The sequence below is a fragment of the Aquila chrysaetos genome, chromosome 20, assembly GCF_900496995.4.
Source record: "Aquila chrysaetos chrysaetos chromosome 20, bAquChr1.4, whole genome shotgun sequence".
In the NCBI taxonomy this organism is placed as follows: Eukaryota; Metazoa; Chordata; class Aves; order Accipitriformes; family Accipitridae; genus Aquila; species Aquila chrysaetos.
Window position 1 is genome coordinate 14619705 of NC_044023.1, and position 144179 is coordinate 14763883.

Sequence of the window (144179 nt, forward strand, 5' to 3'; positions counted from 1 at the left end):
TCCAATTTTTGAGCGTTGAAGCAATCACTCTTACTGCTCTTCAGTCCTATGTTAAATTACGTCAGCAAAGTAGACAGTAGCTGGCACTCTCAGAGCCTGCCATTTACCCTGTTGTGGTCCAGATTTACAAACTGCCCATGCACACACCGTAAGGTGCACCACACTGTACAGCTTTGACATCATCCCATTACTGTAATATGCAACAGCAGAGAATTTCTTGAAGAGAAGGAAAATACTGCTTTCTCTGATGACTAAAGGGAGAGAGTGAGCTTATGAAATGGGGCCTTTGAACAACACGCTGTATGTCTTAGAATACAAAGAATAAGATAGCTCAGACCCAATTAAAAATACACAGTAAGCAAGTAATGAATTTTTCTTTTATTTGAGTAAAACCACAATTTACAGATAAACACCACAAACCTCCTTGATTCAACTTCATTTGTTTCCATATAGAACCTTTGAATATTGGAAATAAATTAGACTAACAAATAAAATGTATTAGTCACAAGGAACTTTTTTTGTTATGTGATTTTCCACTGCATTACAACTTAATACAAAACTATTTACAAAATATATTTATTTGTTTGCAAAACTATTGGTTAATTCAGGTTTTAAGTTACATGATAAATTATACAGCTCAGTCACTCTTTACAAACAGTTAAAAGATAAACCTACTCTGAATACAAAATGATATCCTCTCATGATCTGACTATGCCAATTCGTAGTACTTCCCAGAATCTGGATCAAAGTAACAGTTCAGACATGGATCATACAAAAGAGTCAAAACTTCCTCATCTTCTTCAGCATTGAGGTCTTCACCTGTGCCAAGTGGGAAAAGTAAGAATAAATCACTCTTATTCACTTAGACAATAACATGGAAATACCTGTCAGATGTGACAGAATTTTTCTTTAAAGTGTGTAATCTTCTGACTTCTGAATTGTTACCTTCAAGATAACAGCAATTCATGTTTTTACTATATTTCCGAAGACTTGTATTTATTTGAGGTGAAATGATGTCAGTCAGTGTTTGCTTAACGACTGGACTTTACAAAGTCCAGTGGAGCAGTTCACCACAAGTACCTTTACTGACAGTGCATCAAAGTATTCCTAAGTGGTATTTTTCTCAATGACCTGAAACAGTAATGTTTTAGCATGAACAAAGACAGTCAGTGCATACTTAAGGCCTGTAAGAATGAAAGAGTTTGAATGTCTGGTACCCAGTATGTCACCTAAATGTCTAGTATAGGTAAATCCATACAAAAGAGCTTTCAATATCAGAGAGGAAATAAGATTGTTTCAGACAATAAAAATTTTAAATCTAGGTTGTCTAAAGTTATGTAAAATGCAAGAATGCTTTCAGGTAACAGAAACAAATCCTTAGCCTAAAATACCCCGATAAAGCCATACAGACTTTTATTACAGACACTTTATGTATTGTAGCTCCTTTTCTAAACCTGTCTGTCTTTCATACAAGCTAAATCTAAGTTACATGATCTATAGCTTTTTGATAGGAAATGCACAGTTGAACACAACCTGTATCTTGAATTTCATCACAAATGTTCATCTTGTTCTCAGACTGCTAATACAAAAGCTCAATGCTTTGTATGCCCTAACACGTCATAATAAGTAATGGCCTGTTATGCTAACAGCAGCAGCTTCACAATGCTCAGAATCTATTTACAGCCAGGATCACACAACGATATATAGGTTACATTATCTAGAGACCAGAAAGTAGGTTGGTGCATTTAATGCATACAGAAGAAGCATGCACTTTATCATTTTAGAAGAGATTTCGTTTTTGTTTCCTTAGTAGCATTAACAAATGCCATCAGAAAGAAACTTTTGCTGTAACCAAAGGTAAAAAGGTAAAGCTAAATTGTTGCCCTCCCTGCTGTGGGTACTTCATAAGGCCTGGTAAGCTAAATGAGGTTAACTGAGATATTTTGTTTGGATAGCCCTCAGGAAAAATTATGCAGTGCAGAAAGAAGGCGTAGAACTGAATGTCTTTTTCTACACTTCAGATCATAGTACACAGGCAAATGGTATTCATGCCCCATTCCCTCATATAGCCTTACATTTTCACCTGAAACCATGTTGTTATTTCCACTGAATTCTTCATTAGTTTGCTTTTCCCTGCCTATGCTTCTGTTCAAAATGATTCTCTTTTCTTCTCCAAGCTTAAATCTCCTTACCTCTTCACCTTAGAATTGGCCTCTCCATATACTCCCTGGTTTGATTTAGGAATAAGAAATTCTTCAGCCTCATCAGGTGTATACCTCTTTCCCTGTATGCCTTGAATTCATACCAAATCAGAATTAGACTGCAACCAGGACTAGCTGGATTTATAGCTTTATAGCAATAATTCCTTGCATGTATTTCCATTTGAATGAGAACTTAGTTTTCTAGATGTATTTTGTTTTTAAAGTTAGGCTTCTTTCTTTTAGCATCTCACAATATCTGCAAATGCATTTTAAGGTACTTCTAGATATTGGAACAACTTCCAATGGAAGCATGGAGTATTAAGTTTTGAACAGATTAAAAAAAATGTATGAAAACCTCACTTCTGTTCTACTTTCTAAAAAGAAGTACTAATTGAATTAAGTGACATTCTTTTACAAGACTCAACTAATGTGTAATGGCTGTGTTAAAAGGCATGTTTCTACTTTCAAATGGTATATTGTGTACAACCTGACCATATGTAGGAATGAAGTATCCACAGCCAAATTAACTGATAAACAAGTCACTTTCAAAGAAAATTTCCATAGCTGTTTATGCTGCCACCATCCACGCTTTTGAGGTTGAAGCTGCTCAGGATTGCATGAAAAAACCTCTTGACAGTTTAATTTGAATATCATGGTGAAAGCAAAATCAAAGCTTTTGTTCTTAAATCACTAAAAAATTAAACAGTATTTGAGGCTAGAAAATAACTTGATTTTAAACAAAAACTGAAGTCTGTGCTGTAGATTATAGAGGGATGAGTATTTTTTAGTTCTGAGCTGAAAGAAGACTGAAGATAGTTAGTACCTCTGAATAACTGTCATATTAAATGAAATGCTGCCCCACTGAAATCAGGGGAGCTATTGTTTTTATGGAGAAAGGCTTTTGCTCAAGATGTCTAAACCTGGATAACAAAGAATGGAGGAGGCATATAGTAGCTTTATATGAACTCTGAAATAAACGTACAAATAACTGTTATTTTTTACATAGTCACCACAGTCTGGAGAACTAAAATGGTTTCCCTTTTCACTGTATTCTAAGTTTTAATATTAGAAAATGGCTTGTAGCAAATCTCACTTTAAGATACATAGATCATATTCTGACCCTGATACAAGTCAACTGCACTGGATCAGCTGTCAGCAGAAGGGATGTTGAAAAGAACACTGCTAATATTTTCTTCGATATGATCCTTGAACATTGAACTGCAGTGCTCAAATCTATGCTGTAATTATGTACTGCAGGGTTACCATATGACTATTGTCAACAGCTGTAGTCCAAGAAAGAAGACTATTCAGTACTGTGGTTCCTAGACCACTATCTTAAGACAAGTAACAAGATACAATAAAGTTCCAGAGAATTTATGGCTCTGCCTTTGTCACTTACTGTGGAAACTTCCTTGTATGACTTGTTATGTCAAGATAAATGAAACTGTCTGTAAATCAGAAATATCAATGCCCAGTAAGGGAAAAATCTATGGAAATTTATCATATTTATGAGTCTACATTTTCCTCTTGATTGCCTTGTGAAACCTGTTGAATAGACTACTTATTACATCTCCCTATTTAACTATGTACTATGGATGGTGCAAAGGTTAAGAAAGGAACTGTAGAATAAAATGCTTTCTTAGAAATGAATCACCTTTTTTCCCCAAAGTTATGCCCCAACTTAAAAGATTTTTTCTAAATATAAGAATTAAAAAATCTTTATAAATATACTAATGCTATACTATCTATTTTTCTTTAAGGATACTTCTAGATAAAATTAATATCTTGACTAGATTATGATTCACTGCAGATTTTCAGTACTGATAATATGCTTTTGCTATCCTGTGATACTCGGAATACTGGAAAACTGCACATACACAAAAAATAATCTTGTGACACTTAAGACACTTCCCAAGATGAGAAATAACTCATTTTCTAATGTGATATTTAAAAAAAAAAAAAAAAAAAGTGAGTAGGGCAGCAGAATTTTCTGGAATTAATTTGAGCATTCAGTTTGTTGATCAGATCTGGTACTTAATTGTCAGTAGTAAAACACTTCTTTTGTCACACAAATAACTAACCGCAAGTGAAGTGATTAAGAAAAAGTTTTTTTCGAAGTGCTAGAGATATATCACAGGACATGACCTATTTTGCATCTTTTTAAAAAATGATACTCCAAACCATCTAGTTACCATGGTCCATCAAGATTTTTTTAAACAAAGTTATCTAGGAAAACACACAGATTCTGATGTTTGATGGGTACAATCTAATCTGATAGGCATTACACGTATTACACGGCACTGCATTTTCACACACCACCGTATTATGTCCAAAGGTCTGTGTTTCACTTAAGGGTATCTTTTATATGAGCAAAACCATGTCAGTTTTCTGTTAATAGAGTGCAAGGACATTATTTTCCACGGACTGTACACAATCAGAAAGGGAGGCTTGGAGTTGCTTGAAGACACTGTATACTGCAGAGGTACCCCCTTACTTTGCCCATCAGGCCTTCCATTATGGCAGGTTTTTTTGATTATTTGGAGATAGAAAACTTTCTGTGTGAAGTTATCAAAATTACCAATATCATACATACACATGAGCCAGAATTTAATTTGATTGAATAAAGGCACAAAAATAAAAGGCCAAAATAAAAAGCTATGGTTTATAGAGATTTTCTGTTCTCCAAATGTGCAATCACGGACACATGATGTAAAAAATTTCAGCTTAAAGGAAAATGAGATTAGGAACAACTCGTGACACAGTTTGGAAATTCTAGTATGAATTACAGAAGAAATCCAACAAATTCCCAACTATAATTCTTTTTTAAAGCTTTTTAAAGATAGTAATACAATTTTTGAAATTTGCAGAAATTCTAGCTTTACTGCAGCAAGTCTTGGATTTCATAATACTAACATAAAAAAATTCTCAGAGGCCTATCACAAATTTATATCCAACATGCCTTTAACTCAAGGACTACTGTCCTATTCTCTTTGGCTTACTTAGGACCCTTAACAAAACATATTATTTGATTCTTCAAAGCAAGGTCCCTTCCTGACAGCAAAATTCTATTTTGCTGTCATAAACAATTACAAATATACATCTATGAAAACATTCCCAATTTGAGGGGCATAATCTATTTTAGACAGTAAATCACTGAGACATCTTCATCCCTTGGGCAGCCAAAATACACAGGTCAGATTTATGAGAGTTCACATTGAATTCCCCAGACCTGAAGAAAAATGTAGATATCTACCCTGTTTCCTAAACCAACTGATAAGAAAAAAGGGCATTTGAAGAAAACAAGGTATTTGTTTTTTCTGTTCTTGTTGACTTTCCAGTTTCAGCTAAGTTCTCTGCCGTTCTCCAAGCAAACACCATTAATAAACAAAAACTTATAACACTTTAGGTGGTGACAACAGTCTTTATTCAGGAAATCACACTGAGATTTCATTTAAGGCTAAATCTGGAATTTTTCTTCATAAGAGAAGTATCACTTACATAAGTGTAATTGTGCTTCTGAATAAGAATGTTTAGTCTTTGCATTCTTTCTTTCATAGGTTTGCCACCCCCACTAGCATAAATTCCTTATTTTAAACAAATAAGATGCAGTTTTTATGAGTTAACCGGCATCAAGCCAGAACATTAGGAAACTGCAACTGCATAAGTTATTCTTTTATCAGAGGCAAATAATACTGCATGGAAAACTCTGCTAGCTTGAGCTGAGAATAATAAATAAGAGAACTTGCAACCAAAATGTAGCAGTATAGAAAACTAGGAAAAGGCAGCACCAAGAGTACAGAAACAGCATTTAAAAATGTCTTTCTACCCAGGTACTTTTCATTGTCTTCATAAATTCCTACCTGGAATACTCTGATTTGTTGAAGATTTAGTGTGCTCTTCCAGTTGTTGGCTTCCAGGAATGATGGGAGGACTGAACAGGTTCAACCAGTCCCTGAAAAACACAAACCAAAATATAATTCCTAAAAGCACAGTTTGTGTTCCTGTTTGTTCACGTTCTTTTGATTATTAAAAAAAATTTCACAGGAAATTGCAGGTTGTTGAGCATGATGAAACAAAATCAGGCTGGATTTTACTATTATAAACACAAACTTCAGAGTCAATACAATTCTTAAACATTAAGGCTTCCTTCCTTCCTCAGCCTTTTCACCTGTTCTGTTCACACTAAAATCTGCGTTTTAAGTCAGGTTCGCTTTGCAGATTTCAGCTGGTATTGCGCCCTCAGCAAAAGGTCTACATGAGGTGTGATCCATAACCCACAGAGCTATACTTTGAAAGCCTGTAGAACTCATGAGAGTCTTTTTCTGAGGAATAAAGACTTGGGATGAACAACCTGTGTTTTATGGGAGACTGTGGGGGTCAATTTGATTAAAAATCCTTACCCTCTCTAAGGAAAAAGCCTTAAAGACAATCACAAGAGATGTGTTTGGTTACCACTGACTTGGCACTGCTTGGAGCACCCTGTTAATAGGGTGACATAGCAAGTAGTATATCATTCACAGTGTGGATGGTTGGCAAGTTAGAGCTGAGCTTAGACATGAAATGGATGCCGCTAACAGTGTGATACCAACTCAGTGGTCATGAACTGTGGGACAGCTGATTTGTATTAAATAATTTAATCTTTCCAGTTTAATTTAACTTTAAAATTTTTCAATAAAGGGATGGAATTAGTGATCAGAGCTAAGAATAATATTACTAACAGTTTTCTAGTGTTTTTAAGAAGGAAACATTGGATTGTCAGGATGTTATTGTTGATAGTACTGCTGATACTGGAAAAAAGCTTTGTTATGTAAGTACATTATAAATAATTGTTTATAACAATTTTTATTGTTATAAAATGTTATATGTTGTAAATAAGAATTTGTTACTGAGCATAACATGATTTTAGCTACTGGCAAGACTATACAGAGGACTCATCACAGCTGTCACACATCTATTTTGCTTCTGTAAAGAAAAAATTTTGATGGGATCTTTATTATAGAGGAGGGAGTATGGATTTTCTTCACCTACTCAATTTAATAGGCAATTTATGTCTCTCCTGAACACTACCTTGTAATAGCTTTTAAAAATGATTTTCACGTTATCATACATTCATGCAAAGTTCAAAGTTCATTTCACATACACCACTTTATGATACACTGTCTTTGATTGTTACAGCTCAAAAAAAGGAAAACAGAACAGTTGTTTTTATTGTTACTGCTTTTTATTGCAAACTGAACTGCAGATTTTTTCACTGAAGAAGTCACTCACATTATACTATCAATCAGAGAAGGATAGCCCTGGAAGGACACATCTAAGCCACAAAATTAAGACATTCTTTGTGCAGATGACCATGTTTTGTAATTCTTTTCATATATGAAATTAATCTCTGTACACTGTGCATAGCCGATGTTTCCATAAGTTCCCATCTCTCCTCTTCAACAGTAAAGAGCTGTAACACATTAAAGCTTCCATATAACCATTAACTAGACTGAATAATTGCAAGTTAACACTTAAACACAGAATTCGAGGAGCCTCAGTAAATCATCTCTTTTTGATAGAACCAGATCCATCCTTTCTGACCAACTTATTTTACTGCAAGGCAAGGGGAATGGAAAGGAAAAGGGGTCTTTAAATTCCCTTATGTTTGCTTCATGCTGATGGGAACAGTGCAGCTCTACAGAGTAAATTAAAATTGGTTTGGGGTTGATTCAACTTATGTCTGGCCATGGCTGTTCCAACAGCTGGCACTAAAACATTATGCATGCAGACTTGTGCTAGAGGCCAGGGAGATTAGCCAGAGCTGTAGAGGTAACTTCAACATCCATGGCTTCGCCTAGAAGGGATGAATTTTTCCAAAGCTTGACAGTTTTCTTCACATTGCCAGACTGTAATTGTCTCAACTCAATTGTCCAACACCAACTAAACAGGTAACGTACTTCTACTTTCTGAAAAGCCTTGATGATCTCATGTAAGATTTGCTTCTGACAGAGAAATCTGGCAAGGCTCAGTCATGTGTTTTAACTGCTAAAATATGCCAATTGTTGGGGTTTTTTTTGGTTAGTTTTTCTGCTACTTCTGGACTTGTTATTGATTCCACACCATCTCCTGTTGGCACGTATGCATAATCTGGGGTGAATCAGGGGACAACCACCTATCTGTTTTCAGTCAAAATGGAAAAAACTAATTTTCTGCCTCAGGAAACAGAACTGCTGGTGTAGAAATCCAGCAAGTAGTATAGCAGATTTAAAGGAAGAGATATTGAATTTTCCATCATTTCAATATGTAAAAAACATACTTCAAATTTTTTTTATACCATCATGTTATTTTCACATATATGGCTAACTTCACAACCAATCCTTTTCCTCTTCTGCTGTTCAGCTAATGCCAGTGACAACTGGTGCAACTAATCCACACAGCAATATGCTTGCCTAGACATATCTCATTATTAGCCCTCTCTGTCGTTGCTCACCATACTGCATTCCCTGAATATAGCCAAAGACTCTTTGTTTACACCAAACCTTCAAAAGTTTTTAGGAATAACAGTTAAATGCATGCTATGATATCCAGTGGCATGGTAGAAAGTATTTTCCATTTCTGCCACTTGCACATATGGTGTGTGCTGCCTCAGAATCAGCCAACATAATTTTAACACTAGAATCTGACCATGCTCATAGGATGTAGTCAGAGAGCACAAAGCATTATCACTTACCTGATTCTCTACAATTGCACTGAAACACAATGTCAGCAAAGGCAGTCGCTTGGAGAAACTGTGGCAATTTTAGAGAAGGTAAGGAAGAACTAGTAGTGCTAATCTACGTCTCCGCTTCCCAAGCTACCCTTTCTTCCAAATTCACTACAGCTTTTTTAAAAGACAGTGATGTCTGAGATCCAGAGGAGAACTAGAATATTTCTGCTAGGAAGATTGCTGAAGCAAAAGTGGCGCAAGGACAGAGAAAAGACAGTGCTTGCTTCTAAAGAGAATTATCTCAGTCAGACCAAAAAATGTAGTTAGAAAAGTAAAGAAGCTTTAGAATATATCTGCAGTTTTACAGGTCTGGCACAAACCAGAAGAGTTTAAAGATACATGTTTTTCATACAAAATATGTATCAGAGAATTTCTAAAGAAAATAGTTCGTACCTGGAAAGCAGAGAGGATGTTAGTAAGAAGGAAGGAAAGATAATAAGGCAATTACCTCCAATGGAAAAGAGACAATTCATTTAGAGAACACTGAAGGAGAGAGGTAATCATGTGTCATTAAACCAGTATTTCTGTTAAATTAATAGTTCTTATTACTTAGAAAATTTATGAATTTTAGTTTGAAGTCTCATCTCTGGAAGATCTTCCTGAAAGATGAAGTCTGAGAAATCAGAGATGGGATGATTTGCGAGTAGCTGGATGATTTTTGTCTTTGATTTTGTCCTTCATTTACTTGAGTCAATTCTTGTGTAAAGGAGTTGTTCAGTTTCATCTTCATATTTATTTTGATGCCTCTGGTTCAGTAGATGAATTATTTTCTCTAGGAGGTGCAAGTGTAAGATCTTGGGATTTTGATGGTTCCAAAGGGAGGCAAAGGAGTTTTTATTTACGAGAGGCAACAAAGATGTGCAGGCAAATTTAATATTTCCTATTAAGACAGTCTAGATTCAGTTCATGTTTTTTTCTTTCAATATCCAAGAAAAACTAATAGTTTTGCTATTCAAACCCCTCTCACCAAGGCAAGTAATCAAAACACTACAGTATTAGGGACTCATTGTTGACTTAATATTACTTTTAAGGTTGAAACATTTCACACAATATATATTAAAAACTGGTTTATTACTTCCACAAGTTAGTTAGCAATGTCTAAATCAACTTCTCCTAAAATATTGAAAATAAATTTTAAAAAATCTCATGTGTGCTGAAATCTTCTTGGCCAAATTGCAGTAGAGAGTAAGCACTGGCAGTTGATTGATAAACTTCTGAAAAGTGGGTTTACAGTGGTAATTCTGGTAGAAGCTGTAGTCTAGCAGTCAAGATGGACTTTTCCACAATGAAGTCTGCAGTTGTTTTTAGGAAGCAGCTAAAGCATGTGTGTGTGAGAGAGTGTATGAGTTCATTTAACGACAACAACAACAAAAACAAAAATCCTGAAAAATTTGTGGACCTTGCTTAAAAGTAGAGCCCAGCACGGAGACAAGCAGCAATATGCTGAGAAATGCAGACTGGCCTGTGTTCCCCTTCATTGTGTTTTTATTCTGACTGAATAAAGAATATTTTTGGGGGGAACTTCTTTAAGAAGCTAGTTCATCTCCTTAAAACAGAAAAGCTAATCACACATTCTGACTAATTAAAGACACTCTATTTATGCTATCAATGCCTCCAGCTGTAATCAATACAATCAACATGCAATAAACTCTCTAGAGCTTTCCTGATAACAACGTGCAATGCCAAGTATTGTCTTTTGACATTGTGAGTTGCATTGTATGAAGGCTTAGAATAGCTTCCACACCCATTCGAAGTGTCATGCACCTTTAATACTTGCACTGAAATTCTTCATTATTCTGAAAGCTATTCTCCATACCAAAATAGAATAAAAAAAATGTTATATAATCTTGTTATATTATGGTCTTTTCTTAAAAAAATACTTTCAGAAAATAATTGTCATGTATTGAAATATCACATGGTAGCTGAACTGTGATGGAAAGCAAAACAATCTTTTGGACTTATGAACATTGTTTTCAGCTTTATGACAGTATGTTTAATTTTGCAGAAAATGGCATGTATCAGTAAAATCTGTTGAGAAAATTAGTGATGCTTTATTAAGTAGCACTTATCAATGACAATGTATCAAAATTATTACTGTCAACAGAAATCCGAAGAATCAGAGGGGTTTGATTTAAATCTTAATGAACACCTTTGATACTTTGATTTTTTTACAGATATTTTTGCTTTTTAGTCTATCCTATTGCCTGGACTGAGAAAATGGCAAATCACTTAGTATAAAGATTTTTAACATTGCTGTGAATTGAGATAGCATACTTTATCGCATTTCTTTTGGATCAGATTTAATTTATGTTACTTAAATCAACGGGATCATTTAATCCACATTATTAACAAAATTAAAATGCTTCAAAGTTTTAGTATGGTTTCATCCAACAATCTATACAGGAATTAAAAGGAATGTTCAAATTATTCGGTCAGCCTGGCAGTATACTCAAAAAATGCAAGGCAAGGGCTACATTATGTTAAATCAGGGAATGAAAAAACAACATCAGTTTTGTATCATTAAGAACACATCAAACTGACAGACTATTAAGCATCTGTAGAGTACAATCAATAAAGAACACAAAAGATTATATTTAATTGCATAAACTACTTAGTAAATCTTTGTGAATATGAGAGGAGAACTGGCTTGTGCCCGAGTGATAATAAGAGAAGCACATTTGCTGAATTATTTTTTACAATGGATAATCTGACTAACTCTGTGGAGGGCCAGAGAATGCCAATGTACCGATCAAGAGCATAAAAATATTTTAAGGAAAAAGGACCAATTCTTGAACATCTTGTGCAACTATCAACTAAAATCTCAGCACATACTTCTGTTGTATTAGTAATGTTTAATACCACATGAAGCAAATTCTGTTGCAAATGCTCAACCTATGCACACCTATTTGGGTTCTGCTTTGTAATATATTAAAGATGTATGCATAATGGAAGGTGGTTTTTTCTTAATAGAAGTATTTCCATAGAAATAAACCCTTCAATAGTAGTTTCAGTAGTGAAGCAAGGACTTATGTAGGCTATTAATAATAAGATTTGTCTGTGTTATGTACAAAATGCAATCATAATATTTGAAAAAAATGTTGAAATAAAATTTCAGGTCCTGCCACTACATATGTCCGTAATAATTGTGAAGTCATCTGAGCCTTAAGTTGTCCATTATTGCATCTAAAATGCTTTAAAAAACTTCAGATTTTGAACATTCTTAAAGTTTTTACACAAATATGCCATAAACCAAGAAACATTAAATGTTAATTTATACATCAATAACTGTTCAGTGCTACTCAGCCTCAGGTGGGAAAAACAGTATCTTTAAAATGGAAAACTAAGTGAGTATAGAGAATAATAAGAAGATATACTACCAAAAGTATACTTATACATACAAATCACGGATTTTTGAATGCAAATTTTAACAAAAATCTTGAAAAATAACATAAATATACATGTCCATATGACTTTGCATGAATTGAAAGCTCTATTTTAAAAAGTATTTAAGGGCAATCTGGCAATACATTGATGATTAAAAAAATGCAAGCCATGAGCTACGTGGTATTATTCTCCTGGATTGTTACTGTAGTTTCAAAATATCATTAAATCAGCACAAACCAACACTTATCATTTCCTGCACATTTTTCACAGTGAGCTGCATTCTGACTATGAGTAATCTGTTAATATGTTCTTTGCCTCACAATCCGTCAAAGTGACAGATTCATTCCATCCCTAATACATAATATCTTCATTTACTGTATGCCTTACTGGAACTTTCTTTTTCCTTTTCCAGAATGCCTTCTTCCTTCCTCCAAACCACTTCAGCAAGTCCAGCCTCCCAGATACCACATTTCTAATGGGGGCAGAGAGACCTCCTTAAAAACAAAATTATTTAATTTTCAATGAATTAGTAACTAAAAAAAAGATCATAAAAAGTACAAGTGCAACTGTGTGTGGAAGACTTGAATCTGCTCTTAAAGTCTTAAATCTGTAAATGAACTGGCTTATGGGTGCTAGATTGGACTCAAGGATAACAAAGGAGATCTGAAGTCTACTTATTAAACTAGGTATTTAGGTAGCATAAGGTGCTATTACAAGTGCGTACAGTATAATTGTGCTGAATGGTATTAGCTGAAAATTTGACCTGTTAATGCTATCCTGTTTTTCTTTCATTATCAAAGGTCAAATGATAAATTTGTGCAGGTTATTAAAAACATATAGTTTCATACATCAGTCTAAAAATATGAATGACCTGAATTTGGAGGTTTAACAGCTTAGTGATTAATATATTATGCTATTTGGTCAATGTTTTATAGTTAAATACATGAAACTTCTATCATAGCTTCTGTTAAATGACAGTAACATTGGAATTTACTTAAAGACTAAACCTCTAGTTCATCACCATGCTAGGTTGCTGGCTAGATTATATTCTTGATATTTACTAGTGATATAAATGACACTAGTAGAGAAAACCAGTGTTTTGTCACCTAATTTAAGTAAAATACTAGCCCTTTCTTTGCTATTTTTAATTCATTTATCAGAAGATCAGCTGTATAAATTGGAAGTAATGAATTTGCAAAGGTGTGTTAAAATTCCTTCATGTTATTATAATCTTAAGCAAGTAAATTCTAATAACTACATCAGATACTCATTGATCAGTGAATCAAATGGATTTCCACATTTTGTGAAGTGTCCATTAGGTAGGGGTGCTTCCTTTTTTATGTATTTTTAACAATTAAATAAACCATTAATTTAAAAAAATTACATTTGAATATTCCACCAGTTCAGGAAACACCTGAATCTAGTACATAATGAGTCTTGCTGCAGTTAAAGTAATTCCTTTTCCCCACAGTCAGCCACCAACAGCATCTCACTGTTCTGTGCATTTTGGATGTAGACTGCATCCCATTAATTTTTAATGGATGACATGGAGCCAGTGGGCTTTTAAAAATCAATGGAGAGACATGACTCAACAGAGCACTAACTTTAGTATTATCGAACTTGTTAAAAGTGATGCTGTTGAATATTCCTAGTCTGTAAAACTACCTTTCTTTTTCAGAAAAGTAAAAAATAAAAAAAAAAAAAAGTATGCAAGAAAACTATGACCTTTTAGTATATTCATGCAATGAATGCTACAGCATGAAGTCAGAAACTTGATCATTACCACAAAGTGAGAAGTATGCAACCTCAGTTTAATTCTTCAAAAACATCAAGATTTGTCAATAAAAAATGTAAAATAACATAAAGGAATCAAAATCAACACTCCTGCACAAATGATACTGGAATAGCAGGGAAGGGAGAGGTGGACATTTGTGCCCTTGGAAACCCAGACAGTTTTTCTCTGTAAGAAAATGTTGTATGCATATGGGATGTCAGTCAAGGAGCCTGATTTGCTTGTATTTAAATAAGCTTCCAGTTCAGAAGGAGAATGGAGGAATAAATATATATTTTCATAGATGGGGGGCTGGTTAGTAATAGGAATTTTTTTTCTCCAGAAAAGGGAGAAATACAACTGGTACAAACCTATTTGGAAGCTTGCCTGCCCTGTGAACTACCCTAAAATCCCAAGGCTCTAGGAGTTGTCAGAAGTTGGACTCAGGCCTTAGATGCTGGCTTGTGGCTGGACTGAAGTGTCTTGTCATCCACAAACACTGGAGATCCCCTGGAAGAAGACACACAGGCGAAGGGCCATAGCAACAGTTCAACTGGGTACTGAAGGAGACATTGCAACACGCTGTGAACAAGGAATCCCAGACTTGTTACAAGATAACGCCTATCTCTTCCTTTCAATCTCAGAGATCTTAGAGGTATGTAAAATCTTTTACGGCCTAACCTCCATCTCTACATATAAGTATGGTCAGAAAACTCTGTATGCATGGCCCAGGAATATTCAGAAAAAGGGTGGAACCAATAAAAAAAAAAATCTTCTCAGTAAGTCCTGAAGCTACAAAAAAAAAAAAAAAAAAAAAAAAAAAAAAAGAAAGAGATAAACTACCTTGTATTAACATAGATGCAACAGCATGTTTGAAAGCATTTGCCATGTTTTATATTCAAACCCTTAGTGTATACGTTGCCACGTTTTCATGTTCTCAGATTCCCATACAAGGGAAAGCCATTTTTGGATTATCTTAACAAGCTTTTACGCGTTAGCCACTTGGTTCTCAACAACCCTTTTGCAGCTAGAGCTTTTTACCATCATGATTAAAAAGTTTAACCTTTTCAATTAGATGTTTCCTGTGCCATTTGCTTCTTTTGTCATGTTCTTTTTCATGCATATTATAGCCTGACAAATGCAGCAGAATTTCGCTAATTCAGATTAACGACTGGGAGACCTATTGCAAATTACTCTATTTTGTGGATGAGTAAAGTAAGTGCACAAGTACAATGAAAAACAAAAGTACATTTTGTGATACATTGTTCTTGTTCACTTATTTTGACAACTGTTGTGTAATTTTATAATACTTCATAATGTAATATTGTCTGTTTTGCATAAGTAATGGAGTTGTATGGCTTTGATCTTGTAATGAATTATAAAAATAAATATGCTTCTTTGTTTGCAAAACTCAATCTTTAAGTGTGCTTAAGTTATTCTGCTATTTAAACCTTTGCTTGGAAATATGGGAGACAAAGACCTTTTGTGTCTGAATTTCACAGCATGCATGTTGGAGAAGTTCTGCTGTACAGCAAATAAATGTTACAGCTACAATCCTTTTACTGCACCATTTTGTAGGTGAGTTTAATCTTACTGAATCTCTCGATACAACAACACGTGCATCAGCTATTGGAATGTTTAGTTTTCATCTGGGACGAATGAGAGTACTTAAATGGTAGTCTCAAAGCTGAACATACTTTTAATACTTGAGAGTTTGCAGTGGATGTGTTTTTGTGCTGGAATCACTGATATATTATGCAAATTTCAGGTGCCATGATAATGGCAATATTTATGGCAACAACAGGTTCTAAAAAAAGACTCCTCTAGCAGAAACTTTTAAAGAAAGTGAAAGAAATAATTTAAGAAAGAAATAATTCCTAAAATCAAGAGTGGTCAGAGTTATGCATAGACAAAGGTGTTCATTATATTTAACTAATAAACCAGAATTCTACCAATAATCAAGTTTGAAAATAAGTTAAAAATGTATTTAGTTAAAGGAACGTGTTTATCCATTTCATGATTCATTATCTGAACTACTGTGCATGCATATCATTACAAAATAAGAAAATGACATTGATAAAGTAGTAATTAAGGATACGGCTTCTTTTTTTTTTTTCTTAAGGTAAAACCTACAACTTCTTCTGAAAAGTTTATAGTTATTGTCCTCCTCAAACACATTAATCTCTCCACATCAATGAAACATTTCTTTTGTGATGATAAATCTCAAATCTATAACATTTAACATAATTGGAGAGATAGCTTTACCAAAAAAGGGAAGAAAACGTTATTAGCTTTTTTTGGATCAGTTTTGGGGGGGGGGGGTTGGAGGGGGGGGGGGGGTGGTTTGTTTTTTGGGTTTTTGGTTTGGTTTTTTTTTTTGATTGTAGAGGAAAGAAGAATGATGACATCCTGATCAGGCTAATGTAACACATGTAGGTTACAATGACAAGACAGCTTGCTTTAGTCAGCCTGTACAAGCCCATGTGAAGTGAGGTCAGTGACTATTAATCATTTGTCAAAGACTGTGGGCCCTTATCAGCCAATTGCAGATACAAGGAACTTTATATTACATCCACAAGTGGCAAAGCTACAAAGGACTTAAACCACAGTACAGTGGTGACACCTTTTATAGATAAAAGATAAATCTAGACAAAATGCTGGTCTGAATTGCATTATACTTCCATTTAGCAATTTTAGTAAACACTTTGCAATATCATTGGTTTTCCTCAAAATTTTAGGGACCTTGTATGCTCCTTAATTTTAAGAGGTTTCTTTTTTATTCACAACAAACCCACTGACAGAATCTAATTTAAACACAATAAATCCCACTGAAGAATCAACTGACTTGCATGTACAGAGCAGATGAATCTAGCTTATTTTACAAGTTAGCTACTGGACTGGCTTGAGGATGGTCCTGAATCCTACCACTTCAGAGCAACTGTAACACTCCCTTTTCATAGCAAAACCTATGGAGATAACCTCTACGGATGCAGGTCAAAGGGTCATGGAGAAGAACAAGACACTGGAAAGGGTAGATGAGAGCCTGACAAAATGATATCTCATCGCTTCTTCAGATTCTTGGTGGAATTTGGGGGCTGACAGTCTACATCATCAGCTACAGATGGACTCTCAGGATCAGCAAGGAGGTTTAAGACTCCCCTCCTGTCCCTACATTGGGTCATGATCACCCATCAGGTGGGGCAAACTCCAACACATAGGGATGAATGCGTAGGCTATACTATATACTGATGCATGCACACACTTTCACATACCAGCCTGGCAAGCATGAGCTTCCAGCAGCGGAGACAGAGGTGGAGCTAACAAGGGAGTAGAGTTCTATTTATTCCTGCTAATTCTGTGCAGGTAGCCCTGACCAAGCCCACAGCAGACACACAGACAATACTTGAAAAGATAATTTTCATTGACTGATGTACTAATTAACTCCTGCAGGTTCCAACCAGCCTTGGAAAAGCTGTCAGCCCCACATATATAGAATTGTTTGGGAAGGTTGTTGAATTTAGAGCTGTTAACACATGAAACCTGCCAGCCACTAATAGGGACAACAAATTACACTTCAGTTTAACAATTATTTTCATTTGTGAATGAAGAACAGCTTGATCACTCATTTTTTAGTTTGAGACCACTGATCAATAGACTTTCTCGTAAAATGATGCCTGTGTTTTATGTGCAGATCTTATGTTCTTGGCTATAGTCCAAATCAGGCAGACATTGTCCATCACCCAATCTCTGTGCCCACAATTCACTATGAGAATACATTTTTTTTTAACATGTAGAGTTAAATGTCTGGGTAAAACCTAACTGAAAATTTGGCTGTGCACATTTTATATAAAATTACTTAAGTAAAATATACTTCTTGTGAAAGGATACCCAGTGAAACGCTTAAGTATTTGTGTCCTACTTTAGTGCGGTTTCTGGGGAACAGCTGTTGGAACTTCAGAGGAACAAATTTTATTTGGTAGCTTGGGAAGAGTTGAGTAGGATGTCAAGAGAGGATCTAGTGAGGCAATGCTTATAACGATAGGTCTCAACTTACAAAAAAACCCCTCTCTCAAAGACAGAAAAATCAGCTTTTATCAGAAATAAATCTTCTCAAGAGCATCTGTAGAAGTTCAGAAAATCTATTTATAAAATTAGGCTCAAGTGATCTTTTTCAGAGAGCAGCTCTACATTTTGCAGTTCAGTGTAGCTTAAATTCCTCTAGAATATTTACTTACTTTCAGCATTTCCTTTAATGAAACTTCCAAACCTTCTATGACACACAAATATTTTGGAGGACAAATGCTTACTAAGTAGATGCCAGGTACATAGCAATTTCCAGTCCCTGCACTGGAAGAAGATAGTTACAGCTTCCTATTTGGAGAGAAGAGAGCAATTCTGAAGTTCAGCTAGGGCCATACAGTACATCAGTCAGGGGGAAGTGCATAGCTAAGGCTTGAAACACTGAACATCATCTTGCTCATCTGGCTCTGTAACCTCTGCAGTCAGCCTGTCTCCTTTCATTAACTGGTTCTATACCTTGCAAAGCAGCATGATGTGGAGGTGATTTGTATTGCAGTAGCAATATTCTTGGCAGACTTATGACCTTTACCCAGTGGAACCAATGGAAAATAAGTCTCGCTGGGTCTTTTTATTGACTGCATTTCCATTATCTTCACAGGTACTTTCTTTCCTGGCTTGTTCTTTTATCTTATTATGGACAGAAGCTACATTTACTGGACAATAGCTTCCACATTGCTCTCTTTTCATTTCCCAGAAAATATCACTACTATCACTTTTCTCAAGTTACTTGAGACCTGTCAAATTCTTTATCGCTCTTTACAACAAACTGTTTGTTGTTTCAGTAAGTGCATCACGTAACTGTCTCCATGCCATGGCATTTATACCCGCTCATCTACATAGGATATATCAATTTTTCAAATATTCTGTGTGTTCCCCTACATAGCTACAGTAGGCTTACAAAGACTTAAGACATTTTCCAATTGCTCACACATGACTTGTTAAAATTGGCTTTAAAAACTGTTTAGGAACTAAGTTACAGAACTACCATTAATTATATCTCCCTCTCATTTAGGGACACACCCTCTGTGAAAAACATGAGAGAGTTTCCATTATAAATGAAAGGTAATGTGAATAACGGTATTCAAGTCACATCACCTCCAGTTTTTATATCATGATGCAAACTGACCTCATAATTTTGTCATCTTCTGTATTTACAGCCTAATAATGCTTTTCTGGCAGTTCACAAGGGCTACTGAATTTATGAGCACTTGCAAGTCAGGTATTTTACAAATACTTTGCCTGCATTTCTCGAAAATGATTTCTAGAGAAATGTAAGTCTACTGTGTGTACTGGATTAAAATAGCATAAGAACTAAGTCATAATTTATACTATTTTATTTTCAATTTTATTATATGGAAATACCACTTTTCATTGTTGATCATATTAACTTGATATGATTAAATGCTTTATTTTTACAGATAATGGTGTTTATTCTGTTTTTCAGTATATAAAATGTACCGAGTACCAAATTGCTTTAGCACATGCATAAAAATAACTTAATAAAACCTGACTCAACCAATGTATGGGCAAAAAGAAGACAAACAATGTAGCTTGCACTAAAATATAGGCAGTTCTAATGCCATCAGAATTATGAAAGCAATTCCGGAATAAAGAGTCCAAAGTGTCAGTCACAAGGTACCTGATATCTTACTCTGTGGACTATTGTCAAGTGTCTCCGTCCACTTCATCCATTGTAACAATCCATAAGGATAGAGATAGTTCCTTTGATAAGCAGCACCTAAGGCAGCAAGGTTTTCTAGACCAACATAAGGGAACAGGAATCCAGGATTACACTTTTAACTCCAGTAATATATTGTGTGCACTAGGAAACATATGGCTCCATGCTGCAATAACTGATGCATCTGGGTGAACTTGCACAGCAAGTTTCATAGTGTTTACTTCATAAAATCTAACAAGAAGATTTAAAATCCATAAAAATGTGGATGGCAAGTGAGACAAGTGACTGAAAACATCTGTGTGATTTTCAGGAGAAATGCATATTATCCTGCACAACTGACTGGCAGTGTGCTATCATAAAACATTTCAGACTGTTGATAAAAGATAAGGAAGTTGTATCTGAAATGTCCTCTCCCCCTATCCTTCCCAACACACGTGCATTGTCCAGTTAAAACTTGGACAAGCAAAATCCACACTGACACCAAGTGAAAGTGAAATAGGACTGCTTTTTCAAATAAGTACACCTATTGTTCAGGCTGTTAAAAAATTGACAGTGATGTTAGGGTTTCACAGGTACAAGGCAGTTCTGAAACTGGACAATTAATTTTGATTGTCTCAGTTTGATTATTTCTCTCTAGCCACCCTCTCCCCTTGTTTTCATCTCACCTTATATTAAAGTCACAGGGATTTTGTTGCTGATTCCAAACAAAACAGATCAAGCAAAAACCGTGACAACCAAAATATGTTGTAGACAGGATCCCTCTGAACTATCCCACAGTGTTGTAACACCCTCTCCTGACTAGGCTATCTATTGAAAAAAACTGTCTAAATAAGTAACGTTAAAATCTTTTGTAATAAATAGATTCCCTGACACTTACAGTCACATACAGAACTCTAGTTCTAAGCTTTCAAGGCAGAGAGGGAGAGAGGGAGAAAGAAATAGGTGAGAGGGTATGTATGTCATATGAGAAAGATTTGCTGAATCACGCATCAAAGCAGATGTAGGAGCAAGGCCTATGTTAGTTACTTTAAATACACAGTGGTACATCCAAAACATGCAGAATTCAGTTCAGTGTTCCAGGGCAACACAGACATAGTGCAGACAATGACTAAAACGAGTAATAGTAAAGCCCTCTGAGAGGAGGTTGCAATTGAAAACAGATTTAAGATTAAATCAAAGAATGTCACATTTAATATTCAGAACACTCTAACTGAATCCTTACTGCCTGGGCTATAAATGGAATCTTACCGTGGGTTGGAATGAGAAAGTGGGCTCATTTCTTTCTGATAGTGATGCTCCTGACTGACGGGCTATGGAAAACAAAAAATAATAGTGAGAAAATAAATTTGCAAATATTCTTTCAGAATGTTCAGAAGTATGTAAGAGATCTTTTATGAGCATACACATTTGCAGCTTCTGATATTAGAACTTTACAGCCTTTTTTCTTATCTGTGAAATTTAAATGGATATTCAGATCCTAACTGTGCAAAAGTACAACTTAACAGATGATTCTGGTCTGGGTGGAAATACGTATGAATTAAAGAGTCAGCCACATGGTCATCTCTCTACTGCCTATGAGAGTGTTAGGACAGAGTCAGGAAACTTCAGAGAGGGAAGGGTGGCAAAGTCTTGTCTGATAGAAAAGTCTGGACTGTACATGTATAGGAAGCATGGTGCAGGAACTCTTAGTAGGACCTGTGCAGAACCAACCACTCTTAAGACTAGACAACACTGAGCCAGAGCTAATAGGGCTGGCAGGCATGGTTCCTCTCTCCTCAGAAGAACCATTAACAGTAATCTTAGCAGTCCTAAACAAAGTTTGCTGAAGCACATATGATTCTCTATGGCACTGCCAATTTGAAACCTGGATTAAGCCATTCATGAATAGCTAATGGTGGACTGTATGAATATTCATACAAAAGATGATCATTTTCCACAGCCTTCAAATCTTACCTACCCATTGTAAGAATGTGCCCTAAAGGTTTCAAATTACATTTGGTTTATGGCATTAAAATCAGTTATTTGCAAGAAAGATCAATATTCATAAACTGGTATAAAAATTCAAGAATTCTAAAATTCAGAAATACATTTTCTCTCAGTATATATGTAGTGCTTCCAGAAGAGACCCCCCTGCCATTACCACACACCACAAAAGCAGTTCTAAACAAATCACAGAAGCAAATGCAAAAGAAGTGAAAATACAAGCATTCATTAACAATACTTGTACAATTTAGTACATGAAATGCTAAAAATAAATACTAAGCATTATGAAAGCGATTGCTTTTTTTACAGAAATCAATACAAAAATGAGTATGTTCTCATGGTTTCAGGAAGTAGGGAGGGATGTTGTAAAATATATGTTCAGGATGAATGACATCCTAATTACTGCCAAATATGAGTCACTGCCTGGTGGTGGATAGTACAATTCCCAAATGATGGCTAGTGGAACACTGAGGATGAGACAGAAAGTGAATTAGTCAGTCTATGAACCAGAATATCTGTCTAAATAATTTTTAGTCTCATTTCATAGTAAAGAATAGTCTGCCTCAGTTTTGCAATTTGACTTGATGTGAACAGATCCCTCCAGGGGTTGTCAAACTGAGCTCTCGGAATAATTCTGGGTTTAAATATCACTCCTCTTGTCTGTCAGACTTCAGTTCTGCCAGACCATTTTTGTGTTAAGTGGCTTTCTTTTCTGAAACATCACAAACGAGGCCAGAAAACCTTCCACAAATTAGGTATGTATCTGGAAGTACTCTTTCAAATATTTTGCAGATCAAGGCTTATGTGACTGAATTTATATTTAGGAAGTTGCTTGGGGAACAAGTAATCTTTCTTCTCTGTGAGTACTCCTTACTCGAAAGACAGGTCTTAGTGGTGAGCATGTTTTGGAGTCTGCTAATAGAGCATTATACTGCTACAAGCTTCTAGGCTATATCAATGAGCAATCCAGGAGAATCTTCCTTCTCCTTTGCATTTCTGACTGAGAATCAGAGACCATATGCAATAAGATATCCTGAAAGCTCTTATATATGATCTGTCTCCAGAATGTCTGTGTTATATAGGAAGTGGTGTCTGAAGTGTGGTAACAGCTATCCAAGAAGCTGAATGGGCCAATTCCCTGACAGGGCAGGAAGGTCTTACTGGATCCCTAGAATAAAGCAAGGCATTTAAGCAGAAATATTTTGTAACCTTTGCAAATTTTCTTGGATAATGTGCGTATGTGTGGGTATAAACTTCACATTATACTCTGCAATATATACAACTGTGTCTTTCATATTGTTGCAAAGCTAATATGGAATTTCATAGACCTTAAGATTTAAGAAATCATTCAGGTAAGACACGGTCAAATGAAGTCTTTCAAAATACTTAGTTCTGCATTCACATATTATTCATTTGGAACTGTGCCCCACACACATTTTACAAGGGTTTACAATTCTCCTTCGAAGTAAATCCATTTTAAAATACAAGTTTTTCATATTTATAACTGATAGCTATGCTGGGTAATGTATAATATTCAAAGCTATTTTATTCCTTTTTGGCTGTCATAGTTTACAGCAGCTGCTAAACAACTTACATTTCAACGATTTCTACTGACAGCATATATTCAGTTCTTGGTAAACTATCATAGGATATAAAAATACAGTTTTAGTATATCTGTTCTATAGTGGTTTAAGGACATCTGTTCTAACTGCAACTTAGCAATATGATTGATCTATGTGCCTTTACATTCAGAAGGGTTTCTTAGATTCATTACAGTCAGTAACATGAAAATTTTCAATGAATCTGGAAATCAGACTAACAATGGCAAGTAATGAAAAAAATAAACTCACTGAAAATGTGTTTTATATATAAAATATTACATTGATACATAAGTTCACTATCTAACATAATTATATCCTGCCCTGCCTTGCAAAACATCATAGGTATGTCAAAATGAAAGATACACAAAAAGCTGCCTTCTGGTGGTGCTGTTGCCATAGTTTCCACTAAGGGACAAAAATGTATAAAATGAACAAAAATTTGGAATAAAAATAGTCCTTACTTATCTTTGAAGAACATAAGAGAAAGCAATAGATACTAGCGATTTAAATAATCAGAAAGATACAACGTGGAAACACATGTAAGCATGAAAGTTTAATCATGACAAGAATTTCAAGCTGTTCTTAATTTCTCAAACTACAATATGAGGATTATTTCTATTTCTTTTCTATATAGTGCACTGCTAAAATAATTTGCCTATGCAACTGGAAGATGGCTACAAATACATATAAACTTTTCTGCAGTTTGTACATCTGATTTTGGAAAGATTGATCATTTGCAAATTGTCCTGACTCAACTCAAATGATGGTGGTACTAAAGATCAGTGATATAAAACCAAATTTGCTGTTATTCTACACATATTTTTTACATAATATATGTAAGGAATAGATATACATATAAGGAACACTTCTTGATAAAAACTGGATGCTGAAGAAACAGTGACGTTACTCAGGCTGGGGGATGAAGGCATTGAGAGCAGCCCTGCAGAGAAGGACTTGGGGTACTGGTGGATGAAAAGCTGGACGTGAGCTGGTAATGTGCACTCACAGCCCAGAAAGCCAACCATATCCTGGGCCACATCAAAAGAAGCGTGGCCAGCAGGTCGAGGGAGGTGATTCTGCCCCTCTGCTCCGCTCTGGCCCCACCTGGAGTACTGCATCCAGCTCTGGAGTCCTCAGCACAGGGAAGACATGGACCTGTTGGATTGGGTCCAGAGGAGAGCCACAAAAATGATCAGAGGGATGGAGCACCTCTCATATGAAGAAAGGCTGAGAGAGTTGGGGTTGTTCAGCCTGGAGAAAAGAAGGCTGCAGGGAGACCTCACTGCAGCCTTTCAGTACTTTAAGGGGGCCTATAAGAAAGATGGGGACAAACTTTTTAGCAGGGTCTGTTGCGATAGGACAAGGGGTAATGGTTTTAAACTAAAAGAGGGTAGATTCAGACTAGATATAAGGAAGAAATTTTTTTACAATGAGGGTGGTGAAACACTGGAACAGGTTGCCCAGAGAGGTGGTAGATGCCCCATCCCTGGACACATTCAAGGTCAGGTTGGACAGGGCTCTGAGCAACCTGATCTACTTGAAGATGTCCCTGCTCACTGCAAGGAGGGTGGACTAGATGACCTTTAAAGGTCCCTTCCAACCCAAATTGTTCTATGATTCTATGATTTTAGGTCTTACAGCAAGACCATGCATGGCAGAAGACTGAAACCCAGGAGGAGCAACCTTTGAATGTGTTCTAATCACTCCAGCTAGGCTTTATTTTGATCTCTCACTTAGGTAGACTACCTATGCATGCAGTAACACATTTACTGCACATGTGAATGCTATGTGCGGGGATTCACTGAAAACATCTATATGAAATTATCTGACAGACTTATAGATTTGAATGTAAGAGGGAAGAATGAGATCAACTCAGGATCGTATGTATATCAGAGGCTATTAAACCACAGATCACCAATAAAAACCACTGAACATCATCATATATAGAACTGAATGAATCATGAAGTAGGTCCCTCTGAATATACTCTATTCACAGATAATTCACTGCTGACTGCTTTTGATATTTGTCAGTTGACCAGTTCTAAATTCATTCAAGGTGTGCTTTATCAACATTGTATGCTGCTCATTTTTAAACAATTATGTACAATGGTCTTAGCATGTCCCATCTCAGCAGTTTCCTTATCAATTTTAACTTTAGCAATAAAATTAGATTTTTTGAACAGGACATATTTTCTGTAAAACAATCTTGACTATAATTAACCATATTACAACCCTTTAAATCTCTTAACTGAATCCCACACCAGATTTTTCATTATTTTGACAATGAGATTGGACTAACTGGCCTACATTAACTTTTTCATTTCAGCCACCCATTTGAATACTGGCATCACTACTCTCAAAGTCTTCTGAAATGCATATCAAAATATACTAAAATTTAACACCAGCATACCAAAAATGCCCCCAACTACTCTTTTAAAAGCTTCTGTGCTAAAACAACTTGGGGTCATTAAATAATCACCTTCCCTAATAAACGTTGCTTATAACCTTCTTAGATACGAAAGGTCTAGAAAATGAATTATCACTCTCACATGAATACTCTGCATTTTTCCGAATATTGGAACACAATTATCTCAAGCAGTGTTAAACACAGAAGTCCACGCTCCAGAAACTTATACCACATCTATGAATAGCTGGTGCCGTGGCAGCTATCTCAGAAAGGAAAATTTGATGTGAATCAATAGATACTGTGGACTAACTGATATTGTACTGGTACAGAGAGTCCCTTTGCGTAAAGGCAGAGGTATATGGGTAGGGAAGACCATGGAAGCTGAAGTCTTTGTTGTAGCAAGGGACTAAGCGATTAGTCCTTATCTGAGAAAGATTAGGTTTGCTTTCTAAATTAATGAGATTGCTATTCTCTTTGTTTGAGCTCCGTTTATCCAGTCTTGCAGATTTACACCACGTTTGAGTCTATTTAGTGAGTACTGAGAAAATGCATTGGAGATATGATGAAATCAACTAAATGTGTAATGATGTATCTCAAATAGTTAAAACTAACTAATGTTTCTTTGATATCCTGCAAAATATTACTCTGTAAACCAAGTTCTTATTCATACAATTACCCACTTACTGATACATCTCTTCTCATTTGAAACCTTCATTTACCAGCGTACCACAAAGTTCCAATGCTGTGTTGATCATTCACCATGGAAGATTGGTACTACAGGTCTCTACTTGGGCCCTATAGATGCCTGAAGGTAATCTTCACCTAAAATTTTAGAGGATTTACTCTACAATAGTTTATATTGGGGCAACACAGCAGTGTTTACTCTTCTAACGTTGGATCTGCCTCTGAGAGTTGTGTTGTGTGCTTTACTTAAGCCACATTCATTGTTTATTATTGTTTCACCTATAATAAAATAAGAACTATGTTGCTGAGATATAAATGGAGTATGAGGTTATCTAGTTTTACAGCAGCTCCTGCAAGTACCTTTATATAGTTGCTGAAATGTTATTCTGTGATTTCACACATTCAATACTCTTCCGTGGACTGTAACAAATACTCCTCTGCTTCTTATAACAGTAGTCTGTCACACAGCACAGCTGTGCGTGATTTTGTACCACTTTGTACCAGGACAAGTAATGATACAAGGTGTAAAAAAAAGAAGGATCACATACTAAGTGCTCAGAACTACTGCAGCTTTTTGCCGCTGTTCTCCTGCTTCAGTCCTTTAAACAGTTAGCTTTTCAGTAATGAGACTTTATCATTGTAAGAAGCAATTATTTTCCATTACTCACACTGTAATGCAGTTGCTGACTGGTATATCTGGGTTTCATTCATTTTGGAACTATTTTTAAGTTCTATATCACACACCTGCACATTGTCAGCCACTATTGTGACAAGCTGTACAGCCTACATGATTCTTCAGGATTCTAGGAAAGAATATATATAATAGATTTGCTCTTTGTCCATGGTGGTACTACAGAACCTGCTGGAAGTGCATGTGTTTTGGTTGCATGTTTTACTTGATAAGTTCTAAAAAAGTTTGGTAATGATACCTTGAATTTCAAATCTACTCAAAGAAATGTTAATATTCAAGACCCCTGAGTCTCAGAATTGATAGAAACTATACAGAGAAAATACTGTGGGTTTAGACTTACTGGTGGGAAACCAGAGTTCCAGGTTGCTGTATCATCACTGCTTGTACTCATGCTAACGTTGCAGTTGTCTATCTGTGATGCGCTCAGCCCATGTGAAATCCCAGTATCCTGTAATTCTTCATTTTGTTGTCTCTTCATGCTAGCCAGCATCTGTAGTTCAGATGAACTCAGTCTATCTGACTGATAGTTTTTCCAGTCATACTCCTATGAAATAAAATGGGAAAGTCAACAATATAGACAGGATCATGGAACAGAATATATGAATGAAACCTTGGAGAAGCTCTTGTGGAATCTTCAAGAAGCTACAATACTAAAAGAGAAACAATGTTTACTAGAAAAGATTAGTTAACAGATTTCTGTTCAGCTATGAAGATCAAGCATATTTACACATAATTACAGGAAGGAAGAACACCACAAACGCTGTTATGGACTGCAGTTTGGATCCAGGGTGTTTGGTGAAGTTGCTGTTCCACTGCAATTAAAAACAGGAGATAAAAGCAGGCTTTCAGAAGCTCAAAAATCCAGCAGCTAAAATTAAGCATTAAATACAAATCTTGAAATAAACCCACTCACACAGTTATCATAGTATCATAAACACCATCAACATAACATTTAGTTATTTGTCAAGCACAGCATAAAATTTCTCTGGAAAGCTACATGTCAGCACTAAATTTTAAAAGTTATTTTGGTAACTTGCTAGTGTATATGTTTTAAAATAAACATCACTGTATTTTCATTTTTCTTTATACTCATTGGTTGAATTGTTAATGTAACTCTAATTGTTATATCAAACTTGATCCACAGGCCAAAAGCTAAAAACACGTATTAACTATTTTGCAGTTCATACTTATGCCTCACACAAAACCTCATGATAAGGTTGTTTAAGTTCACCCAACCTGCTGTGGCATCACCTTTGTTTAAAGTACTCCTTTAAGAAAAACTTCCCCTTTTTTAAAGGGTCCACATAGATTGCTGTTTCACAAAGGAACAGCTCTAATACTTGAGGCCTCTAGTTTTGGTTCTGAATGGAATTACAAAGCATTTCTGCTTGAAAAGTGAATCCAAGTAGTGACCAGGACTTCAGAGGATTTAGATCACTGGAATATGGCCCATGGGTTGCAAGACACTACGTAAACAGTATCCCAAAGAGGGACAGTGCTTTGATTCTAGTGAAGAGAATGGGGCTTTTAGACCAGGAGTTTATCATACTCCTGGCAGAAGGGGCAATCTCACAGTCTGAGGAGGTGGGGTAGGCACAGGGTGCTGTGTGGAGATACAGGGTAACTGAAGACCTCAAGAACACATGCAAGTCAGCAGTACTAGTGATACGAACATCGCTAGCTTTTCCTGCTATGAAATCCAGTGTGTAATGTTTCAGTGTGTCTTCTGGGGGTATGAAAGTTACCTTACCACCAGAAGACACACTGAAATATTACATGCTGGAATTATTACTACAACCTCCTCTGCTTTCTTCCTATGTATACAAGACGCATATCTAAGTCTTCTCTGTGAATTATAATTATAAACTGGTCACACCTGAGACATAGGAAAACTTGAACTGCAGCTTTATCTTAGTAAGAGAAATAGTACAGTAACGTTCAATACCTTCAGGTTATGATACCACACAAACACGACATTTGCTTTTAAAAACACTCATGAATATATGCAAGCGATTAATAAAATATTATATAGGTTCAGTTATTCAGCTCCACAAAGGTATGATGTAAACAGCCCACAAAAGACATTATACATTGGACATTGAGTTCCTTACTATTAGGAAATCATGCAAAAAGATATGTATATATCTTAGATTTTCATGTATATTGCTTAGTATTTCACATGCAAAGGGCTCACTTTCATGAGAAAGATTATATGACAACACTGCTGAAAAAGGAAGTTATTTTGTGACACACAGTACTTTTTCCTGGTTTAGGGAGTTCCATATACCTTAATAAAACTGTATTTTCTAGGAGTCAGAAAAGCGTTATTATCTGTCTGATCCCCTTTCCTGCCAGCTTTTTTTTGTCCTTGGGATCAGAGCAAAGCCAGATAATGAAGGATACTACATTGCTTATTTCCCCTCCAGAAGTTTAACTGGGGATACGCTCATAGATTCATTCACAGTGCTGAACTCCAAGTATAGGATGTGCAATACAATGCACACTGGAAGGAAATTCTGGATCAATGACAGATGGAGAAACCCTTCCTTTTTAATAATACATGTAATGGCATCATGCAATGAACAGAACCTTGATTTCACCTCAAGCTCTAGAATATTTTATTGGCTAAAATAGTTTTAGAATAAAGATATGCAGCATATTTTTATTTACTCCCAGGTGCCATAAAAGAAATCAACAGTTATTATCTCATTATTATGTAAAATAATACTTCCCATTTTAATTCTAGTTAAGAAATTAAGTATCATTCAATGAGGTTGCTGCCTAACATTAAGTTTTTGGGAGTAGCAACTCTATCATATATTTTTGACATTTCATTCTGACTACCATGATATTAGATTTCACTTAAAGCCATCTATTGCAAATAACTGGTCAAAAAGAAAATTAGCACTGAAATAACAAAGTACACCACCTTTGATGGGAAGTGTGCCTGCAAGCTGACAATCAGCAGGTAAATATATCACATAAACCAGGATTTATGACTGAAGGGCGCTCACATGGAAACAGCTGCATATGCAAGTATGCAAATCTTTGTGAAAAAGACAATTAATTCTAAAGCCTATTGCAAACATTTTTTATGTTTTACTATGTATCTCAAATTCTTAAGTCAAATGTCTTTGCAAAGATTTTTCCTATGGAATCACCTCAAGCACTCAGAGGCTACTTTTTGGCACAGATAAATGTAGTCTGCCATTTTGTACAAGGTATAAGAAGATGACAGAAGCTGTTAGCACAGCTGCCAACCCTCTTTTAGCTCTGGCTTTTGAGCCCCAAGCTTCATCCTGAATAGTGTGATTATTACTACCATTTTTAATCCTAAAATAATATGTGAAGTTTTCTCTAGACCCTTACTGAACGTATGTTATTAGCTCAGTTACTATTAGTTATTTGTCCATTTCATACGAAGCTTGGTATGTTATGTCTGGAAAGTCTGCTTTGCTCTGATGTATTAGTATTCTACCAGATCTACAGCTGCTATAACTTTTATTGATCTTACTGAAGATGCTGATTTCCTGTTAATTTTCTATATTGAAGCTTTCTGCATTTATTTGATTACTGTAAGAGAAGCTTCAGCTTATCTTTCTTACCTCACGTAAGAAGCAATTGGCATGCAGTCATTAAAATGACAGCATGAACTAGTGCTATGCACAATAAAAGCACTAAGCATTGAAAGAACATTTTTCTCATTCTCTTTTTAATAAAGGCAAAACATTGCCCAAACCTGCTTGTCTTTTCCTTTACATCTATGAAGAAAGATGCATAGATTTTTTTGAATTTTTACAAAACAATTCAAAACATTTGTTCCCCCCCCCCAGCTTATTTCAAATGTCATTCTGTTTTCTTTTCTTGTAATGGTCTCACTCTCAAAATACTATACTCAGAAAGGAGAATAGATGTCATGACAATTTTCAGTGTTAATAAAGAGGTAATAAAGGAGAATTAGTTTGGACTATTTATTCTGTAGCTTCAGATGACTACTACAAAAAAGCCTCTTTATAAATTTTACATTGTCTTAGCCAATTTTCAAAGAGAGAATTTGAAAACTGAATTTGAAATTAAGCTCACTTTGTAATTTAGGAGAAACTTTTGATGTAAGAAGTAATTTTGAAATACTCGTAAATTTGTCTAAATATTTCATTTAGTAATTAAAAGCTTATCTTGTCTTTTTGCATATCCTCCTCTTATAAGAAAGTATTTTTATTAAGCGCTTAAAACTTTTGCTAGAATGACAAAACCTGTTGCTTAAAGGATCTTTTTCATATATAATGACATTTACATTCTTCTAGGTTCCAATGATTTATTCAGAATTGTTTGAATGTAGTTATACGTGCAAAAAACTTTAATTACCAGCTATCTACATGCTTGCAATATTACCCAGAGGGCTGTGCTTCTTTCTTAATTAAAAATATTTGAACTTAATAATAGAGAACTCTATTAAAACATGAATAAAACATTGCAAGCAACCAGGTCCTTAAAGCGTATTAAGTAGTTAAGCAAACTGATTGCAGGAAGAGTTGGTTAAGCATTTTTTTTCTTTACCAGTCCTCCATATGAGCAGATTAGAAGACGGTACTTCTCTGTAAACTCTCACTCTAATACCCTTTCATACAAAACTATCCTTTCATACATAATTCTTAAAACAACGAACAGTGTTTCAAAAGAGAAATAAAATAATTACATGCCCACAGCCAACAAAAAACCTCCAGTGTTGTCTCACTGTATTTAACAATATTACATGTCACCACTTCTTTTCTTGAAACTTGTGGGGACCTAGAATACTAGTTTCTTCCTGCAAAACTGCTCCAGCAGATACAAAAAAAGCTTTACATATGTATGTGGTCAGAAAAAGGCCTCATTCAAATAGCTTTTTATATTAATTTTTAAATTATTGCAAAATATAATTAATAAAAATTAACAAAAATATATATTTGACTTTATTCTATATAAGTGCTAGGTGAACATACCTTCTAATATAAACAACCACTGTTTAAAAGGCAGTCAGTGGCACTCAAATCTGGCTTCAAATTTGAACATGGCATAGTACAAAAAGAAGTATCAAAGAACTCCAAGGAAAGGCTTCTGGATGGGAAAATTTTATTACTTGCTAATCTGCTAAATCTGCCAAATACTTTCATCTTATATTTTGTAGCAATAAAACAAAGTCTGTAACTCCTGAGTTTCTATACATTGATAATAGGCTTTGTCCTTGCAAAAAAATACTTACAAACAACAAATTACATATGCAATACATTTACAGCTACAAGTGCAGTGTGGTAATAATGCTACTGTCTAATTTAGTAATCAGCATTTTATCAAGCAAAGGAAAAAGGACAGCTCTTCTCCTTCATCTTTTAAAATAAAATATCACAAAACAGTTGTAAAATATACCTAACGCTTCAAAAACTTAATTGCAGTCCACCTAGGTAGTCTATATTTAGTTACATTCTACAGGACAAAGTTGATCACCGCATCAAACACTGATAACATCTTTTAGGAAAGCAATCAACATATTTCATTTGTTACGGACAAATAGATTACAGTTATGATTAGTAATAAACATAGTTGAATTTTAAGTGGAACAATTTTCCAAAACTGAAAAGAATCAGGAAACAAGGGAAGAATACATTTAATCACAAAAATGTGAATAGTTACTGGAAACTAGGAAAAATAAATTCCTATATATAAAACCAGGAGGGAAAGGGAACGTAAAATGTAAACAAATTTTATTATACCCTTACGGACAAATACATGGATATTAACACACCTAAGAAACAGAGAATCAGATTATCAGTATCAACTGGGGTTTTCCTATCACTAAAAATTACAGAAACATTATCTTACTTCTTCCCAAATACAAAAGACCACATACATTGCATTCTTCCACATTTTCTACATCATTAGGGGCAATTCTAATGTCTTTTCCAGATAATAAATACATAAAACATATGCTGCCATTGGTAGCATTTTCTCTGTTTTTGAATTTTTTTTTTCTTTTTATTGTCCAAGATCACCAGCCACTGGTATTTTTCATCACCATAAGGTCTCAGCACTGCTTCTGATTTTCAGCTGCATTATTATATTTCATTCCCCTTGTTTCCCCCTAATGTGCTTCCTTCCCAAAGGAAACCAGTCTCCACACCCTTCATGGAAAAGGATGTTCTGTTTTTATCAGGAAAAGTGCAAGGCCTTTACACAACCCAATAACCTACTTGCAGAATACAGGAAGAGATTTCTAGAATACTCGGAGAGACTATCTCACAGGATTATGAGATACATAAACGCCAACCCCTACACCAGTACTAAAAGAGACTTGTTTCCCAAAAAACACTGAAGCACCAGTGGCATGGCAGTATGTGCATTTCCCTACCACAGATACACAGAAAAGCTGAACATATGCTTTCCTAGACACCGTTCTTTAATGTGACGCCCAGTTTGGATTGCTCTTTCTAGCCCAATGCCCAGATTTCTATATCCACCATTAGCTACAGCGTGGTCCATCCTCAGCAGCCATAGCAGCTAAAAGCAGATAGGTAGAACCGTTCAGCACGATGACCCTGCCCGAGCAGTAGCAGCCTTGCCCCATGGAAGTAGTCACTCCTGCTTCCCCTTTCACAGGTGCTGTCAAATCAGATAACTAAAATTAACCGTATCAACAAGAAACAGAATTGCTACAGACTAAAATTCCCATAGCAGAATGACAGCACATCCCCCTGACTGGAATGGTGACTGCAGTATCCTATAGCAGATGAGACAAGCTACAAGGACAGAAAACACAATAATGACGGAAGACGGCCATTTCCTTCATGCAAACAAGGTATGTCATGTTGCAAGACATTACTGTAGGCAAAGTTTTCCAAAGAATACATAACTTCAGAGCCACAAAAAAGAGAAGTGTCTACTCTTTTGGTCCCCAGCAGTGTGCAATACTTAGTTCAAGATATTACTATCCAAAAACCACTCTTACATTTATGATCACAGAGTAGTTAGAATCAACATCCCTGGGTAAAAATGACAAAAAAATTGACAAAACAGCAATCCTGGGACTACATACCATAAAACTCCGTGACCTGTAGAAGAGAGAATTGTGGGGGAATATGATATACAGCCATCAAATAGTAAGTGGTACAGGTAGGAATAATAATAACAAAAAAAATATTATCCACTGATTTTTATAACAAACACAAGAATGAGAAAGCACCAGGAATGAGACAGTGCATTCAAAACAAACAAACAAAAGAGATAAATATTTTTTCCCACAAATAGCAGTTAAACTCTGAAATTCACTGTCACAAGGCAAAGGCCATATAGATACAAAAAGCAACTACACAAATCTGTGGAAAAAAATTCTATCACCAGTTATTTACCACGAAGATAACACCTTTCACTGAAGAAATTGCTAAGTTATGGACTGCTGGAAGGAAGCCTGCAGGGCATGCCGGAAAGGTATTGCTGGATGCTTGCTCTGTCCTTGCCCTGTCTTTTTTCCCTAGCTATCTATGACTGACCACTGCTGGACAGAAGATGCTGGCTATGTAAGTCTTTGGTCTCATAGGGTATTACCTGACATCTGAATAAAGATCTCTGAAGCCTGAGGAAGAAGTTTGGCCTGTTCTACTCTCAGATGCTCAGGAATAAATCCAATCTACTCATAACAAATTTAGAGAAGAGGTCACATGTTAAAAGATATGGATCTGCAGTAATTCTAAGCCCAAAAGAATTCTATCCAAAACCATGGAACACTAACATACTGATTTGTGATTTACAGAATACACTTGACTCTTAAGCTCCAGTTTAAGAACATAATTAGCTTCAGACAAACTTGTTCTTCGAATTACTGCATGTTTCCATAAGGAGAATCCAGGAAGAAAAAACTAGGAATAAAACAACACTTCAGTGAATGTAACAATTCCTTTAGTAGCCTGGCAATTTAGCCTATGACACAGCCTTACTGCTGGCCCTCAATCACATAATTTATTATTTTTCAGGGCTGTTGCAGAGAGACTATGAAGTACCTAGATTAATGCTCTTTCTATGGTCACTCTTTAATATACCAATTCAAAGTCTGTAAATTTTCCTTTGTAATCTTTAAGACCAAAACTACTAACTCACATATTTCCAAAATGTGAGTTGCTCAATGACACCTCTTTTTACCTATAAACCTCTGTGATTTCTGTTTTATTTGGAGAACTATTTTGTGTGCCACAAAATACTACAAAATCAACTTTCAACAGACTGAGCTCAGTAAATACTGTTATGTTGAAACCAGAATACATCTGGATGAAAGACATATTATTTCTCACTTTGTGCAAATGGGTCTAATACAGCTTCTCTATACAATCTAATAATTCAGTATCAAAGTAAAAAATCACTTACGCAAGTCTGTGTTGTCAGGCATGAATTTTCTCTGGAGATTTTCTTGAGAGACTTTTTACTGACAGATCTTTTTAACTGACCAGAAACTCCTTCATATCTTTCAGATCCATTTGGAATTACTTTAAAGAATTCAGTTTTACTTGCAGTTGGAGAAAGAGAAAGGGTAGGCTTTAAGCTTCCTTGAGAGCTAACAGAATCTGGTTTTCTCACAGTGGAACTCTGTGGTTTTGATAAGATGGTCTCTTCGAGGTTATGTTTGCTGTGTCTCTTATTCTTCCAGTATTCATTTCTCCATGACATCCTCTTTAATGGGATCTCTTTAAAAATTGCTGAATCAGATGTTCCTTGCCTGCTGTGGCTGATCTCAAGATTCTCAGTATCCTGGATGAATTCATTGTTGTCATCCTAAATTTAGGAAACAAAGCAAGAGCAATTCCCTCTCATCATCACACAACACAGTTTTACATAACCTTAACATTTCAAAATGGCTCTTTAATCTCTGCTGCCTAATTCTAAATTTGCAAGGATTGTGAAAACCAGCTGCTCTTCCTGGCAACTACAATGAGTATAGCATAAACATATTCTTACATCTCGAGCAGTGAAAAGTACAAAGTAGAAAGAGGAGGAGAGGGAGACAAGATTACACTTTTCAAAACGTCAGCCCAAATTTAGAATGCTGGTAACCTCCCAAACCTGTGTGTTACATGATAATCATAATTTCAATAAAATTTAATACAACTCTAAACCAAAAGCAAGCAAAAAGTCAATGATAATGATGTCTTTCCACGGAATTATTAATATTCCATATTTTTACATTGCATCTGCAACTTCAACCTAGAAGGACTAACTCCTGCTGAAACTACTTTGCTCACCTCTGGCAATATTCAGTACCATTTGAATATCATTTAAGAATTTTTCAGGTTAGTTTGTTAACCTTATATTCATGCTTCTAACAACATCTCTGCAAAATATTCCATGAATCAAGTGTATGATGTTCACTCATATCCCATCTCAACAACAAACAGGAAGTCTGAACACATGGAAAGAAAAATAATGGAGAAACACATCTAGTGTTAGCCTCAATGTTCTTATTCTTCAGAAAAAAAGTATGAGAGAGTCTTCATCTTCATCTCATCATGCTGGTCCTCTGCCATATGCTACCACACTAGATGTAAGGCAGTATATATTACAAGATTCAATAAGACACTGAAATATCATCTTCAGTATGCATCTCATAGACAAGGTGCGGTACTACTGCAAATGAAAGCAATCCAATTTGTTACTGACTTCAGTAAGTCCAGGACTGGATTACATGGAATGAAATGCACATTCAGGAAAAATAATCCCTCAATTTTATTAATGATACACGTTTTGGAAGTTTATAGTTTGATTCTCTCACTTAGTAATTTCCTTGAAACACAAATCTGTATTTCCCTCTTTTTCATAGATTTTTATTTGTCCTAAATTATCTTAAAATCTGTGCTGGAAACACATACTAAGTTAGGTTAACTTAAGATGGAAGATTACTAGAGAAAACACTGCATTTTTTCCCCACACATTAGAGATAAATGGATAACGTTGATTTATCGGAAGCTTAAATCCCTCCCACCTTTCCATGTCTTTTTCAGTCATACATATTAAAATCATGAAATGGTGCCAGAAACATCAATAAAGTTTGCTTGATTAACTATAGTGCAGCATATGTAAACTGAAGATGAGAATGATTTTCCTGAGGAATGAGCACTTCCACTGATGTACTGTATTCCTTGAAAAAACAGGCAGATGGGCAGTTCTGGATACATAAAACTGATTGCTCTTGCTGGGCTGTAATTTTAAGAAGATCGTTCTAATGACTCTAGAGGGCCACCTACTAGGAGCAGATGGGATACAGTCCCTTTGTACACCAAGCTTTAATACTGAGATATCAGAGTGAAATTATCTATCAGCCTTTGTAAGGGTACATTATCTTATTTAATCTTATTTCTTCACTCTTTGAATTGCATAAGGAGAGAAAAATTCTCAGTTTCTTCATTGAAGGCTTCGCTGAGGAACTTGCCTGTTACACTTAAAACAGCATTTTTGATAGCACTATGTGACACGTGGTCACACCTGCCACGGTCATACAACTCTTGCAATCAGCAAGAGTTCTTGGTTTTGCTCTGGGTTTGACAGAATCCGTAAATACTGCCATGACAAGTTTAATTATACAAAGACTCTTACAGAAACTTGAGCTGAAAGCACGGACATTCATATAATTACAAAATAAGTCACTTGGTGGTGAATGATTCCAAGAGAAGAAGCAGTTATTATCCTTTACTGATTATTTGACTCTGATAATTGAATAACAGCATTGAACTATTTCAGTGACTAATTAGTAACCACTAAAGAGAATTTATAAATACTTGCTGTTTTCAGTTTGCAGACGGAAACATTTCTTCCCCAAAAGCCAAAACTTACATAAACCGTACAATTCTAGCACAGTTATTGTCCATATCTTATGGCTCTCAGCATATGCAACATAGTCAATGTTCACTTGTTTGAAATTTATCCTGATGCATAACCTGCCTCTTACATTTTACAATTAAGTAAATACTTTTTGTAGATAATACTGATTTTCCACAGATTTAATTAAAAAGTACATAATTCTCCTTTGCAGTTCCACTAACTTCAAGTGTAGACTACGATGAAAGGGATTTAGCCCTTTTAATGGTAATTTTTTAATTCATGATGAAGTGACATAAAAAAACCCAAGGAAAACTTTGAAACTTTTGGACTTTTTACCAGTATGAGATATTACTACAAAGATATGCAAAATCTTTTTTTTTTTTTAATTAAAACTAAGTTTTACTTATATTTTCCAGGAGAAAGGCAATTTACGCTCACATGCAATTATTTAAATTGTAGGTTGAGATATCTATCTTATTTGATATAGTTCAAGAGCATGTACATATCCTTGTGTGTTATACACAAACATAATATATTTGAATTTCAAAAGAAAGCCGTATTACAATGATCATGAGAAACAATAATAGTGTGAAAACCTGTAACAATGTAGCTTATTTCGGCATGTAAGATGACTGTATTTTTAAAAAGCACTGCAAGATTCAGCATAACTTAGTCAAATAAATATTTTGTCATGTAAGTGAAGTAGACTGGGAAACATGTTATGGTTGGGCTAAAGAATTTTGGTAATTTTGCAAAGATACCTTAAGCTGTGCTAAAATAGATACTATTAAGTTAGGAGTTTTATGTTCAGCTATCACGGCTTTTCCAGGATCCTCTTTCCTGTATTTTCAGTGGTTGAAATAAAACTGTTTTCTAGTTTACTTCAGTAATGCAAAATAGAGCAATGTGAATATTAACTGTGTATCCAGACTATCAGTATAAAGCTGACTTCAAGAAGCAACACAGAATGTCTCTGCACAAGGAAAAGGATGAATATGGGCGAAATATGACTGCTAAGTAATTTGTTGGTTCAGTGACTCCTTTCACATGAAAGAAAGGTTTAACTATGAATTACTAATGTAGTACCTGGACTGAGAAAAAAACCTCTTGATAATTTGTTAGCATGCTGTATATTTGTTTAAGGCAATTATCTTCTAGCTTTGTAAGTCTAGTGCATCTCCAGCTGCAGTGCCGATACTATTTAATGCAGTTTGCATCCAACGATAATGAATGAAACAAAGGCTGTTCCCTAGCATACCTCTGGCACATAGTCAAAGAAAAGTTTTTAGTTTATATAATACCTTAAATCTTTTTAAAGAAGATAGGGATCCTCTACCAGTCTCTCTTGCATCAACCCTCTAGAATGACCATTAATGTTGTCCCCCAATGTTGTTCTTGTGCTGTAAAAGCAGGAGTACTTGGCTACTGCTTTCTCTTTGTGTGCTTGGCACTGGATCTCTGGGATAGGATGATGACATGGAAGGTTAGCTATCTCTTCAATAAAGACTTAAGCACCAGCAAAGTTTAATGATTAATTTAACTTTTGATTAATTTATATAAATTTGTCTTGCTTTATAGTTCATCAGTTAAAGGATGCCATATGCACTGTGTTTTTTAAGACACTTTATTTTCGCTCACTTACCATAGCACGGCCTTTACTGTTTGGTACCTCTTCAGAAATGTTCATTTGTCATTTTTACACTGCTTTGGAGACACATCTTTACAAAGGACTTTAATACCACCACCACCCCAAAAAAAAAAAAAAAAAAAAGCAGCAATCAAATTGGAAACTACTAAAGCTGAGTAAATGACAGTGCTGGAAAGCTTCCATAATTCTTAGGTTATGGAAATATTTCCTTAACCTAGCTTCTACAGTAATCTCTCTGGCTTTTCATGAGCATAACAAATTCTTTGAAATCCAAACAGTTCTGTATCTTCAAAATGGTATCCCATATAGCACTGCTCATGAACCATTCATTAGCTTGACTAAACTGACTTAATTCTGAAATTCTGGAACTTTGTTTGAAATAACAAAGTCTTATGGGTTTAAGTTAATAAATAATACACTGCCCCAGATAATGGGAAAATGCCCACAACTACAGAAAAAAACCCGAGAAAATAATTATTTCTCATAATTAGCATCAGCAATTTGGTTTCTCAGAAATACAGAATATAGAGCAGTTAAGTTCAATCCATCTTGATATATGTAACTTGGTTGCGTTTTATTTCTCAGCTATGAGCAACAGATTAGAATGCTAAGAAACAGATTTTATAATTAAAAATGAAATACACTATAATGTTCATAAAGGCAGAAACTTCAGCAGTTACTGTAATCATACAATGCAACTATTCAGTGCATTGACAATTTGGTGAATTTCTGTATTGTACTAGCTGATACATTTATTAAAAAAAATATTTCTTTTCTTTCATTAATTTTATTGCTGAAAGATTTCCACATTGCAAAAGAATTAAAGTTGGTGATGCTGACACAGCTCAGACAGGATATAAAGCAGAAATACCAATCAAGTGACATTAAAAAGCTGAAATTTCTTAATTCACTTTCAACAATGTTTATGAGCAAAAGAGTCCCTGCTTACAGTTTTAGGCACAATGAAGCCTTATTTACTGCACTTTTGCTCAACCATAATGGACTTAGATCTCGCTCAAATCTATGCTGCAGGCTTTCTTAAAATCTTTTTTGTTGTAATGGTGCACAATATTCACATGTCTCTGTTAGCATAGGGGCTAAAGTAGAGTTAGGTTTCTTTTGTCCACTTGTTATAGAGGATATACCTGCATTTTCACTCCTGTATCCAGTTAGACACAGCAACCTGACAAAGACAAATCCACCTCTGTAGGTGTATGGGGAAAAGATGATTTATCCTCTCTGTCTAGCTTGAAGACAGAATCTCATCCTAGGAGTTTTAGGATGAAGACTACTTTATCAAGAATTACATGTACAAAGTGGCCTACCTCTTCACTGCTGTCAGTTCCTTCAAAGTTATCTTCAATTTGGGTTTTCCCATGTACTCCGTTACTGTCTTGCTTCAAATCCAAAGGGAAAATGCAATATTCTGGTGACATATTTGGAGACTTCCCATGAGGAGCAGATCGAGGTCTTGATGAAAATGTGAAAATCTCTTTATTATTCACTTGGTGATCACCTGTTTCATTGCTGTGATGTTCAACGGAGACATTCTGTGGTGAGGTTAAATTATGGCAGGCTGAATCTTCAGTAGCTACGAACTGCTCACTCCTATCCAACTGAAGACTCTCAGTGAAACTTTCTGGAAACACCCATTCATCTGAAATGTACAATGTTTATTTTAATGCCAAATATGTAAGTTGTATGTTACCCTGATCACTCTCATTTTCTCTGGAAGTTGTACAGCAAAATAAGTTTTTCTAATACAGAAACATTCTGCTTATCAAATTTATACAGTTGGAAGAGTGACGAGGATGCAACAAAGAAGATCAGGCTGCTTTCTAATTGAGGCAAGGTTAATCAAAACTTTCCAGATCACAGCTCAAAAAATCTGCAGGCTATGATATATGACGTGCAAGCCTGCAATTTGAAAATCTGAAACTATTTAGCTGTTAAGATTTGAAACTGTTCAACTGAATTTCATTCTAGGAAAACATAATTTTATTAAATTTGGCTATTGATCTTTTTCTATAGGCATTTTTTGTGGCTGACATTTAAAAAAAATAATCACACATAGTTGGTGGGAAGTTCATAGTATTACAATCTGCTGCTTCTTTATTGCTGAAATTCTACATTTTCTTTTATGTCCAGAACTTATGGTTTAAATCTCAATTTCAAACTACAGCTCTGATGAAAAATAGTGTGACATGAAAAATGTATGAAGATATCTGTTTCACCAAGTTTCCCTGAATACAGGCAGTACTAATCTGCCAATTTTAAAACAAACAATAAACTACAGAAATGGATTTAAAGATTGAGTGCACCAGATAAACATGAAAAGGCCATTTTTATAGTCTTATTGTTAACTTATATTTTACTGTTTGGAATGATGGTATAGAAAAAAATGTCAATTTGATTGATTAAAACCAATCTCAAATAGCATCTGAGAAAAGGAGAATTGCTCAAGTATGCAATACTCCCTTATCTTCATTAAAGGTAGTGTGGTGTGGATTATTCACTAGATCTTGAAACTTTCTGGCTCCATAAAACAAAGTTACCAGCAACCACATTAAAAAAGCCTCAATAAAAAAAATACTAAAACCGTAATAATAAAGTAGTACTGCAATAATAAAATGCTTGCCATCACAGAAGACAGTAAGTTTACTATGGTATTCCACTCGTTTTAGTTTTGTTAGAGATAGTTACCACTTCAGGCAGATTCAGCAGCTTGGGGGGGGGTGTGTGTGTGTGTGTGTGTGTGTGTCTAAGTCCGAACCACCATAAATGAAGGCAAAAGAAAGAAGAATGAGATGCCAGGAGAAACAGTTGTCTCCTTACTGGGTTACTGTGATTTTTCCAGTTTACCAAAGATAGCTAAAGCTACCAAACTCCAGTTAATATCCTACATGTTAGTTTGTACTAGGAACCAGTGAAGAGTAGGGACTTAACACACCTTGTACATTCATGGCTTGCACCTGCTTGTTCCAGAAGAGACTATTTTTCAATTTCTACATGAAGACCATCTATAGTCAGAAGCCCCAAGGCTTTTCAAGTAAACTCTTTTTATATTAGATAATCATGCTGGTTTAAAACAATCTAGTAGATCATTGTCTATTGTACATAAAGTCTATTTTGTAAATATATAGAAATCTCACCTTGCTTTTAATTAATAAAAGACTTGAAAGATGAACATGTAAGTAATGCCATTTATTTTACAAATACTTTGGACTAGTTTTTTTCAAGAGCCTCAAGAAATGAGTGAGACTATTCAAAACTTCATTTGTGTAAACCCAATGACCTTTTGTTCTGATCAATAACTACAAATGTTTCAAAGGAGGATACTAGAGCAGAATTCTCCTGTCTTTGGTCACTCAAGATGGTGTCACACTCCTCTAATAACATATTTTTCTTAGTCAGGCAATTGGAATTACATGTGAAAGGTTCTATGGAAATAAAACAACTGAAATAGTAAGAGAAAACACAGTATTAATCATGAACTCCCATTTCACAGTTTTTATGCTTTCACTATATTTTAGTATCTATATAAGCTGCATTTTAAAGTAGTCATTTCCCCTATAAAAATGAAACGAAAGACGGATCTTCTCATTAACTTTTCACATGAAGTTGAACACAGTATTAGGATGCTTGAGAACAAAAGACTCAGGAACTTTTTTTCCCAACTGATTTTGTGACCTAGCATGACTAAACAACTCTCTCGCACTAAATCAGTATTTTAAAGTACTCCATCATTTGTCCAATAGGAATCTGGCCCACAAGCCTGAAATTGTTTTGAATGTCTTTGGCCCTGGAGATGCTGCCACATCTGCAACTCCAGAAAGCACTATGCAGAAATGCCACAAAAATGTTACTTATCCCCAAACTTCAATTTGCTGGACAACTCTCCTGTATGTAAAAGGATCTTTTCCCCAGCTATTCTGGATGCTAAGTCTAAAATGCTCTTAACTCTTTTTTCCTAAGGCAATGATATTAGAATTTTCAACTTGCTGCATTTTTCAAAACAAAAAGTATCTTCAAAACTTACCTAGCTAAGCAAAAACTGAAAAAAATCCAAAAGTTTTCTATCTCAGCACTCTGCAGTCTTCTGACCACTCCAGCACCCACCCTTCCACAATTTCATCTATACACGTTTTACTAGGTTTCAATGGCAGCGCCTTGACTAAGACCAAGATGTATAACATATACTTCTTTAGTATTCAGAAGGTCTTTTCCCCCATCATGAAATTAGATCTGACATGTATCGTGCTGTCTTTGCAGTTTTCAAATATGCACTAATAGCTCAGACCACTGTAACAAGCCCTCTACAGTATGGGTTATACATTTAGTGTACAACCTACTTCACAAGAATATGCTAATTTTTATGCACAAAGGACTGTGAATGAGTAGAGAGGAGTGGCTTTGTTTTTATTATGACCTAGCGACTTAATAATAACCAGCTTCCCTAACTGCAGTCTCACCTGTTCTATTCTCATTCTAGAATGATTTCTAATGCAGTTGTTGCTGTTTAATTTGCAGGGGTCATTGCAGATAAAATTTTGTAATGAATTCTGAAGCAAAAAAGGTGTTAAACCACTCGGGTTTTGAGATTTTAAGTCAATTTTGAATGAAGTATCAAAATATGAAAAAGATACCTTAAGTAACAGTTTTTGTCAAGTGTTTAAAGAAGCAGCAATTAAAAGCTTAAACTCCTGACTCCTACTTCTGGCTCTGTCACAGACATCCAAAAACTTCTTACACATCACTTTACTCATCATTGTGAGTAAGGCAATGTCTTTACCCAGATCAAAAGTACTTCAGAAATAAAGAACTACTTTAAAAGATTTAGTGTCTGTATAATATTTAGTCTGAATATTCTGCTTTTTTAGTCTAACCTTCTCTGTAAAGAACAACATTCGTTTCCAGAGATAATGTTGAAATATACTTGGGTTAGTAATAAGATAAACACAAATATTAGTTTGTATACCACAGTACTTATTCTTAATGAAGTACGCAGAGGGAAGACAGAAAAGTCTGTAAGGCTTTAAGATGACATTTTATGCTGGCTATGGAGTTCAGCAACTTCTGTAACCTGTAGTCAGTATAGCATTTTGTTAACAGTCTACAAGCGAAAGATATGGGGTGTTTTGGACCAAACCAAATCCCATTATCTCTCCACCACAAACTGTACTGGAATTTCTTTTTAACTCAGTATTTTCATGTCAATTGTAATGAACAATTTAGAGTATCTTTGTAGCAAAATATGCAAACTACTATGTAATCACAACATTACAGCAAACAAGATAAATGCAAGTATGATCACCTAAACATCTAATTAGTTCTTCTACACAGTCAGACTTATGCTAAAGCTTCTAATTGCAGCCTAACATTTTAATGAAGGTTTCAGCATTGCATAAGTAAGACTGGCAAACTATAAACAATGCTCACTCGTTTTATTTTTTCCCTTGCTTAAAAACAATTTACCTTGGTAAAGGTACTGCATACCTGCTACAGAAGACATGCTGATTTCAAGTGTATAATAAATCTAAAAGATATTATTATAAATAGCAGTGACTAACCTCTAAGGTAATAAGAGCAATCACTTATGAAAGCTCCCCTCCCCCCATGAAATTTAAATTAATATTTACTAAAGCTAATGGCAGAAGTGCAGCAGTGCCCCAAGATCACCACAGATATGGTTGCAGAAGGCTCAAGAATACTAAATGACTGGTGATAAGAGAAGAGTAGTGTATGATAGGTTCTTGTTGATACAACTTGTTTAGACCACAGTATAAAAGGGGAGCCAGAAACCATGTAAGCTTGCACTTCCTTGGGGAATGTGGTTTTGTGCTAATGACTTGTCACAGGTGTATGTACATTAACACCTTGTCAGAAGTGTCAGGACTATGCTTTTGGCTGAGTCATCACCACTGAACCAAGTTTGTGGTTGTTCACTATGGGGCAAGATCAGCTGTTGGGAGTTTCCTGACTAGAACATTGATCCTGAGGTTTATGGGGTTACAATCCTGACAGTGTGCACAAACTTTAGCTACAACACAAGTTATCATAGAAATAACAACTTCTTTGCTTTTATTAGAAAGATATTTGTTTTTAAAATGTGAATGCAAACATGAAACAGTTTGGTCAGAAATGAGTAGAAGGGTTTTTATTCTCTCACCTGATGTCAGCGTACAATTACTTCACTTCCTTTTGTAAATGATTTTTACAGTATTTTATACAGATGTATATGTTTAATGGCTTAATTTTATTTAAAATTGTTAGGTTCCTCATTTTTTGCTAGATGTTTCTGGTTTTGAATTTCCCCCCCTTCCCTTTGAACATTTCCTCAAAGAATGCCTATCATTCTTTGAGGTCAAGTTTATCCGAGTTTGGAAGAAGTTCAGAACAGAGCATAGAAGAGGACTTTCTTTGATGAAGAGGTTGCCTATAGGAAGCTCTTCAACACAGATTAATCCAGTACTACAGGATGAAGAAACCATTAAGTCATCTATATACAGTTAGACATCTTCATGTATTGAAAAAAACCTGAAATGTGCAAACTGAGCTATCAGTGCCAAGTGATCAAAGTATGGAAAAAAAAGTTTGGAGAATCGTACCTTACAAATTCACATTGTGCATTTATCTGCCTATACACACAATTAAGACTATACAGAAACAGTTTTCATTCTCACAAACAAAAACAGTAAAATACCAGTGTTTATACATAGCTTTCTTCCTCAGTTCTGGGCTTCTGAATTTACAATAGGGCATTTAGACATGCCTGTCTAATGCCTTAAGTCTCTGTCTTTTCATATCACTTATATTTACATAAAATAACAAGTGATGATTAACTTTTCTTAAATTCTAGCACTAGATAGAGGTCCTGATGTTCTAGATGAAGAATATGTCAGACAATGATTCCTGCCTCAGGATCCTCACAATTCAGGTAAAGAGGAAGTAGTTTAAAAATTCTCCAGAAGGCTCTACTTGCCTAAGTATCTTGCATCTGTTTCAGTCAAATTATAAAACCCATAATAGCAATTATGGATTACTGACACTGTCATAGTATACAATTGCTTCTAAACATCCCAAAGATTAAACAAAATGGAAACAACTCACAATGTGAAGGAAAATTTCTTCGGTCAATTTTGAGCAGATCTGAGTAGTCTGCCCACTTTACAAGTTTGTCGCCATGCCTTTTAATAGAAAGTAACACTAGTTTTTTTTACAGAGACAAGGACTATTTTTGCCACAATAATGTACTTTCCAGAAACATGCAAAGCAAGTTGATTGACACTGTATGACAAAAAATATCCACACCTTTTGGCAGATAGGTGTGAAAGGGAAAAAAACATAAGCTGAGGTGTCTTTCTGTGAATAAGGGAGCGGAAAAAAAAAAAGAAGTAAATTCACCACTGAACTTTAAAAACAAAACCAAAAAACCTGATATTACATGGGTACCATAATTAATATCCTAAACTCTTATCTGGGACAAGTAAAATTTCTCATATATTCGATGTTTGGAGTCTTCAGCGTTAAATTTAATAGGGATTTAAAGAATAAATTATTTTTAGTTCTTTCCCTTTAATCATGAGAGCATGGAATTTTTCTTTTTTTATTCATTCACTGCTCTGGTACTCTGCTTAATCCTGCAAATCTTTATCAATGCTGAAAAGCAATTCTGTTGCAGGGTGTTTGATTTCCATAATCCCCCACAACACAGGCATTTATATTTTATGTGAACTGCTTTTGGGTCCTTTGAAATTTACAACAGATAGTCCCCCAAGCCAAACATAACTGAGATGTAAAATAACATAAAAGGAGCACTATACCGCTGGTTATCTCCCATGTGTTTTTGGCTGCATTTTTTAGAGATAATCTTCTATGACTGTTCTTGTCTGCTAACGGTCCTTGTGGTGAGGCGAGCTGAAAATCTGCTCTTCCACTCTCAGAGGTTTTCTGAGTCTGAATTGCAGGGTCTGAAATACAACCCAGAAGCTTATGAAATGCCTGTGAACACTCATATTGTGTACTTTTGTTACTTGAGGCATGGAAAAACAGCATACGGAGCATTGTCCTGGGATACAAACATCTTCCAAATGGCACAAGAATCTTGTAGGGCAGCAGGAATATGACGGTCACAAGAAAGTAAAAATTTAACACTAGGTATGGAAAAAGGGCAAACCACAGAAGTTATAAAAAACAGGCTTGCAAAAGTCTGCAAAATAATCAAGAACCACTGCAGTAGCCCAGTTATACACACAGCATGAGGGAAAGTGAAATACATGTATAACCTGGGGCTACTGCCAGCAGGTGGTGATCCCTGGCTCAAACACAATACGAATACCTGCAGAGAGAATGAGCATTTATTCAAGCTCATACAGGAGAATAAGCCATGATTTAATAGAAATGTCTTCAGTAATTAACAAGGTAGATAAAGGATTAGAAAAACAGAGAATTAAGTCTTACATACTGAAATCAGAATCATGCAAAAATTTTGGCAGTTTGTGAACTCTGCATATTCTTTTGCTCTTACCATTTTGACATAGATCTTTAGTTGTTTGGGGAGTATTTCTTTTGCCTCCTTGGTCTAAAGAATCATTGCACGGTGAGAATGATAGCTCCAATCTCTCAACGTCTTGTACGGATTCAGTTCCCTTTCCTGAACTTTGAAGTCGCCATGATCTGTTACTTTTGCTACCCCAGGCCTTTGTTACCTTGAAAGACATTATTTTCTTAGTGAAAGACAAAAACGTAACAGCTTTCAAAATACTCAAAGGTAAATGCACATTTTGAATTAAGCTTATTTTTCAAATAAATTTTTCCAAATATTTTTTTTTAAAGTATTATCTTTTCAGGAAACTTTATGGTAGGTACAGTTCTGTGTGGTATCTTCAATCTTCATGGTCTAATAACAGGCAGGGTTTATTTCACTGAGTGAAAGGGAAACAAGGCAAAGAAAAGGAAAAAAAAATTAAAATTAACTATCTGGATAAAACGACAGTGAAACTTGTGGCTGTTCTAGATCTCAGAAGGAGTCCTTTCTTCTTTGGATAAAGGAATCTCATTTTACATCTTAGCTTTCAATTGACTTCCTACAGAAGAGCCTACTTCCTTTGGTTGGGTCCTTTATTCACAGTGTTAAACTGGAAATTGTAGTCCCAACCAGATTCCTAAAATATGCATGTTTGCTAGCAGAGTGAGACCAGCTGTTTCCCTGGCATTGTAACTGACAGCATCACATGAGCTACTGTATGGCTGACTATCATCCACTTAGAGCATACCAAAACGCAGAGTTTCTGCTCTGCATCATAGCTCTCATCATAAGGAAAAATATTTACACGCACACACACAAATTTCAATAGCCTGAAAAAATTCAGAAAAATAAGAATCATAAGAAATCAGAGTAATTTCAGTAGGAAGAGACCTCTGTAGGCCTAATGCTGAGATTAGATCAGCCTGTTCCAGTCAAGTTTTGTTATTTTTGAAAGTTTTGAAATTCCACAAACTCCCAGTGACCCTGTTCCTGTAGTGAACCACTTTATCATTATACCCAGTCAGAGCTTCCCTGCAATTCAGGCCTGCTGCCTCTTGCCCTTTCACTGCACCTCTTTGAAGAATCTGGGCCTGTCTTCTCTACAACCCTGCATTAGTTGAAAATAGCAAATAGATTCTCCCTTCACCTTCTCTTCTGTGGGCTGAACAAACCCATGTCATGTGCTGTAGCCACCCAAGCATTTTACTTGCCCCCCACCAGATGTTACAGTCTCTCTCACACTGGGTGTCCACAACCAAACGTAGTACTCCAGACACAGCCTCACATCATCCTTGAAAAAAACCTTTAATGTGACTCCTCTACTTGTTAATTTCCTCCTTTACAGAAGTGCCAGCAGTTTTTTTGTAATTTAAGCCTTCTTACCTCTCCAGATACCCTTGCACTGACTCTTCTGTTTGAAGATGGAGGTGGCCCAAGGATCTTTGATCCAAATGCAATATGTGATGCATGCTGAGTTTTACTGCTGCGTATATTGCCTTGTCCTCTATTAACCAAGCTACCTAAGATAAGAAAAATAATATTTTTAAAAAATTACAGTACTTACAAAGAATGAATATTAATACTTTTTTCAAATCCACTGAAATAAAAGAATTATGAATACTAAGCATACATAAAAATTATGTTCCTTTATAGCAAAATCCCTAGAAATATGGAGGAACAGTAAATGCACATTTTATAAAAGTGTGTTAACACACAAGCAAGAAACTTTTGGTATATTATATAGACATTATTTCTAATCTCCTTGCTTTAAATATTTATTTTAAAGGGGGCTATTTATAAAGAAACAAAAAAATTGGTTTGCATAATTTCTTTAGAACTTCAATGAAAACGTAACTTCTGATAGGAAGAAAAAACAACTCTAATTAATAAATAACAAAATAAATAAATAATAACAGAAGAAAACTGAGGCAAGACTGTCAAGGTATCACTCACAGATCAGAGAACTATTTACCTGTAGCTTGCTTTTTGAAATTACTGAAGCTACTGTATTACCAGGGCTGAGCCCTAATATTGCAAACATACTCTATTCCTGTTAAAATGTTCTACCCCTTTCATTATTTACTTTTTTACTGTTTAAAATTTAGCTATATTACTATAATTCTTTTCAAGCACCGAAAATGCCAACCAGTTCGCAAGACAAACAAAAAGTAAACATGGAATGCAGGCAAATGTTCTGAAAAAAATTTAAAAGGGAAGGACAGTAAAATGGCTATGTATTAATTTTATCACCAGTGTTGCAGAACTGCATGTAATATCTATTTTCCTCTTTTTTAATCCTCCAATAATTGCCAGAGCTGATAAAGGGTATTTTCGCATTAATTTGTAGTTAAAATTTACAATGTCTGAAGATTTTTTCTTGCTACAGCTTCAGTGTTAAACTGCTATCTCACTTCAGAGATCTGACACCTTCATAAAGCAATAAAGTAGAAACAAAACATTTTGTCGATTCTCCTAAGCATTTTTCATAGAATTATTTAATCTTATTTCAAGATCAGCTTTACTTACAGTGTCATCAAGGAACTGAAAAAAAGATCACGCATTAGCCACCAAATATCATTATTTACTGTACTAATAAGCACAAAAGAAGCCACTTTCTGCCACTGCCTTCTTCCTTTTTTACTGATGTGACATTTGGTTGCTGCTAACAGCTGCCATTTCACAAAATTAGATGACCCGTCTTGGTTTAACATCAATTTCTTTAATTTGCTGACTACCTTGGGATGTTGTTAGCTCCAATTATAAAAGCTGATTTGCATGAAAATCTCTCTTTATGAACAAATTAATTGACTGCAATTAATTACCTACATCTACACATAACAGTGTGTTGATGGCATAATGAAATAATATGTGTAATTAAAAGTGGATGATACTAAAAATAATCTGGGCTTTTGATTATCAAATAAACAAAAAGTTTAGCAGATAAAAAGAACATTTTCCAATTAAAATGTATTTCAACATACCAAAGCTTCCATTTTCAAGAAGGCCAACTTCTGAAATTTGAAAAGCATGTCTGGAAGAACACATGGTATGTTCATAAAATGGGGGTAAAAATCAAGATTAAACCTTAAACTGAAGGCATTTCATTTTCCTGCAGGTCAGGGATGTTACCATTAATTATTTTACTATATATACCTAAGGGCTATACATACTTGTAGTCCGGATGGTAAAACCTGAGTCTTGTTTTAAATGAACATTCATTTTTCTGTTTAGATACATCATTCACACTATTGTACTCATTTAAGTCTTACAGTCCCTCATATTTTGACAATCCAGCCAAGAAGTATTGATTTTTGAATACAGTCACTGAGAAACTGAATTCCAGAGTTTCCTCAGCTATTTCAAAAGCAAACTTACAGTCACACTTCACAACAGAACTTTGGCTTGACTACTTGCAGGGCAATAACACTCTAAAAATACTATTTTCCCTTTGATATTACAAAAATGGTACTTGCATGTAAAAAAAAGGTGAATGTAATTTAAATAAGTAAATTTATGAAGGGTCTTACTCTAAGCAAAAATTTAAACCCCCTCCTATTCATTTCAGCTGCTGTAGGACAAAGACTGCCTTTACTAATGAGGTATATCAAGAGAGAGCAAAAGTTAACAACTTGAAAAAGCATTAGCATGGTAGCTTAGTGCAGATAAAATCTTTATGAGTTGTTTTTTTCATATTCTGGTAAAAGCAGAAGAAAAGTAGCTTAAAAAGTATTTTCTTAAACCTTTCATATTCTCAAAGTTGTTCTCATAGAAATACGTCTTTCAAACTTTATTTTTCTTTAGAGTTTCATGCGATGCTACACCTTAAATACTATTGTTGGCTGTAACAGTCTTGTCTTTTATAGTATTAAACTTCACCAGTAGTTACCATTCCCTTTAATTTATCTTATTCCTTTGGTCAATACTTTGCACATGCATTTCCAGACCATTTTAACAGAAATGGTGGAAATGATTATTCACTGAATTCAAACACTAAAGATGAGAATCCTCAAGTCTGAGAACGTACTAAAACCAGTGGAATAAAAATGTATCTTCCTTACCTACAGCACCACTTCTAACATTGCCTACATGATAAAGATGTATTGGAAATGGATTCTTTATCTAATTTGCTTGTTCAGACCCACTTCTAAGCTACTTCAGACCTACTTCCTTCTCAAAAGATGTTCTACTACCCTTTTTTAGTATGATGAATCAATGACTCATAAAAGGTGGTACAGAGTAAGGGGAAAATGAAAAACTTTAGTAAGACATTGCAATTATTATATGAGCCAAATTAAAGGCTTCGTCTTTTGTCTCATACAGAAGCCAACAACAGTATAACAAAAGAGTAGAGTAAAGAGGGTGCCTGTATAGATTTCACCTGTGTAAAAAATGGTGTTTTTCTACATTGATTTATTTCCTCATTGGAAATGTAGCTGATGTCTTCAAAACTCAACTACTGATTTAGAAAACCTGATTTTGTCAACCACAAAAACCCCTGTCAATAGCTGAAAATTTTATTCTATTCTTTACATAGTCACCTTAAGACCACTACTGTTTACGAATAATTTTACAACTACAGAGTTCCACTAATGAACACAATCTATGTCTCTTATTCTATTGCTGTTATTTAATGACGATCTTTCTCATTACAAAATTGTTTTAGAGATACTCATTGTTTTGAATCAAAACATTAAAGACTGTAAAGACATTTACCTTAGTGACTTTTTGCTATTGACTTTACTGCAGGTAAGAAGCAACACACAGTTTTAAAGCAAAATAGCAGCTTTAGTAAAAAGCAGTCAATTGTCTGACCCAAGTCTATTTAAGCAATTTCACATTCAAATCTTGGCATTTGCTTCTACAGTTCAGTTTCTACTGATTCTTGGCTTACAAATCTTATGCAGACAGACATACCAATTTAAATAGAAAAACACAGGAAGTGCTATTCTACAACAGGCCAATAACCTGTCTAACATCCAGCTTCAAAGAATGGCCAAAACCAAATGCTTCAGAAATGGCACAATGTAATTTCAGTAGGGATTTATGAAATAATCTGCCTTCAACACAGTTCTTAGAGTAAGGCTAGAAAAACCTAGAAGTAGAAGATTAAACTTTCCCTTCACATTTTTATGGATGCTAAATACGACATGGACATTACTTTTACCCATATAAACGGCCAACTGATTTTGGAATCATACAAATTTCTTTACTTCACCAGCTTATTATAGCAGTGGATTCCATATTTTAATCATATTCTGTGTAACATGGTATTTTCTTTTATAAGGTTTTAATTTTCAACTGCATCATCACATCAAATGATGTATTGTTTTTGTGCCATGAGATAGGAAAAGCAGCTTTTACTGAACTTTCTTTGTATCACTAGTTACTTTATAAACTCCCTTAAGCCAATTATTAATGATTTCAGCATATCTTCACGAGAGTTTTTCATTCACGCTGCTTCCCTCTGAATCACTTCTCTGTCTGTAAAATCTTTTCTGAGATGGTTTAACTGATAATGTATAAAGTATTTTAAATAAATCAATTTTGCATTATTATCTGAAGGTTTGATACCTTTTCTGTTTCATGTGGATTTGAACTTCCTGCTACCCAGTACCTTATTTTTTTAAAAAATGTAGCTACATATGAATCTGAGAATTCCACTGAGCTGAATCTATGGTGATGATAACCTTCCTTCCCTGAGTCATTTAATTTTGACACTTTAAAGCTTAACTGTAGTTAACATTTCTCCCCAATGTACAATCCTTTGCTTTTATCAAAGCTAGATCTTACATGTTACATGTTACATCTTACATGTTACACATTTACCTAGGACAGCAGTCCCTAGCTCATAGTTTTTCACCACAGTGGCCACAAGAAATAAAACCAGTAAACTGGAACTTTCTTTAGCAAAATACATTTCCTGCACGTTACCTGCTCTGCAGTGTTTTTCCTGAAAAAGTACATACGGGATTGCCCACCTTACAAGTTTAAAACTCTCTGAAGTCCCACTTTTTACTGACCTAGTATCTGTATCACATGAAAATTTTGCTCCCATATTATTCATTTCTCTTTTGAGATTATTCATAACTCTAATAAACAATACAGAACCTAGAACAGAAAACTTCTGAGGCCTCCTGCTGTTAGCCTTCAGTTATAACAAAAATTTAAAATTTGATCCTCTGTTTGCTTTCTGTGTCTTAGTTTTTATCCAAGTCAATAGTTTGTATCTTGGCACATGACTGCCTAGCTTCTTTAATACATCTCTTCTATACAATGCTGTCAAAGTCTAAATTATATGTTTTATTATCTTCTAGCTTACAGAAACATTCAGATAAGTCCAAGACACCAGTAAGACAAGACTTCCTTTCTCAAAGTATAAGCTGAGGAGACTATGCGTGGTCATATTGTTAGAACAGTTTCATTAATGTAAACATACTTTAAAAAGAAGTATAACAGCTGAACAGCCACACTTCAATATACATTCAGAAGGCATACCTTAAATATTGTTATTATAAATTCCACGTTTGAATTAGAATTGTTTAGGCTGCACATAGATCTCTGAAACCATGGAACAGATGTATCTATGTGCTCATGATATTACAGCTGTACAAGAGTTGTCATGTTTTATTTTAAGACACTGGAACTCTTAACATGCACTTTTAGAAAAAAAAAAAAATCCATTTTTTGTATGCATACTGTATAGATCCTATCCATAGTATTTTAATACAATAGAATACCTGTTTCTTGCACTGTTACTGGGTATCTCCTGCATTTTATTTCTGGCTTGTGAATTTTAGTGAGGTTCAGCAATTGTGTAACCTGTGGCACATCTGTATTTAGCTGGCAGGATCGAGGAATAACATCTGTGGGCTCATACGGCATAAATGGAACAACACACATATCTAGAATCAAAAAAAACATGGGCTTGACTTCACTCAGATGATACAATGGAAATTAAATTCGACTTACATTATTTGTTAGATTACATAACAATTTAATAGATTACGGTAATTTGAAAAATTTGTTGCAATTGTTCACTTTTAAGACAATAAGCATGTAAATTTTAAAATAATATTGTGTATTTTTTTAGGCAAAAAAATTTGAATACATTTAAACTAAGAAATATGCACCAATGGCTGGAATAGCCATAGTAAATCAACAACTTTTGCTTGTTTACTTGCCAAATCAAACAGAATCACAAAATAAATTTTGTTAATTTTTATTACAACTCAGCTTTAATTCTAATACTGATATACTGATTTTCAGACAAGATGAACATCTGAAAATGGTATTGATATCAGTGGGACTGAAGTAGCTAATAGAGAAGTTCCATACATGCAAATAAAGAATTTTACAAGCTTTAATTCCAATTCCAAACTTTGGACACCATTAGACTTTCATGATAAACTAAAAAGCTGTCAACCTATCTATTCTTGTGACACCAGGCACTAGCAGAATGTGATCTGATTGTCTCTGCTTTCCCTTTGATAACAAATACGGACTGAGTTTATGAAAGTTATTCTCTATGAAGAAAGGCATCCACAGTCAGAACCATTCCTGATGTTCTGACGCAAATTCATTCCAAATTTTCTAAGACTTGAATATAGAAAGCTAATGAATATTAGCTTCTTTTACAAGGATAACAAGAGGAAAACATAACCCCAAAGCCAAACACAAATAATGGCTCAATTACTGACATCCTAATAGAAAAATTCAAGTGTCCCATGTTATATTTTAGAGGTGGACATATTTTTTCAACCATTTTTTTCACCAAGCTGGTACATTACTTACTGCTGTAAAACAATACTTAGTGATAAAAAACCCATACATAACCTCAGGATTACTATGGAAACCAGAAGCTAGGTATGTATCAAGCTTGTATGTCTCAATAACATGGAGCAGAGAAGACAAATTCTTTCCTCTTCTATCTCAATGATCTCCCACAGAAATAATTTCTTAGTATATGTGGTTTCTCGTTTCCACTTGTTATTATTTTAAGAATGCAAAACATACTGTATACAAGCTACTAAGAAAGAATAACACACACATTGCATCTTGAAATCACTACTTCCACCACCAAGGAGGTTTAAACAAAGAACTGGAACCTCATGACAAGTTGCAATGTCACTGCATTCAGTGGAGCTCAACTAACTGGTCCAATCATCCAAGAGGAAAAAAGCTTTATCAAATCATGATTGTTAAGTGAAAGTTAATTAATAATAACAAAAAACTACTATTGTTTTTCTGTAATTGGCTATGAAGTATAGAGTTATTTTAACACAGCCAAACCTTGAGCTGTAACGTAATTTTAAGACTTGCCTAGATAAGGAAATTCATAAGCATACAGAAAATACTAATGCCCACCAGCTGTGTAATAATCATAGAACTGATAATCCAGTAATTAAAAGTGCAATATTTTACCATGCATACAGTTTATTAAAGCTGTCTACTCATTATGTTAACTACATTTTGGAACTCATTTAGAACATTTACGCACATTTCAAAAACTGTTTAGAATGGAAGAGAGAAAACAATGCACTAACGGAATTAAATTAAAGCCAGTGAGGCCACTAACTGCAGTTTCTGCTGAGAATTTACCAGATTATCTCTGTAGTCATTTTTTGAATTAATTTTTTTTCCCAACCTCACCAACAAAAAAAAGGAGTAATCACAACAATCACATACTCTCCCTTATTGGTTTAGGCTTTCCAAATAGCATTTTGTTACACTTACAATATTGTTAACTATCCCTCCTTTAGAAACCAGAACCCCTTTTCAGGTGTGTTCTTTAAAAGCTACAAAATGAAAACTGAATGGAACTGAAGTTGAACTATACCTAGGGTTCCTTTAAAATAAGAAAGTGCCAGCTGTGCTTTTCAATTCCTCCCGTATTACTGCAAATATCAGCAAGCAATGAAGTTCTCTCCCTTGGAAAATAATGATTCAGGATTATGATGCTAGTTTGGAGACTAGTAAACCTTTGACCAATATCCTGCTTTATTACAAATATAATCTCTTATTTTTCAGCTCACCACCAATATTACTTTCCCAATGAACAAGGACACATTAGGATAAATGGACTAAAGATCACAGAGAGGCGTTTATGATAGTTTCATAGCTCTGTTTCATATAATACTGCTTTGTTACAGTTTTGTCTTGGATTATTTAAAGAAGAAATCCTTCATCAGCTGCTAATGTCCGAAATTAAGAAAACAAACAGCAAATGCTACTAAGTTTAAGTATTTCTTTTTCCTTTCAGACACTCTCTTCTTGGCCAAAACCTGATTTCTATCAGCATAAGATATCCTCACTAAAATGAGCTCTCTACTTGATAAATCCTGCCAGAATTTCTTCAATAAAATACTTCTAAGGAAGTCAATGTTTAAAACAGAGGAGTACACATATATTTGTCACCTGAAGTCCACCACTAGGAGATTTAATATGCTGTACTACCACTTTAATTTTCATGAAATCATGTAATCTTTCAAATTGCCAATCTGATGATTAAGACGCTTTTGATTTCATAATATGAACAGTTATGATTAAGACTACATAGTAATTGTAACACACCATCTTCCTCAGCTGTATCTTGAGGCTTGGATTTTAAAGTGAAGATCTTTCTCAGTTTACAGTTAGCTGAAATAATAATTCCATCCAAAGATTGGAAGACAGCTCCTCTGAATATTTCACTGGTGAATGCTACCAAGTCAATACACATATTGCACCACTAGAAAAGAGAAACAATACTCTTTAATAAAACCCAAACGCTAATCATTGCAGAAGACTATTAGTGTATATTTCTCTATAAATGAAGTTTCTGTGGAGTGTTACTATTCTCACAGGCTGTGATTCACAATGCATAACATTTTGATATTAAAAAAAAGATATTGCTGTATTTCCACTTACAACAATTATTTATACAAACAAATCAGTACATATGACCTAGTGACTGCCAGCTCAAGTGAGCTTTGTTACCTAGCATATCCACAATGTATTTTGCAGCTAACTTGTGAGAAAGTATATTTGTTGAAGGTTTTCTGGGAAAAAAAATTGTTATTCAACATTACTTCATAAGGTAAAGTCATTGCAGCTTAAGTGCTCCAAAGGCTATAGCTGGAGATACTTTGATGATTTCTTTCTGAGATTCATAAAAAAAAGGACCTCTCCAAATCTTGCACCCCTTCCACACTGAAATCTATCAGGCAAATTTCTAGTATGGACAAGATCCCAGTGTATCATAACATCTTAGAACTACTTCTTATTTATAATAAATGTTATCCATTCCTGATAAGACATTTCCAAAAGACAAGTGAGATCATGACAACTGCCTAGGTTGCTAAAGATCCTACTTAAATACATGTTTTAATTCTGATTAGATGATTATTCCATTTGTTTCAGGAAACACTGTTAGAACACTAACATCAATGTGCTACACTCTCCTGCACTATTTCAGTAGCTCTTTAAATTCTCTCAGTTTCAAGTTTTTTCCACTTTTTATAATACAGAAATGAGCAGTTACAGGTATCTATTTTGCACATGAACCATATTACGATTCCATTATTCTCCTAGAAAAAAAGAAGTTTCAAATGAAACAAGTAATACCCCAAGCAGCACAACTAACAAAATATGTTTTGTTTTGGCTTTATGTCTTCCATTTAGAGTCTCTGATGTTTAAAAACACATACACTTGGAATTCTGGTGTTCCTAACAATTCTTCTCCTCATCAATTCTGATATCTAGTGAGGGATGAGCTGATGCTAACACATCTTCTATAACCGGGAAATAAACAGAGATGGCCTTGACAAGAAATGCAACCATTTTCATGAAGTTTGCAGAACTGTAATATATTTGATGTGATTACTTACATGTAAAATACAGTTGACCAATGGGCTGAAGTTTTATTAGGGAGAAGAATACTAAGACATAATGATTGTACATGCCTCATTTCCTTATACAGTCAAGGTAAAAGTATTGGTTTCTAAATCTAAATAGTAAACATTTTTTGAGAAAAAAAATTATGTGCATACATTACTATTCAGCTTCTAAGCCTGAAATTTTGGAATGAAAGGAATACTTGTTTTGAAGACACCAAGCAATGGAATGGGAAAATGCGGTATTTAATTATAACTGATATTTCAATTGCTGAGGTTGAAAAATAGGCTCATTTGTAAGAATTCAATACAGGAAGCTAGCGTATGAAAATGTAAACTATGTTCTACTGATGGAACAAAGAACATATTATATGCTTGTTCACAAGCAATCATACTGATAATAGTGATCAGCTTGTGTATACAATAAGTTAAACTATCAGGGCCATGTAAAAGATCTAGCTAATCACTGAAAGCAGCATACTCCCTCCTTTAAGTAAAAGCAACAATAAAAAGGCAGATAACCATTTAAAAGAATGGTTACCTGAATACAGACATGTATTCAGATATACTAAAAAATACAGACCTACTCTTAAAGGTTGGTCAAGCGTTAAGGTTATTAAAATATTTTGTCATTATAACTGATCAGAGCATTTAGACAGATCTCTGATTAATGTTTTATTATTGAAATTAAAATACATAACTGAAGTTCTATTCTGATTCAATTTGGTGTATATTAATGCATACTCTAATCCCGAAACATTTGTGCTAGCCTGACACCAAGATGAACTAACTGAAATTATACTGAAGAAAATTTCATTTCAGTGGGTCTTGAATTAACAGCAACTTCAGGGGTATGATCTGATGCATATTAATTTGAAAAAAATCCAACCAAAAAGCAGAAAACTCCTGAAATCTAAAATTATCACAGCTGCCTTCACCTAAACTATCTTAAAAGAAGTCATAACTTCAGGAGTTTTTGTAAAATATTCTCTCTCATAACTAGCCTTAAATCCACAGCTGCTTAGTATACCAAGTGTTATCTAGTTCTCTTAGTGCTTACTTATACTTTAAAATATTTGAAATCTAACTATTCTCATCTCCAAATGATTTTCTAAAGCAATATTTGAGACTTGAATCTTTACAAGGTTAGATGGTAACTATCAGGTTTTGTATCCTGACAGCTGTTACCATGTGTTGTCGCTGGGTGTGGGAGAGGGGAACAGGGAGATGATGGCTATTGCTTTATTTTCATCAGTTTGACATATACTTTGCTTCATATATGCTAGAATCTGAAGCACTTGAAAGTAGCCATCAGCTACAGTCTACCTGCAGCTCCAGTGAATGTAATAAAAGGACACTACAGGAGAAGGTACACACAAACAGGAACACTATAATGAAGAAGTATCAGGGACACAGAGAACTTTAGAGGCTGAATACATAGCAGAAGTGAGAGATAAACACATCACAAACAGCATTAATCTTGGAAAATGGGAATGACCTCCTAATGTTAGAAGAAGGGTAGAAGAGCAGTAGTCTTAAGTGGTTCTGACACCATCCAGTAGAGGGGACATACACATATCTTGAATTAGCAGGAACTGAATTCTAAACCAAATAGTAATTTCAACAGGTCTATAAACTTACATAAAACGTTTCTGATAAAAAAGCATGCTCAACCACAGTTCAAGGAATATTCCCAAGGTACCTACTATTTTGCGCTTGATTGTAAACAGAGGAATTTTTGCATGCAGAGGGGTTATAGACAACTCCTTGTGGACCGTTGATAAATACAATCTTCTCTTAATATTTCCTAAATCAGTTATCCTATAAAAGAAAAAGCAGGAGAGAATGGAACAGATCTTTGTCAATTCAATAATCCAGTGTCTTTGGGCAATCACAAAAAAACTATTCATATGCAGAACCTTTATGTCAGTGATAGCAAATATGGAATTTAAGAATTACTTCTTTCACAAGATGAGTAATGAGATTTCTTTCTCAAATTCAAACTTGGTGGCTATATTCCTGCATATATAAAATCACTTTACATGCTAATTTTATTTCAACAGTCTACGCTAGACTGTTCTAGCTAGATTTCCATAGCCCTTCAGACTATGAAAGAATTCAATTTGTATGAACCAAGAACCCAGTAGCCTTTAATAATCATACTTGTTTCTGCCCCTTAAGCTTGTGTTATCTTGGGACACACTGTCACCTGCTAACTAGAAAAACATTATTTGCTTTCTTTTCCTAAAAATACCTCTGCCATTTTATATAGACTCTTTGTCAGCTTAACGATAGACACAAGACATTGTCTGTCTGTTTTACTTCCTGAGCACACATCTTCAAATGTGAATTATAATACAGAAGTTTATTGCTCGCTATTCAGGTCATCTCACAATACCACCAAGGACACTGAATTTGAACATTTCTAATAGATTCAGACCACAGCCATGATCACAAAGATTAGGCTTCCTTTAAACTGATAAAGAGGCTCATTTTTACATTCTGTTTCCTTCAAGTCTTATGAGGACCTGTACTGGTTTTGGCTGGGATAGAGTTAAACTCCTTCAGAGTAGTTTGTGTAGTGCTATGTTTCAGATTTGTGATGAAAACAGCATTGATAACATAGGGGTGTTTCAGTTACTGCTGAGCAGTGCTTACCCAGAGCCAAGGCCTTTTCTGCTTCTCCCACCACCCCACCAGCGAGTAGGCTGGGGGGGCACAAGGAGTTGGGAGGGGACACAGCCGGGACAGCTGACCCCAACTGACCCGAGGGATATTCCAGACCATATGGGGTCATGCTCAGCATGTAAAGCTGGGGGAAGAAGAAGGAAGGGGGGGAAGTTCGGAGTGATGGCGTTTGTCTTCCCAAGTAACCGTTACATGTGATGGAACCCTGCTTTCCTGGAAATGGCTGAACACCTTGCCTGCTGAGGGGAAGTAGCAGATGCCTTTTTTAGCTTTTACTTTTCCTATTAAACTGTCTTTACCTCAACCCACAAGATTTTGCACTTTTACCCTTGTGATTCTCCCCCTCATCTCACTGTGGGGGGAAGTGAGAGAACAGCTGTGCATGGCTTAGCTGCCTACTGAAGTTAAACCACAACAGCAGCACAACCTTGATATTCCCCAGCAGTCCTACCTTATTATACTGGAGAACAGACATTACTTCAAAGGCTGCAAACTGGGGAAATAATGATTAATTTACCTATTATTTTTGAACAAGCCTATTTCTAACAGATGGGTATTTCTCTGTAATTCGCAGCCCCTCTGAGAAGATGACAAATAATTACAGTAAACAACTTTCTGTCACTACTTAGTGTTGTTAAAAATAATTACTCATAATCATTATATTTAAATGCTGGGTTTTACTTTAAAATTGTGAGACAGCCCTGTAGATTTATTTATTTTTTTTTTATTACTGAAAACACTTTTTCATTAGTAAGGACTATCTATAGCTTAACTAATGAAATGTTGTCACCCAAAATTTGCAGATAAACAGCCTGAAACTTTCTTAGGTTTCCTTAGGTCATCTTAGGAGAGCATTAACTCTGGAGCAAGTTACATACTTTAGCTATTTTTGGCAATTCGAGAGTTCCACCAAGGACAATACAAAATATACTGCAACATCAAAACATTCTACTAGTACAGACGATGAAAACACAGGAGTGCCTTCTTGTTTCCCCAGAGTCATTAAGACGATCATGCAAAGCAAACACAAAGTCCATCAGCCTTCCAGAACTTGTTGATTCTTTCCTCTCCCTTGCAAACAATCTGATCTTTAATCTATTCATCCTCATAACATGGGTGGGCAAATCAAAACAAAGTGAAAGAGTCTACTAGCTGTTTCATTTTGAAAGACTAGCAGTTCCTCTCATAAATCACATGCACTTCAAAAGCAGAAATTTCACTACTGTGCCAGAGGAAGAACATTACGTCCTTACCACTGCCATCATTTGACAGAGCAGATTTCAGTATCAGCTGCACATATATTTATGGATGGATGAATAATACCATCAAGTCCTTGAAAACTGAAGACCTCAAAGTGTCTTACAATGCTAGCACTCTGGGCTTGATCTTATTTTTGAAGAAATTTAAGCAAGATGTGAAATAATTCACCTAAGATCATAAGCAAGTTGGCTGCATAGCTAAGCCTGTGCCCCAGATCAAGGCTTAGTTCCATCCATCACTTTGCTTCTCATATACTCTTTGATGAAAAACCTGTGGATGTAGTTTTCAGAAACTCTCCACTCTGTTCTAAATCTTGATGTTCAGAAGTGCTAAGAAATTGAGGCACCAAAGAACTTCAAAGAATTGTAGTGGTGGTTTGAAAGTCCCCTAGATCTCGTGGTTATGTGAAGAGCTGAGCAACTGTGCTGAGTAACCAGGTAGTTACAGTAACCTGAGTGCTGAAACACAAATAAAAATACTATCCGTGTTGAAACCAAACTGCGTAATTCTCAATGGCGAATGTTGCTTTAAATGATGCTACAACAATGCAGTAGGACGCTAGACTTAAGTCATGCATATCTCCAAACAACTGGCAATAAAAACTTAAGTTCACTTTATAATATTAGTTCAATATGTTTAAATTTTATTTTTTATTTTTATATGAATAGTTTTATCTTTCTCCCTCCTAAAAAATATTAGGTACCTTAGCAATAAAAAGGCCATTAGTAAATGTACAGCTCAGTTACATTCCAAAGTACAATACTAAACACATTAATTTAGATAAAGATACACACATTTATATCAGACTATCATATAAGTCTAAAATAAAATGTTTTTTGTGATGGTATGCATGCTGTAAAGAAGCAGCAAACCTTAAGATATATAGTTATAATCACACCTAAAGAAGTTTAAAATTTATTTCAGTAAATGAATTTAAAACAAAAATATTTATATTCTGCAGGCAAGAGTAGGTTAAACATTTGAAGAACAGGCAAAATTGGAGAAAGAAGATGGTCTTAAAATTCTCTAAAGTAATTTATTTCCTGGGAGAAGAAAGATAATTATTTGAGTTGGTGTAACTTTCAGACTTTTCAGTTACATTACTTCTTGGTAAATAAAAATAAAAACAAGGTTCTGATGAAACTCTTTTCTGAAATAATTCAGACAACGAGAGTTAGAACATTAGAACTCACTTGTAAAATGACTCAAGAGTACTCGCAGTGAAACTCAACCTTTTTTTTCCGTTATCAAAACCCATGACCTATGTTGAACCTACAAAGGCAAGAAACATCTGCAGCACACATCTTGATTTTCAAAGATGCATTAAAAAAAAAATCTATATAGGAGTTAATGTGTTTTTATTATGTCTGCGCTTGAGTATTTATATCTAAGGGTCAGACATGTGATAGAAAAGTAATGAGACCATGTTGAGAAAAATGAGGTAGTCAACAGGAAAAATCAACCTCATTTATAATAATATTCCTGTGATCAGCAGGTGCATAACTCTCCCAGCTATGGTCATTAACTGCATTCATTTCACACTTAACATCTACATTTGAAAACCATTTGAAAGTAAAATTACCTTCCAATTCAATTTTCAATTTTATTTTATACCTTCAACTTTGATTGACTATTCTCCTCACAATGGTAACGATAGTGAGATTGCAAGTAAATGGCAGCAACTACCCAAGAGTACAGATAAACTCATCTTCTCAGATTACCTATTCACTTTGCTCCTGTATGTATAATAATTTATAACCATTTGTTAATGTTCAATTCAAGGCTTAAAATGAACTTAGAAAAAATGATGCTGGACTGTTAAAGGGATGCTTCATTTATCAGGCTCACTTGTTCTTAAAATGAAAGTGTTTTTCTCCTTGTAAATGACTTAAACTGGAAGTTTACCAAACATGAAAGCAGGTATTTCATTGATGTTGCTAAGCAAAGAGCAACTCCACACAATTTATTATTAATGGAAATATCTTTGTATCCTGGTCAAAATCCAGATAGAATCCTCTGCTAAAGCTTAACTATTAGTATGTTAGTTTATTAGTACTTAGCAATTGTAGTGCCATTTTCTCCACAAAAATTATGCGCTTCAGAAACATTAAATAGTATCATCATTATCTCCATTTTAAAGAGAGAAAAACAAAGGAATAGCAATGGTAAGCCGATTTGCCATGCTTACAGATTCTTAAGTTTCCTTATTCAGGAGCAGTCTTGTACTTCACATATGTTTTATTTTACATGCTACTTGTAAATTGGTCTTGTAGGAGATACTACGTTATTGAACTGGCTGCCTGATCATCTGAAATCCAGAGCACAATATTCAGCGCTCATAAAAACAGACTTAGTTATGTTGAAGATCAATCAAATCTCTACAAAATAAGCGATCAGAAAGATTGATATGTCACCTAGACCTAGAAAACAGGTTGTGAAGAACCAGCTTTATTTTTAGATACTGGAATTTCCTGTTGATAACGTTTTTCTGGACAGAATTAAGGAAAAAACCCACACCAAAGTCCCCTTAAACAGTATCCATAGAAAGGCAGTAATACAGGTGGCAGGTGCAAAAAGAGAATCATCAAATCTGGTTGCTACAAAAGAAAAACTTTCCAAATATGAGTAATTATGAAGAACTGGAGATTCCTGAGCTCTCCCTACAAGATATCAACATATTTGCAATCAATTCTCAAACTGAAAGAATGACCTGGTATTTTCACTGATCAAGGATAATTTGTTGTGAAAGTTTTATGACTCTTAGAACTTCACATGTTTCAAAAAAATAATTCTGGAAGTGGTAATTAATATTCATAACATATATTCTAGAAACTTCTATCAATATTTTAACACCCTCAGTTTTGAAATGAGCTCATCTTTCTTTTACTTTCAAGTATTTAGTAAATTCTATTTTAAGGCAGGGTGGTTTGCTCCTCTGAAGCATGGCTAACTCTGCCAAATGGTTTAGAAAACCCTAATTCTAGGAAACAGTTTTTAATTTGTTCAGTACAAAGCACTCTAATGAGTATTAATATGTGGAAAGTTTAGTGCCTACTTTTCAAGAATCTAAACAAATTACCCTTATAATGCAGTTATTTATGCCTGGAACTAATTCTGTTGGCTCTTTTCTTTAGTTTATTTGCTGTTATTCTTTGCACTTTGTTTTTCTTTCCACAAATTTATCTATTCTAGAAAGACAATCTGTCCTTTCATGTTTACAAAGACAAAGAAAAGGTTATGTTTGCACCTGCTGTATGTAACAGTTCTCTTAAGTACAGCCATATTTCTCACATTTAAACCATTTATTCCAATTGCTAAGAAGTCTGCCCTTTAAAAAGACAAAACTAAGTTTTTTTTCCTAACACTGGATCATGCATTTACTTTATTTGGCATATGAATATCCTGACTTACAAACCCTACCAACCAAATGTAAATAGGATTCAGTTTACTCCATGTTACCTAAACTGATCCAACCAAAATATACATAATTACTACTTTTCTTCTCTCTAAAGTCCTGGAAGACAGTAATTTATTCTGTAATATCACCAGGACATCATCTATCACCATGATAAGATTTACTCTATTAATTTAATAGCACATCATATGATAGGTTAAAATAGACTCACTACCTAGCAAGTTAAAACTTAAACAAAGCATCTCTTCCATCAGTTCCAACAGATCCAGGTTATATTTAAACAAAGATAAAGTGATACTGATTAAAATAATTACTTTCAGGGCATTTTGAAACTTATGCAGACATACTGCAACACAAAGATAATGATCTTGATCTTGGACTGAAGTGACTAGTGGAAAAAGGGGGAACTGTACAGAGTAGACACAGTGTTTCCAGCCTACTAAGCTAAAGGTATTGTGCTATACTAAATTAAGATTGCCTGTAACTGCACTTGCAAAAAAGCAATTACACTAGCTGTTCATTGGCAGAAACTACAAATTCAATACAAATCCTGTAACATCAGCCTCGGAGGATACAACAGCCTGATGAAGTAAATACTCCTTTTTGTGACAACTGTTGACTTCACTGTACAAATTGTATCTAATTTGAGCTTGGCAGACTGACGAGTATACGCTGGTCTGAGGGGGAAGCAATATGCTATTCCTGCAACAAGTCTGAGAAATGTATTTTTGTTCATCATTCTGTTTCTCTGGTCTTTACATAAATGGTAATGCTGAAAAACCTGTCCATTAGCAGGCCCAAAGTGATCTGCCAAAAGGAGATTGATGCACGGAAGGAGAAGAGGCCCCCCTTCCTCCACTCTCCTCTCCTTGCTGAAATGATCTCCACTTCCCCTACCATTCTTAATCACCTATTCAGCAGTCCTCCTCTGCTTTCATGCTTGTTCTGTCTTCTCACATTGACTCCTCCTGCCTTGGCTCCTGGTCTGCAGATAAAAACTGTTGCTGAATACTACCTGGAAGATTCTATCATATCACCAGAAGGATGCACACCGGAAAATACTGGTTTAAGGCATTAATTAGGACAATCAGATCTCATCCAGATTTAGGATGTTTTAAAATAACTCACAAGCTTCAAGACACACCACGGACAAATATTAATTCTAAATTTATTTTGAAAAAAAATTTTTTTTTTTTTTTTTTTTTTTAATAGCTGAGTCAAGAACCTGCATTCAGGACCACTGTAAATTACCTGGCTCAGAATCTGACTCAAACCATCTCCTCTAGTTTGAAATTAAATATGTTACTTGGATTATCATAATCTGTGACTATTCCTTCTTCTCAGACCTCAATTTACTTGTCACTAAATATTCAACAGAATGTAATAGTTTTACCTAAAATTAGAATTCTAGTTTATCTTTACAGTGAAAAAAAGCTGGTAACTGTTTTCTAAACACATTCTTCAATTTCCTGTCGGATGTAACAAAATTATCCTCATCAAGGTCTATGCCATTAGATTCCCACACTTTTCCTTTAAGAAACAGATTGATACAGTGTTCCAATAAGTTAAATTACTTTATCTCCATTTTTGCTCTGATCCCTTTTTGAAAGTAGTAAGAGAATGAAAACGTCTTGGGCTCAGAACAGCAAGTGAAACGGTTTTACCTACCAATTTCAAATGAAACAAAATATCGAAGTGTTAGGGGCAAGATTTAAGAAAGGATCATCAACTGTACTGAGCTCATGGTGAAAGCCGGCCAATAAAGAATTATAGAATCATTTAGGTTGGAAAAGACCTTCAAGATCGAGTCCAACCATCATCCATGCCCACTAAACTATGTTCTGAAGTACCTTGTCTACGTGCTTTTTGAATACCTCCAGGGATGGTGACTCAACCACTTCCCTAGGCAGCCTATTCCAATGTCTGACAACCCTCTCAGTAAAGAAGTTTTTCACAATATCTAATCTAAACCTGCCCTGGCGCAACTCGAGGCTGTTTCCTTTCACCCTATCGCTTGTTACTTGGGAGAAGAGACCAACCCCCACCTCACTACAACCTCCTTTCAGGTAGTTGTAGAGAGCGATAAGGTCTCCCCTCAGCCTCCTCCTCTCCAGACTAAACAGCCCCAGCTCCCTCAGCCGCTCCTCATAAGACTTATGCTCCAGACCTGACTAAAAAGAATACCAGGAATCATCTATCCTAATTTTGACCAACTATATGGGAATTTTTTCTCCTTAAAAGGATCATACCCAGTTAAGGTAAGAATAAAGGTATGGAAGACAGCTCCCATCTTTCCAATTTAAAGTTTTTTCAGAATCTGCCTCTCTGTATATTTGTATTGTGGAGCATTTACTGCTATGTGCATTCAGCTGCCTATTTAAATAACTTGCTTTACTCCTCATCTGTAAGTGCCATGCCCTACTCTTCGGTAGCCAGGAGCACAGGACAGCTTATAGGTATCCAGTCAGATCATGACATTTTCTTCAATGTCTGCACATCCTATCATGTGTATGCAAGTATCTCCAGAAAAGCAAGCTGAAATATAAGTTGCTGCACCTCCTATCAAGAATAAATCTCAAAAGAGATGAAACTTTGAGGCATTATCCCTGAATATTTTTTTTTAATAAGCTGAAGTCTTAATGTTGTCTCTAAAATGGTAATTGCGCATGCAAGAAAATATCTGTATGGCGGCACCCGCTGCCTAAGGCTGGAAACCCTTGAGTCATTGTGCACCTCACTAACTCTTGTTCTTACACATGGTCACTATTGCTGTATGTCAGATCACAACCATGCCAGCAGTATTCTTTAGACAAACAAGCCTTACTCCTTGTCTTTTTGAACTGCAAAACAGAAGGGCTGGCTCCACCACTACTTCACTTCCTTTCCTTAAAGTGTTCAAGATCAATACCGCTAGACTAAGATCACTATGCAAATACAACTGTCTACAATTAAGCTGAGCAAATTAAAAAGTGAGATTTATTTAGACATGAACAGTCACATTAAGGCAAACAGTAACTATCCAGGCTTCCAGTCAACCAAACGGATACTCTGAAGAGTTGACTCAAGTAGATTTTCATATCACATCGACAGTCTCCTTAAACCCTCAAAGTAATTACAACTACAGGATATTCTAATCAACCTACTTTCCTATTTTTTTACTGTGTCTTACTGAAGCGTTAACTTGGCAGAAAGCTCATGGTTTGCTTTGCCAGTGGAGTTTGAAAAGCCAGGCCTCAATAACATTCAGAGAAGTGTGATCTCTTCTCTATCTACATTATTGACAAATCAAAACTTCTGCTTCAAACAGTTCACAACCTTCATAGGCTATTCAGAATCTAAGAGTTTATGTATTGGGCAGAATTAGGTATCATGCTAGTTGTCTTTGTTTTAACTCTAGTAGGATGTCTTTTTTTTTTTTTTTTTTTTTAACTTAAACTTTCTCACAACATACTATAGAAGAGATTATCATCAAAATAATGAAGATGACAACATTCAACTTTTTAGCAACCTGGATCACCAGGTGTGAGCAATTTCCTCAGTGTTTCAGGATGCTCATTCAGCCCCACCATCGTAATTTCTTTCTTTCTCACCTTGGTAAATTTGTCCACTGACAAATTTTGAACCTATAGTTTTTAACAGAAGTTTTTTTCCTTACAAAAATATGGGAAATTTATTCTGACTTCTCCCTTCAATAACTGAAGAAACAAGAAATTACCCTCTTAAGAATATTCATATTTACAGCTACAAAATACCGGGGTGGGGAGCGGGGCAGGAATCCAACAAAGAGCCTTCTGCAGAGGACACATTGAACACATTCTATAGCCATTGAAGTAAAAGAGTTTCAATGTCTGAGAAAGTTCTGGGTGGAGCACATACTCAATTCCTCAGATAAAAGAAAATTTGGTACACATCTGTATCTGTTCAACCAACACTAAAAATCATTAATTCCTTGACTGATACCTTTCAGAAACACAACTGATTCACACTGTGCACAGAGAGGGTACACATTCAAATACTGAAAGAAACACTGCTGGAAGAGAAAGATCCACTACTACCCCTCAAATGGTACTCACACCTATGGACTTAAGAAGGGCAGAGAAAAACACTCATGAAAATCCAGATAGTCTAAAGATGTACTGGAGAAGGATGCACTGATAATTAAACTGTTAAGAGGCACTCAGAGAACAAAAATTTTTAGGTAGTAGTTAGAGATCTTGATAACCGTGGAGGAAAAAAGAACAAGCAGTATATACTTCTGAAGAAGTTCTGGGGCCAAGGGGGGGGGGGGGGGAAATTCCTTCAATAAGCAGAAAGTAAATATGGATGTGTGCAAGCTCTAGAATAGAAGATCAACAGTGGAAAAAGTCTCTCTCCATGCCTGATGTTTTATACTGATTAACTGAACAAGCAATGAAATTATTCATATGACAACTTTGAACAGTTTTACAGCTGCAGAACTAATGAAAGTCATCAAATGTGAGAAATTAGAAGTATTTGCAGAATAAGGGTAACAGATTTATCCTGACCAGGGGGAAAGAAAGTACCTATCTTCTTTCAGACCAAGTACCTATCTTCTTTCAGAGCAAGTGGCTAATCTAACTAGCAACATGATTTTAAACTAGGATGGTGTATTTTGTTATCAGTTCTATAATAATTGCATGAATCCTTTTTTACATGTGGAAGAAGGACACCCTGTTCATGGGATATCTTTTTTTGGATATCTGTTTCCTAAATTACCACCCATGCTGCATTGGTACTCTAGTGAAAGCGATGACTGGCAGAGTTATTAAAAAAATGTTTACTTTCAAATATATGAGTTAATCTCCTTTGTAAGCTATGGAATTTAACATACACCAATACTTTTAAGAATGTTTCTGTATTTCACTCCTGCTTCACAAAAAATTCAAGGAGCAAGTCTCATGCTACTAAACATCAGAATTTCAAATAATCTCTAAATCTGTTCAATGAAGTTTACCTTCAGTCTCTATCTAAAATCTTCAAATACTGTCAGAAGTACATGATAAAATTAGCATCTGTCCTGCTTCTAATTTTAAAAGGTTGGTCTAAGTTTCACAAGACTAACCAAGATTCATATTTTTATTGTTCTGTATCTGAAAACATGCTGGGGTCCTTAGATTAACATGAATAATTTATCATATCTCTGTCAGCAAACCTAAAATGATGACTTATTATGATAGCATGTATTCACATAAATTCAAGCTATTATATTGTCTATGAATAAACTAGCTATGCATATAAAATCTAGTATGTTCTGGTTATTAAAAATTTGAAAGTAATAAACTTATATTTACAGAAACAACTGTTTGAAAAAAAGGAAATATGGTACAACAATCCACATTATACTGTGCTGTTCACAAGTGTTGCAATAAAATTTCTTATCAACAAGTACAACTACTTTAGGAATGTGGACATTTTAAGCCCTTTCCCCCTGCAGATTCCTCTATACATAACTAGCTAAACTTTGACAGAAAACTTCTTAAACCTTATCAGGTATGTTCCAGAGTTTGAAACTCCAGAGTTCCCATTTATTCAATAAATCAAGAGCATCTCTTTATGTTATAAACCCACTAAGCTTCTGTGTATGATCAAAAACATCACTCCTCACAGAGTGAAAATAAACTACAACTGTGGTTTCAGGCCATGCTAATTCTGAGATGTCATTCCAAAGAGAGTTAGGAAAATGCCAAATTTTCAAAAGCTAACCCCTACCAACTGTGTTTGATTACTCCCAAGCTTTCTGAAATGCTTCTTCCTAGCAAAAAATGTGAACAAAAACCAAGCATCTGCCTTAATTCTGATGAATTTCAACACATTAAAAAAAAAACCCAAACCAAACTAAATTTAAAATACAAAGTCATAACTTTAAATTACAGACTAAGTCCTATACATGTGGAGGAATAATCCCATGCACGAGTACAGTCTGAGGGTTGACTGGCTGGAAAGCAGCTTTGTACAAAATGACCCGAGGGTCCTGGTGGACAACAAGCTGATCATAGGCCAGCAAAGCACCTTTGCAGCAAAGAAGGCCAAGAGCATCCTGGGCTGCATTAGGAGAAGCATTGCCAGCAGGTCCAGGGAGGTGATCCTTCCTCTCTACTCAGCCCTAGTAAGACCACAGCCAGAGTGTTGGGTCCAGTGCTTGGCTCTGTGATATGAGAGAGACATGGGCATCCTGGTGCAAGTCCAGCACAGGATAGTGAAGATGATTAAGAGACTACAGCATCTGACCTAGGAGGAAAGGTTGAGGGAGCTGGGATTGTTTAGCCTTGAGAAGGTTCAAGGGCAGGTCTCACTAATGTGTATAAATACCTGATGCGAGGGAATAAAGAAGACTGAGCCAGAGTCTCCTCAGCAGTATGTAAAGAATGGGTAAAAGGCAATGTGCACAAATTGAAATACCAGAGATTTTGTTTAAACATATGAAAAAAGATTTTTACTGTAAGAGTGATTGAACACTGGAACAGGTTGCTCAGAGAGACTGTACAGTACCCACCCTTGCAGAGATTCAAAACCTAACTGGACAGAGTCCTGGGCAAGCTGCTCTAGCCGAGTCTGCTTTGAGCAGGCATGTTGGACTAGACCATCTCTGGAGGTCCTTCCCAACCTCAGCTATGATCTGATTCTGTAAATGGTTGCAATCCTTCCTTATATTTTTCCGATCAGCACATGGTGGTGAGAAAACTGAGGGGAAAAAAAAAAAAACTTAGCATCTTTATGAAACTACAAATAGTGGGAGAAAACAACTGTGGGAATAATTCCACTGACTAATGCAATCACACCAGGTATAAAGCCAAATAACTGGAATTTGATTAAAACAAAAATACTCAGCATTTATTCCAATAGTCCCAAAGAGGACCAAGTATCAAAAACCTTCATGCAAGTTTATGTTTCTTGCCAAAGTGGGATAAATTTTGTACATCTACTTACCACCTGGATAGTTTTTATTCTTTGGTACCACTGGCAAATTTCACTTCTACCTTCTTTCAAGTTGCTACCCAGAATGAAGCAGTACTATAATGGGAACTGATCTCTACTCAGGATATTATTAGCATCTGGACAAGATCTTTCCTTCCATCTAACACAGATCTGTACCCAAACTATTTCTACCAAAGCTCACATTTGTAACAAGGACAGAGTAATATTAAATTTGGGGTTTAAAAAGTTTTTTCTTGGATCTTAAGTAATATTTTATTTCTACCCAGTGGTAAGCTGGAAAATTAAAAATAAGACTTAATTGATGATAGATTTGCAAAGAATGCAAACAGATAACATATTTATGGCAGAAAAGAAGATCTAAGAGTTTTGGATGGTGTTTGTAATCACTAACTCCACTTCTCAAATAACAGGATCAGAAATAGATGACAAAATCCTGCAAAGTGACAACAGAACAGAGAAGGCATTTCGATTATCTACTGAACTATCTGTGCAGATGAGATCATCTAATTGATCTCCCGATTCATAACTGGATATACTAAATTTAAAATGTTCTCTGACCATGTTTCAAATGAAATGGCTATCAAGTACAAGAAAAGATGTATAAATACTGAAATAACATGACTCAAGTGAACTATCTGCCACAAGACCTGACAAATAACTTAATGAAAAAAGCAGAGGACTTATAGCTCACACTATAGGACATAATGTTTAATAGATCATTTCATATTTTAAAATGAAAACCTTACTACACATATGTTTTTCGAGGGCAGGTAACAGCCTTTCACCCTCACTTTCCTGCGATAATGATTTTTAACTGAAACATAAATAAGGTTATAAAGCAGTCCATCTCTGACAAAATGATAACTGACTACAGTACATATTGTAAGATTAACCTCTTTACCAAAAAAATAATTCCTTATTAATATAAATATTTCTAAAATGTGTGTGCTCCCCTCAGAGTATAACAAGCACTGATGCCTTCTGGAGCTGGTGAAGGCTAGTGGCAAGCAAAGCTAATCTGACTATGAAGAGTGGGATACTAACTGAGCAAATCTGCCGATAAGCACTCTACCAGCTGAGTCTTAAAAAAAGGTTAAAACATTATGAAGAATAAAGAGACATAGTTAATTCTAGGAAGTGGCAACAAAGCACAGTCCCATGGCACGTTAATATCATGCACCAAGTTCTGGGCTACGGAAGCAGGACTCTCTGTCACTGAGAAGCAGCTATCATTGACAGTTTGCATTTTTGCTGTGCAGGTTTTCATGTCTCAGAGGTGAGGGGGATCTCACATGAGATCTCAAACCTCCCCACCTTTACAAAGTATGCCACACATGACTTATAGCTGTTTACCATCTAAAGATTTAAACAAGTAGTTTGAAGTACTATGAAGTTGCCATCATTGAGATAGATGGCATGACTTAAGAGCTGCAGCAATGGATCAGTAAGTTCTGTTTCTGCCACTAGCCTTGTTGGATCACTTTACATATTAGTTTGAACACATTTTGTTGTTACTATCTTCTGTCCTGTCTGGATGTTCAAATGCAAAACTGGGAAACTTCTCTTTTTCGTCAAAAATGCTATCTCCCTAAACTGGCCTCTGTTCAGTGATAGGATAGTACAGATTTAATATTTGATGTATTATCAGCACACATTAGCCTGCATATCAATGAAAATGTACTTGATCAACCACCAGATTTTAAAATTTACTACAACTCCTATTTTTACCACTTCATATATTTAGAAGTATCATACAACAGTGAGTTAGTTAACTCTTTAAAATATATTTTCAAAATAAATTGATAAATTACTCCCATAACTTATATGAGAGAACTGGGGGAAAAAAGGCTGAGCAACCTACAGGAACTCATACAAGACCACATAATATTTCCGTACATAACCAGAAGTAGAGCTTCTGATCCTTGTTCATACCTCAGACCACTCTACTGGGTTTTTTTTGGAGGCTATGGTACAACTTGAAGGTCTATTTTCTCACATCAAAAGCTCTACTCATTTGCTGTAAAACACGATGTACTAATTTCATGTGATACCTAACATTGAAAAAAAACCGTATCAGAAAAAGTATGACAATGACTAGCATCAGTATTTTAAGAATGAATGAATGTTCGTGTGCTTGTCAAAATGCCAAGCAGAAGTGTTAGCACCTGCACATGTCCATATATTGGGAATTAAACCAAGAATGCCAACAAAAGCCAGATGCTGTCTTCTTTTACACACAAATATTTTTTCAGACATTGAGTTACTTTTCCTTTTTCAGAAAGGTAGCAAAATCTGTAATACTGAAGATTCAACAACTGGCTACTACATTTACAACAGATGTCTATATATTCAGCATTACTAACAGCTTTGCTATTATTTGCTTCAAAAAGGCTGCATAAATTACATACTTTCTACCTTAGCTGTGATTTTATTATGCCCCACCAAATTTTTCATCCACAATCTTTTTTACCCATTTTTTAGGCAGATCAATACATTGTTAATGTGATGATACTCATCTAATCATGCCACCTAACAAAGTATCTAAAATTCTACTTAAATTTCTTCCAAAGAAAAGGCAAAGGAAAAAGCTAGTTTGAACAGTTGTTTGCACATTCAGTATTTATGACAGGAATCTCACATGACTGGTTGATAGCAGCAAGTTAGAAGGTTTAGCTCAGCTGATGCCAGCAGTGAGGGATGGCCTTGAAGAAATTCCTGTTTGCTGATCAGATCAATCACAGAACAGAATGTAAAAGAGGATGAGGCTCAAACTAAATTCATATTTCCATCTCTTTGCAGAATGGGAGAGGAAGAACTGTACTATAAAGCATCATGCACAGCTATTACCAAACTTGCCAAAGTGTTTTTTTTACATAAAGTAAATTTGATGGCTTGGCATGCTATCAATTTTCACTTGAAGCTACTCAAAGATTCAGTAGTAAGTAGTCAGATTATGTAAGAAACTATCTTTGAACATTAAACTGCAGGAAGCAACAGCACAATCAATATTCTGTCCACAAACAAACAAGAGATTCCTTTCAATATGTCTGAAATGAAAACAACTGAATAGCAGTCACGTGAAGCAAAAAGGACTTCATTATTTACTGGATTATCATCAGTGTGCTAGGATAAAGTACACTGTGTATTTTGCAAGTCTTGAAGGACTTTATAGGTATATCAATAAGCTACAGTTGATTTCTAATAAAAAACTTAGTACTAAATTTATTTTTAAAGAAGTTTTATTAACTTCTGCATACAGTTGCACTGTGGGGAACAAATGAGTTTGTACTTTTTAGGCATGTATACCTTTAAGTAGCTCCAATTACTCTGAAAGCATTGATGAACTTATGTAATTATCAGGATAAGCATGATTTGATTATAAACATAAGTAATGAAGTAATGAAACTGTTACACTGAATTAAACATCTATTCTTTTGTAAAAAGTATATGAAAATGTATCAAGTGAGATTACTTCATCGACATAGACACTGAAATCACTGGACATAAAAGAAGGTGAGAGAATTAGGATTTGTATCAGGCTCTCTGATAACACTAATTTAGAATCAGGAAAGTTGACAAGAAGAGAAAAAAAGAAGTAAAAAATAACAGTCATAACTATTTAAATACAGTAATTTTGTATAGTAAATATAGTAATATAGTATATGCTTACATAAACTATATATAACAAATACAAAATACATGTATTAAATTTCTAGAAGTATGTAAGAATACTACAGAAGTAAACATATATATATTTGTTGTAAGAGGGACATAGTAATGGTGGGAATGGGAAGTACCAAGAAAAGATGAAGAAAATGTAAAGTCTAGATATGAGCTGGAAAGAGAAAGGGCAAAGAAAGGTGGGAGAGCTGGTAGAAAATTAGAGCTCTCTGTTATCAAAAAAAGCAAGTGATGAAAAAATGAGTAGAAGAAAAGTGGAGAAGAGGTTCTTGTTAAGAGGCATAGATCGGTGGCAAGCACCCAAAAGAACCAAACTCAGTATGACGCTATAGAAAACCTGAATTCCTGTACCTGTCATTAAGTCTCTACCATATGTCTACCGAATGCCTATGAGAAGCAAATCTATGTACTTGGGTTTCTGCTTACTGCATGACATATCATGTTTGTTTCGCCCCTTTTGTTACACACTTTTAGAAGTAATGCAGCAATTAAAACCATATGAGCAGAAAGTGTAACCAGAACTACACTCAGGAACAGAAAAGTCAGTGTGATTTGACACACAAAGAAGTTCTTTCTGTTGCAGGGGAAAAAAAAACCGTAGCTTTAAAGCCATGTATGCTTATGTTAGAGATACCTAACACCTAAGCACAAAAACTATTAAAAATGGGGTAAGAAATAAAAAGAACCACTTTGAAAGGAAAACATAACAGAAAATGTGTAAAGACTGTAGTAGGAAGAGAAATTGAAGAGAAAGGCTTGAAAACCTGCAGTTTTCTGGTCTATTCAACAACTACCAGCTTTCCTTCCAACAGTTTCTCACTTTAAATTAGTAAAATGTTAGCATTTTCTGCACCAAGATCTTGATTCATAGAGTCAAAGCTGTCTTTAAAACAAGTATTTTGAGCCCAGTGTTCTCTCTCAAATTTTCATGCTCCATGGAGAAGCAAAAATATTCTCTGGTGAAGATCTGTGCTAAATAAGTTAATTTATCCTTTGAGAAAAATCTTCAATGTTCAGATTCTAAAATCATGTTAGAAATTAAGCATGCCACAGAGGACTGTATAATGTTACCAACATGATGTGGCTTATAAATGATACTAAAATACCTGCATGCATTGTTATAAATCCACTGAGGAATTTTAATAAATATGACTCAATTCACACTAGCATATTCTTTGTTAAAATAACAAAAAAATTCCAAGATGACTCTACTTATGTGAAGGGACAGAAGATAACAGAATTAGCCAGCAACATAAAATAAATAGCACACCATCCTAATTTCATGAAATAGATTATTCACATTATAGTGAACGCTGTTTCTCTACTACAGTACAGCTTGAATGACATTTTCCCAGCATCTCATTTTGTCCTTTTTGACTTAAACCTACAAGAGTTGTTTTTCCCCTCACTTCACACACAGGAGATTTCTGACAATCAAAAAAAGCTGACACCTATAGGTACCGATGAATGCAAAGTTACAGAAGGACAAAAAAAAAAAATTTCTGCATTGACTTTACTCAGTTTAATTGCATATCATTCAACCCACCGTTTCTTGCAGGGTTTCTAATGGCATAATATTTTTTTTGTTAATCCAAATCTTAGGTGTACTACTGGCTACAAAGCTGAGTGGGTTGTGCTAGTTATAAACAGCTGATGCCACTAGGGTGGAAATGTTGTCCAAAGACTGACAATTGCCCAAGTTTAGAACTCTATTAAATCATTCCACATCAAACTAATGAAAGTCTGTTTCAGTGGTACCTCTCTTTCCTTACAGTATGGACATAATTATACCAGTTGAGCACTCCATTTGTTGTTCTGGCTTTTTACCATTTGCTTGGTTGTTTTTTTTCTCCCCCAGTTATTACAATATATAACTTTTTGTCCTGAACCAAAAGGGCCTGGAACAGTTATTTATAAATCTCTTACAGATTTTCAGGAGACTCTCAGGAGCCAGTATTTTCACATGTTTGATAAATTCATGTAATTTCTTCAGATTTTTCACCATCTTCATTCATGATTTTTAGAGTTTGTTCTGTGTTCAAAGGAATGTCAGTATTTAAAACATCCAAGGAAGAATGATCTCATTAGCTTAATTAACTTCTTATAGACTTGATAAGTCACTGCACTTTAATGCAAAATCTGCCACCACAATTAATGGCTGCAATCAGGCATTCACTTTACATTAAGTATTCAAGGAAATTTTATGCATCTTACAGTAACTCAGTGGAGAAGTCTTGTCCCAATGGCACAAAAATCTGAAGTGTCAGAAATTGCTGGATCAGTCCCACTAGAAACAGGAAAAAAATTAAATACACCTGCTGTGTGTGTGCAGATGCACATTTCACCATCAAGCATTTCCATTTTGTACGATACAGCTATGCTCCTGCAACACTATTTCCCAAGGTTCACCCAACATATGAACACAAGAAAAACCTGAAGAAAACCAATTCAAACTGCAATAAAAGTGTTGTTTTAAAAGTCCCATCTGTGGCTTTGGTGGAATTCTCATGAAAATAAAAGGAACCTTTTTTTTTTTTTTTGCTTACAATTCTACATTGCGTTCCAAGAGCATGTAGACACCAAATATCCCATAGGCGTTATAAAATAAAGTAATACTTTCCCATCAAGATTAACTTATAATCATATGAAACTTGCGTGCACATTTGTGACAATGTACACCTGATTAAACAACTTCAAAAAAACCTTGGGTAAAAACGCAATCCAGATCATGACAACAATGCTCAGTGGAGGCTTCTGATTTCTAGAACAATAGCAATGGAGCTTAACTGAGGGAACAAACACAAGAAATCTTTCAGGATTCATGTAGCTCCCTATCAAGGGAAAACAGTACAAAGCTGTCTGAATTGAATTGTATGTTGTTTTCTTAGTTATTCCATCAGGGAAGGTATGGGCTGCTCTTCATTGACTTTACAAGACTCAACAACAACATTAGCTCCTCTTCTAAAGAATGCCAGTTCAGAACTTCCTGCTTTTGTGGGTCAAATGACACTTTAAAATTTCAAATTATATTTGTATATATAATGTATTTTATTTTGGAAGAGTATTCAAAGATTGCAGTACAACTCAAGAGATTGTATACTTAACATAAATGAAATACTTGAAGTACATACACCTTAAGAGAGGAAGAGACAGAGGGAGACAGAATGGTAACAGATAGAAATTTAACCGTAGTATTGCAGCACTAGCTAAAGTAAATTTGAAACCAAACTATTCTTAGCAGGGATAATCTACAACACTAATTCTCAATCCTCATTTCAGGCTGTAATAGTTTATCATAACATTGGCAATAAACAAATTAAAGTTGGATTTCTCAGAAAGATACATTAGACTAACATTTATTATACTGAAGATAACAGTAAATTTCTTCCATAAAATTCAGATTAATCTTCAAGGCCTTAGTGCATGACCAGACTATACAATTTCTTATTTATTTTTTGTGTTTGTTTGGAAAAACTAATTTATAATTCTATACCCTGCATGAGAAGTATACTAGAAGATTCCCGTTTCATTTGACTAAAATCACCTTCTCAAGTTTTCTTCAAAAGGCAGTTAATTCTCAGCCAGCTCAATTCATTACTACAAGCCTTATAAAGTACAATACCCTGCAGTGGAGTTTACGGCATAAATTATGATGATTGCTGTATGCTCTGAGAAACAGAGTGCTTTGATTCTGGTTTGTTCTGGTGTAAGTAATAGACAAACTGGGGAAACACTCCATACTACCCATCAAAGATTGATTACAAAAGTGCTGCTGAAATTTGGGTGTAACTTCCTTGTACTGCTAGTGGTTATTTGATACATGTAAGTAAAAATACTTTAAAAAGTAAAACAAGAAAGGGGACAGGAACCTATTTCACATTCTGTAATGCCAATAGAATTATTGACTTTAGTAAGTGCTGAATGGAGTCAGAAGTTATTTGCCAGAGATCAGCCTGTAGCAGGATCAGGTAGGGAAGTGAACCTAGCAGCACTAGGACAACATGTATCAACAAGGATCTTCCCTACAGCACTTACTTTAATATGGCATTTCTATACCTTTTACTTACTAAACTGACCTGCTAAATAGTTAATGAAAACCACTTCGCTAATGCTGAATTACGCTCAAAGTAAGGGAGAATAATATAAGTTTTACATTCCAATACGAGACTGATTTAATAATCAGAACACCACCACAGACATTTAATTTTTTGATACTTACAGGTTTGTCTAGTTTCCTTTGGTAGCTGCATTTTGTTGATTTGACTGCTTCCTTCAAGTACAAAAACAAAGCCTTTTACTTCTTTATCATATTCCTACAAAAAGGAACAATAAACAAACACAAGCATCCTGTTAGAATTCTTGTCCTCACAACCAACCATGCTACTAACATGCAAAGCTACTTTTTTTTTTTTAAATCACAAATGGCAGACATCACTGCAAGTATGGCAGTAGTTTAGATATGATGGTAATGGTAACCCACAGAAATATGTCCTTTACTTGCATGTTTTATGAACAAACAATGCTGACAAACAGGACTCTCAATCCAATGGGCCCAACTCAATCCATTAGTTATCAGAATAGCAAAATAACTTTCTAAACATTTAAACTATGAAATTACAATGCAACCAACCTAGTCTGCAAGCAGGCATAAAGAACTAATTTAAGTAGTCATTTAGTCTGTCATAATGACAGAACTGCAAGTGACAACTCCACTGTCAGGGCAAAGCCCTTACTATCTTCTAATTTTAAGCTTCATTCAAATTTTTCTGTTTCATACTCTAGGTTTTATAAGTTTCTTTAAAAACTTACTTTCCATATAGCTGATGGATTGCCAAAAATCTTCCATTTTGCTCCTGGGTTCTTGCCTTGAGCGCTGAATATTTCAACAAATGGGCCACCCTGTGATAAAATGGTTTAAGGATACATCATCCAACCAAATGTTCAGCACTGAGTCATCAATGGTCAAGATGAGTCCATAAGAACAAGCCCTCCACACAGTCAGTATTACTGATCAGTCAGACAGCAGACTATTAATAAACAGCTTCTAGATTACTATAATGTAGCAATCCATATAGTCAATATTTGGCTTTACTAGAGGATCAGACCATAAAATTGAAGGAATACCATGGAATATTTCAAATTATTTTATTTATAATGTCATTCTCTAAAAAGCAAAATTATTGTAAAAATTCTAAAAACATGCAGGAGATCAGTAATTTATATTTGGATATGATTTATTTCTACAACTCACCAAATGAAGTGAGTTTTAAGACATAATGCTAAAAAAATAAACACTGTTGCAGATTAGATGCCTTGTCTGATCTCCTATAGAAATGAAATTTATACATGTCCTGGTTTTGGCTGGGATAGAGTTAATTTTCTTTCTAGTAACTGGTATAGTGTTATGTTTTGGATTTAGTATGAGAATAATGTTGATAACACACTGATGTTTTCAGTTGTAGCTAAGTAATGTTCAGACTAAGTCAAGGATTTTTCAGCTTCTCATGCCCAGCCAGCAAGAAGGCTGGAAGGGCACAAGAAGTTGGGAGGGGACACAGCCAGGGCAGCTGACCCAAACTGGCCAAAGGGGTATTCCATCCCATGTGATGTCATGCCTAGTACATAAACTAGGGGGAGTTGGCCAGGAGGCACGGATCGTTGCTCGGGAACTAACTGGGCATCGGTTGGTGAGTGGTGAGCAATCGCATTGTGCATCGCTTGTTTTGTATATTCCAATTCTTTTATTGTTGTTGTCATTTTAATATTGTTATTATTATCATTATTATTTTCTTCCTTTCTGTCCTATTAAACTGTTCTTATCTCAACCCATGAGTTTTACTTTTTTTCCCCAGTTTTCTCCCACATCCCACTGGGTGGGGGGGAAGTGAGTGAGCGGCTGCGTGGTGCTTAGTTGCTGGCTGGGGTCAAACCACGACAAGACAATCTGTCTCCACATGTATGTCAAGACATTTCCCGGTAACTTTCCTACTAGTTATCAAATTCCAGCCTGATTTGACCAGACAGTCTGGGAAACTCACAAAAATTTACTCTTCTGGGCCAATTTAAGTGGTCTTGTAGTAGTAGATCTAATCCTACCAGTATCACCATAAAAAGGTAAGGGCTGTACTCATGCTGCAGCCTTCATGGGGAATCAGAGAATTAATACCAGAAAAAGATTATTAATGCCCCTGTCAGGTAAAAACGCCTTACACAGAGCATGTGCCCTATTAGACATCAAAGAATCTAATCACAAGCTCTTGGGGAGGTAGGCTTTATCACCTCTGTTTAGGGAATTATTTGCTTCAGTATTTTTTCCATTTCATGTCACAAAAAATGTGACATCTGATGTACTCAGCCTATAGTTTGATAAGCATTTTTTCAGCAGCATGGTTGACCTAATCAATCATTACAACTCTGCCGCTCCCTTCTCATTCCTAGTTGCCTGCACTCCCCAATTCTCTTTATGCTCAGCTGCCCAAACAATTGCACACAAGTCAGAATAAGCAAGAGGGGTGAGCAGTCTTGCCAGCAAAATAAATGCTCTTCAAATTCTGCTTTCAGAGAACATAAATTCTGCACTGTATGTGAATTAGGTATTTTCCTCTGCCCACCCACACCTGGCAGCTTCCAGTCACATGGCTAAACCCCAGTGACTAGACTTGGTAAGTTCTAAGGAGATTCAAAATGGCATTCCATAAACTGCACTCAAAAAATATTTTTTAAGTTAATAATGGATAAAAAAAATATGGCATACTATCAATTTGAAAGTTATCTGATATATTTAAGGACTACAGGATCAAGCTCTTGGAAAGTTAAGGAAGATTCTTAACTGCCAAGTTGTTTGTTAAGATTTGCTACAAGCATATACAAGTGGCTTTTTCTCCCATATTTACAAATACATTTTATTAATACTGCAACCCTTGAGTAGGCCCTGATTTGAGGTTAAACTAACTGAACAGGTTAAACTAACATAAACTGGACATGACATGACAAAATGCTGAACAAACACTGATGCGAGAAGATGACCAAAGTTACTTAGTGCCATGGAAGATGGCTGGATCTCATGGGTGACCGGTGGGAATTAAGCAAGAAACTGTCGAACTCCACAATATATTGGAGAGGAGTATGGGGCATCTTTTGGGGAGCACAATCTTGCAAAGCTAACAGCACCTAGGCAACAGTATCAGAAATACCATATAAACCTGAAATAGCCTAGGTAACAGCATCAGAAATACCGATTTCGGGTACAGATGTAGCACAACTGGGACCAGTGGGGAAAAAGTAATTAGGGTGCGTTGCTCTCTTGAGAAGGGACTGGTGCAGAGAAAGGGAGGCAAAGCATGGTGAAGAGGAAGGCCAGGAAACAGTAAAAGGAATAACAAGGTTTGCAAATGATGTGACTAGTGTTGACACAACCTTGTGCTGGACTGAGAGAATAAACCAATCTCGCTTTTCTGATTATACCTTAAGAGTTGGGCCTGCTTCCGTGACTGGGTGGGAGCCTATGGTGTGCCTTCCCTGGCCCACAAGGGTAAAGACAAACAAAAAGCCATTGGTAACACCACGCTGGTGTCCATTCTAGACCTGAGAGCATTAGCAGCTACCCACTATTTCATAACATCTCTGTAAAAAAACTGAATAATGAAACATTCCAAAACATTTCTGTAACTGGACTTTTTGCCCCCCAGAACAAGCTATTTTAATTGAGTTCTCTCAGAGGTAAAATGAAAGAGGGTAAAAAATAAAGCTATTTCCATTTTACCTGATACTGATTTTTGAACATCTTCCAGTTTTCACAGCCAACAAATAGTTTCAGCTTCTCAATCAGTAAAGACACTTACAGACTACGCTGAAAAAAAAACAAAAAAAAATTTATATAGGATTTGACATGAAAAAATCCTGTAATGAAACCCCACCACATTTTAAAAGATATGAATACTATTATGAAATACTTTTCATGAGTACAGAATGTATATCAACTGCATCAGAGTGCTACCACAAAGGAATTAAGATTAAAAAAATATTAATATTGACACTGTCTTGGAAAGTGTTCTCTTCATGCATCAAGTACTCAGGGCTGCCTTTCCTTATATTCCAAGTAAAACTAGTAATTTTATGTCAGCCCTTATTTTTATCAATGAAGGCTTTCTCATGCTTTAAAAATGCTTTTTAAAAAAAAAAAATCATCTTTAATACACATTTTTTTTATCATTCTTTGTTATCAAGTGCCCACTGGAAAACATTAGAGTCCATTAAAGAGGAGCTTAACATTTAATGTAGAAAAGGAGAAACATATGGAACAGCTGCAATAGAAACCACTCCATCTAGAGATATTTGGCAGAGACTTCTGAGACAAATTATCTTCTTTCACATTCAGCATTCTTCTTTGAGGACGATTAGTATAAGACTCAAACCAAGCACTTCAGTTATTTGAGGGATGCTAAAGTCAACGTGAATTAAGAGATGCGTGCAGTTGGAGAATCAGAACAATAGAAAGTGCAGGGACTGATACTGGAAGCCTCCCACATCCCTCTTTGATCATAATGAGTGTCTGCAATTTCACATGAAGTCAACAGAAAGTAAAGGGACCCTGAACATAAAAAGGTAGTAGTCAATCTCCAAAGACAGGAAGAACCAGTCACAAGAGACAACATGCACCTTCACAGTGAAAACTGAAAGTACTTGTCAACTCACAGAAAAATCCTTTCACAAGACTGTGTCTCTCATTTATTTGATATACTTTGTTTATGTTCATTGCTTCAGTTCAGGCACAGACCACTTAAAGAATTAAATTATTTTTAATTACTGGATTTTTTTTTTTGAGCCTGAAACCATTTTCTTAACAGATAAAAACAGTATGTTGACCAGGAGAATATAAGTATAGCTTCTCATAAAGAACAGTTTAGCTCTCAACCAGAAAGTGACAAAAAGTTTTATTAAATTTTATACAAAGACATATGACTGCAAATGAACTAGATATTCATTGACAATATGCATGAGTTCATACAGAATGTACACATTTAAAGGATTAGAGCAGCATTCTATTTTTAAAAGTATATAATCATTCATTGAGGAAAATATGATGAAATTTTTTGATTTTTAACCACAATTATTTCAATCAGCAACAATTATTTTAAGTCTTAAAGTTGCCTGTAAATAAAATAAAAATGGAAAAAAAAAAATCAGCTATTAGAAATTTTTTCCCATGTGTTGCCAGAAACATTAGTTCATTTTAAAATTTTTGATTGTAAGGAAAATGAAATTTAGAAGCCATAGCACTTGTAACAGGCCTATCAAAAACCATGATTAGTATTTTGATTGTATTACTTTAATACTACCACTGCACATCTAACACACCAGTTGTATTATTCTGCATTTTAGACCATTTTCTACACAAATTTCCCACTTGTTCAGTTGGCATAATTGTTTTTCTAAGAATGACTACATTAATAGCTATATTGAACTATTCTAAATTATGAACTAGACATTTTAGAAATGCCTTTTAGAGAAAGCACTTCTAAAGCAAGTGTATTATTACTTCCTTCTGTACATATTCACTTTACTTACAGAGCAATTGTTTTGGAAATAACAGTTCGTTCACTTTTTTGCCTGCAGCCCTATCTTAGCTATTATCTACAGCCTTTAAACAAGCCAGAACTATTCAAAATTGCATGATTCATGTCCTAGTGAGAAGTAGTGGTACCATGGAACTAATCTCAGAGTGACCTACTGTTTTGATTCACTTTGCCAGAGCTAAATGTGAAGGACTGGTAGTGAGAGAGGCAGAAGTCATGCCCTCCTACGGTACATATTTACAATGAGTGTATTACTGTAACTTACATGGTAAGCCACTTGTCCTTCTAGGACTAAGGATTTCACCATCTTCCAGTTTTTATTTCTAATTAATTTTAAGTGAAGGAGGTGCAAAGAAGACACTGCTTTTTCCTTGGAGCAATGCCCTTTTACTTACTTTTGCTCTAAAAATCAGTTCCAGGTCTGCCAAGCGTCATGCACCTAACATAACCCTCACATATTTTGCAGTTCTGTTATGCCTTATTAGATCTCAGGGAAAAATATTATGACTAAATAAATGTGAGGGATCCTGATAGAAGAGTCACTGTATGAAAAGTATAAAGTACTGAGACTGAAAAGAATGACTCATCTCTTTCAGAGACTACTACTAATATTCTGGTCAGAAGTCCTCTGCTGACTGTAATCATACCGTGTATTTTGGAACAAACATTTAGTGTGTAGTATGTAGAGGCCAAGTTTCATCTTCATTACCCCACCATCTTCCAGGATGGAAAGGCTAAAGCTACTTAGCAAGGTGGACAGATACAGTATTTGCAGACACTGCTGTAGTCAGAATTACACGTCATAGAAAGTCATACTTCATTTTCTGCACTGTTCTCTCATCAAGCATACCTGGCTTTCATAAGAGCCAGTCCACTAATGGCAAATCATATAGGGTTTTGAAGGAAGATGCAAACAGCTCTGCACACAGTGCAAGTGGAAGCCATCTTGATATATTAACTTGGGTTCAATACTGTGCTAATACACTTTGCCTCTCAGCAGTGCTTATTAGCTTTGGCTTGACATCACTAATTTATCTCCACACAATATTGTATGGAAATAGTTCTCAGTTGGCTCTGAGCACAGAAAGAACATATGTGCACTGGTAAAACATCATGAAGACACACACCTATATCACACAAAAAACTTCTGCTACTGATTAATCCTTAAATTTAAGTGGAGGAAGCATGCGTCTGAACTGAAAAGTTCTCATTCAAATGATATGCTTAAGATAGAAAAGATGATCAAATAGTTAAAGACTTTCATAATGGATCACAGAAAGGGTAGAGAGATATACGAAGAGATAACATCTAGGAATTATGTGGTAGTAAAAAGAAATACAAAAACTGTGGGATGATGAACACTTACTGAAGGACTGGAAATCTCATACCATCACTAGAAATCTTCATATTTCAAATTGTCAAACAAAGTTCACTCTACGATATGGCTTAAAATTTGTCACCAATGCAGTTGTTTTTTAAACTGACATACATATGGGCAAGCTAGGTTATTTACTAATTTGTAGAAACTATTTTATACACACTCAGAAAACTGATGACCCTTGTAACTATCAAATTCATAGCAAGATGGCTCTTCCTAACTTTGTGAAAGGTAAACTAGACCCAAAGTTTGTAAGCATTTGTGTTGGGACAACTGGTTCATACTACAAAGCTGACTACTGCAAACACGAGTGAAATGTCAGTTTGTTTTTCTTAAAGGCAAAAAATACTGCAAGTGACAATGCACTGTATTTTTGCTCAAATATGGCTTACTTGTAACTTCCCAATTTCCATTAAGTTACTACAAATGAAGACTAGAAATTGCCTTTGCTATTAAGATTGGTAGCTACTAAAAACATTAAGTGAATGACATATTTGTCATGTAATTACTGAGATAATATAAAGAGGTGCTTTCATTGTGCATCAAGGATTATTGTCTTTAGTTATAGTAACCTATGCTTAAAAACAAAAGAGAGAATGGTCTGGAAAATTGATAGTTGCAATATTTTCCCCCTTTTCATCTCTCCTCCTCCTAGCCTCTCTAGAAATTCTAAAAATCAAGTGTGCTTAAAATCCAGAGGGACTATTTTAGAAAAATCAACAACATCTTGAAATAAAAGTCCTCAATTTTTTGCATATTTGTCAAATAAATAGATATTTTATGACGTCTTTATAGAATGCCATAAAGTACCAGTTCTCTCACTTTTCAGTCATGGATCAAACTTATTTTTTTATTGCCCTGAACCATGTACTTTAGTACATCTGTCCAACTGGAAATACAGGCTTAAAGTGTCAGTCAATGACAAACCATCAAGAATATGGTTTATAAAGTTAAGCAACAATGAAAGATATTTATCTTTGGAAGAATAGATTCCTATCAGGTTCTACCTTGTGATGTCCTGATTTGTGCACTACCTTTGATCACTAGTTTTGCAAAGTAGCAGCAGTCCAAAGGGCCCTCTAATACTTCCATTCACTCAAATCACTTAGGACCCTGCAAAAATACCTCCATCCTACGATAGATATCTGCTTATGTGTATTTTTTCTCCAAACTACAAAGTTTCACATTCAAGTATTTCAATAATATTTTGTGTTTATGTAGCCCCACGATTCAAACAATTGGTCCCTAGTAAGTTACAAGCAAAACAGTATTTCACAAACTATAAATGCAAACAGACCTTCATGCTTCTTTAAATTACTTAATACTAAGCACTGTTCTAACCCCAAAAGGGACAGGGATGGACAGACTCATGCAGTCCTAAAAACCTTCATAGCCACGGTTAGTCCCTTAACTTAAAAGGGACTATTTACATAAGTGTATGAATACATTTTTCTGATCAACATCCCAGTGTTGAAAAAGCTGTGTTTATTTAAGATTTTCTCTTCCGAAGTCAAACTGTGAAGCAAAATGAAGTGAATTGCACCTACTACTAATTCGCATTGAAAAAAATGACACAAATACACTATTTTTGGCATGGAACATAGGCTTAGACCCAAGACTGTTAATACATATAACTCACCGTCACGGGCCCAAAGCCAGTGCTGATTTATGGGAGGCTGGGACACACCAGAGAAAGCAGTTCATCACTGATGAAGGGTTTTAGTATCTTCCAGACAAATGAATTCCACATATTGAATATTTAAAGCTGGGTTTGTAACACTGCTATATATTTTCTCAAAATACAAGTTAACGTAATAAATGGGCAGAAAGACCATTAATAAACTATAGTAAGACTACTGGTGTTCCTATGTGAAAGGCAGCACAGCCAGCCTTTACACATAACTCGCAGAATTAAGAAGGGGGGGGGGGGGGGGGGGAATCAAAACCAAGCTTTTCACTTTTATAAAAACTCGATCATAAACCGTATTGACACAAGGCCCACGATTCAAGCACAAGCATCCCCGCAGACCGGTTTCCCTGCACCACTACGGCGGCAAGGCTGCGTCCCCCAGCGCCGCACCGGCTCCCCCGCCCCTCCGCCGCCGGCGGGGCTCTCCCGTTCCGCCACGTCCCCACCGCCCGCCCGGGGAGCTCGGGCCCCCGCCGGGTCTCACCTGGGCGAGGGTGGCTGGGGAACGAAACCGCACCTACCGAGGGGGCGGGCCCAGGGCTCGCCGTCAGGCGAGGGAAGGCGGAGGCGGGCGGCGGGAACCGCTTAAAATGGCGGCTGGCGGGGCGTAGTTCGAGCCGTCAATCAATCATGGCGGGTGGCCGTTACCTGCGTGTAGCCGCGCCCTCGCCCGTTAATTCGGGTTCCATCGTCGGCGGCTTTTCTGAGGATGAGCGGGGTACTGATCTCCTGGCGGTGGCCGGACTGCCCGCGGGCCACTAAGTGAAGAAAACCTGGCCAAAGGTGGCACAGAAGGCTGTGCTGGCTGGCTCCCTCACAGGGTGTTCCTCGGGGCACCCAAGGCGGAGGGTGGCCACGTGAAATGGCGCTGGGGCACCCAGGCCCCGTGGAGGTGTTTTCAAGTGCAAATGTTGCTGAGAACTCAAGTCCTGAAACACGTTTGCATTTACTCTTTAAAGCTTCATTGTGTAAAGTGGGGTTTTTTTGAAAAGAATGTAGGAAGCTATGAGCCAGAGCAGCCACATCAAAGTCCTTGGTTTTTAAGGAATTTGAATGCACTTACGGATGTGGCATTTTTCTCTAAGAGAAGGAAATGAGAAGGATGTGGCATTTTTCTCTAAGAGAAGGAAATGAGAAGGACAGCCCCATTAGTTTAACAGCGCTGTAAAGAAAGAGCAAACACCTCCTGATGGCTTCAAAAACCTCTGGGAAGAAGGTCATGGGGAACCAATTTGATCCTGGTATTTATAATGAGATACTAGTCAAAGATGACGTTTCCTTGAAGTGACAGCTTATTTGATCACAGCATTTCTTTGTGAAAGTTTGTAGTCTTTTCTCAAAAAAGTGATGGAATACTGTTTTCTTCCTCAAAGTGCATCTTAATGTTTCTACAAAGAACAATTATTAAGAACCCTTTAACCCATCACAGCATGATGAAATACATGAACTGAAAATGCTGAGCCACCAATGGGTCCTGCCGTGTCTTGGCCCACCATCACCCTGTTTACCTTCCTTGCTTTTGCTCCTGAAAGGTACTGTCCTGGTTTTGCCAAGGAAGGGAATGAGTTAAATCAATTATAAGGTGTATTTAGCTCTCTCATTTTACCTTTGGATTTTCAAAGAAATCACATCCAGTGTAGTTTTATCATACACTGGATTACACTGATTAGAGTTCTTGGGTACTGGAGATAAGGAAAACAATAATGCTAAAACTGAGTTAGAGGTTATTAAATAAAAACAGTTAATAGAACCAGGACAAAAGAGAGATGATGATAGCAAAAGAAAGGTTAAAAAACTATTGGGGAGTTCTGTAGCTAACAGAAACTACATAGTTCATTATATACTGTTTAACCTGAAGCCATCTTGAAATTTGTTACACATAACTCTGTATCTAAAAAGCCCAAATCCTTTGTGACAGGAGTTATGCTAAGACCTGAGGAGTTAAGAAATTCCAGTTAAAAACAGAGATTTTGGCTGAGGAGCCTAAGTTACAAAGGCATATGAAGCAGCCAGCTGTGAGTGTAACATGTGGAAGCAGCTACCTGCCTGCTTAGGGCAAAACTGGGCTGCGCAAGTACCCTTTGCCAGCTGCTGGAGAAAACTGGTTTTAGATGTACTGTGAAGGGAAATTTTTTTCCTATGTTTCTTCCAGTTTACAGAAAAAAACATATCATTTGTTGTAGATACTATGACTCAAAAATTGCAGGTAAGGTAAAACTAGCAAGGAACCTTCTGTCATTAAATTTGGCCCATCTATGGCCTGAGCCCATTGTACTTCCAAGGTCTGGTTTGGAATTATGGTAATGTCGGAAACACTGTAAAAGTAACGATCAGACAATCAAGATGTTTGTTATACTGACTTCTTTAAGGTTGTATCTGTAGATCGGCTGCTGTTGGTACCTGCGCTGCTGAGTTATACATTTTTCTTTGGCTAAACATTTTAGGCTGCTGTGCAGTGTACATCTGCTAAAGCCCCAGAAAGGTATGATGAGTGTTAAGCAAGCACTTGGGTAATAATTTGGGGAAAACTGTGAGAACTCATATACGTTTATCTTCTAATACAACCCTTCTATGTTCTGAACTTAACTAACTCCTTACATGTTTCAACATATTTCAGTGAAGAGATTTTTACTGTATCTTGGAGTAGGAAATTGGAACATATGGACATCCCTTCTTCTCATAAATGCCCTAAGCACAAGGTGTGGTTAGGTCTCCTGTCTTAAATTAAAATACTAAGATGTTAGTAGCATCATGCTGGGAACTGAATTGATTTAATTTAGGAGAGTATTCAATGTGCACTAGATACTTGATGTGTGATATTAAACCCAGTCATTTTTAAAGGACCCCACTGACATAGCTTGGGCTTATATCCATAGGAATAGTACTGTAATTTCCTTCATCCATTCCTGACTTTGCCTTATTGCATACCATTGCTTACACTTGGAGCAGCCTGCCCATTGGTATATGGCAAGTGGCCTCCCTTCCCTCCTGTGTAAAGCTCCATTTCAGCTCTAATGACCATTTGCCAGTCAGTTCTGTATTGTATTGTTCTGAATAGGTTTCATTTATGCCTTTTTAGACTGTCAGTTCATGTAGTGTGGAAATCTCTTGTCTTTCTAGTTCATAGTGTATCTCCTAAAATGCCACGTTATGTTTTGAGAGCTGTATAAATTATAAATACTAGTTAAGCTAAGAAAGAAGGCACCCAGGCATCCTATGACATTTTCGGTAGATCCTTCTTGCCATTATTGACTTACAGGGAGGGGAGACATCCTGTGCCTTGTTGCCTGCTTAGCCTTCACTTGGTAACAGCTGCCATGGAGCTGAGGCGTATTTGCCCCAGTGCCAGGCTGATCTTCATTTCCTTTGAGCATTTTTCCTCAGCTAGTGACCTTCCTGTGAGCGTGTTTGCCAAGATTACGTCATGCAGGGTAATTTAACTGCGTGGTCACCATTGTATCCACTACCGTTTGTAGATCTCTGAAAATTTTCTAGCAGAATGCTTCCTGCTTCAGCCATGTGCATGAACTCTGAATTTTGTCTCTCTCTATTAGTTGTTTTGTTTCAGCTTTACAGTGTAGAAGGAGATTTTGTCTAATGTCTTTTATAGTTTGTTAATGCTTCTTTGATTCAGAGAATTTTTGAAAAGGATTAAAGAAAAACAGCCTCTGGATGACTGGTGGGAACTTTAAAAAGCATAGCCACTCTTCTCTGTCCAGTAAAGCCATTAAATGATAAACTATTGATTTTTCTAATACAATTAAGTTGCCAATGATTTCTTAAGAAATCATTCTACATTTTCTGTATTATGCACTCAGCACATTATCTATTGTAAATCGACAATAGTGTTCTCAGTCTGGAATGAAACCATCTTCATGCTATTCTCAGAATGAAACCATCTCCACACTAGTCTCAGTACTGCAGAGGATTTCGCCTCTGAAATGAACCGATGGCCTTTATCAGTTTGATTGTGATGTATATGTATACAATAACATTTTAACCACTGTAATTTGCTATTATTGGGACATTATTAAGGCAGATAGTTTATCATGCCTAGAAAGTTTTAGTAACTTGCATAGTCAAGAATAAAAATTGCAATTTCACAAGCAGCCTCATGATTCAGGGTTAAAATAGATGGCTGTCTGGACTCACAGAGGAGTTTCTTCATCTCTCCATCACACAGATTGTACAATGGAGAATGCCATAGAGTATTTCCTATGAAGTAGCATGAAGTATTAGAAGGGAAGATATTGGTTGTGATGGGTCAAAATGGTCCCTTCTATTCTGACATTTCCTGTGTTCTTTTGTGCTGACAGGTAAACAGAGCCTTTATTCGTTCTGATTACTGTGGGGGTTTTTTTGCTTTCTTTCCACTTTTTATTTTATTTTTACTGACAAGATAGAAAAATAAGTCATTATATAGTTTGACATTGCTCATCCAACTTGTCAGATTTTTGTTTAGTGTTTTGATACTGTGTTTTCATTTATTTATTGTTCATGTTGTTAGGGTTTAAGGTTTCTCACAGTATGCACCACATATAAATGCCTCTGTTGTGATATCTCTTAAATTAATCTTTTTTAATTGATGTTGGGTTTTGCAGAAATGCAAGTACTTTCAAATAAAACTCTTTTCACATTTGGAATACAGATAAACCTGCAATCCCAAATACAAATTTTGAGAAACGAAGAGCATCTGCAGTTTTCAATTATTTCCTTTGGGCTGAGGCACTGGATTCCATACAGCGTTCTCCATTTTGGCTTTATGAAATTGTTCAGTGAACAAAAGTCTTCACAAAGACAGATTTCATGCAGATTCGTGCCCTAAGTTCCTCTAGTCTGACAACCTCAACTTTCTTGGTCTCTTGTGACTCCCTTAAAACAACAACCCCACTTGTCTTTCCTTTTTTTTCTATAATATTTTCACATTCCTACATCTCTTGTCACTTATCCTGTATCTTGGCCAGTTTCTGTTTTCCTAAAACTCTTCTTCCTCCAGTGCAGAGCTCCCAGGTGTTCTAAGTCCTCTATGTGCTTTTTCTGCTCAGCAGCCAGAAAAGAAACTATGTTCTGTGGTTTGTCCAGTGAAGTGGATGTGCTGAGTGGACAGCCAATAAGTGTACATTAGCCTGGCAGCTCCCAAAGAAAATGAATAGTGGCTTAATTCTTCCCACCTTTCACTAGTGGCAGCTTTAATAACATCTGTTCTCTGCCCTGCTGTTGATTGTCATTAAACTTGCAGGAACGTGATATCTTAGGATATTCCATGTGAAGTAAGGCTAAAAAATGTCACAGATTTTGAGAGGAAGATCTTGAGTACTTGCAGGGAGTACTTGACCTAATGTCTTACATTTCTATGTAATACAGTATATTCTGGAAGTTGACTGACTATGGCCTTTTGTTCATATCTTTGCCCTGTGTTGTGGTTTAACCCCAGCTGGCAACTAAGCACCACACAGCTGCTCCCTCACTACCCGCCTCGGTTGGATGGGGAGAGAATCAGAAGAGCAAAAGTGAGAAAACTCATTGTTTGAGATAAAGGCAGTTTAATAGGTAAAGCAAAAGCCACGTGTGCAAGCAAAGCAGAGCAAGGAACTCATCCAGCACTTCCTCTCAGCAGGCAGGTGTTCAGCCATCTCCAGGAAAGCAGGGCTCCATCACATGTAACGGGTACTTGGGAAGACAAACACCATCACTCCAAACGTCCCCCCCCTTCCTTCTTCTTCCCCCAGCGTTACATGCTGAGCATGACCCCATATGGTCTGGAATATCCCTCGGGTCAGTCGGGGTCAGCTGTCCCGGCTGTGTCCCCTCCCAACTCCTTGTGCACCCCCAGCCTATTTGCTGGTGGGGTGGTGGGAGAAGCAGAAAAGGCCTTGACTCTGGGTAAGCACTGCTCAGCAGTAACTGAAACATCCCTGAATTATCAACACTGTTTTCAGCACAAATCCAAAACATAGACCCATACCAGCTACTGTGAAGAAAATTAACTCTATCCCAGTCAAAACCAGCTCAACCTGAAATATAAATCAATTATGTGTTACGACTGAGTAGTTGGTTACCCAAAACCCCAACGTGGGTAAGATTAAAGTTGTGTTCCTCTATCAGATACAGTGAGCTCTATGTTGTGTTGTAAGCAGAGTGGAAAGGACAGGGGCCATGTCATAGATAATTTCTTGCCGGATTTGTTTTAAACAAGTTAAAACAAATGTTTGTACACATTTCTAAGAGGGAGCTGACAAATTCTTTTGTCACGAGGAGAGCATGAACAAACCCCAACCTACTGAAATGAATGTGACAAGCCTTTTATAAGTTTATATGCTCACTTGCAGAGACTTTGTAGTAGGCAATGTGACATAAATAAATTGCTCCTTTCCGAAGCATGAATTCTGTATGACTTAAACTGATTCCTCTTAAAGAAAAAAAGCAGCATAACTTGAATTACTCTAACTTTCATTTTAAATTAATGAACGAAGTGTTGTGGGTTACCTGTGGAGGAGCAGCCACCTTCATAGAGGATAGTTTGTGGAGAGGTACATTTATTTACTTCTTAACAGTATGCATTGCTAAGGTGAAAGCACACGATGCTTTTGTGTTTAGTGATGATTTGAGCTTTCATAGAGTTTTAGCAGAACTCTGCTAATATAGTTTCTATACTTTCATCATTAGGTGTTATGAATAAAGCCAAACAGATGGTAACTGTAGACAAATAGGCTTTAGGGAATTGCTAAAATAGGAAGAGTTTTTCAGTCTCTACAACTTCTATTGTGTACCCCTGGATTGTGTAGAAGCTTGGGATAGAGACCAGAGTGATTTTAGTGTGGGAGCATTTTCTCAGCTCAGGGGGCTGTGCCACAGAGCAGAAGAATTTGAGATGCCAATCACTGTATACAGTAATACTACATTTTATTATCACTTCCTTCCTCCATATTTCCAAATTCTTCCCAAGAAGATATATCCCAAATTATCAACTGTACCTAGGACAAATCAAACGGGCATAGTTCAGGAGATAACTGTTCACAGGAGTCCTGCACACCAGTGACATCATGATGATATGAAACTCTGTGTTTATTGGGTCAATTCTTCATGAATGTCATTATGAACCTGGGAAAAGAGATCACGTTTTTACCTTGTCCCTTCCCTGACTGAACTTTTTGTTCTTTTCGGAGCTTACTGCTGAAGATACGATTTTCTGACTACTATAGAGTATGCTGCACCTTGATACAATGTGAATCTAAAGACAGGGAAGGTGGGGAGGTTCTTTGTCCCTGGGTAGCTGCTGAGATAAATAGGGTTACTCAGGTCCAAGTGGTGATGGAATTTGGTTTAGCTCAGCAGTGGCAAAGATGGGCACTGATGTCACGTTTGCCACTAATAGAGGTTTGGATTATGAGCAATGAAGGTGAACTGGGCTGGATAAAAAATACAGCACCTGGCATTTTTGCAAACAGTCTTTCAGCAACTTGTCTTTTTGGCCACTGCTCAGCACTGATTTGATGGAATACATTGAGGATAAATCCATGGGGACATCTTTGATAAGATAACTCATTTTCTAAATAACAAAATGCAATTGGACTCCTCTAGCTGGACTGTAGTTGTGGATGTGATTTGGCATCTCTTAGGGAAATTAGAGGTAATGCTCATCAGAAAGAAAGTTGCAAAGTGAGTAAAGAATGATGTAAAGGTCTGAAACTACAGGAGACACTGGAAAGTTGTTGAAGGGGGAGGTTACAGGACAATTTTAAAGGACTGGTCTTCTGACTAATCTTTTTTGGTATTTTTGTTAATATCATTGTCCCAAAAAGGAAACGTGTACTCGTAAAATATACAGATGACAGAACTCTGAATAGCAGCACCCTGTCAGATAGGAAGAACTGGATGAACTTAGGGCCTGGAGTAGTCCAAATCAAATGAAATTCACTGCTATGTGGTGCAAGGTCATGCATTTGGAGACTAATAAGTTGCAAGCTCATGTATGGGAAATGACTGAGGAAGCAAAAGAAGTGCTGAAGCTAAAGAGCAATGTTGGCAAAAGGACAAATGAGTATAAACCAATCATGAATACAATTAAATTTGGAAACTAGAAGGACATTTTTAGTTGTTGATGAACTAAAATTCTGAAACAGCTTTCCCGTGAGAGATGTGGGGGCAAAAATAATTCTAATGCCTTCAAAACTATGTAAAGGGGTTATTATGCTATGGTGGCTTGAATGAGGAGCAGACTAGACTTCAAGAGGTTCTGTCTTCTTTTAAGAGTAAGTTGTATATCAATTCAATTTCTTGCATATTTTTCTCTTCATTTCTTGTGATTAAGACCTCAAGACCTGATCAACACCTAATCTTGGATAGATATAAAAAAAGGGAAAGTATTAAACCATATGTAAATCTTTTTATTAAAGACATTAAAGATGCCTAGTAAATTATTCTTACCTAAAGGTTCCAAGTCCTGCTTATTCCTCAAACCTTACATGTAGCTTCTACTGCTAATTCTTTATTTAATAAAAATAAAAGGAATAAAACAACTTTCTTTGCAGAGACATCTCACCACATGCAAGTTTGTGGGACATCTGTTTGCTCTGAGAAGTTGGATATTTGAGAGTAACTGTTTAATATGTTCACAGTGTTTCTTGTAGTGTGTGCCACCACTGCAAAATTGGAGTGAAGAAACAAAAAATGCTTTGCATCTGTCAAGGCCCAGCATGCCTATGTGCAGAGATCACAGCAGGGAGAACAGGATAAGCCAGTGCAAAAAGCTTCTTCGCTCTTGTATCCTTTTAAAACATTCTTTTTACATTTCAGTCCCTTGCAAAGAGCCAGACCCTCATTTGTGGCTGTAAGGTGGCATAAAGGCTGTCTTTTGTGCCACAAGTACCCTGAAGCCATCCAAATTCTGCTGCAATTCCTGGTGAAGACTCACCTCCCTGATTTGTCTGCCAGTGTCCACAGAGGCTGTGCTGACAGCTCGGGACTGCAGCACACTCAGGGTGTGCTGGAAATGTCCCGTTTCCTGGGGCAATGTAAAATCTGCAAGGAAGGCTGCGTGCCAGTGACTGGCTAACAGGCTTTAGGGCTGCTTGAAGCCATCGGAATAGTGAATGGCAGCTGGCATGCAAAGCGGGATCAGGCTCAATGGGGGTGAGAAGGGTTTTTCTGGATATAGCCTTAGGTGATTGGGAGGAGAATGAGGCCTCTGTCTCCTGTGGCTTCTGTGCAAGATGCTGCAAATCGTGTCAGCATTTTCCCTTAAGGATGAGTAGGAATGCTTTGGGGGAATACTCTGAGGGTCAGTCAACAAAGTCAACTGCCTTTCAGGCTGTATTTTGAATGGTTATGTGAGGCCATTGGCACTGACCTGAAATGTGAAGGAGATCTTTGTAAAGAGCTACAAAACCAAGAGGCATTTTGCACTGTTTTTTCCTGCTTTTCCTGCTGTGATCCCTATACACTGGCATTCCAGCCATGGCAGATGCAAGGCATTTTTGTTCCCTCATTTTCAGTCTGTGGCTGTGATATCCACTGCATCAGACACTGAGCACCTGTTACACACTCTCTCTCAAATCCACTCAGTTCCTTCTCCAAGTGACTATGTTGTACAGATTCTTGTTTTGGATACACATTTTTTTTAAAAATAAAATTATATTCAGTGTATCTAGCTTTGCATTGCTTAAATTATTGACAATTAAGGTAATCTCCAGATTTATATGCTACTCATGTCATATGTTCCATGGCTTCAGTCATCCTCACGTGAAGATTGTGCATCTGCCTAGAAGAAAGCACTCTTTCAGACTGCATTTTAAAATACAGTGTTGCATGTTGTGGCTGTGCCACTCCGGGTCTGATTGTTTCTGGTTATAGCCTTTCCAGATTCAGCCCTGGTGAGGTTCTCCCTGAGGAGCTAACAGGACCTGCAGGACAAGACATGGTCTCCTTTGAGGTTGGTCTCAAAGCCCAGCTCCAATTCTACTTCCAGCTTCCCAGCTCCTAGAGTTGTAGATGCCGATCATTCAGTCTCGTTGTCAGAGTGAAGCACTTGCCATGAGTAACAAGATCTTGAGGAGACCTTAACAGTACTTTGAGGATTAGGGGAGTTATACAAATATAAACAAATCATTAGAAAAAACTTGGAGGGGATGGGGGCAAATAACTTAAATATATGAGAGTTGAATATTCTACCAGAAGAAATACTTGAATATCTGGGATGAAGTTCTGTAAAACCCAAGAAGGAAAGGTTGTAATACTGAGTAATCTTTACCAACAAGTGGAATTCAGGAAGGATCTTATTTTTTCAACATTTTGTCCGGAAAAGTAGCATTCCTTAGCATCAGCAGCCCCTAGGATCTATAATCAAGGTTCTTTTCTGTTTAAAATTTCTTTTTTTAACTTAGAATTCTTCATGATGCATAATTAAGTATTCCTGGGACAGAACAATAATTAAAATAATGGATAATTGAATGAAAATTCTTACAGTGATGTATTGTAAATGCATGGGGCTGATTCAAATACCTATGTTTGGCGTGTGGTAGGAATGTTACTCAAATTTCTATCTAGCAGGTGCCCATAACACAGTAATCCTCATCCTATGTGACACTAACGAAAGCATACTTCAGCAGTTTTAGGAAAGAAGCTAAGGATCTAAGCTGGCAGCAAATGCGAAGTGCTCCCCCCCCCTCTACCCTTGAAATTGTCAATGTAGGTGAAGTCTGAAAAACTTGAGCAAAGTGTAATGCTGATATTGCTGCTCCTGCTGCTGCTTTGTATCTGTCTAACAGATCACTCTTCTCCCACCCCTGCAATCTGCCCTTGGTGACCCTATCTATGATCCATAACCTCCCTAATGTGCAAGGGGAGGATCCTTTGCCCTTTGCATTCAGGTCCGCAACAAAGAAGGACTCAAAGTAAACGTGAATTTGTGAGGGTCTGCCTATATTGTGTCTTACTAACTCCTGATTTGGTCACTGTAGATTTCCCAAATTCTGCTCTCAGCAACATTTATAAGCTACATCATTGTTTCAATATATGCCCCTACTATTCTCCAAGAGATAGTGCCATAATTATATTCATGGTATATAACTCTTTGTTTTCTAGAGTCTGTAACAACTTATTTGCTTCCTATTTATACATGATAATGATTTTGTTGGCTGTTCTCAAAAAAATCTTATTTTCTAAGAATTATCTCAATTTTTAAATCTTACATTGCAAAGGTAACAGGTAGATGCCGTGAAAATTTTTTACTTTAAAACCCCCCCCATATTGCATCTTTATGAGATTGTTGACATCACTTGTTTGCCAGATGTATGCTCATAATTTGCAGATGCCTCAGTTTTCATGGCTGCTACATCTGACTGGGTATCAGTTCATGAATTATACATTTTATGTAGTGGTGATATATTAATTTCACACTAGAATCTGTAAAGATATTATATTTACAGATAAAGCATAATTTCTTGCACTTCCAGAAATGAACATTAATTCTTTTCACCTCAGAAGGAATCTGAAAGGACTTGTTGCATTTCATAAGAAATATAAATCTGGCACCTATTTGGAAGATGAAGTCCATTAACATACCAGTAAAGTTTTATATTTTTTTTCATTATTTTATATTAATATAGAACTCTGAAATGTGAAGTAATTCTCTATAGAAATATGGGATGTATTTACTTAAAGAAACCCTGTCCCAGAGCCCTCCACTACTTCGCACCATCCCTTTAGATTGGGTTTGTCCAAGTGAAAATAATTACATAACTGTTAAATATGCTGATATTTTATCATTTGTCTCAAGTTGAGAATGAACTGTAATTTGTCTTGTTTGATGAGAAGTTTCATGAGAAGGATGCATTTACATAAATATACCATTGCCATTTTACTAAATCACACTAGGTTTTTCTCCTTTTCTTAAACAATGAGCTCTGAGGTAACAAAAGTGATATACATATTAAATAGCATACCATGATAATACATGACACATTTCTGACACTTGAATCATTTCTTATAAGCCACTAGTCACATAATCTGACTGTATGACTGAGTGCTGGTCAAATGGATTCCCCAATGTTCTGCATCTTTAAATCCTAGAGATTTTGATTTCCACTTTTAGGCAGCTCTGCTCTCCAGTGTAATAAGTAGCACTGCGTTGCAACTGTTTAGCTGGTATGGCTAATCAACTATTAACAAGATTGATTTGAAGTTATTTTGGTAAATAGAAACTTTGAGTTCGATTTTTATTAATTTAGGGGACATAAAATTCCCAATGTGTACAGAAGTCTGTGAATCCCCACCTTAATTGCAAATCTTAAAATTTAATTAATTTCACTACAAATTGAAAGTATCCAAATGTTCAGAATGGACATGTTAGTTTGCTATTTATGACTTTTTAGTTTCATTAATCCAGTTAGGGATCAGAACAGTAGCAATACCTTGTGATTTAAGTGATCAGTGACCCTCTGTGAATATCCAGTACAGGATTCCTGAACTGGACAAGTTGCAATGATCCAGACAAAAGATTGATTTTTTTTTTTTTTTTTTTTTTTTTTTTTTTTTTTTTTTTTTTTTTACAACTGGTGACTATGGTATAGGGATTGGTTTGTCAAAGAGAAAAGTTCATGCTCATGGCCAAAATTATTTGTAAAAATATCTCACTTGCAAACAGGTAAATTAATCTCTCTCCTTGCTAGTTGTAATACTCCATTGTAGAAAGCATCCATCATATCTTTGCTACAACTGGAAATGTGTGCTTTTTTGAATGGTAGGCTGAGCCCATTAGACCTTTATACTTTGTCTTTGGCTAATTTAACCGGCAAATTTCATTATCAAATATACACTGCAGTAATACCTCTTAGAAACCCTTACCTCTCTGTCTCTTGTTGACACATTTATAAGTACATAAAGATGTTTCAGTAAGTCTGAATCTTTTCAGGGAAATGGAATTTACTTAATATGACTGTTATAGAGAGCTCCATGTATTATATAGAGAGCTCCATGTATTAATCAGTTCATTGCTGCTGTTGCTTCAAAAATAATTAATCTGTCAGATGAATGTTTTCTACTCATGTAACCAAATGCTACCTTTTTTGCTTGAGAAGTATCTGTCCATAATATAAACACAGCTATTATTTTGTACAGTACTTGACAAGAAAACCCTCTTTCTTGTCATGTACTTGTGGTATATCACTTATTAGATATGTGCACTTGCTTTTTGGTTTAAAGAAATCATACTCCTTAATCTTCCTTTCTCTCAGCAAAAGCTTTAAGACAAATGGCTGTTCTAGCTCCACCTCTTACAGAGATGCTGCAGTTTATGCAGACAGCTATTTCAAGTACATAACAATTTTCTTGGCTGTGTTAATTTTGGTGTGATAATATGTATTTTTTCACACCAGTAAATCTGTCCATACAGATTTCCAGAAGCACTAGTGGTGATTTTGTAGTTAGGGTCTGCACTTGAGTTTAAATGAAGAATTCAGCCTTTACCTTATACAGAAAATGGAATAAATCTTCAAGTGTGATAATTTATATAGAAACCCATTAAAATAAATCCATTATTATTTTAGGAATTAACATGAAATGAAAATGGATTTTGAATATAATTTAGTGCCTAGTTTTAGACTTTTTTCCAGACAGAATGGAATAACACTTTGAACTTCTCAAGCTGCATAAATTTAGTGAATTCTTACTTCTTGGATACATTTGAATTTTTTTTTAGAATAAATTATGATTTTCCACATTGTTCCTTGTGCTTGTTGAAGTTGAAAGTGGTTGAAGGTATTATTCTGTGCTATAAAGAAGCTTCACCTTTCCTCATGGCTGCTGATTTACTGCTCTTGCTGGTATTGAAGTAGGAGGTAGCCTTCGGCTGGTCTTTTGGGGAAGAAAGGGTCTGTATAATGAGTGGTAATTGGAAGGACAGGTGAAGAAGGCGTGGTTGTCCCTTAAAAATGAGGAAAAAAAAATCCAAATAAAAATAGTTTGTCTTTTGTAGACATGTGGTCTGGAGGCACTGGAAAAGTGGCGTACAGCTTCTCCAGGGAAGATAGGTACAGCTGAAAAAGAACTCAACAATTTGTTAATTGAGTAGGTATTAAATACAGGACAGAACAGATACTTCTTACCATGCTTTGATGTTTCTAATGACACAAAGATATGGCGATCTGCTGGAGGTCTCTGTCACAGTAGTAAAAACATACACTAGTCTCTATCAGAAAAGGTAGTGGCTGAGCGGAGACATGGAGGTATATAGGTAGGTTAAGGAAATGAAACTTATGTCTGCTGTTAAGGATTTTCATTTTCACTTGGGGTGATTTAACAATGTGATATTTTATAAACCATTCTCTACATATGTATTTAAGCATGTGGAAATAAAAAATTACTTATGTGAAATGAAACAAAAAGAAAGTAAATTTTTTTTACGTCAACAAATTTTCTCCGGTCATATACTTTTAAAACAGCTATGACCTACATCAGATTTAATATTCAAAGGTATTTTGTACAGTTCTAATGCTCACTGGCTTTAATTATTATATCATTATTCTGTGTAAAATAAATGGTAGGGTTCTCATTTAATTTATATGAATAATACTGATTATACTAGCATAAATGTATATATTAAAATGAGCCGAGAGTCCATGTTGGGATAAGTAGGTTTTTGTTGGATTAAGTTAAAAAAGGGCTATAGAATTAATTTCATTGGAGTCGGGTCATGGCACCAGTCATCATAAAGCTGCTTAAGAAAACTAATTCCTGGGTGATGCATAGGTGAAGTACTGAACAGTTTTGAGGAAAATAGTGTCCTGGAAATCTCACTGAAGGTCCAAGATACTTACAGAAGGTAAGCCCTGTGAAAGTACAATGCCTCTGATGGTGGACAAAGTATTGCTCACATTTTAGGCTGATGAATTACATGTGCATGAATCCAGTTTCCCCCGCTCAGAAATGCTATTACATACAGTGCACCTGCAGTTGTCTGTGGACCTTTAATTTCTTCAATGCTTAAAACACTATCCCTTTGGGTGGTTCTTGCCTCAGTACATCTTGACCTTGATACATGACAGCTGTTTTATGTAGCTAAAAATCTGGTTCCAGAGATCTTTTATTCAGCTGGCTTGGCTTACCTGCCTGTTTTCCTTTCCTGAGTATGTAAGAAGATTTTTTTCCTTTTGAGGGAAAGAGGAGGGAGTCTGAAATAATTGGCAGTTTTGCTGGCTGTGTATTATAGTAATGGTAATCATGTATTACTGTGCTAGTCTTCCTTGGCATCAGTTCTGTTTGGTCACCACATTCTCATGGCTGTTTCTTGGCACTTAGCCAAACAGATGAACTTTGCACAATTGCTAAAATGAAGAATGCAAATGTTTTGTATAATTCAGGATCCAGTCTTGCTTCCATGACTATCAATGGGAAATTTCCTACTGCAAGGAATCTAGATGATTGTATATGAAACATTTCCTGTACTCTGGAAATGCTGAGCTTTAATGGGAAGTATTTTTATACATCCTGGCTTTTTTCTATTAATTTTGTTTTGTGCCAAATAGACATTTTTGCCACACGTAGTCCAAAGAAGTGAGAGGATGTGGAGAAATATTCCAAAACCTGCTTTCCACCACTTGCATTTACCACTACTAGGTCGTTGTAATGGGTTGTGGTTTTACCTATGTTTTTAAAGATCTTAAAATGAATACATAGATTAATGAATTAATACATAAATGAAATGAATACATAAATTGATCAGATCCTGTAATCCATTCATGTGCAGCTTCTAAGATCAGTGAAGGCTCTGTGGCAAAATTGAATCACGTTCTGCAAAGTTCAATCCCACCTTAGGTATTAGTAATTCCAGAATGTTCTACTTTCTTAAATTGTCCTCTTAGCAGGGTGTGCTCACCATTCTCACTCTTTCTTGCTGTCACCAAAGCATGCACATCTACAGTATTTGAGAATAATAGGTGACATAAAATATTTAAAGGATTGTTTCTGTCAATCATTATTTTTGCATATTGGTTTGCCTGCAATGGTTTGCAAAAGAACTTTATGATTTGTCTCCTAAAATCCTGCTCTTTGAGCAATCCAACATAGAATCTCCTTTTTCTTAGATATGTGAAGACTTGTACGTTGCTTTATGTGCCATCTTCCTGGCTGTTCCATTGCCTCCCAACTGATCCTCAGGTTGTTCCAAACCTTTCTCCCTGAAAGATGGAAAGCTGAACCGAGTACAAGCGGGTCTAGCAGGAAGTCATATCACATCGTGCCAGGATCAGGGCAATTCTCATAGCAAAAATTTTGTATTTTGCATGTCGGATAGTTGACACATGGTACAGCTGCAGAGTTGTGGGGTCTACCTGGCTGTCATGGAGAAGAAGAGTAGAGCAGCTGACACCACTAGAGCTTTATTCAAACTGTCCACATATGCTGACAGGTAACAGTGTCATATGCTTTGTTGCTGTCTAAATTCAAGCTTAGCTCTACAATCATAATGCTAAAAAAAATATGTATTATATATTCAGATTCTGGATGCCAATTCTGTGATCCAGTGTGGTGAATGTGAGGTGAAGATCAATAAGAATATGACTTTTGTTTACTATCGCTTCTACAGGAGAAAATGATTTATTTAGATGTCATAAACTCAAATTCTGCGTCCACAGATAATTTATCCATGTCTTTAGAGATGAAAAATGGAAACAAACTACATGTCCTCTTTGCTCTACTAGAAATTGATGAAATAAAATTACAAAATAGCCCTCATCACCAGCAGAGAAATTATTAATAACTGGTTAGGCCAAGAGCAGAGTTGTGATTGGATGACAAAGAATTCAAATTTTGTTCTCAGGCTCCAGGGTTAATATTAATTCATTAGGGTTGCATATTTTTACTGAAATTTTGGAGTTCTGACACTGCTAAAGGTTTAAATAGTTTTTTACTCATTACTACTGTAATTTTAATATTCTTTTATTAATTGAATTGCTAAATGCAATGGTCTTAATTTGTCATGACACCGGTTCTGCAGAAACTGAAATTAAAGTTAACATCAGAAAAGAGTTAGTAGGTTTAATTCTTATTAAAGTGCCAGCCATAGAAATAGGGATGGACGAGGATTTAATAAGAGGGTATGGAGCTGAAACTAAAGGACAGTAAAGATGACATTCTTAGCTGCTGTGGGGAAGCAGATGGTTCTGGCCGAAGACTTACAAGAAGAGCATAAAGTTATTCCTTGCAGATCCCAAACCAGTGTGCAGGGAGCCCACCTGCCACCCAGAGACCTCAGGGCTGTTCCAACATGCAGCTGCTAGTACTCCCAAGCAGCTAAGAAAACCCTACTGCACTGACGCTTTTCCTATTTTCCTCTAGTCACATGTTTTCTGGTTACAATGCAGAGACAAAAATATTTCTACTTTTTCTCTACTTTAGTAACTGGGGTGGCCTTCAAGAGAACTTTCCATGCCTTTTGGTAGCTATAATCAGGAGATACTGTAGCAGGACGGGCTGCACCCATTCAAAAGTTTGAGTTCCGCTTTTTTCGTAATAGTATTGTTTGTGGTTATTAATGATGAAGAATTTATAGTAATGCAACTGCTTGTTAATATTGCAGTACTCAGCACCTGGTATCCCTTGAACTCAAAGTGCTCTACAAAGGAGACTGAACATTTTCTTTCACAGTTTACTAGTGGGCCAAATGGGGCAAAGGAAAGTTAAAAACATGTATTGTAAGTCTATGTTTTGTTTATAAAATATTTTCAAACCAGTTTGCCCTGCTTGGTTATAAGCATTTAGGACAATTTGATATCTACCGTGAGTATGAGGTCTTAAAAACCAAGTCAGCAGCCCTTACCTGCCACTATGGTGCATTTGCAAATCCTGCTTGACTCACTGTGAGCTGCATCTGCATACAGCAACAGAAGAAGGGTTTATCTAGTTGCAATAAAAGTAACAGCTTGTTTCGTAGCATAAATAAGGATTGTACGGTTTCATTACCTGCACATCATGTTTCAGAGCTTGTAATGTCATACATATGGGCATTGGTTTAGTTATAAATTATAATCATGGCCTTCAGCTATGTTAGCAGAGGGAACATCCTGTATATCTTTGTTTAGAAGGCACTGCTTTGATTGCATTTAATTGCTTTCCCTTGCAGCTTTGCTTAAAGGTGTGTGTGATAAAGGAGCAAATATTGTACTAAACAAGGGCAGCTAATGAATGAAGGCAAAGACTGCTATAAACTGTGCTGGAAGTAGGCAGCTACTAAATTGAGATGTCTACTAATCAAGGCTATTTCTGTGTGTAACATTGTAGTCTGTAAATCAGATATGCTTACCCCAAATCGGTCTGTGCCCCTTTATTTATGAGTCAGTTCTAATTTCAGGTGGTCATGGATTGTGATAAATACTTCAGCAGCATGGCCCTGTTTCTTTATGCCAATGCAAGAATGAAGTCAGAAAGGAAATCAAGTGTGGGAAGGGAGAGGTGGCTCTAGTGCATATTTGCACTGCTTTTTATTGAGAAATCTCAATACTTATGAGACTTGCAATGAGACAGAGACATTTCAAGACTGCTCTGGCTTGCATTCAGGATTCCTGTAACTTGATTTTCCAGTGGTAAAAAATACAGTAAGCAGTGCACCTCAGCCTTTTTCTCCCTGTCTCTAGCAAGCCCTTAGCCATTGCCCTGTGCTAGAACCTGAAAGGGAGCTAGGAAAGGGGCAGGCAATAGACCTGTTATTTCCTTTGCTAGCCAAAAGAAGTTTCTTCCAATGAAAACATGTCTCAGAGGCCTATGAGTCACCACAGCAGCTACCTTCCAGAGCTAAAAGATGTCTAACTTCGTTAGCACAGAGCTTTACCTAAGCTAACTGGAGCGAGAATGTGCTATAAAGTTGCTATGGGGTAAGGATGCTGGGCAAAATAGTCTGGGAATAGCAATGATAAGTTAGTTCCTGAGAAGTTAGTCCTAGGATCCAAATTTTCAGTATCTTCAAGTACTCAGTTTGCCCACAGCAGAAGTACTTCATGACCTATTTGACACAAATCTACAAAATTCAAGCATACTTACTTCTGCTGCTCATAGATGAACTTGTTCATATTCTCTTCCCCACCCATCATAAACCCATTTAAACCTTCACAGCTCATAAGTGTAAGTGCTCTCTCATTGCAACAGGGAAAGCTTGCACTCCATTTATATCAATGTGTAGTTGGGACTAGTGAATATTGATTGGTAGGTCGAAGGTTTTTTGAACACAAACTTGCCCTCCTAATAGGCATCTATTAATACAGTTTAATTCCCCAGTTCTTACAAAAGCAAAATGCGTACAAAGCATATACAAGTTAACTAAACAGGAGTTAACATTTCTCTTTCCCAACCAATGTACCATTAATAAATCTCTCATTTTTCTGACAGAGCTACACAAACCTTGACTGTTTTCATTATTAACTTAATTGCTTTTCACTTACAGGTACATGGCCTTTTCCTGTTGAAGGCTAATGCACATTTCCTTGACAGGTAGAATAACCAGAAAGATTTGAAAAATGATGGAATAGCCAATGCAAAGTGAAATGTGAAACCAAGGTAATATAGGAGAAGGACAAACCTTGAAAGATCCAGAATTCTGGTTCAATGTCCTTTGGGCAAGGGTGAGCTGCTTACAAATGTGTATAGAGGCTAGCACAGCACAGCTCTGTTTGAATGTAGTCTGTAAATATTACCATGGCATCAGAATTTTGTAGTGATAGGCAATAATAATAACAACAATAATTACCATAACAGCAGCAGCAGCAATATTATTATTAATAACATTAATAACAATAATAATATACACACTAGGAAACTTAACTAAAAATTTAGTAAGCTGCATAACTTTCCAAACTAGGCTGTCTGTTGCCTTGTACCTTTTGAATTAATTTATGAAGTGTGCTAGTCTGTGGGTATGCATGGATGTGACTGCACAAAATCAATCTGAGAGTCACCTGGAGCCCGTGAGCTTTAAATTATTTTGTAGGAATGCTATAAAATTAAGATTTGCCACAGGACTTCCTTCTTTGACTCCTCTTGAATATACCATGGCAATGGCTCTATGGTAACATTATAGCCACAGTGAGAACAACTAAAAGATTGGCAAGCAATGTTAAAAATCAAAAACTACCTTTGAAGAAGGGTAGCAAATTAAAAACTGGCCAGTACAAAGTATAGTTTGAATTTTGGGTTGCTCCTTATCTTAAGGGCTGATTTCAGTCATTTGTTGTTGAATGTCTCTTCTGCTACCTGTTTTTCATATAGAATCGCCACCTTTGTTTTCTAGACTTTCAGCATCATTGAATACCCTTTCTCACATTGCTGGTGGATATAGTCATATTAGATTCATGACACTGATTAGGGCAGGTGATATCTAAATTAACAGATAATTTTCTATTTGACTCGGAAGCCTGGTACGTGCAATCCATGTTGCTGGAGTGCTAGATATAAATGTCAGAATCCTTGTTTCTCCCATTGGTGAGTGCAGTTCTAGGCCAGATGAACAAGTCAGCAAGAAGGAACTGTGGGCCCTGACAAAGTCATCACCATTGCTATGAAAAGCATCTATGGAAATAGGACAATTGTCAATTGATTTTAATAATGACATTCCCACTCCCATAGAACTCAGAAGTATTTGAGAGGATCCCCATTCCAGACCTGCTGTAGGTGCAATGTTTATAGTTGGTAACATCATTATACATGATTATCTTGTCCCAGCTGTGCCTCATAATTTTGATTGTAAACTGCTGTTGTCTAAAATTTGAATGTACAAAGCCTCACTCAAGTGCAGCCACACAAGGACCAGATTCTAAGAGACATAATACTACTTACTAAGTAAATTTTGATTTATATTTTCTAAATTTTGGAGGAGCAGTGACTACAGCCCAGTGTGACAGCTGTGTAGAACCGAAAAAGAAGTGTGTTCAGAGCTTCTATTGATTAACAGAACTGACAGCTGAGACAAAGGAATAGATTCCTAAACTGAGAATGCATCCGTCCATTAATTCCTGTATCTTGGTTTTGCTATGTGATAGCTAAATTATAGGTTTCACAAATCAACTGTTTTTCTTCTGTAAATCGAGTTTACAATTCATTAAAAAAATATGTAGGTACACAGCAGTACATAGTGTATCTGAGAATTTTCTTCTGTGGTCTGCCATGCCAGGTCAATGTGTTGGGGGGAAAAATAAAAGCTTGCTGATGAGGATGCACTTCAGAATTGTTGTGGGACATTATCAACTACAGACACGCTGAGTGGGGAGACAACATCTGGTTTTTTTTAAATCAGTTTCTTGCACTGTATCCACACATAATACAATACTCTTAAAGTTCTAATCTAAAAGGCATCTTTAACAACATTGGGGGTATTTGGAAGCTTTTTCAAAGCATTTCTTTGGTTAACAAGGCTCATTATTTGAGGCATTCTGGTTTTGATGCTGTGTGTCTTTTATTTTACACCTTTTTTCTGTCCAAGGACATGTCCTTTCTGTTCAAACATCCTATGCCTTTCCTCGTATTGCGACTCCATTGTTACCTATTTGCACTTAAGATCTTGAGAGGGTTAGCCAGTAAGTGGCACTTGCACAAGCATGCCTTTTGTATGTATTTGCTGCACTTTCTTAGGCAAACATGCTTCCTCTTTTCATGCTAAATACAATCTATAAAAGAGGTGGCAAGGCATTCACATCTGGAGACTGGGCCTGACCCATCAGTTATATCTTCATTATCAGTGTTTTTGTGAGCATAGAATCAACATGTTGCAAGAAATCATCACTTAGTCTTACCACTGTATTCAGAAAAGTATCTGAATATTCCTTGAGCTGGAGTAGAATTTCTCCAGCTGATAAATTTGGCTCTAAAACAACAACATCACAACTTACAATGTGGTAGGCAAACAGTTTTGTACACCTTCAGTCTAGTGGAAAACTTCATCTGGATGCAATAGACTTTCAGAATTGGCGCAGTTGTTCAAAACTCACAAAAAAAGTGAAGAGTTAAGCAGGCAGATATTTAGATCTGCATATGGGAATGGTAAAAAAGAGATCGCTATGTGGCAAGTACTGAGCATCAGTTCTCCACCAGTTGAGCATTGTGTTAACCTGGTAGGTTAAACAAACTTACGGCAGTTCAAAAGCAAATCCTGATATTCATTATAAAGTTTAGGTCACTTTGATCCATCTCTGCCATATAAAATAATACAAATAGGATGGGGCCTAAATGATACATCCTTGTTTGACTTTGCTTGTCACAGGGAGGTAAGACATGTTTTCTGCTGTGCAGTACATTTGATTGCAAGAGGTATCTTAAAGCTGATTGAAATGTTCTTGCATAGTCATAGAAGTGCAGCTGAGCTCCCAGTTTTAGATTTAATTAAAACTTGAACACTTCTTCATTTGCTGAGCCACAAAATATGTGTAAAATGTTTTATGGTTTCCCTAGAGCTACCATGCAGGCCAGAACTTTCCTCTTTTTCAGATGGAAGGACAAATGATTAGGGAGAAGCTGAGAAAGATGCTGGCTAGTGAAGGCCAGTGGTGAGATTGCTCTCTGTGAGGTTTCTCTCCTTCCATCTCTAGATGATGTATCTGTCTTTGAAATATTGTGGAGTCATACCTGCATCCCAAATCTGACAAAAAAAAGATGGTGCAATCATTTAGGCAGAGCCTAGCAGCTGGCATTCTATGTTTCAAGAAATGATGTTGTTTACCAGCTTGCATTGATGCTACTGTGTTGCTAATTTGGCTATAACTGGTAGCTCAACCAAGCCTCCTCAAAAGTGAGTCCAACACATTCCTACTGGTGGTTGTGCTTTTGCTAAACAAATACTGAAAGTGTTGGGCCCTTATGCCTTGGCAATCTGTGATCAGCACATTTTTCTCTCTGGTTATGATCAGCATTGTCATGTTCTGTTGTGGTCCATAACCCCCCTTGAGCCCATCATAAAACAAGCACATATGGTGCTTGTCAGCATTTGCCTGCCATTCATCAGCCTTGGCTTTCTGCCACTGACCCTTCATCTGACATAACTGATTTGGACTTCATGGTGAATCTTCCTGGAAGCCAGCTTGTCCGTAATTGAATCTGGGTGAGCCAGCACAATCTGACAAGTGCTCTGAGCAGAAGCTGAATTGCAGTATGATAGCCATTCATCCTGTTTTGGTGTTCCCCACATAGAAACTCAACAGTTTGCTTGCAATCCAGCACATGTCCTGAATGGTCTACCATACCTTCTGGAGAGGGTTTCTGCAGAAGAGAGAGCAGTAATCAGCTCATACACAGCTTTTCACATTTGGCCTTTCCATTTGGTTTTTCCACAGTAACCTGAATAGCTGCTTAGCTGCTATGGTACAACATCTGGGAGGATCTTTGTGAAGTAATTTTGTACTATGTGGTTGACCATCTGACAGTCAGAAGCATATATTGATTCAAGCCCTTCCAGTGCTCAGTGATGTACCTGCCAGTCTCTCATAGTCAAAATTGTAGATGTATGCAAAAGAACTTGAACTTAGTTCTTGAGACATGGCTCTGGTGATTTTTAATTTCATGCCTGATACACAGAGTAAAAAGCAAACTGTTTTGGCTGAAAATCACTTCTACTGTGTCTGCTCTCCATGCAAGGTCAAAAAGTGTTGTTCCATCTCATGTGTGCATTTTCATGTCTCAGGTTAAGAGTGTCAGAATTGGGGAGTGTTGGTTGACATTGGGTCAGATTGCTATACGATTCTAGCAACAAACTAGTCCTGTTTGCTTCAGACATTTCCATCCATGCTATATAAAACAATGGTAACTAGAAAAGGAGGTCAACTTGAAATAAAACTCATATGGAGAGCAGATAAAGGAGTGTGTGTAAGACAGAGAATGCAAGCAATCATCTTTTGTGATGAAAACTAAGTGCTGTGTTGACTACTGTTAAATTAGTACATACATACATGCATACCAGATATATGTATGTATGTATGTATATGTGTGTATCTATATATAGTAATAGAAGGAGAAAGATAATGTGGAGCTTGCAAGTGAGTAAATAGATGGACGCATGGATTTCAGGTTGAGTTTTAGGAAAGCATGTAGCATGCATGTTAACAGAGAACTGGGAAAATCAAGACGGTGAGATCCTAGAAGGTATAGACAAGATTCTGTTGTCTTGATACAAATTTCCTTCTAGCCAGTGTTAACTGTGCCCATGCATACTTAATCTTCCTTACAAAAATGGTGATTTTTTTTTTTTTCCTCAGGGTAGTTCTCTATTCTCTTCCTCCTTTGGCATTTGGCAGAATCAGTGCACTAGTATTTCCCATAGTTGCATTATGTCCTCATGGATTCAGAAGATGCATATGCATGAAACGTCATCTGTGTCCCTGAAGACTGTCCATTTTAGTCAAACCCCCTTGTTCTGCTGTGGTGGGTTGACCCTGGCTGGACACCAGGTGCCCACCAAAGCCGTTCTATCACTGTCCCCTCCTCAGCTGGGCAGAGGAGAGAAAATATAACAAAGGGCTCATGGGTCACGATAAGGACAGGAGAGATCACTCACCAATTACTGTCACGGGCAAAACAGACTCAACTTGGGTAAAATTCACTCAATTTATTACAAATCAACCAGAGCAGGGTAATAAGAAATAAAACCAAATCTCAGAACACCTTCCCTCCACCCCTCCCTTCTTCCCGGGCACAACTTCACTCCTGGGTTCTCTACCCACCCCTCCCCAGTGGCGCAGGGGGACAGACAATGGGGTTTACAGTCAGTTCGTCACATGTTATCTCTGCTGCTTCATCCTCCTCAGGGGCAGGACTTGTTACACTCTTCCCTGCTCCAGCGTGGGGTCCCTCCCACAGGAGACAGTCCTCCATGAACTTCTCCAACGTGGGTCCTTCCATGGGCTGCAGTTCTTCACAAACTGCTCCAGCATGGGTCCTTTCCACGGTGTGCAGTCCTTCAGGAGCACACTGCTCCAGCGTGGGTCCCCCACGGGGTCACAAGTCCTGCCAGAAAACCTGCTCCGTGGGCTCCTCTCTCCACAGATCCGCAGGTCCTGCCAGGAGCCTGCTCCAGCGCGGGCTTCCCACAGGGTCACAGCCTCCTTCGCGCACCCATCTGCTCTGGTGTGGGGTCCTCCCTGGGCTGCAGGTGGAGATCTGCTCCACCGTGGACCTCCATGGGCTGCTGGGGACAGCCTGCCTCACCATGGTCTTCCCCACGGGCTGCAGGGGAATCTCTGCTCCGGTGCCTGGAGCATCTCCTCCCCCTCCTTCTTCACTGACCTGGGGGTCTGCAGGGTTGTTTCTCTTACATGTTCTCACTCGTCTCTCTGGCTGCTGTTTCTGTGTGTCCTGCAACTTTTTTTCCTTCTTAAATATGTTATCACAGAGGCGTTACCACTATCGCTGATGGGCTCGGCCTTGACCGGTGGGGGGTCCATCTTAGAGCCAGCTGGTATTGGCTCTGTTGGACATAGGGGAAGTTTCCAGCAGCTTCTTGCTGAAGCCATCCCTGTAACCCGCCCCGCTACTAAAACCTTTCCACACAAACCCAATACATCTGCAAAGGCAGCTTTAGCAAGATGGTGTTCCTCAGCCAAGCCATTTTGCCATTAGTAGGTTAACCCTCCAGAAAGATCACACAGCTGTTTTCCTCAGCCAGCTGAGTTTCACTCATTGGTGCTATGCTGAGTCCATACATAGTCACTTCCCTGCTCCTAGAAGTACTCTTTGTTTTGGGCACCTGGCATTGGTCATATAGTGATTGGGCAGCTGGCATTGGTCATATAGTGATGTCTGGGTATTTGCAAGTAGTAACAGTGATCAACTCTAAAACTTCCTTTTGCTGTCATTAAAGAGTAACTATGGTAACTTTTTGCTACAGTGACTTTGTCTGGGTAATAAAGACAGACAATTTTTGGGCACCTCATCCCTTCCATTTTAGGGATGATTTGCAGAGTCCAACGCAGGACCGCTGAGTCATTAAAAAATCATTGAGAGGGTGTTCTTGTTTTGCATCAGCAGCTGCCTTTCAGGCTGCACACATTCAAGCTTGTCACTCTAGCTTCTAGAGCTATTACTGATTGCTCCCTGTATCATTTCTCCCTGTAGTTTGTGATTCACTCTGTAGTTACAGAGGAGATTTTATTAAAGGCTGTTTTTCTTGCAGAGGAGTTTTTATTAAAGGTTGTTTTTCTTGCCCCCTCTAAAGGAAAGTCTTTCCAAAGACAGAAATGTCCCCTTCCCAATAACTGCGTTGGCACATATGAATTGTCTGATGCTGAACTGATAGATGAGCTGTCATCAGGGTACAAACCTGTGACTGTTAGAACAAAGGTTGGCAAATTCAAATGGGAAATAAAGTGCAAATTTTTTAACAGCAAGGGAAATTAACAATTGAAACAATTCACCTATGGATCCAGTCAGGAACAGATGTCTTCCTAAAAGACGTGCCCCAGTTCAACAAGAAGTTATTGATCTCCGTGCAGGAATCCACTGGTGAAATTCTTTGGGCTACATTTGGCAGAAGTCCAGAGTGGAGGATCCAATGGTATCTGCTGAATCACTAAAGCAAAACCAAAGTGTCTCGAAAGGAACAGCAAACAGCTTTCCTCTCTAGATCAGACATCAAAGCAGGGAAATGTAGCATTTGACAAGTGTGCTGTATATGGTAATTAAATTGCTCCTATGCTCATTTACAACTTTCTCTTTCCTCCTTTCAACTGCATTTTTCATCGTATATTCCCCCCCCCTTTTTTTCTCTGCTCTTTTATCACTTTCTACTCCAAAGCATTCAAATTGTAGCTGAACTTTTGAACCACACATGGAGTTTATCTATAATCACCAACATACACTGTAGTATTCCACCATGTGACAATTTTAGAGTAGGCATCCTGAAATTGCAATATAAGGAGTGAATGGACATGTTTTAGGATTAAAACTGTTTAAAAGTGCCTCAGAAATTATAGCAACAAATCATAATGACCTAACTCACTTACTTGTGGCAGCCAAGGGCATGTGCTAGCAATTGCAGCATATGTATCAAAGGAAGGTGGGCTGATTTTGAACTGCTGGCAGCAGTCCAGCTGAGTTTCAACTTATGACTGAAGAACAGGAACTGATAGCTTCTGCTGGAGCCTTGGCTTCTGCTGACCAAAATGCAGCCGTTCAGCCTGCACGAGTGCAGACTAGTAGAGGTTCTCAAGCAGTATGACCTCATTTACATATTGCTGCTTTTGTGCTAATATGCCTGAGCATTAGGCCTTTTTTACTAGAGGTCGTTGGTATGTGAACAGAGCTATATTGCTTGCTCTTAGATGCATCATCTTTTGCTGCCAAAATCTTGGATGAACTTTTGGGAAGCGTAATGTTTATCTGACATTTTTGGGCATATGGAAGCACTGTCCCAGTAAGAGCGTGGGATATACTGTGCATGTGCACTTTGAAAGTGTAAAGAATGTGCAATGAATCAATGTGATTTAGTTGCTGCCTTCCTGTATGTGTGATAGCCCGTACACATGTGCTGCGGACACATGTGGGAACAGTCAGCTGGAAGGATCATAGCCCTTCTCCTAGACCCAGAGTTGGGTTCATTTTCTTGTGTGAACTTAGCAACTAACTTGGGGATCTCTGCAGAGCATTCTGCTATAAGCTTTACACATTTTCAGTGTGTGTTTTTTCCTGCTTATTTGTATCCATTCTTCTGTTGTCTCATATAATAAACTAGGCTGTAAGCTTTTCACAGTAGGTACTGTCTTTCTGTTCTGTCTTTCTAGTGTCTAATATCAAGGACTTGTAATGCCTGACTGTGAGAGTCCTAAGTGTTATGATGATAATTTTAATAACATTTCAGTTACTTTGACAGTGATTAACTGTGCCAGGTTATTGGTGGTTGATACCAAGTTAACCATATTTGCATTCTGAATCTTTCAAACAGCAAGCTGCAGCATAATGACCTGAAATTTCTCCATCTGAAAATAATTTCTCAGCATTTAATGTATTATTTAATTAAATGTAAGCAGCAAACTTCTTGTTTTGATTGTTAAACCAGTGGAGAATCTGGCTGATTGTCTTCCTCATTGGAGTCTTTTATGATACGGGGGCAACACAGGAAGTTCCTCTTCAGCTATTACATGACAGCCATGAAGAGTTTCAGAGAAATTATTTCTAAACCTTAGTTTTGATTATATATCATATCTTCTGGAGGAGAACTTCATACCCTATTAACTTTCAAGTTATATAAGGGGTGCGTGGTTACCAAATCTCCATGCAAGGTGAAGTTTCCCCTACATTGTACTTTCAGCAGACATTGTCAACTACTTAATGGCCTCAGGAGACTCTTGAATAAAGCATCCAACACAGCGATAATGCATAGTGTGTTTCTTTTTTGTCTGTAGAGAACTTTTCACTTAAATTATACATTAACCTGTAGTGAAAGCTCAACATAATTTATTGTTTCTGTTTTTCCAGGCATAGCTAGAGGCTCATATGACAGTCACTCCATTTAGAGGAACAAAAGGAAGAGGATTATTTTGTCACTCATGTGGCTGCAGACTCAGGTAATATAGTGGAGTGTTGAATTCCTATCATCAGCTGTGGCAATGTTGCACACAAGTTTACATCACAGAATTGGACTTTTAGTACAAGTAAATGATAAACAGCTGATGGAAGATATGAAATTATAATGAATCTCTGCACACATACGGAGAACAGGCATGGCTTTGGGCCCTAACCAAGACTTAGAGACAATGTTGGTAGGATTTTTTGGGAAGAAGGAGTATTCAAAGGAAATTCGGCTATTCTGGCTTAACTGTGAACTAATGACAGACTGTAATAATGCAGATACGCTACTCAGGAGAAAAGCTGGCCAGGCTTGCCTGTCCTGATTAGGAATTCAACTTGGTCCCTATGATGTAGTCAAATCAGGTAGGTTTTTCATATTACTGCAGGCCTCCTTCATTTCTTTCAGTCACTCAAGAGACTTCAGTTTGCCCAGTTATAAACCTTGCTGCTCTCTTTTTCTGTATCTCATCATTACTTCTTTTTATTTTTTATGGCAATCACAGCACCATAGATGTCATCTCGTTATACAGCCCTTGTTCCTATGGCATGGGAATGTGCGTAGTTCTCAGACTGAAACAGGCATTGCTGTCAGTTAATCTGAGGCAATAACAAGAGAATTCTGTCCTTGAGTCTGTCTCCATATCTCTCCTATACTGTCCCACTTGCTACACCTGCTTCCCACATCAAGCCACCAGTCAAATATTCCTTAGCCATCCAAAGAGGGATTGTGTTATGCTTGTGTGGTACCCTTGAGTTTGAGGTATATACTTTTATGATGCTCCATTACAGGGACTGAGATGTCATTTCTGCAAAAGAGGCTGTATTCCCATGTGTGTGCCCATTAAGATGTAACGTCCCCAGCCATAGAGCTGTTACTGACACCACTCCAGTACTGCCAATGTCTGCCACCTCGTGGGTGCATGCTTTTTATGTGGCAGCAATAGATTGAGTGGAGTGGGAAGGAAAAATTCTTCTGGAAATATCAGCACAGTGACCACATAATAGTGATGTCTAAGAAATGCATTCCTAAATTTTTCAGAGGCTGGATTTAAATGTATATTCAAGGGTACCGTTGTGAGGCACTTGGTCTCTTGGAATCTTAATTCCCGTACCTTTATTTAAAGTCCTGAAAAAGAATAAACTCTGTTCTGTACTTCAGCAGAGAAGGCAGTTCAGCTATAGGAAAAAGGGAAGGAAGTTGGAGTTCTGCATAGTATTCCCTCAGCTCCATTAAATCTATTACAGTAATATCAAAGTCCTACCTTTAATCCTCTAAAACTGGTCATCATTCTGTTATTTTGACCAGACAGGATAAATCAGAAGAAGTGCTATAATTGCATGCTGGAAGGACCTTGGAAAATCTTTAAGTTAAAAAGAAGAAGTATGGGATTTTTTGAACCTGAGTCTTCAGCTGCACAAAGAATCAGAATAATTATCTAGACCTTAGCCTTACATGTGTCTTTGTTGACTATACTTCTTGCAGTTTTTATGTGCAGAAGACTGTCTTTCCTTCAAGAAGACCAAAGACTGGATAAGCAGAGATTTTCCTGGATGAAAAAAGGTTACAGGGGTATTTTGATTTTGCTTGGTAGCAACAGACAAAACTCAATACGCGTTACTGTTGACCAGCCAAGAAGCCATTTTTCTGTTCTGATTTACTGACAGTGTTCTCCTTACTTCACCACTTACCTTTCACCTGCATAATTCCATCTATACTGGTCTTCAGTAAAAAAACTAGACCATATTATAACACAATTTGGAGGAATAGTTTAACTAATAGTTTAAGTGTGGCTTTGTGGGATACGGCTTTTGTGAAAGTAAGATTGTCTGTTGGTAGAGCTCTGATTCTTGTCTGGTCAGCTGCCTGTTGTTAAACACAATTTTGTCTGCCTACATTAAAGTCTAAGTTATATTAAACATTGTTCTTTGGCGCTAAGTTCTTTTTCTGTAATACCTGAGAGTACCTGGTAATATTAGGAGGCTCTGTCTGGCTCCTAATGTTCTGATAGTGTCATGTCTCCTGCCTGTATGCTAACAATATGCACAACGGAAATGTCAGCACTTACCAGCAGCTCTACAAGAGCTACTGCAAAGTTGGTCCTGGTCATGATTCAGCAAAGTCATGTAGGTACCTGACTCTGACACAGGAACAGATCTGCTAAAGTCATTAGGCTAGAGGTGTAGCTTAGTGCGTGTAAATGCTTTCTAAAAGAACTGTTCTTGGTATGGATGAACAAGAGTCTTATAATTTGGCCAATGGCCAGCACCCAGAGACCAGGGAGCCAGAAGAGTTTGCCTCCAACATCTGTTTGCAGTTTATCTAACTCTCTTATTATCAACCCTTCACATTGTCAAGTAAAAAAATGCATAAAATAATTGGATTATATATTAAGAGTCTTGAGACAGTTGCTTATTGACCTTCTACTCCAGTGAACTTAGCTGTGAAAAATTGGGTAAGAAGCAGGGCCTTGCTGAAAGCGAGATATTACATCTGAGCAGTGCACTCTTGGATAAACAGAAATTACTGAGTAAATAACAAAATGTGAAGAAATAAGATCCAAATTGAAGTGTGGAAATTGTGGACTGTAGAAGTGATTGCTTTTATAAATACTTTTAAATGTGTATTTGCTCTCTGAGTTCCACTATAAATTGTAATGAAGTGCTACTAGGTTCAGATGTGAATAGGGCCAAATCTCACAGTTGTTATTTGGGCAAACAATCTGAAAAAACAATCTTCCAACTGAAAATAACTGTGTTTTGACTCACTAAAGACAGCAGAATTGAGTCTGAATATCATAGTATTCTGCTGTCCATTTATTGTGCTAAGCATTTGCTATAACCTTTTGGACCTTCCTTGTCATTCATGCTTGATATAAACTAAAACTACACAAAAAATAGTGGATTTTAAAAATCTCATACATTCTGTCTGTAATTATCCTGGTGGCATGGTGTGACCTGCTGATTCAATTCTTACTGAGGTGAATATGAGCTGTTAGTAGACCAAGGTTCAGTGAATACATTAAATCTTGAGGCCCCAATCAATTACCCTTTTCCTCATGGCAGTGTCTGGGATGTCTGGAAAATAAAAAGTATCAGAGGTGATTAGAAGAGACCTTTTTGGATGCAAAAAGTCTCTGAAAAGTTGAATATTAATTTTGGATTCACTTTTCCTGGTGACTTACTAAGTTTGACTTTTGTTTTTTGCTGTTACAGAGACACAAGAGAAAGCAGAGTGTTTCACTTACTGTTTTCCATTAAGCCAGTGTGCTAAGCAGGGACTGGCTAAGATGTGGTCCTTCGATACAGCCTGCTTTGGCTGCTGTACAGGCTTACTAACACATAGTGGCCTTGTCCAAATAGGAGCTAAGCACCTTTATTTCCTGCCAGAATCTACTTTGCAAGTGGGGCTCAGGATGAGGGTGAGGAAGCTATCACTTTCCAGTAAGCAGCTTCAGAAGAGACAGACAGAAAAGGAAGAGCAGTCACTTTGGACTAAATTTTAAAGTCAATGCTTTCACCCTTCCCAGGGAATTGGTCAAGTGGCTCTTGTGCTATTTCCTCTCTCAGGTGTCTGACCAAATGGCAGAAAGGATTTTCTTAATATGTAAAGATATCTTTTCCACTGCGTACACTCTAGTGACCATCATGGTTGATGCTATTAGGGATCAGACAGGCACACAGTAACATATGAATGATAGTGTACTCCTTGTCTCGTTTCAGTCATTTCACTCAGTTTTTTCACATCAACTTCTTCCCTTGTAGTTTTCTGTATGTGTATAGTACATGAAGTCTTTCCCACTCACACCCACTTTTCCTTCTCTCCTGGTGGGAGGCGTTCCGCTAATGATACAATCAGGGAATACCGTAGAGACAAAGGGTGAAATTTGCCTCATCTGCTGAGCCTGTTACACTCTAAATGTCCCATTTCATTAAATCTGTATGGCTGTGCTGGAAGAGCAAAGGACTATTCCCATCCCCAGGGACCTATTCATCTCCTAGTAAGGTCTATAGTAGGCATATATTGGAAAATTTCTATTACTAATGGGGATGTCAGCCTACAAAGGCACATGGAGGAAGACAAATTTGGACTGAGAGTTGTGGGTTTTGTTTGTGAGAGTTTATGTGTTTTGTTAACCAGAGTGGATAATTATGTGTAATTATTTGGGCAATTCACTCATTCTTTCATGCTAGAACAAGTACCAGGTCCCTTTTATTTTGTGATCTCACTGAAATTAGCAGATTTTTCATGTCTTGTAGATTTTAAAGTCATAGAAGTCTACTGTTATATTGTGAAGACCATAGCATTTTAACAGGACAAGTATCTTGGCTGGGATCAATTGGCAAAATTGGGAACAGAACTTGTCTTCTGACTTCCAGCATGATGATCCATCCATCACTGCCTCTGAAAGACCAGTGAGCTGGATAGATGAGACCTGAATTCATGCTTCTCAGGCCCATACCTCAGTGCACCTTCCGTAATCTAATGGGAATTTTGATAAACAAATAATTCCTTCCTGCTTTTATGGAAAAATAATTAGTATCTACTTTATGCAATAAGGTAAGGGAAACTACTCTCATACATGGAGCTTTCATTAGAAATAGTTACATTTTGAAAGTGAGTGCTTGCTCAGTTTTCAGAGTATAATTTACAAAGATGCAACTAAACTGCCTTTCTTCTGGAAAGCATTTTATCTGGCTGTACTATGCTAATATGATCAGTCATATGCTGTACATCTCTTTTCCATCTCTTGCTACCTATAAATTATTCAGAACTCTTATAGCTAAAACTGTGGGCAGATGATTTTATTTCTGTCTTCTGAAATGCTAGAAAGGATTTGGTTTGGAATGAAGGGGTTGACATCCTTGTGAGGCAATGGGAAATCAGGAATCAATTGTGACTGGCAGGCTTGCTCCTGGAGAAATGGGAAAGATGGTTAAAAATATCTCTTTTAGTTAAAAATATTAGAAGACTTAATGTAAAATATTTAAGCCTACACAGCTCAGTCTGTAGAACTTCCTATCAAATATAACTATAAGCACATCAAAGTTTATGGAACCATTTGCTAAGGTAACTCTATCTCAACTCCCTTACCTGAACTGAGGTTAATTTGGCTTTGTAGGAGAAATTTAACCTCTTGCAGTAACCCAAAGATTTAAGTCTTGAAAAGACTTGATTTAATCTTTTACAACACAAGCCATCAAGTAATTCATGACTTCTCTTGCATACAAATAAACAATCCTGTGAAATCACATTCTGTAGTTCACTCTGATTCACAGAGTGTCACCTTGAACTACACCTCCCAGGAGCACATGGGCTGAGGGTGAGAGGTTAAACTGCCTTTATCAACTGAATGTCTTCAGGTGTTTTGTAACTTGTGGAGGGGTAGGGGTGTTTGTGCCTCAGGATGAAATTTGAAGCTATTGTTGTTGGGCTGCTTTGTGCAAACTTGGACCTTCATTCTAGTGCAACACAAGGTTAAGGTAGGTTTATCCTTTTATTTGTGTTTTCTTCCAAACAACCAACAAGGTTTACCATCTTTTTACATGGAAAAACAGCCCTTCTTTTCTACACAAGTTGACTTTTGCACCTTGCAGCCCCCACATAGATCTTGCTTTCTGGGGTTCTTTGCCCATGGAAGAGTACAGCTCTACAGTGGTAATGGCCATTTCGTCTTGATTCAGCAGTATGGTCTAGCCTGCAAAACATTTAATTTTTTGTTTTAGTGATCCTGAAGAAGCATACTAACTGTAAAATCCTTGTGCGATTCTTGTTTTGTCTCTAAGGCATAAGCTTTGTCCTCCATAAAGAATTATATGCTCTTCATGTGATCCATGGTGATCTGGCCAGTGGTGTTACTCCCAATTCCTACTCTAAATACCATATACCTAAGATTTTCTACATAAATTTTAAAAATCTGTGGAAATTCAGCTCTCAGCACTAGCAATCCTGCCTGGAAGGAGCTGAGTGCAATATAAATATGGTACACTAGTAACATAGCTGGTATTAAAGTGATAATATAAACTTAGAATAATCCAAAACTGCATCACTGCAGCCTTGGGATGTGTGCTACATATTTAAATTGTATCTAGGATCTCTTATTACTGGTTTGCCATATTGTTTTGATTTAGATAATGGTTTTTCAGATACCTGGCTAGTTCTGTAGTCTGTTCTTTTACCAAAGCATAGAGAGTTTCCTCTACCTATTACTAGCATTAATGGCAGCAAACTAATGCAGTTTCCTGGCTGACAAGCTTAGAAAATAATGTATGTAATAGTATGTTGTTACACTCTATTAACACCCAAGTACCTCTATAATGGGCTGCCCTGCTGTGGTAAGTATTGAAATGCAAAGGAACTAGTTCAAAGGGTAATAGGAATAGAAAAGAGGAAGCAACTGCTGGATGTGGGCAGATAGAGACCACCTGAGATTAATGAGACAGTCCTGGTTAGTGTGATAGGCAGCTGTCAGACTGCACCAGGAGCCTGGCTGTTAAGTGTTTTGTGTGCATTGCACCAAAGGAAAGGTGAGGTGTTCACTGGGAATTTCTCTGAGCTTTATGGGACACTGAGGTAGAAAATAAAAAAAATACTCTGAGATGATGGAAGCCAGCAGTGTTGGCTGGACAGGTATCAGTAGTGTTATTAGAGACACTGTGTGTGTTGGCTGTGGCAGGCTCCATGGGAGAGACAAGGTTTTGTGCCTGATGTAAAGTGGATTACAGAAGTGGCGGTGATACAGTCGGAGAGACATGACACAGAGACATTGTTTTGCAGTGCTGATTTGAATGACTCTGAGCTGGCATTTGTCAAGCCAGCAAAGAGCAGCCTATGAACTTAGGAAGAGTATTCAATAAAATCTAATGGCACAAGTTGATGGTCTGTGATACTGTAGGATGCCTATCCTAACTACTGATGGCCCTGGTCATAAAATTTGTGTTTGGATTCAGTTCACCCTGAGCTTCAGAGGTGCTTCATTTTCATGTGAATCCATATCTTTGTGACAACATGGGGCACTTGCAGAATCATGTAGAGGTGTGAATTTCAATTTCTTTTTGTTATTTCTCTTCAAAATCTGGATGTGTTTGAATCCAAATCTTCTAGTCATTGCCTTTGCCCCGTCTTTGTATGCTTTTATGCTGAACCAAAGTCCTGAAAACAGAAGTGCTGTTTCTAGCAAAAATCATGACAAGTTTTTACAAAGTTGTATCTGCAAGAAGTTTCTTCCTGTTATTTTGTTTAGTGCAAAGAAAGAAATTAATCCCATGGTGACATATAATTTGTCCTCATTAGCAGGAAACGGAATTTATATAGGTTCAAAAGCTATTTGTTAGTCTAACATACCAGCCTAAAATTTTAGCCACCACTGATTGTGCATTGTTGACTTGACAGCAGAAGTAACCATAACTTAGACTTAATGAATGCTTTCATGCAGTATGCACAGTCCTCCAAGAGTCCTTATTTCATACTATTTAATGCTGTACTGAACAGTTGAGTTTCATAAAGGCTGAAACAGTCAGAATTACGCTTTCATTTGAATTTTAATTTTTAAAGGGGGAAGGCAGATGGTATTGTTTTACAGAGAGAATAGCCCAGCATGTCCTGCCATACTGAAGTCTCTTTGAGCCCATCTGATACTGGTCTCTGAGTTTTCTCTGGTGGTTTTCTTAGCTTACATACTGCCTTCAGATTGCATGTATTAGTTTCCTATCAGAATAACTCACAGGCATGGAAATCAGCCATGTCTTGTGAAGGTCACTGGAATCTTGGTGATGGAGAATTCATTCCCAAATAGGCAGCTTCTGTATAGCATTGATGCTGCTCTTGGTGCCAAAGACTTAACTTTAAAAATGGACGAGAGTTCAAAAGGCAAATGCTAACTCAAAGCAGTAGGCATGTCTTTGGAAGTACAGTCTCCTTGTCTAGTATCCAGGAACAAATTATATTTAAATCACTCCCACTGTAGGTTGATAACTTGTCTCTGTAGTTCATATACAGGGGCCTGAGTTCCTCTCAGTTCCATTTATTCTTGCATGAAAATGAATAAGAATAGAATAGACTACTTCAATGGAAGGGACCTACAATGATCATCTAGTCCAACTGCCTGACCAGTTCAGGGCTGGCCAAAAGTTAAAGCATGTTGTAAAGGGCATTGTGCAAATGCCTCTTAAACACTGACAGGTTTGGGGCATTAACAACCTCTCTAGGAAGCCTATTCCAGTGTTTGACCACCCTCTTGGTAGAGAAAAAACCATGCCCCCAAGTAAAACAGAATAATCCAATAATTCCTTTCTGCTTTGATAACTTCCCCAAATTTTTCCCACATGGCACCTGCCAAGGAGGCCCCTTGCTTTAGTGTCTGCAATGGATTCCAGTCCACCTCTTATAGACTTTCTCTCCTGATTTCCTTTAGCCTTCATAGGAGGATGTCATCTGACTCTTTCCACCTGTGATTTCCTGGTTCAAACGTCTGTTTTAAAAGCTGTTTTAATCTCAGTACAGATTTGCCTCAAAATAGACAAAACTGTTCTGTTTCATAAATCTTTACTGATGTTTCCACATCCTTGCCTTTCTCCAAAAGCTTAAGCAGCAATATCTGTTGTTATTTGCTCAACTCAACCTTCTAGATAGAAGTTCAAAGCTTTTGATGCTGGCACAATTCAGTTTGATCAGTATGATTTAAAAAAAAAATTAAGAAAGAAAAAGCTAATTTGTTTCAGGTTCGGTGAATTCTATGCAAGTATGAAAAAAAAAGCTAGATCTGATTCAAAGGTGTTGACTGCCATCGTTGGCTTTGCAGCAAAACTGCATGGATTCAAAATCTCATGCCTTGCAATACTAGCAACAGTGATAATGAATCAGTTCTTTGAAACTGAAGTCACATTTTAAAAATTATTGGGAAGAGTTTATGGGCAGTCTGTAGTGGACCCAGCTATGCTGTGGAAAGTGGATTGGGAGCAGGCCAGTAACTAATTCCGTCATGACTGACAGAATAGTAGAAGTGGGTGAGTGAGAAAGATCTAGGAAAATAAGGCTGCAGCCTAGAGACCAGCTTTCCACCCCCAAGACTAATTCAAATACTGCTATGCACGTTGCTGGGAGGTGCTCAGTGATCTTAGAGTAGACTAGAGAGTAATGGATATGCCAAAACAGTAGACAATTTGTTTTTCTTGCTGTTAGAAGGTTTCTCCTAATGCTTAACTCTTCCTTGGTGAGGAACTACAAATCGCTGCACCTCTTCTTGGGGCATCTAGTGGTGGGAGTAGTTATAACAGAGGGCACCCAGCCAAGAAGCAGCAATAATGAAAGGAAATCCTTTCTGATATCTATTGGACCTGGACTGCAGTTAACCCAGAAAAAATACAAGGGCAGGAGGAAAGGGTAGGGTTCGAGTAGTATACCCAAATTTCTTACGTTGTTAACCCCAGTGGACCTGCTGGTGCTCACACAGAGGAGCATACCAATTTCAGTACAATAAAGTAACGTTCAGCATAAGAAACAGCATTAGGTACTCAACAATTATTTTTTTTTTTTATAACTGCTACTGAATATTGTGAGCATCGTAGATGTGAAGGTTTTGTCCCTCAGGAATTTTTGTGAGTTGACTCCCTGTTGGAAGCAGAGTAATACAGATGTTGGCTGTATTCAAAGTGATGTGAGATTTATTTAAATGTACACCTTGTTCCTGAAACAGAAAAGGTCTTAAAGTTTAATGTATCAAGTCTCCTAGTGTTCCAATGTATACCTCAACTTCTGCTTCAACTGCTGACTCCTGTGACATTAAAGTGGAGAGAGAACCTCCTACACTTTGGAAGAACTGTCCTTCTCTCTTTCCTGCTCTCCAGAAAGAAACTTCACTGGAAAAAACTAACAAAGGCATAACCCATCTCCAAATCAAAAAGTATACCTAGCCTGTAAAAGTGTTAAATTATGTGTAACAGTGCCACCTGCTGAATCCCATCCTAACACCTTTCTTCTCAAAGGGAATGTGTGTCTTAATGAAATGGAGTTGGTCTTGATTAAGGCACAGGCATACACCCTGGCTATTTCTCATGTAGAACACAGGGTACAACATGGTTTAAAATACTGAATTAAATACTCATCTTTGGAGCATAAGATTGATTTGATTAAGTGTATCATCATGCAAATGCAAAATACAGCCCTTGGAAATCATACCAAAAATGAATTTGTCTGCTGTTAAGTAGGCCTGATGCATTTTCCACTATTACTAGTACCAAGATGTACAAAAATAAATTTGAATTGCACTTCCAGTAGTAACTTGTCTAGAAGGTGCTGCTGTTTTAAAGTTGCAAACAAAGCGAGATTCCCTGCTGAATTTCTGAATTTAGAAATATTTGATTCTACCAAGAATGCTGTCAAATAAGTCTAAAGTGACTCAGACAGGCAGTCATTTTGTGGAAGTCAGTGAATGCCTTTACTGCATTCAGCAATTTGATACAACAGCCCCCATGCTGCCTAAAAATACTTAATGTTTTTTGAAGCTGCTATGGGCTGAATTCTGCCTGCCTTATTAACATTTATTTCTGTCTTTAAATGGTCCTGTTTTTTTTAACAGAATGCTGATGCTGGACAGTGCTATTGAGAGTCTATGTAGCTGAACTGGGCTCCTACTCTGAAGGACCATCCTATGTGATGGCAGACACTGGTGAACCAGCAGATAGTGGTTTGAGTAACCTCAATGACACTGCCTGGGTTAGGCTGGTATGTGCACTCCTGCATCACTTGCATGTTATTGGACTGTTTTCTGCATCATATCATATATGGAGACACCTTTCTGTTGTGTTTAAATCCTATACATGCCCTTGCCTTACCCATTTTCTACCTGGTGCAATGTTACCTTGAAGGGGCTGGCTTGCTTGATTTCAGGTGACCATCCTCTGCTACACACGCAGTTTTGTAAATGCTGAGACCAGTGTCCACTCTTATCACAAGTATAGCTCTGACATCTTTGGGAACTAAATCCAACCTGTAAAACTGTAACATACTGTGTGTTTCTGACATTAGTTGGCAGGAAATTTTATGCCAAAGAAGGCTTGCTGTGAAGCTGTCTTTATTAGGAAAGTAGAAGAGAACAGAATTAAGTGGATAGAACTTATGTAATAGATCCAGCAGTAAAATGGAGGACGCATAGATCCCCTTTTCCACATCCGTATATCCCCCTAAAGAACAACAAGAAAAGCTCTCGGTGCATGGCAAAGACTGCTTTGTTTATTTAGAAAACTAAATCTAGGTATTTTTGGCACCAAGTTCGGAAAAGCTGGTCCTTAAGTGTCTGTCATAACTAAAATGCATGGGTATTTTTCTTCTGGCTGCCCCCTGGCACTGACATTAGGGCTGTGAGTCTATAAATATAGAGAGATGCATTCTTGTGTTTCCATTTCTAGTGTGAGCTCTGCAGTATCGGCCTCAGTGTTTCTAAGCAAGGGAAAAGGGATGTTGACAGGCATGTAAATGAAGCTGGACACATGCTTAACAAAAAGCGACAGCAAAGTAAAACCAGTGACTTTGTTCCATCAAAAGATACAAATTTCCCATCCTCCAGCATAACATTCAAAGTGCCAGCATTCTCTGAGCTGTTTTCACAGAGGATGTTCTCTAATGGTCAATTTGTTTACAGGGAAAAAGGATGGCATTGCAAATGCAGCAAATAAAATCTAGCAATGCTGCAGCATGAAATTCTAGCAGCTATCCTACTGCTGGAGTCAGACTTTCGAAAAACAGCCATTCGTACCGGCTCTGGATGGCAGCAGTGGCACAGAACACAGAACCTGTTTTCTTCCATCAAGGAGTGCAGACAGAGATGGAAGTACACTTGTATTTTGGCATCTGTGCTCAATAACTGTGTGCTGAAATATCTGATAAAAGCTTCAGAGACATCTTAAGAACACTGTACCATGAAAAAGATACTGTTGGCTTCAGCTTGGGCTCAGCTCAAAACCCTAGATGAACGCAAAGGATTTTTGTATCTTTATTATAACAAAGATGGTCCCTAGCATCTCTGCATTCACAACTGCAATAAAGCCATAAGCTTCTGTGCATTTAATAGTCACATTAGCATGTTAAACTATTTTTTAAACCCAGACCTATTCCAGTGGGTTCATCAGACAAACCTTTCACCTACACATCTCTCAAAAGGAGCTCTCGAGTCTGTACTAAGCAGTAACCATGTTAATCAGACTGCTGACAGCAATACAGGAATCATTGATTACCTAAAGAATAGGGCAACGCAGTTTCCATACACTTTTTTTTTCATTACAAAATAGGCAGCCTGGGTGAGAATTGGAGAGTAGGACCGAGCAGTAGATCAGCATAGCATCCTCTAGATTTAATTGTAAGAACAACTGTCTAAGGGTACGTTGATGAGTATGGGGAGGGTGTTGCACTGCTGTGAGAGAAACATGGTTGGTTTCTTGCCTGCTAATTTCCTGGGACAATAAGACAGGCCAGGGTATTCTGTAAGAGAGAAGGAAGGGTCCTGTAATTCTGTTCTGAACATGACGACTACAAGGATGCCAGGGCTTGGGCAAAGCACAACTGAGAGGAGGGGGAGAGAACAACTTCATCTGCACCTTCCCATTAAGGAGATTCTCAGAACCTGCCCATTGAGCAGGATAGTACCACTGACCTGTTGTTAAACCTTGGCAGCTTCTGTCTATTTGCTGTGAGGAGGTTGAGGAATGGAGGGAGCAGTTCCCTTGGCAGGAGAAACAAGTGCTGAGAAGACCTGGGGTGAAGCCTGGGGAACAACCAACCAAAGGCTGAGGCCCAGCTGCACTTGTTTCTGAGATACCAATAAAACCACACTCTCGGAAGAAAGGTGAGCACTGGTGTTTATTAAGAGATCCATGACCTGAGGTAGATCTAAAGAAACTATTTACAATGACGAAGCCTGTCCTCATCCTGTAAGCAAAAACATCATGCGTTGCTGTTGCTTGGCAATCTCTATCGGAAGCAGGAAGAGCAAACCACTCCTGTTTGATGAATTTGAAATGTGCGTGGTGAAGAATGAATGGCTGGAATCCACTGTAATCCTTCAGCAGTGCTGGCATGAGTCCAAAGGCACAGGGCTCAGCGGGAGCGTAAAACCCTTTAAAAAATGACTTCAAATCTCTTTTCTAGGCACGCTTTTCTTGGGAACACTTATGGAAGAAGCAAATGCTATGCTTCTCAGAAGAAAAATTTGAAATTCTTCCTTTTCTGCCACTGAACAGCTCCTTCTTCTGGCTCTGCTAAATCATTAGGTGGTGGGTTTTAAATCTGCCTGTCTCCTGAGGGGAAAAATTCCATGTTCTACAGAGAGAAGGACTTCTTTCTTTGATAGATTTACTTTAAAAAGGGATGAGGGAGAGACTTGCAACAGATTTGAGGTGTTAAAAATAGCCATGGATAGGATGTAGGTGATGTCAGTTATGTAGCTTTTCTTAATATGGGTACTGAGCAAAGAGGGATGAGGTGGCAGGCTATGGAGGGGATCATGAGGTTAAGAGTGTGTTTTCTACCCTCACCATTTGTGAGCTATTTGACCTCTGGCTTGACCTTGAGTACTTTGTCTGCAAAGCTGGTATCTTGTTTGGAACTGGACAATATTTTATGCACTTGGTAGATGTACTTGGTGAAAATGGATCTTATGGTGACAAAGACTATTTGAAAATCCATCAGTGTTCATTGAAATGATTTTTTTACGAGGGGAAAATTAGATTAAATTTTGGTTGTTTGTGAATATTTCTCTTATAATTAGCAAAATCTAACCTTTAAGAAAATTGCCAAGAAAATAAGTGGAAAACTACTATTATCACAGTGTAGAGAAAATTTCTCTATTCTTTCAAAAGCAATCACTTATCTTGATTTTGTTTGGTTTCATTGCATGACGGTAGGGAACAGAGGTCCCAGCTGAACCCATGACACCCTGGGATGGAGTACTGGGGACGTGTACTGGGAGACTGTTACTTCCTGGAGGAACTCCTGATGAAGCCAGCAAGAGATGGGAAAGGAAGGGCACTGGCTGGGGAGGTTGCTGGCCCTGCGTCACAGGGCTGATCAATGTTAGAGTTAGGAAGAAATGTATGTTCTTGTTTTTAAAGGCTGTTAGCTCATCCCTCTGTGTATAAGGCCAAACTGCTTTATACTCCAGTGTTGATGCCCATTTCTCTATTTTCAGTTCTCCTCTCCCACCTAGGTGAAAAGCCTTCTTTGCAGCTTTTGCTCTCTGGACCGGTCTTGTTATCTACTTTCTCCCTGGGACTTCCCAGATCTCCTTATATTTTGCTTCATCAGTCTCTGCTGTGTATTTATAAGCTGTCCATGCAGTTCAGGAATGCACTTGGAGGGCCAGTGCCTTATGTACTGGGCTCAAATTCCAGCTAGACTCTTGTGGGAACATTGCTGAAGTTGGAGGCTGTTAAATGCATACAGAGTGCATAGGTCTGGTGTGCAGGGCTGCATTTTGGGCTATCATCTAACTGGAAGAAGGATAGCTTTGTCTTTTGTTCTGGGACAGCTGTTTAGCTCAACTATTTGGGGCTACACCTCGGACAGGCCCCTCTTGCCCATCAGTAACAAGGGAGGAACGAATTTTGCCTTCCTTCTGTTCTTGTTGTTCTTGGCTATTAACCGTTGTGGTGGAGGGACTGGTCCTTTTTGGCTGTGCAGACCCAGAGTGAGGGTGGCAGAGTTACTGAACAGGTGAGACAAACGCTTCAGAGGAATGGCTAGGCATGTTGTTGCTGCCTTGGGGTAGGGAATGGGTTTGATCACCCTGAAGCCTTTTCCTGCCCTTTCTTATGTGATTTTTAGGTTGGGGCTTCCAGGGCTATCATAACACAGACTATGATAACAGTCACTGTAGCTTGGGGCTGAAATTTACAGTTGGTTTGTTGTTCTCTTATGTTGTCTAGCAGTATCTAGGATTTTCATTATTGTGTGAAAAGCTTTCTAAAGGCACCAGCAGTGCTGCCCGTAAGTTATTCTTGGCTTTCACTCATAGACCATGATTTGTATTTGTTCTCTTTAGCAGCTCTGAGGGTAACCCACAGTAGCCACGGGGGTGTGCTGGTCATTCACCTTTCTGATCTTTTGTCAAAATATATTTAGTGAGAACAGTAGGGTGGGAGGAGGACATTAGGAGTCTTCCAGCAGGCTAGTGTCAAAGGGGAGAGACCATTGCTGAAGTCCTGCATCGTAGTCAGTGCAAAAGGGAGAAGGAACAGCCTACTAAGAAACTGTCATGTTAGACCTCAAGAGCTGAGCTCTGAGTCTCTGCAAAATTCTCTTACTGGATTGATAAAATAGTAAATGAAAAGGGAAGCAAAATTTTATTGAAATTAACATAAAGCCCCTTTAATCATCAAGCTTAATCCTCAGTAGAAAAAGACTCCAAAATTGATTTAAAATCTCAGTACAACCATCCTTTCTAATGTGAAACAGGGATCCAAGTAAATGAATGATTTGCTTAAAAAATTCTGACTAATCTTGAGAACATTAAAATTAATATAAATGTGTGATCTCAAGTTCTATCCATTTTTGGATCCCATTTCAGTAAGTACATATAATTTGGAATGGGACCTAAGCCATTTTCTGTGTAAGTGTACAGGGAATGCATTCCAGTATCTTTAATCAGAATGTAAAAGGGAGATCAGCTTCACTATTTCACATAAGGTATGGAAATATCATCCTAGATAAACTGGAATAGAAACAAAACATACTGTAGAGTGGAAAACTTTCTTTGAGGGTATGGAATAATTTAAGCAGCTAATTTCATGGTGGGAAAACCGCATAAGGTTATAAGGGCTTTTGGCCACATGTGTTAGCATTGTAACACTTAAAAATTGCCATGTCTGAAGTTTTATCAAGGAACTGTCCTATGGATTCCAGGATCTGTTGGGATAAGACAGGTGACGTCCCCATATTCTTGTCTTTGTGGAGGAATGTTTTCTGCCTTCCTCCCTCCAGTGAGGGGCTTTTTGGATAATTCATCACTTCTGCTAAAGAATTTTGAGGGAAGGTGATCTGAGCCATAATCTTTGAGTGCTCTAGAGCATTCAAAGTCCAATTTAGTTTTATACTCTGCAGGAAAAAGTCAGTGAACTGCTCAGTTTAGAGATGCCATAGTATTTCTTGCTGAACCTCAAGTTTAATCTGCTATGCATACTTATTCAGATACTGTCATCATAGGGTTAAAGGTGATATGAGGGCACTATATCATCTTAAATATCAAGTAAATTCTCTACTAACAGAGATCGCTATCTTTCACTGATGTGTCTGTGCTTTCAGCCCAGTGATTTTAGTTAGATTGAAGTATTTATCCTTTGGAAAAAGCAGATGCGTGTCACAGGGAGAGAAAGAGGGGTATGCCTCCCACCTGTGCCTGCAGCACCCAGGAACACATGGGTGCCTGAGAAAGAAAATTCTCTTCACCACATCCTACGTATTACAGCTGATCTCTGATGCTTCAGGGCTGAAGGTAGAGGAAACTTGAGAACTCAAATACATCTGCTCAATTGGAAGGAAAAGAAATTCTTCATTAGCTCTGGTAGGTGATCAGATAAGCCCCTGAAAGTAAAGAGCTGATTACAATAATTTTTCAAATTTTGAGCTGAGTACTGAGGGAAATGAAGGTCTGCTCTTGCTTGCTGTGCTTTGTGGATAAAGGGCTTGCCCAGAAACATTCACAGATTTGCTCCTTCTCTTACCTTCCATTTCCAGGCTGAGCAGTGGTTTCAAGCCATGTTCTTTAGTAAGACTTCTGGTGTTTTATGATGCCCAGCAATGGTGACTTCATTGCTTCCCTGGATGCTGGAGCTATACTGGTCCTGCCACAGCTTCTCCCCTCTGCATGCAGATGGCTAGCTTTCTGAGACCAGAACTGCTGTATTACCTAGGAACTCGTGTTATACTACGCAGTTTTTCTATAAATGAGGTTCTCTTGTGTATTACTCTGCTTTTGAAGGTAGATGAGAAGCACAGTAAATAAGGCAGTAAGTGCTTCTTTTGACAGAATTAATTCTTTCACTTTATATATGTACTTTTTTAAAACAACATACATATTAACATAGACTGCTGTCACCTGAAGTAAGATCACTTACTGAAGTTTGTATGGGATTTTGCACATCCCTCTGCAAGCCTTAGAATTAGATATCTGCTAGGATGAGGGTTAGAGAGACAGCAATATTAAATACTGGGCAATCTTGTGGCATTTGGAGAAAGCCTGGAAGATTATGCTGGGGGCCTCTGAGTCCTGAGGTTGCTCAGTATCAGAGGAGCAGAGAGGATATTTAAAATTGTTGTTGTCTCTTTGCCCAGGCTGCAAGCTGTGGACAGGTTCCATCGAAGAATATGAGCGATAGTGTTTATCACAAACTTTTTAGGGGAATCATGCAGGTTGTGGAGAGTGAATATGTCATACTTGAAAAAGATGCTAGGCCAACAATCTGGGGGGATAGAATGTCCTTTCTTTGCAGCACAGATGCAGCAGAGCTGTTGCAATGCCAGCTTCCCCATAATACCCAGTGACCAATTATATTGCTGCTAAACCAAGCTACAGTAAAATCTGTGTCACGCTTAAATTGCTGTAACAAAAATGTGCGGTCAACTGTATCAGAAACCTTTGCTAGATCAATAAATAAGGCTCCATAAATGTGGCTGATATACAGAGAAATCATAGTATCATTCCCAATGCATACAGCTATACTGCAGTAGTTAGTGTGAGTGTGGTCCTGCATCCAGAATGAACAGCAGTTGCTTAACTGGTGTATAAATCTGCTGTGCACACATGGCTGTGTGGGTGACTTGAAGAATGGCCAGTGTATATTTGAGCTTTTGTGCAATTTTGTGAACCTGGAGGATAACTGCTTGCTGTGTAGCTTCTACCTGATTCAGACTGAGGATAGCATGTGTGCTTTCATGACTGATGAGATGCAGAGTGTGAGTAACTGCTGTATATGAAGGGTTCATGCACAGCAGCTGCCTCTGTGTTACAGCACCAACTCACACTTGCCAGACCAGCATGATTTTCCCAGTATTGCTTCTTTTCTGAAATGTTAATTCCTGCTCCATAAATTACTTACACTAATAGTTAAGATGGTTTTGACTGACTCTAATGTAGAGATTGAAGTTAAGTAATATGTTATGAACTCATCATCACTGGCAGTCAGGCTGAATTGTTTATCAGACACATTTATAATCCTGTTTTCATTACATTTTTTTATTACTGGGTAACTTCTGAGGGAGGGTAAGTTTAGTGATTCATCATTATTATCATGAAATTAGAGGTGATGTGTACCAGTTGCAATTCGGACTTTGTAAAATCAGTTAAGAATGCCGGGCTAAGATGGAGTCCCGCTGTAGTTAATGACAGTTGCAGATCTCCCATTGATTTTTGTGAAGCTGGGGCTCTGCTGAAGGGATCTCATCCAGTATTCTCTGTATCTATGAACTTGCAGCAGTATGTTCTCTCCCAATCCTTGTGCCTGTGCCTGATTCATGTTGCATGGGGATCAGTCGCAACTGCAGTTATAGTGTCAATTTTTTTTATCAGAGTCCACAGACATGTATACTCTGACCTAATACTTCTATCAGCCTAAATGACACATGCGATTTGTTGAGCTGGGGACATCTGGAGCTCCCCATCCTGACTTCTGTATCTTCTTTAGGGTGTGCAAGCGTAATTTCTTGGTCATTGCATACCTGGTGTAAGCTGCAGCTATCTGGGCATTGTGAAACAACAAGGGATGTAGGTAAGTTCCACAAAATATGAATTTGTCATGATGTAAATTTTATACCATCTGGCTTCTTAATGCTGACACTTTCCACCTAATAAAATATATTCAGATCTGGGAAGAACAGTATCTCACCTAGCATATTCTAGCCCCAGAACATGGGGCAAAGGGCAAGTAGAGTCTGAGATCAGCAGCTGGAGCCAAGCTTCTACATGTGATATTTAACCTTCAAATGAGTGGCAAGGACTGGGGTGTATGGTGACAGAAAATGGGTAAGCGGTAAATCCAGTAAATGGATTTAGTATATATGTGGAAAATGTTTGCATGGGTCATTTAACACTACTGTTACCCAAATTTGTCCTGGCCAGGGGCTTGCCACTGAAGCAATTAATTGAATGAGATGGGCATGGTAACATGGATACTTACTGTTCTTAGCTAGGGCTGTGTATGTACATGTGACAAATAAATTGCTGGTGACTGGCAGGGATTGTAGTAAAAGGTGGCATGCCCCCTAGCCAGAGGCATGCTTTGGAGGCAATTAATCAAATGAGTTGGGCAAAGATATGTGACGACACCTGTCGCAGATAGCACTGCAAATACACATGCAATTAATGATCTTGATGAAAGGAAGAAGAGCTAATTTAAAGGAAGGTATTCTCTAAAGAGCTAATAAGTTGGAGTAGAAAATTTCTGCCTTGGCTACAAAGGAGTCTCAGCATTTTCAAAGCTGTGGTGCCTGTGCATTTCCAGGTAGTGTAGTGTATGCACATATGAAGAAGGAAGAAAAAGAATTTTCAGTGTCCTAAAATTCCCTCAGCTTGAAAGCCCTTTCCACAAACAATGTGTATACACATGTTCAAGTATTGTAGCTCATCTGCCAAATTTAATATAAAGATAGCAGAGTTCCCAAACAGATTGGGTAGATTGCTTTTATAAACATCTTTGCTATCAGGTACTAGATAACATAATCTAAATCTCTGCAAATGGACATTCCTCTATTGACAGCAACTGTAACTTTAGAGCTTTCTAGGCTGTGACACCTTTTTACAATCTACATGAGTATTGATCTGACCATAGTCTTCACCAATTTATGCTGGATTGCACCTTTGCATGGGAAGCATGCATTTCTAATGATGATCTTGAGATTAAAAAAAAAAAGTTGTAGTAATAAATTTATTTTCCACAGAGATATCTAGCTCATCGGATGTTTTTTCTCTTGTTCCCTCTTCCCTGTGCCCCTTTCCTGCAGAAAATCACACTTATTGTTCCACCCTGAAACTACTTCTCCATCATAAGCAACTCCTTGAGTCACTACTGGTTTAACCAGAAGACTTCGAATGCCAACACTTAACTATTATGGCCGATGATGTATTGAGTCTTGCCTACACACCCTAATGCAAGATCGGGACTCCATTATTTTAGGAGTTTCACCTAAAGATGACAACCATCACACAGAACATTAACAGTCTTGATTTGTGATATTTGTCTGCTTCTTTTTCATAGTGGAGAACTAGTCTGTCCCTTTCGTATAACTTCTTTCTGCAGTGGATGCATCATAAATTTGGGGTTTTTTGTCCTACCCATCAAAATTATTTATTTGGGAATGTTGTCCTTGGGTTTCTCTTCTACTGCAATAGCATTGCAGGTATTGCTCACTGATGAGAGTACCCTGATTCAAACTTCTGAAGATATCCTTAGCTGTTCTTTTGTAGCCGGATTTTGTCTGAATTCTGCAGAGCTCTTTTCCCAAGTGCCCATACCTTGCTGACTTGAGATGGACAGGAATTGGTACTTAGCCTTTATAGACCCAAGTTTAACATGTTATTAATTATCTTCCTCCAGATGAAGAAGTGTGTAAGATTTTTTTTTTTCCCCAGACTTGTCATGCCAACTTGCAGACTTTTAAGATAAAGTAAAAAGATAGTATTAGCTTAAATGATTGGCAAACTGGTTGACAAGCACAAAGGGAGATGATCTTTAGTATGTACATTAACAGCTTGCCATTTCAGAGAACTCCTTTTAGTTGAATTGAGTGGCACTTTTGTTCTCTTTGCAGAGTTTCATTCCCACAGCAGGAAGAGTACAAGAAAAGGAAGAGCAGGACCCTACAGAAGACAGAGTCTGATCAGTTAATTTCAACAGCAACTTAAAAGGAATCTTTTCATGTCCTCATAATCCTCTGTCCATCACTTGCAGGGTCCCAAAGAAAGGAAGAGACCACAAGAGCATGGTGCCCTGTGGCCCCCACCACTCCCACAAGGTCAAACACATTATCTGCTCTATTGCCACTTCTGAACTGTGGCTACAGAGAAAAAGATGAACAGAAATCTGTTAATTTTTTCTCCCCACCCTAAGTGAAACATAAAAGCATCAGTAAAAAAGTCTTAAGGAGAAACAGAATGATAATGCAGAGATTCTTTTGCACAGAACAGAAACGCCATGTATTTAACATGTTCGCAGGCATGGAAATGATTTGTGGGCTGGTTATCAGTCCTTCCATTAGTCTGCTGGAACCTGAAGATATGAGGTAGCTGCTTGAGCTGTGTCAATGTTTTGAGTTTAAAAAGAATGAATGCATTGCTGTCAAATGAACCTTCTTTATTTTTTTTAACCCTGCTTTATTAGTAATGTGCAAACAAAAAAAAAGATAGCTGGATGTGAATGAGAAAATTCCAAAATAAAATCATCTGGCTCAGACACAGAGAACATATCTGCAAAAATATGAGCAAAGGTGGGGAGATGACACCTGAAGTGTATAGAACTGAAGCAGTGTCACATGAGCAAGGATATGGGCTTGATGGCTTAATCTCTTCTTCCTGCTGCAATTTCTGTTAGAATCTTTGTAAGGCTTGTCTTGGGGTCTGCAGCTCTTACAGCGTTCAAGTTGCTGTAATGTTGGGTGCAAAACAGGACTACAACAGAACTTTGTGATATCTACTTGTTTCTATTATGAACCCATAAAGAGGGGGAAGGATTTAAAAAAAAAAAAAAAAAAAAAAAAATTCTTCAAATATTGACTCTACTCCACAAGAGCCTGGACAGTAGTCAGTAGACTAAACTGGTTGCATGCTGTCATGTGAGACTGATCTGACTGGCTGTGTTTCCATATTACTTCTCTGCCTCTTGGAAATAACAGAGTACAGCAAAAGGGCTTCATGGTCAGCTCTCTGCAAAGCCTCCCAGGCTGCCCTGATCAAGGGGGAGCTGCAGAGCAAAATAATGGGACAGAGACTGGAGTCAAGAGAGCAGGTTTGTCTTTTTGCAGAGAGCAGCTTGAAGAGAAGATTCAGACTGGGATCACATTTCTTATATATTTCTGGCCAGGCCTGTTTTGTATGTCTTTCAATATGCAGGTGTTAATTAAATCAGTTTAATTCCATTCATTACATCTCTATTGGAATTGGTCCAATATACTCTAATAACACTCAACCCACTAATTGTTTTCCAGTGAAAATAGAAATGGGTCAGTCTGAACCTATAGGACTTTATTATTGATTACTTGGAAGCTAGATTGATGGTCTTTGCTTACTTCTTAATGAATTAATCTGCATTAGTGATGAGGAAAAGTAGAAATAGTTTTGATTTTAGTCTTGCTGATGCTGGGCACATGTCTTAAATTTTGCAAACCAGCAATGGATAAATGAGAAGTCTTCAGCCAGTAGAGTTCACCACAGGCTTCAGAATACTAATTTTGTTGTTCTTAATTTTGCTTTTGCTTAGAATTGAGCCTGAGTCTACAAGTACATTGTTTTCTTTCATCTCTAACCCCCAAATGGCTCAATTTCAGTTTTACAGTAAAGGACAAATCAAAGCTGGAATTTGGGCTTCCCACTTGTAAGCCATATTTGAGTTTGCTGTAAATTGATGTGACTACTGGTTGGCAATGAGGTAGGATTTTGTACCAACTTAATGTGCCCTGTTAGAAAATGACATAAATAAACCGGAGTTCTCAGAGGAGTACCTTTAGGGCCACAAATAATCTCACTAAAATTTGGAAAACCCCTAATTCCATAATGTTCCTATTTTCCATTAAAAACAATAATTCTCAGTTCGTGCAATTCTGTACCACTAATTATAAGCAGTCATCTTACATGTACACTCCATGAAATGTCTTTTGTGTGCATATGCACACAGATGTATAGCTGTGTGTACAAAGAGCTAAATTTTGAATTTTGGTTATAGAGGCTTATTAAAGTGACGTGGTGTTGCCTACTGCTTTGTAGGAGCCCTTGGTTAAAAAGATATGAGGATACTGATTGTAAAACCATCAAGTTACAAACATTAGTTAATGCTTCTATCAGTCAGTTCTCTCTGGTGTGCAGTAGTCTCACATCAGAAGGCATTGATCTTACACTGGCTGATATACAGAAATGCAGCATTGCTCTTCCGTTAAATCAAAGTGGTGCTCAGTCCTTTGCAGAAATGCATTCCAGCCACAGCAGTAAACAGCTCTGCTGTTTTGGCAACATGCTGCACTGTTGCCTTCTTGTGAAAGATTTCGATTTTTTTACTAATGTACATAAATCTTTGGCTTTCAACACTGGAAAATAGTGCAGGTCACTCTAGCACCTTTCAGGACCAAAAATCTCCTATAATAGTCCCCCAGACAAAATGAACTTGAGGGAATCTAGCTGTATTAAATAATAAAAAGCAATGGTAAAAGCCAGAATTCTGTGCTGAAAGTCAAGTTCCATTCTTGCTCCCTTAGATTGCTCTGCTAGATCACTGCACTGTGAAGCCGAATTAGTCAGAGTATTAGTCAAAAATATTGGAGAAATGCCAGGTAATCATTAAGGTGTGGCAGATTCTGATCCATGGATTTGCTGCAGTGGTAGAAGTTCTTGGGACATCAGTCTCCTATTGCTTTAATCATCCCAGCCTGTGTATTTAGTGGAGTCAATGTCTGTAGCAACCACCTCCATGCTGATTTAAGGCTGATCCCTGTTCCCTTCTGAGAGGGACAATTTAGGTATTGAAAGTCTGGTGCAGGTTCATGGCCATGAAACCTAAGGTGTTGTAAATGCTTCTGGCGACCCAGAGTGAGGTGCCTAATCCCTCAGGAGGTACAGGATAAAGTCATGTCATTTCTGTCAGTGCTGCTTTATGGGCTGGTGTATGCAGCTTCCTGCCTAGCTGGCTTGAAGCTCTCAATCCCGTTCTTAAATGCTTCTCCCCATCCATGGAATGCGAAGATCCAGCCACAGTTGTCTGTGTGGGAATTCAGGTCTCTTTCTCAATACAGTTCCAAGTCCTAACAAATTGTAAGAAAGATATTGTATGAGAGAAGTTTGAAGCGTACCAGGAGTAGATAGAAGATAATTTGAATGATTTATATGTTGCAAAAAGTGATTCTAAAAGACCAATGTGATTCCTTCTGGCTTTAACATGATAGTGACAGGTTTATCACAGGTGCCATGACTTCAGCAGTACTGTAACAAGGTGTGTATTTGGGAATTTGAACATTCATCTAATGTCACAATAGCAACAGCCACGTGAAGACTTGTTTATTGCATCTCATGTATTTTCACCAGGTAGTCCTTCATACTCACTACATTTCATTCTTGTTATAGCTGTGAGGTGAACATGGGGCAAGGGACCTAAAACTCATTTCTGCCATGAGCCATGGGCCTTGTGCCCTGAATCCAGCTGCAAACCTCAAGCCCATCTTGTTTCTGTGGGTAGCTCACTGGATCTTTCTAATCCTTCTCTAGGAAGAGGTGACAGTTTTGTATGAAATGTCAAACTACGTAAGTGTATAGATCTCCAGTGCACTTAAGGCAAACCCTCTTTGCCAGAATTAAAGCTGGTGCCATCCTCTGTGCCTTGCAACCTTAATGCCGGACAAAGGTAAGTAGCATTGCAGCATGCTGCTAATAGGTAATTCAGAATAAAGACATGATTGGTGCCATCAGTCCATCTGCATCCACCCTCCTTGGGGCATTACAACCAATTTAAAAAAAAAAACAAAACCCAAAACCCAAATAAACTTCTAATGAGTGAACAAAATTCCTCTAAATCCTTTTTTGGGGGAGAACCCAGAACTGATCCCACAGAGGTAAGATTCTTCACAGTGCCAGTCAGAGCTTCAGTCTTACTAAAATTGGAATATTTTATTCTGTGTAGTTGTGGATTGTTTTATGGACTGTTTTTAAAGAATAAAATTTGATTTTTTTTTTTTTTTTTTTTTGGAGGTGATGTGGTTTAACCCCAGCCAGCAACCAAGCACCATGCAGCTGCCCCCAATTTATATAATGGGCATGACATCACATGGTATGGAATACCCCTTTGGCCAGTTTGGGTCAGCTGCCCTGGCTGTGTCCCCTCCCAACTTCTTGAGCCCCTCCAGCCTTCTTGCTGGCTGGGAATGAGAAGCTGAAAAATCTGTGACTTAGTCTAAACACTACTTAGCAACAACTGAAAACATCAGTGTGTTATCAACATTCTTCTCCTACTAAATCCAGAACATAACACTATACCAGCTACTAGAAAGAAAATTAACTCTATCCCAGCCAAAACCAGAGCAGATGAAAATGATCAGGTTTTGACCTGAGACACTTTGCATTTGTGTTTCTTACATGGTGCCTGCTGGACAAGTTGTTATCTCTTTCCACTAGATCAGATGTGTTTGTTGACAGAAAAGACAAATAGTGTGTATGTGGAGAAAGGGAGGGAGAGCTGTCAGAAGGGTGGGAGAGATGCCATCAGCTATGAACAGGCCACAGCTTTCAGCATGCGCCTGCGCAGAACAAGGCTGAGGTGAGTGGTTCCATGTAGCAATCTGTGGGGCAGTTTGTGAGAGTTCAACTTCACAGGAGTCAGCTGAAGGATCACATACAGAATTGCTCTTCACTGTCCTACCCCACAGCCTCTGCAAGCTCACAGGTCTGCTTTGCCCTTCAGGAAAGTCTAATCCTTTGTATCTGTTCATATATGTCTATATACACATGTGTATGTGTATATATAAACTACCTGTATCTACGCTTCCTTCTGTTGTTCTAGCTCCTGCCTTTAGAGCCTTTTTTACCCTTTCTGCAGGAACCCCCGAGGAGATTTCCTTAGCTCGCTCATGTGCAGTTGTATTTTGATGGTTGCTTCCATAACTTCTAACTGCCAGACTCTTGGTGTTTGGTTTTCAGTTTTTGTTTGCCTTTGTTCTCTGGGCTGTTTTC

General features: G+C 37.0%; 1 protein-coding gene across 9 annotated transcripts; it reads right to left on the reverse strand.

Moving 5' to 3' along the window:
• Positions 1-363: 363 nt before the first annotated feature.
• On the reverse strand, positions 364-90504 carry CFAP20DC (CFAP20 domain containing). Of its 9 annotated transcripts, none has more exons than XM_029996314.2 (18): positions 90236-90357; positions 89701-89787; positions 84871-84957; positions 81918-82007; positions 81328-81378; positions 79323-79395; positions 60814-60928; positions 57807-57963; positions 54974-55138; positions 49620-49756; positions 48237-48417; positions 47533-47679; positions 41035-41366; positions 35617-36021; positions 27566-27769; positions 21108-21169; positions 6062-6153; positions 364-819 (listed from the first exon to the last, which is right to left on the reverse strand). In XM_029996314.2, the coding sequence occupies exons 4-18, from the start codon at positions 81952-81954 to the stop codon at positions 710-712; spliced, it is 2268 nt and encodes a 755-aa protein (XP_029852174.1). In that variant the 5' UTR covers positions 81955-82007; positions 84871-84957; positions 89701-89787; positions 90236-90357; the 3' UTR covers positions 364-709. The 9 variants fall into 9 exon arrangements, with proteins under 9 accessions (XP_029852174.1, XP_029852170.1, XP_029852173.1 ...); XM_029996310.2 differs by having other exon boundaries at positions 81328-81421; XM_029996313.2 differs by lacking the exons at positions 89701-89787; positions 90236-90357 and adding an exon at positions 90400-90504 and having other exon boundaries at positions 81328-81421.
• Between the last annotated feature and the right edge of the window lie 53675 nt (positions 90505-144179).

What these genes read in the sequence shown, in the direction of transcription:
- CFAP20DC (XM_029996313.2), bottom strand. Translation starts at nt 84,891, where the DNA reads ATGTTCAAAAATCAGTATCAG. An exon ending in TTACAATCAAGCGCAAAATA is followed by an intron (nt 57,964 to 60,813) that starts GTAGGTACCTTG and finishes TCTCTTTTCTAG; the next exon opens with TGGTGCAATATGTGTATTGA. An exon ending in GAACTGACAGCAGTGAAGAG is followed by an intron (nt 36,022 to 41,034) that starts GTAGGCCACTTT and finishes TCCTAAATTTAG; the next exon opens with GATGACAACAATGAATTCAT.